The 143,310-nt window shown below is 52.9% G+C and overlaps 1 protein-coding gene across 1 annotated transcript in view; it reads left to right on the top strand.

The window, feature by feature from the left end:
* Positions 1 to 141,120: 141,120 nt before the first annotated feature.
* LOC142071813 (class I histocompatibility antigen, F10 alpha chain-like) overlaps positions 141,121 to 143,310 on the top strand; it is a 12,459-nt gene continuing 10,269 nt past the window's right edge. The window contains exons 1-2 of the mRNA XM_075127364.1: positions 141,121 to 141,126; positions 142,541 to 142,685. Coding sequence (XP_074983465.1) covers positions 141,121 to 141,126; positions 142,541 to 142,685 — 151 coding nt within the window. The remainder of the gene's footprint in view (positions 141,127 to 142,540; positions 142,686 to 143,310) is intronic.

Here is a 143,310-nt window from a genome sequence, read left to right as displayed (position 1 = left end):
AGGCTTTCTTCAAAACAAGGTGCCTAAAGTTAGGCTTCTAAATTCATACTGAGGTCTACAACATTGGCCTGATTTTCAAGAGATACCGAGCCCCAAAAGTTCCCAGCATAGCCAATAGGTACATCTGGGTGCTCAGGATTTTTGAAAATGAGGCCCTGACTAAGCAAAACTCTTAAGCGGGTGCTTAACTTAGGTCTATTTCTTGGCTTAGAGTTAACTTATTACTCTGTATGCTATCAAAACTCATCAATTGACAGTAAAGAGGGAAAGGAAGATTATTTTCTGTGGGGATCTACTTGAAAGGAACAAATTTGCTTCATTATGATTTCCCCCCAGGCACACTGAGTAGTTCAGCAAACAAACCTGGTCATGTGGAGGAAGGAAGAGGATTTCCAGGATTCCCAAGTCTACTTCTCACAGTGTTTGGGCTCCTGCAGAATCTTTACTGGATAGTGAATCAAAGAGGCCAGCACCAATTTCTACTATCAATGGTAACCAGCCGAATCCTTTTATTTAATTTCAGGTGTTTATAATGAGGTTGTTTCCCTCCTGGCACATAGGGATGACCAAGATAAGGGAAAAATTGCCCTCAGGATTGCCTTTATAGCCGAGACCAAGCTGGCTATCGTTCTGACAGTTCTGCTCGAGAAACTGCAAAAGGATGAGGTAGGGCAGTTTCATGAAATTACATCCGCTTTCCAGGTGTCCACACCAAATTCTGCCTGACTTCATGGGGGTACAGGGGACTGCACGGGGGTAATTCAGTGTAGAACTTGGCCTGGCGCACCATCAGTAGAATCAGTATTTGCCCTTCTGTCCTCAGGCGTAAACTCATCATGCAAAATGCTGTTCTTACAGATCAGGACGATATAATGCTCTATAAAGAGAGCACTGTCCTTTTACACACAGTGGAGTACATGGGCTGTAGACAGTAAAAGTACACGATCGGACAAGCAGTAATCTCTTCTAATAATACTTTGCCCTTCTTTAGCATCTTTGTCCAAAAATCTCAAAGCACTTCCCTAATACTAATGAATTAAGACTCACAGCACCCTTGTGAGAATGGGAAGCATTATCCCCATTTACGGATGACTTGTGTCACAGGGAATTAAGTAACTTGCTCAACACCACTTAGCAAGTTAGTCAAAGAATGTGAATAAAACCCAAGTGAACTGACTCCCTGCTCTAAATCCTAGCCAACACTCCTTTATCATGATGACATATTATTGAGATTATAGCATTGAAGGTACCCTTATCTATATAGTTTCTACTGGGGGAATTCTGCAACAAAAAAATAAAAATGATGCGTACAATATTTTAGAAGTGCTGCAAAATTCTGCATATTTTGCTTGTCAAAATAATATAATATAATTACACCCGTTAAAATTATTCTTGGTTATTTATTTCAAAATACCTGTCAGCAAGTATGTCTGTATGAATACAGACAACAAAAAGGATTCAGGAAATGTTTTTTGACAAACCAATTCCTTACTATGCATGTTAATAGAGAACTCTGAGTAATAATTCATTTAAACTCAATACAGAACCATATTTCTTGCACCCCTTAGGCGCAGTGCAAAGGCTTGGTAGAGTCAAGGGTAATGGAGGAGCTGAGGGAGAGGGAAGTAAATTGCTGGGAAGGAGCCTGAGTGTGAACTTGGAGCGTTGCTGGGTATGGGTGGGAAAAGTATGGAACAGTTTTTTTGGGAGGGGCAGGGAGGAATTGTTAGGCAGCTCCCCCCATGCAGACCCTGTCTGACCCCTAACCTCTCCCATTCAGTAAGGCACATCTGCCCCTGTCTCCATGTGTTCCTGCACACCCATGGGTCCTTGCACACCCTGTCCACTTGTGTCCCTCCACCCCCACTCAAAACCCACTCCCCCCATCCCCATGTGTGTTAGGGGGCTTATTCCTTCACCCACTTACTTCCCTGGTCCTTCTCACATGAACAGAGAGCAACAATACCCAAAGTCCAAAGGTGCAAACAATTCGATGTTTATTGGGTGAACTTCCAGCAAGCATGATTCCAGTTTCCTTCCTTAGTATCCTCCTTCCCAGCTCTGACACCACAGAGCCTTACAGCTGTGTCCCTGTTCCCATTCCTGCCCTTAGCCAAACATGATTCCAATTTCCCCACCCCCATTCCCTGTTCCCATTTCCCCCACCCACACACCCACCCCCTCACTTCCTGATTGACTGCAGACTATATTGTAAAACTTGAGTTCTGCTTAGCTATACCTTAAGCAATCGTTTTCCTGAAATTTAACTAACCAATCCTAACATATTGTAACATGATTATTTAACCAATTATATCCCACCACCTCAATTAGTTTACACCCAGCAAAATTAATTATACAGCAGAGAGAAACAATCACAGAACCAGGCAGAGATTATACAGACAAACAATGGGGAAATGGGGACTACAGTGATAGAGCAAACACAAAAATGAGGATTTCACATCCCAGCTAGTGATAAGTGAGTACTTGCCAGACAGGATGCTATCAAACTAAGTTTCCTTTTACAGCTTCTAGGCCCTTCCCTTTCTCTGGAGGCGATAGGCATTATCAGGACAGGATTGTGTTCCTAACAGCCCAATAGCACCTTCTTTCAATGTGACTAGTTGGGAATGTGAGGAGGTGACCTGTCACTTCCCAGCTTATGGCTGCCTCTGCTGCTTAGCCAAAGGCCTTAGCCTAAGAACAGGGCCTCAGACTGTCCCAGTAAGAGAAAGACCTTACACTGGCAGACAGTGACTTTGATTCTTTCTTTTATACCTCTATAACTAGCCAAGTGATAAGAATACACCTAAATGCTTAGATTATAGGCCTTTACAGACAGGCCTGAACATCTATATCCTAACAATGTGTCCCTGTACCCCCTCCCCCTGTCCCCATGTGTCTCTGTACCCCCAGCCAACCACCCCCTGTCCTTATGTAGCTCTGCACCTCCTCCCCCATCACTATGGGGCCCTGAACCTCCCTCCTCCTCTAACTCTGTGCCTCCACTCCCATTCAGCCCCTGCCCCAGTCTGTCCTCCCCCACTAGCCCTTATGAGCCCCTGACTGACCCCACCCCAGCATCCAACACTGTCTGTCTCCCCAAAGCCCCTGTCTGCTGACCTGGCCTGCTGTGAAGAAGACAGGCTCTCTCTCTTCCTTCGCTGATAGGGAGTTGCTGCTTTGTTCTATTGCCACAGCACCCTTTGGTGGGCAAGAGATGGAACGGCAGCTGCATTTCAGCAGAAGCTTTTTACTGTGCAAAAAAATAAAAATATGCAGGGCTCATTAATTATGCACATGTGCAGTAGTGCAGAATTCCCCCAGGAGGAATATTCAGACCCCTTTTTTCCATTGATTAACACTTGCATCCGACAAAGTCCATTTCTCTATTAAGGGCCAACACAGAAGGCATTTTAGTTTCCATTAAAGTACTAGGAGGCCAACTGAACTGCTTGTCTTGGCCTCCGACTCCTTTAATTATTTGAATTACTTGATTAATTATTAAAAGAAAAGGAGGACTTGTGGCACCTTAGAGACTAACCAATTTATTTGAGCATAAGCTTTCGTGAGCTACAGCTCACTTCATTGGATGCATTCAGTGGAAAATACAGTGAGGAGATTTATATACACACAGAACATGAAAAAATGGGAGTTATCATACTCACTGTAAGGAGAGTGATTAATTATGTTAATTCATTTGATTAATTACTTGAATTACTTGAATTATGTAGTGCTTATGTATTGATAAGTTATCAGTGACAATTTTCAATTAAAAAAATCCTCCTTACATTTAAAAATGAATGGAAGGGGCTTCTCCCCAGCGGAGCTGTCTGTTATGATTGCAGTTTGCAGAAGCATGCCTTTTAAAGCAGAACCACTGGAACGTTTAGCCAATCAAGAGATCTGATGCAGACCCCGTCTGACCCCTAACCTCTCCCATTCAGAGATCTGATTGGCTTTGAACATTCCAAAGTGGGTTATGACCTTGGCATGCAGGTCACACAGATGTCTAGACTCACAGGAGACCGAGATGGAAAAGACCTATTGGATCATCCACTCCATTTCCCTGCTAATGCAGGAGCATTCCCAGCAGCCATTTTCCACTGTTTTGGCCAAACTAATTTGAAAAGCCCCTAAGGACTGAACTTCCGCCTCTTTCCTAGGAAGACTATGTCATAACCTAACAGCCCTGTCTCACAGTTGGGGCATTTTTCCTGTTAGCAAAGTCTAAATTGAATGTCCTTTTTTAGCTTACTCCCGTTACTCCTACTTTTACCGAAATGTATTATCCTAAAAAATTCCTCTCCCTCCTTGGTGTTCACACCCTCCAGGTAGTTGTATGGTATTATCCTCTCTCCCTCCGAGTCATCCCTTGGCCGCATCGGACACAGACAGCTCTTTCCGTCTGTCTGCAGAAGTAGGGGTCTGCTCGGGCCCAACCTGAACTGGCCCCCGGCCCATTCACCTCACCCTGAGAGGCTGAATCATTTTCCATCCTGGTCCCAACCCTTCCCCCCAAACCGGATCCTGCCTCTGCATCCTGCTCATGGGGCTGGTGCAGCGGCCACTGTGAGCAGCAATGGCTCCATCCTCTGACACGGCCCCTGCTGCGCTGGGTCTGTGCTGCAGAGAGAGAGGGCGATGCTGTGACTCCTCGGCATCCTCGCTCCACAGCGCGGGCAGTGCAGGAAGGAGGTGGGGCTGGCAGGAACACGCAGTCACGGTTGTGCCGATCCCAGGGGCTAAAGGAGGAGAGCCGACCTGACCCCACCCCAAGAGGGTCCAGTTGTTTTCTCACCCAACGTGGCCTGTGGTCCGGTCCCCTAGGATTTGGGTCAGGTTGCAGGGCTCTATCCAGAAAAGTCACTTCTGCCAGCCCCCTGCATTCTTTTTTGCTCTCCCAGGAATGACTTCCCATTTGTTGATCTCTCTGGGAATGTGGTGCTAGAAAAGGCACTCCTCCAGATGCAGTCACAGCTCAGCTGAACAGACAGGAACTGTTGTCTTCCTGCTTTGTGCCATGAGCCCTGTGTGTAAAAGACCCAACCCACCTGGCTCTTTGTGGTAGCCATCACACCTTGCATATACCTGTTGACTTTGTTTTCCACTGTCACCCCCAGGGCACTTGTTGCTTCCCACTTTTCTCCCTCCCACTATGTCAGTTACTTCTATGTCCTCTCCAGAGGTGCTAGTTTGCAGTTTTCTGAAATGAATCTTGTTCTCGCCTCAGGCTTTTCATTTCTCTGTGTCCTGCTTTATTTTTTCTCGGTCCCAACTGATCCTACAACTCCTCCATAGTTAGTCTCATCTGTGAAGTTCTACACTGATGGGCCGCATAAAAGACACCTTCGAGCGTGCTACTGTCCGTGTGGACCTCACGGCTGAGCTCATTGCCCCTGGGAGCTGCTGAGGACTTACTGCAGGAGTTGGGTATTTTCTATTCCACATTTGCAAATTCTGCCTGGAGCGGCTAGAGCAAGGGCAAGGTGCTCATTTTTATTGTTTGTGCTGAATAAATGAAACTAGAGAAGGGGGCAGTGAAGGGCGCTTCCTCTGGCTCTTGTCTCTCCAGGAAGATTAAATGATTTCACTTGCTCGGCTGCTTCTGAAGCTCTGCTGAATGCAGTGTGTGTGGAGGGCAGGGCACGTTTTACACCAATTAAGCCGCCAATTAGGGCAGGGGCTTATTAGCCAAATTACTGTCTGGTCGTCAAGAAAAACTTTTCCCAATTCTTCTCCTTTATGTTTTGTCCCCAGCAAAGCAGAGTAGACATTTACTGTGCCCTGGAGAAAGTCTTACAGCAGGACACCCAGGGCCTGGAGAGAAGGCTTCTGGAGAAAATAATAACACTAGCCTCCAACCACATGAGAGAGACTCAGGTAAGTTAGTTCTCCCGAGATACCAGTCAAAGGATCCAAAGCTTTAACTCATTCAAACTCTCTTTTTGGGGGATAAACTATATACTAAAATGAAAATGTATTCTTCTGTTAGAGGTCCACACCTTCCTCCAGACCAAAGCCCAGGTCCTAGACAGCACTTGTGCACATGCATAAGATGGGACAACTCACATGCTGACAGTTACACATGTGCTTAAGTGCTTTGCAGGATCAGGACCTGAGACACATGATCTCAGACCCAGAGACAGGCCTATGGTGTCTTAAGGAGCAAGTCTTTCCCGAAGTCTACTCGGGATTTCATTATTGATACTGATTTTATGTGGAAGGCACTCTGATACTGTAGTGATAAGTGGCAGTATAAAGCCACAAGACAGACAGAATCTGAGCTATCTCGAAAAGAAGCAGCATTGGATTTAGAATATAGTTTGCCAGCAGGAAAACCCATGGAAAAATCCCTCTCTTGTTCCAAAGGAAGTCAGCCTCCTTTTTGGGGACAGTTTATTCCAGGAAAGCTCTCGGAATATCTTGAAGCTGCCCAGTCTGTGTCTCACTTACCGCCTCAGGGAAGGGCAGGGAAAATATCATGTGACTGTGGTGACCAGTCACCCACCACAAGTAGCTAACAGTGAATAGGCTAAGGAAGCAGCTTGCAAGCAACTCAAAGGCCGAAAACTGTTTCGCCAAGTGACTCGAGGAATATTTATGACGAATGACTCTACCCTCAGAAAGTTGGGTTGGTTCATTCACAACTTGTGCACAGAAATAAGGACTTGACTCATGTAAAGAACTCTGGCTAGTGCAACCGGCTTCAGTCACCTCAGTCTCTCTCTTTTGGTTTTTGTTTTTAGGAAGCAACAAATGAACTAAAAGTGGCAGCTAGCAACACCTTAGTAACTCTGGCACGCTGCTATTTCAATGATGTCATGTGCGAGCTGCCTTATTGTCTGGAGCTGCCTGAAGAGTTTATTTTCGTTACGTTGGGCAACCTGTCATCCGCCTATGGTATGGTCACTTCCCTCTTTTCTTTCAAGGTTATTGTTTTTCATTTAAGGACAGGGGATTGTCTCTCTACCTAAAAATGTTACCGCTAAACAGAGCTCTGTTTGAGTGTGTATGTGTTTGTGTGTGTGTGTGTGTAGAAACACAAGATTAACTGCCGTTGCTAGTTCTGGCCTCCAGACCATGAGCCATCCAGCCGGAGGTGCAAGCTCTAACTTATGCCCCTGAGTGAAGTACCTTAAGGATGGGAATGAGTGGAAGATCAGGTCTAGTGGAGCTCTTGTCCACCCCACTTCCCATCCCGCCCCAGTGCTCTCTCCCCTTACTCTGGGAGTGAGTTGGGCATGGGGCCCAGCTGTACACTTGTGGAGGATTCCCCTCTTCAGGGTGAACCCCCCACTGGCTTTCAATGGCTGCTTTAAAGCCATTCTGCTCTGCTTACGCAGCACCAATGGCCTCGGAACCCATAGCATCCTGCCCCACGGTGTTTCTAAGTGTGTTGTCAGAAGGCAGAGAGCAGCTGATTGTCTGTCTTCCTTCTCTTCTGGCCTTTCTCTGAAGCTCTTGAGTGTATCCCTTTTGTGGGAATGATCCTGAACGTCATGATCTCCATGCTGGAATTAGTCAAGGACAGCAGGATGAGACAAGCATTTTGTGGTGGTAAGTGCCAGCACTTCCTGTAGGTGCCCCAACTGGATATTTAGGGGGTCTTGGTACAGATTTAAGTGACTGACCAAGTTTGCAAACAGGCCCTGAACTGTGCTCCCTTCCCTGGATTGCACCAGGTGCTACGTTCCTTGGCTCCCGTGGCACTCAGTGAAGTTGAGAGTGCTCCTTACTTTGCAGGAGGTGCTGAGCATTTGTAAGTTCAGGCCCTTTATGACTCACGCATATCCTTTAAAATAAACACACACAAAGGCTGAAGCTGCCCCTCTGCCAGGAGGCTCCTGGGGGAGGAGGTGAAGGGAGCAGATTTCATTACTGTACATTTAAAAATCCCCTGTTTCCCACTCCTCCACCCATTCTCTCTCCTTAGTTTCTTCTTCATCATCATCTCCTTTCACCCTCTTTCTCTGTCTTCTCTTCTTCTCCACTTCTCTCTTCCTTTGCTTTTCAGGTGATGCTCAGTAAGGGGTTAATCCTGTGTCCTTGAGGGAAATGGGAATTTTGCCATCCACTTCATGGAGAACAGGGTTGGACCCTAATTCGTCTAAGCAAGGACACTAGATACACCTACTTTTAGGGCAAAGTGCTCCCCACTACCTTCAAATCCCAGGAAAGCCAATGGCAGTTAGGGGCACTAAACATCTTTCAGACAAACTGTAACTCAAGATGAAATCATACAGTGTTCGGGTTGAATAAATAATAACTGCAGAGGACGCGAGTCTTCAAATGATGGTAACTGAAAAAAGATGGAGAGATGTACAAAGAAAAAAGCCTGTTAAGAAACAAGAAATGGAATGGGGGAAAGAGAAATAGCTCCAAATTGATATGGGATTTCAGCATCTAGTCCTGCACTGAGCAGTAGCTGCCATGGAATTGGAGTAAACGATAGGCCTGGGTGTCTTCTCTGAGAAAGCAACTTCTCATTACTACTATGTCCTTTCCACATTGCCTGTCTTCTCTCCTTCCTTGCAGTTCTGGAAAAATGCTCAAGGGCAGTAAATGGATATTTTACTAACTGGGGAAAGTGCCCATTCCCCAGAATGGGTGAATCACAATTCTGCAATGCAATTCTTCCCTTATATTGTCATGTGACCAACAACTGGCTGATCTGTGAGGAGCTGGAGGTGAGAATTGCTGGCTTTCTAAACATTTAGCGGAAATTGTGATGTTACATTCTGTGCGTCTGGCACTCTTTGTGATGATGGCATTTAATGGTAGGTCCTTTTGGATGGAACACATTGTCATGTAAAACATCGAAAACCCATACGTTTATAATGTCACCACATCATGGAAATTCGGTCTGTACCCAGTGTACATGGATTCTAGTTTTGTGCACCTAATGTGCAGATGAACCCGGGAGAGTGGGCTAAATTAATTCCTGGTATAAGTCCATTCAGCCCCAGTGGAGTTACAACAGGGATGAGTTGGCCTCGAATGCATACTAATCTGGGGAAATATTTTACCTGGTCTACTTGTGAGGTGCATTAGAATATAATCCTGACACCAACCCTACGAGTCCCGGTTCTTTACCAGGAAATATTGGGATAGGACCGTTCCGACAGTGGAACAAGGGAAATTGCACTCATTAGAAGTAGAAAAGGTGTGCCTATTGGAAGTTATTGAATGAATTCGTAGAAACATAAATTCTGTGTCTCATCTATGCAGCTCAAGCAGGCCATCATCAAAGCCCTTGGTCCCATGATGAGCCTCCTGCTACACAGAAAGGAGCCGCAAAATCCGATATTTAAAGAGATCTCATGGCTCCTTGAGCAATATAAGGAGGAAATGGATGTTTTGCACGTCACCAAGCTGAGGTGTCGCTCATGAAGGTAACTGTCTCTGTGTGTGCATGTGTGAACTGCAGGAGGAATTTGCTGCCAGTGGGGTTTCCTGGTCTAGATAGTGACTTGTTAGATAATAAATATGCACACAAGTTCTCGGTTTATACACATGGTGACCCAGGCAATAAGATTTGTAGAGAACTGCCTCTGATGAAAAGCATCCTCTGTTTCCTGGGGAGGAGGAGAAGGAGATAAAAAATAAAACACCTTCACAACAAGATACTCCCTCCTTGTGATTTCCCAAAACATCCTGTCAACTCTGTGTCTCTCTTTTAGATCATAAGCTCCTTGGGGTACCATAGGCCCCAATCACAACGGGGTGGAGAAGCAGAAAAGTTTATTTGCAGCTGTAAAAAAGTCCAGGGAGAATAGAATCTCAAATCCTGCACCCAGAGCAGGAAGTTACACAGGCTTTTATACATCCTTTCTCCAGCATACTTATCCAATAGCAAGCTGCCCTAAGTATCCATCTAGCCAGCCAATCCTGTTACCAGCTAGTTCCCTTGTTCTCTGTATCATTTGTTAAACTATACATAAAGCTGCTTTATTCAGCATTGTTCTTCCATATCTGCCCTGTTTGGCCTTGTTTAGTTTCAGGCAGTCTGACTCTGCAACATATTGTTGCAGATCCTCAGCATAACTGCTGCGAGTGCCTCCAGGCTGGGGGGGCCAAGGACACTTGGGCCTAGTACGCAGAGCTGCTGCGAGTGCCTCCAGGCGGGAGGGGGGCCAAGGACACCTGGGCCTCGTGCGAGGGGGCTTCATCGACACTCGTGGTCTTCCATCCCCTTGAGTTACCTAGTGGCCAAGCCCCAGGGTCCTCAACACTAGTGAAACAAAACTGCAGGAACTGAGGGGTGGGGTGTGTCTTTAGTGGCTTGGCAGCCCTGAGCCAATCCCCTGAGCCCCGAGGGCCGGCAGCGCTGGCAGGGCAAGGGCAGGGCTATCCTGCCCTCAAGCCTCTATCTTCATCCAGTGCCCTGCCGGGGCAGCCCCAGAGAGGGGAGCTCAGTCTCAGGGGCACATTCACCCCTTTGCTGTGGGACCCTGTTGGTGCCGCTCATCGTGCTGGCTTCTGGGACACAAGTGCCCATCCTGCAGGGCTGAGCCCCCCCGACAGCTGATTTCACACAAAGACCCTAGCACCCCTCATCAAAAGCAGCTCTTCAGAGATCCCGCTCCCAGTCCAAACCCTGCCAGGGCTGAACCAGCAGAGCGGGTACCTCCGGGGGCAGGTCTCATCCCCAACCCAGGGTGAAGTGCCGGGGGCAATGGCAGATTAGCCACTGAGCCTGTGCCCAGGGGTTGCCAGGCAGGCAGGGCGAGGAAAGCCCCCACATTCTGATCCCACTCCCTGGCGGAAGCCGTGTGGGGAGGGCTGGAGAAGCCCCTAGTGCCCCCTGAGCCCGCCCCGTGCTGCAGCCCCGAGACTGGAAAACCTCTTGCTGCCTGACCCGGCCTGAGCTTCTCCAATATGGGGCAAGCGGGGGTGGGGGGAGGCCGTCTGGAACAGGGGCAGGGCCCTGGGGAAGGGGCAGAAAGGGGTGGGGCCATGGGCAGGGCCACAGGCAGAACGGGGGCAGGACCACAGTTAGAAGGGGTGGGGAAGGGCCCCACACTTGTTCTGGCCCAGGGCCCCAGGAAACCTTAATCGATCTCTGGCTGTGGGGTGGCCCATACAGGGCACTCAGTGCCCCCCTTCCCCGTTAAGGCAGGGTCCAGAGCAGACCCCAACCCTTTCAGCTCCCCTTAAAATCATAATGAGCTGCCTCTTTTGAGGCCGCAGGTTTGATCGTTGAGGCCATTGGGCCTGTTGTGGGGACCAGGCCCTGGAGGCTAACACTGACATTTAAAGCACTCACATCCTCATCCCCTACAGGGTTTGGCCGACCCCCACCGTGCCTCAGTGTTCTGTTAAATGGGCGCAGAGAAGGCAGAGGCCACCTCCCCGCTCCATCAGAGAGCGGCTGCTCTGCACAGGCCTTGGCACCAGCCACTGGTCTCTGCTACTCCTGCAGCACATGGCTGGGGGAGGCACCCAAAGCCCTAGAGGGGGCCCCACAAAATCACCTCCTTCTCCCAAAATTCTCTCACCAGGGCAGCAGGGTGCATTTACCAAAGTCACTGTGATGCCCTTGGGGCCAGCACCTCAGACCAGGGGAGCCCAGGGCATGGCCAGCCCCACTCTGCAGACTGGGGGCAGCTGGCCCCAAGCTCTCCTGGCTGGCTCCTGGTCCCAGCTAGACTCAGGAGCTGTCACTGGAGTTTCCAGAGCTTGGGTATCTCCAAGGCCAGGCTGACGGTGCCCCTGGGGGGCTGAGGAACCAGCAGCAGCTAGCCCAGCCAGGAGCAGTTGTGGGGAGGGCAGGGTGGCAGGGGGCAGAGATGCTGGCTTGGCCCAGCAATGGGATAAGGACATAGACCATCTGGCCGCGGAGGCCCCATAACTGACTCCTCTGGGACAAGGTCCAGCCCGTGCAGAGCCTGGGGCTGGGGCATGTGTGGGGAGGGGGGAAAGGGGGAGAGACAGGGCCTCTCGGCAAGGCAAGATTTGCCCTGCAGTTCTGGGGTTTGTCACCATACAGGGACATCCCTCGGTGGGTCCCTTGGCGACAGCCCCTGGTGGCTGCTCTTTGCCAGGCTCTCCTAGTGCTGCAGTCATTGCTCTATTGCCCTCGTCTCCCATTGGGTCTGGCTGGGGTTTCCTGCCGGTCCTGGGGGAGCAGAGAGGAGAGGAGGGACGGGCCAGGCCTCTCCTCCCCAAGGGTAGTGTGGGCAGAACAGCTGGTAGTGGCCCCTACACCATGGCATGGCTAGCTGTGCCTCAAGCAACCAAGACCCTTAGGCCTGTCAACACCACAGTTCGGCTGGCATACATTGCCTTGCATTCACCTCGCTGTGCCCAGCTCTGCACTCAAATTTCTCTTTGGCCAATGTAATTGCTCCCTTACGGTGATGCAGTAAAACCACCTCTCCAGATGGCATTGGCCTACATCTACCCGAACCATCCTCCAGCAGCTGTCCCGCAATACCCCATTCCCTGCAACAGTGACCACAGTGGCCATGTTGTAAACTCCACGCAGCATCCCTCGCCCCATGAAGTGATTCCTGCACTGCAGGGAGCCTGGTCTGCTCCCCGGGGTTCCCTAAACCCACAGCTCATGGTAACTTTACTCTCTGTGAGGCCGTTGTGACGTTGCACTCATATGCTTTATGAAAATATGCTTATGAACAGGAATATAACATGCCTGGAATATGCTTTATGCTAAATGCCCCATGTAACATATCATTAGAAAGCTTGTAATCTACTAAGTGTGTACTACTAGGGGCAGATCGGGGGCATCCCAGGTGCTGGGGGAGGAGGCCCGGGACCCCACTGGTGCTGGGGGAGGGGGCTGCAGTGCGCAGCCTGGGAGTGGGACCCCTGCTGGTCCTGGGGGGTGGGCACAGTTCCCATTGGCCAGGAACCTCAGCCAATGGGAGCTGCGGGGGGCAGGGCCTGCAGGCACAGGCAGAGTGGTGTGGACACACCCCCCCCAACCCCTCTGCCACCTAGGAGCTGCAGGGCTATGCCGGTGGGAGCTGGGGAGCCCCCCATCCCAAGGTAAGCCGCCCCGCATCCCTCAACCCCCTCCTGCATGAAAACCTCCTAAGCTTACTTTTACCAGCTTCGGTTAAAACTTCCCCAAGGTACAAACTATTTTACCCTTTTGCGCCTGAACTTCCACTGCCACCAACAAACTTTATCTGGGTTCCTGAGAAAACGTAGTTTGGACACGTCTTTCCCCCCCAAATCCTCCCAACGCTTGCACCCCACTTCCTGGGGAAGGTTTGGTAAAAATCCTCACCAATTTGCATAGGTGACCACAGACCCAAACCCTTGGATCTGAGAACAATGAAAAAGCATTCTGTTTTCTTACAAGAAGACTTTTAATAGAAGTAAAAAGGAATCACCTCTGTAAAATCAGGATAGTAGATATCTTACAGGGTAATTAGATTCAAACATAGAGAATCCCTCTAGGCAAAACCTTAAGTTACAAAAAAGACACACAGACAGGAATAGTCATTCTATTCAGCACAGCTATTTTCTCAGCCATTTAAAGAAATCATAATTTAACACCTACCTAGCTAGATTACTTACTAAGTTCTAAGACTCCATTCCTGTTCTGTCTCCGGCAAAAGCATCACACAGACAGACACAGACCCTTTGTTTTTCTCCCTCCTCCCAGCTTTTGAAAGTATCTTGTCTCCTCATTGGTCATTTTGGTCAGGTGCCAGTGAGGTTACCTTTAGCTTCTTAACCCTTTACAGGTGAGAGGATTTTTCCTCTGGCCAGGAGGGATTTTAAAGGGGTTTACCCTTCCCTTTATATTTATGACAACTCGCGACTGCGCCATACAGGAGGCCTGTGATGTGTAGGGGGCCAGATGAGATGATCTAAGAGTCTCTTCTGGCCTTCAAGTCTCCAAATCTCTGCAAAACCGAGTGCGGCACATTGAGCATCCTCTGATGGTTCCACGTGTGGCCTGCGTGAACCCTTGCACGACCACTGAGTGTGTGGGGGTGACCCAGGGGGAGCAGCTCAGACACGCACAGGAGCCGGCTCGGGGCAGGACATGAGCCCTGCAGGGCAGGGGTGGGGGTGGCAGTGACATCACAAGGGCCTTTTGCAGCACTCAGCTGATTGGTGAAAGGCGGTTGGGAGGCGGTGACCTCACAGAGAGTCCACGACAACGGCCAGGGAGGACAGGCTGCAGGGCAGGGGGATCTCAGAGCCCCCCGGGGCTTTGCTGCAGGGAGTCTCCTTCTTGAGGTGTCTCCTTGAGGACTGAGAGAGAATTCAGGGTCTCGTATATGAGCGCGAGGTGGAGCCTCTCTGGAGTTTTCTCCTTTCCCACTGCTCATTGAGCGAGAAGACAGACGTCCCTGTGGAGAAGTAAGAGCCCCAGAGAAGTTTAGTACCGAGGCAGCCTGATCCGCCCGGTGCTGGCCAAATTCTCGGCACGGAAAACAGGAGGTTAAGGTGGGACAATTTTCCCCCAGCTTGGCCTTTGTCCCTTCGAGTCCTTGGGGTTTGACTTTTTTGGTTTCCCTTTTCCTGCTTCCCTCCCTCCACTGGCAAGGAGGGGGTACTCTGTAGCCCTCATGGTGGGAGGCCTCCCAAAGAGATGGGACAGGAAGCGTGCTCTGAGAGTGATCCTCACCGGTGACCTGAGCCATCCCTGGGCCATCTGGGGAACCCTCAACCCACCGTCAGAGTCTCCACGCTGATTGGCTGAGCAGGGGGTCTCGTGGCAGGGAGGAGATTCAGGACTTTGTTGTTCTCCTTTAAGGCCCAGCAAATAAGCCAGAACCAATCATCTGCTTGGTGAATTGTTCTCCTTCTCGCTGCTGATTGTCTCTGAGCCGTTCCTGGTTCTCGCTGTTGTTCTCCTGCTTCTAAAACACTTGCTGAAGAATCAATGTGAATGGTTGTTGGTCTGTAGCTCATTGCAGATCCCTTTATTCTGATCATTCAGTATGTGAAACTCCAGACTGATGGTTCGTTTGAAAGTCAGGACACCCGGGTCCTGTTCCCAACTCTATCCCGACAGGTTGTGTGATGGAAGACAAGGCCCTTTGCCTTTCTCAGCCTTTGTTTCTCCTTCTCTCAGTTGGGGAGAACAATCCTCTCACACCTGCCTCCCGGAGGGGGGAGACTGGGGAGCTGTGGGGACCTGTTTGAGAGCGTCACTCGGAGCAGTGTATCGTAGGAGGTGTCCTGTCGGGTTGAGTCATTCCAGAGGATGATGTCGTGCAGCAGAACCCCGTTTTCTCAACCTGGCGTGACACAGCTTTGCATGGGAACCGAACCAAGGGCGCACACAGGTCCAGAAGCCGGCGATTTCTCCTTTGGCCGCTAGATGGCGCTGCAGGCTCCCACTTCCCCCTTCTCCTGGTCAGCGCAATGGGGGTTAGTCTCCCCAAAAAGAACGCCCATCTCGCTTTGAACGTCCCTTGATGTGCACCCTGTGGACTGTCGGGATACGTGTCCAAAAGTTGCAGGGCTTGTTTCATGGTCTCCACAACGACAATCTTTCTTCCTTTTTAGACGTGACGACCTTTTTGCTCAAGATCCTTGATTATTCAGGGACTTAAACCGGAAGACCCAAAGTATATGGGACATAAGACTTGTCTGGAAGGGCGCACAGGGCTAAATTGTTTTTGGCCATAGCAGGTTCCTTGTCGCAAGAATGACGTCCATCCCCCTTCCAAAGAAGCCCCAAATGAGCTGTTACCAGAATTGCCCTTCATCTTGGGGTACGCCCATTTGTTAGGGTTACTCTTCTGGTGGGGGGAGATTTTGCAATTCTGTCAATGTGCTGCTTGTGTCACTTGTGTTTTCCTATGGATCGCTACTCCTTCCTTCTGCAAGTTCCCTCCCAATGGAGCTACCCTGCAGGACCTCGGTTCCCCAGGGCTGGGGTCTTCCAGCCCCCAAATGTGATGAACATGAACAGACACACAGGCACACACACATGAACATAGCATGTCAGAGAGGACTGGGTCATCAGCACTCACAAGCTGACCCCTTATGTGTCCCGGGACTCAGTGGGCTGGACTGAACAGCAATTTAAAGCCGGTCCCCTCCTATGTCCTTGGACTCAGCTGGCTGGGCTGAGCGACACCTTAATCTGCCACCACCCTATGCCCCAGGTTCAGCACATCCCTATCTCCACCTTCACCCCACAACCATTCTGCTAGTAACCCACTTGATGAGCAAACCCCCGAGGACTTTTGGGGCTGCAGGGATCTTTAGCTTGGGTACAAGGAGCGTTGCTGCAGAGTGAATGGAGAAGCCAAAAACACCCGTGGAGGTGGGGTGGGGGGCTAGCAAACTATAACTGATCACAGGAGGCAGGGTCAGGAAGCTATTCCTAGAGAGAGACAGAGGCACAGAAAGAGACAGATGGATCTCAGCACTCCTTGAAGCTGGAATCGATCAGGGTTCCCAGGTGGCCTTGGTAGCGGAGGAACTGGAGCACTGCAGCCAGGCAGAGCCCCCAGCACAGTCAGTCAGGAAAAGCGAATGAGGAGGACTTGTGGCACCTTAGAGACGAACATATTTATCTCAGCATAAGCTTTCATGGGCTAAAGCCCACTTCATCAGATGCATGCAGGGGAAATACAGCAGGAAGATATAGATATAGCGATACAGAGAAGACGAGAAAGTGGGGGTTGCCATAACAACTCTTAACGGGACCAATCGATGAAGGTGTGTGACGTGGTGTGTGTGTGTGTCTGTGTGACATGTGTGTCGTTGTGTGTGTTTGTGTCTGTCTGTGTGACGTGTTGTGTGTCGTGTTGTGTGTCACGTTTTGTTTCATGTTATGTGTGTGTGTGAGACCTGTTTGTGTGTGTGTGTTTGTGCGACATGCGATGTGTTGTCTGTGCGATGTGCACCGTGCAACATAGTGTGTGTGTGACGTGCAATGTTTATGTGTGTGACGTGCAACACGCGACGTGTTGTGTGTTCGATGTGCGGTGAGCAACGCGTGACGTGCCATGTGCTGAGTGTGCGTGCTACGTGCGATGTGTTGTGTCTGACATTTGAAGTGTTGTGTGTGTTACGTGCGACGCGCGACGTGTTGTGTACGCAGGTGTGACATGCGACATGCGACATGCGACGTGTGATGTGCGAAGTGTTTATGCGATGTGCGGCGTCCAATGTGTTGTGTGTGTCCATGCGACGTGCAACATGCAATGTGTTGTATGTGTGACGTGTTGTGTGTCATGTGTGTGTAACGTGTTGTGTTTCGTGGTGTGTGTGTCTGTGTCTGTGTGAGACAGGTTCTGTGTCATGTTCTGTGTGTGTGAGAGATGTGTTTGTGTGTGTGACGTCTTGTGTGTCGTGTTTTGTGTGTGTTTGTGTGTGTGACGTGTTTCTGTGTGTGTTTTTCATGCGACTTTTGTGCATGTATGGGTGCAATGTGTTGTGTGTATCCGTGCAACATGCAACCTGCAACGTGTTGTGCAGGACATGCAATTTGTTTCTGTGTGTGTCGTGTTGTGTGTGTGTTGTATTGTGTTATGTGTGTGTGTGAGATGGGTTGTGTGTCATGTGTGTGTGAGACGTTTTTGTGTGTGTGTATGTCGTGCTGTGTGTGTGTGTGAGACGTGTTGTGTGTCTTGTTTTGTCATCTAGAGTTGTGTGATTTCTGTGTGTGGTGTTGTGTTTGTAGTGCTCTATGATGTGGCGTGTGTGTGTGACATGTTTTGTGTAGTGTTCTGAGTGTGTGTCATGTGTGTGTTTGTGTCTGTCTGTGTGACTGTTGTGTGTGTTTGTGTGTGTGTGACATATTGTGTGTCGTGTTGTGTGTGTCGTGTTATGTGTGTGTGCGACGGGTTCTGTGTCTTGTTGTGTGTGTGCATGAGATCTTTTTGTGTGTGTGATGTGTTGTGTGTGTGTGACGTGTTGTGTGTCGCGTTGTGTGTGTTTGTGTGACCTTTTTGTGTGTGTGTGTCGTGCGACGTGCAACGTGCGCCATGCGTGCGTGCGTGCGACGTGTTGTGTGTATCCGTGCAACCTGCCACCTGCGACGTGTTGTGTGGGACGTGCGACGTGTTTCTGTGTGCGTCGTTGGGATAAGAAAGGGCTTACATGCTATTTTGTATAAACGTTGGTTTAAGAAGTTTGCTCTTGTGACTTCGCGGGAGTTACTAACGCCGCGAACGTGAGTAAAGTGGTTGACGCCTTCGGCCGAGGTCGAGCTGACCTGCGAGGAAGGCTGGAGAAGCAGCTGCCAAACCAGGCGGGGCCGCCCGTTATCCCTGGAGCTAAGGGAGAAAGGCGAAAAGAAGAACTCATCGTCCTCAGGGGGCGTCTGGCACCCGCAACGGCCTGTCCACTCAGCCGCAGAACTGCCCTGTCGGGAAGAGCAGAGACCCCGACTCAGATGAGGGGTCGGACTTTGGAGGCGGGCGAGGGCGGTGTTCCCAACCGTCGAGGGTACACACGCGTGCCGTGTCTGGGGGGCGGGGTCCCTCTCCGGAGGCACCCAGCTCGGGCTGTATTTCGGTGGCCTAATACAGGACGCTGGTGGAAACTGGACTCAGAGTTGAGAAGTTCGTGGGATCCTAGAGTCGAATCTGACACCGAAATTGGTGAGAGACCGGCTAACTCATTTTTCCTTTGACAGTCGTGTTGTGTGTCTTTGTGTGTGTGAGCCGTTTTGTGTCTTGTCTTGTGTGCATCATGATATGTGTGTGTGTGACGGGTTGTGTGTGTGTGTGTGACATCTTGTGTGTCGTGTTGTGTGTGTGTTGTGTGTCGTCTAGAGGGTTGTGTGGATTGTGTGTGTGGTGGTGTGTTTGTGGTGACATGTGAAGTGGTGTGTGGGGGGTGTGTGTGTGAGACGTATGTTCTGCAGTGTTGTGTGTGTGTGTGTGACGTGTTGTGTGTCGTGTTTCTTTGTGTCTGTCTGTGTGTCATGTGTGACGTGTTGAGTGTGCGTGTGGTGTGTTTTTGGTGTCATGTGATGCGTTGTGTGTGACGTAGTGTGTGTGTGTGAGATGTGTGTGCCATGTTGTGTGTGTTTGTGTCTGTCTGTGTGACATGTGTGTTTTATTGTGTGTGTGTCACGTTGTGTGTAGTGTTTTGTGTCTGTGCAACGTGCAGTATGTTGTGTGTGTGTCTTTGTGGTGTGGTGTGTGTGTGATGTGTTGTGTTGTGTGTGTGTATTCTGGGCCATTTTGTGTGTCATATTCAGTGTGTGTGTGGTGTTGTGTGTGTGTGCTGTCATGTTATGTGTTTTGTGTGACATGGTGTGTGCAGTATGTGTGTGTTGTGTTGTGTGTCATCTTGTGTATGTTTGTGTTTGTGACGTGTGTGTGTGACACATTGTGTGACGTGTTGTATGTGTTGGGTGTCGTCTAGAGTATTGTGTTGAGTGTGTGTGATGTTTTGTGTGTCGTGTTGTGTGTGTATGTCTGTATGGGTGTCTGTCATGTGTTGTTTGAAAGGTTGTGTGCCTGTGTTGTGCTGTGTGCCGTTTTGTGTATTGTGCTGTGTGTGACATGTTGTGTGTCGTGTTGTGTGTGACCCATGTTGTGTGTAGTGTTTTCTGTCTGTGTCATGTGGTGTGTGTCGTATTGTGCGTGTGTGAGACGTGTTTGTGAGTGTGACGTGCGACGTGCTGTGCGTGCGTGCGACGCGCAACGTGTTGTATGTCTGAAGTGCGATGTGCTGTGTGTATGATGTTCAATGCGACGTGCTGTGACTGCGGCGTCCGAAGTGTTGTGTGTGTGCGTGTGAAATGCGATGTTTTGTGTGTGTGATGTGCACGCACGTCGTGTTGAGTATGTGACATGTGATGGGTTGTGTCTGTGTGTGCGACACACACCACGTCACACACAACACGTCTCATGACACCACAACCACACAACACACACTCAACATGACACACAAAACGGCACACAACTCAACACACACGCACAACACGACACACAACACATCACAGACACACAACACAACACTCACCACACAGACACACACACACAACACGTCACACAACACTCTAGATGACACATAACACACAACACGACACACACACACCACACCACACACACACACACCACGAAACACAACACATCACACACACACTGAACACAACACTCTGGCCGACACACAGCAGAACCCAAACCCCATTCAGAAGATGCAGGGAATCTTACAGTAAATTCTTCCCACATGGTCCCCTTTGTAAAGCCAGTCTGTCAGAGCTTGCCTTAGCACAAGAAAATAACGCCAGGCAGTGGTAAGCACACAAACAAGACTTTATTTACGAGAGGGAAAAGGACTAGGCTAGGCTAGAGAAGGGGGGGATTAACAAAACTTGAACTCTGGAAGTGCTCCAGTCTCCCAAACAATTACACCCAGGAGGTCAGGTTGATGTTCTCTCTCCCTTCTCTTGCAGGGACAGCGATGGACGGCTGCTGCTCTCTTGACATTGGACATCAGGGAGGGACTCCATGATGGACACAGGAACGGGTGAGTAGACCTAACTAAAAACCCTCCCTATCCCTCTTTGCGTCGTCTCTGCCTGGATGTTAGACCCTATCTACGCGGATTCAATCCGTGCGTGGGAGTGTGCTCCCCAACCCAAACTAATAGAGGAAATGGCAAAAGGTCACCAGCTTCTTTTCCCAAGTCCAAGATGGCCACCTGACAGATAACCCAAAAGTACATGCCTTTCTTCCCTTCTTTTAGGAAAATTTGGCAGGGGCAAGCAGCATTTTACACACCCAGAGACTGGATTTGACCAATCAGGGAACGTTGCGGGGCAGGGTGAAACACGCAGAAGGGGATTGTATATCCCCTCTGAGAACTCCTCCCTGTGTCCTCTACCAATTGAAGTGGGCGTCAGCCCCGTAGGACCGCCCTGAGAGGGGATTTGACCAAAGAAGGGAAGTGCTGCAGTGGAGTGACCTGCCCGCAACAGGAATCCCGTGGTCCCTCTAAAACGTCCCCACACCACCCTCAAGCAGTTGGTGAGGGTTTCACTCCCACCTTAGGCCATCTCAGAAGGGAAATGTGTACCAATCCAGAACAGGTATAGCCCGAAGGTCTAGGCCACGGTTTCTTCAAAAGACATCCTTGGAACGAGACGGGCTCTTCCCCGCAGTGTTGTGTTGCGACTTCCCGGACGATGCTGCCAGCCACGCAAACATGGAGCTCCAGAGATCGGCGGCTTCTGGCCTAGACCTTCGGGCACTGCCTAGTCTGATCGTTACGTTTCCCTTCTGGGATGGCCTAAAGCGTGTGTGCAAAACCCTGACTGATTAGCAGAGAACGGTGCGGGGATTTCATGGAGAGGTGATGGACCCCTCTTGCGGGCAGGTCACCCCACCATGGCACTTACCCTGTTTGGTGAAATCCCCTCTCTGGTGGGTCCTAAGGGGCTGAGGCCCACCCCAAGTGGGAGGAGCTCTTGGAGGGTCACGTGACCCACTTCCGGATGGGTCACTCTGCCCCAGAACATTCCCCAATTGCTCAAATCCATTCCTGAGGCAGGTGGATGGAGATAAAACACCCCCAGATTGGTAAAGGAGTGGGAGGATCTCTTAGAGGGGTCACATGCCACTCCTTGTTTCGATTCCTGTTTGCATCTTGACCCCAAAAGTCTTCTGTCATAGGGTCGGTCTCATGGTGACAGATGAGCGATGTCTGAGGAGTGAAGGGGCGAGGTCCCATGGCTGACATCAAATAACTTCCCTAAGCCTCAGGGTAGTTTGGCCAAATGCCCAGTGTCAAAATGACTGCCCTCCCACGCAGTGTGTGTGTCCCAACACCCAGAGTCCGTGCGGCCTTCCTCTCCGTCGGGGCTGTGTGGCCCAGCGACCAGAGTCTGTGCGGCCGCCCTCTCCGTCGGGGCTGTGTGGCCCAGCGACCAGAGTCCGTGCAGCCGCCCGCTCCGTCGGGGCTGTGTGACCCAGCGACCAGAGTCCGTGCGGCTGCCCTCTCCGTCGGGCTGTGTGGCCCAGCGACCAGAGTCCGTGCGGCCGCCCGCTCCGTCGGGGCTGTGTGGCCCAGCGACCAGAGTCCGTGCGGCCATCCTCTCCGTCGGGGCTGTGTGGCCCAGCGACCAGAGTCCGTGCGGCCGTCCTCTCCGTCGGGGCTGTGTGGCCCAGCGACCAGAGTCCGTGCGGCCGTCCTCTCCGTCGGGGCTGTGTGGCCCAGCGACCAGAGTCCGTGCGGCCGCCCTCTCCGTCGGGGCTGTGTGGCCCAGCGACCAGAGTCCGTGCGGCCCTCCTCTCCGTCGGGGCTGTGTGGCCCAGCGACCAGAGTCCGTGCGGCCCTCCACTCCGTCGGGGTTGTGTGGCCCAGCGACCAGAGTCCATGCGGCCCTCCTCTCCGTCGGGGCTGTGTGGCCCAGCGACCAAAGTCCGTGCGGCCGCCCGCTCCGTCGGGGCTGTGTGGCCCAGCGACCAGAGTCCGTGCGGCCGCCCGCTCCGTCGGGGCTGTGTGGCCCAGCGACCAGAGTCCGTGCGGCCGCCCGCTCCGTCGGGGCTGTGTGGCCCAGCGACCAGAGTCCGTGCGGCCGCCCTCTCCGTAGGGGCTGTGTGGCCCAGCGACCAGAGTCCGTGCGGCCCTCCTCTCCGTCGGGGCTGTGTGCCTCAACGCTTAGAGTCCATATGTCTATCCTGTCTCTTACGCCCGTGTGGCCCGATAGCAACGGACAATATGGCTACTCTCTCCCTCAATGCTGTGTGGCCCAACGGCCGGAGTCAGTGTAGCTGCCCTTCACTGCAGGGCTGTTTGGCTGAGAGTTCAGAGGCAAGATGGTTGCCCCTCCTCTTGGGGCTGTGCAGTCTAGTGGGTCAATGGGGACGTGGGCAGCCACCAAAGGATGGATGGCAGCCAGGGCAGGTGGACCCAGGCCCTCGTTACTCCACCGGCTCCTCACCCAGGGCCTCGTCCGTGGCCAATGTGTTTGCCATTGAGTCAGTGGGGATCCAGCACTGCGGATGACAATGGCTAGTTCACCCAGGTTACTTCCTTGGAGATGTCTCTAGGCCATGGGCTGGGGGTCTCTGGGTTCCCGGCGTGGGAAACTCCCAGAGTCTCCGATCTCCCTTGCATATCTGCAGGCCCCCGGGGACGTGGCTGGGTCTCGGCACCTCAGAGCTCTGCAGTCAGGGGCTTGAGCTGCTTCTGGACTGGAGCCTACAGTGTGCATCCTCCATTTTCAGCGGTCTGCCTAGCGTGAGCTGAGCTGCTCCCTTACACACTGGTGCTCCAGTTGGAGTATGTCCGGCAGGGCTGGGGAGGGGCTTGGCTTTCTCCACCTAGACTATGGGGTTCTGTGTGGCTGGTTCAGCCCGGCACATGCTGCTCGGCCTCTTCTGTCTCCTCCTTCCCATGCAAAGCTGCTTTGCCATCTCACAAGAGATGGGATCAGTGGTGGGCTCAATTGGCTCCTGTTGGCCTCTCGATGTCTGGAAGAGGGAGAAAGGGCAGGAACCCAAATGAGAAGAACAAAACCTTCAAGCAGGGTAGTTTTCCACAGCACAACCCCACCCCACTTTGCTGATGCTCATTGGCAACTTCCCTGAGAGCTGGCATTTCTTAAAGAGAGCACCCAACCCCCCGCAACCTCTGCTACCCTTTGGGCTGGCAATGGTAAAAGGGAGTCTGGGAGAATTTTTCCTCTCTCCACCTGGCTCTGATGAGTGAGGGAACCACATGCGAGAAGCTGTGTGAATGTAGGGCTCTGTGCAGTGGGATGAGATGTCCTCCATGGTGCCCAAAGGTGGGGTTGTCCTGCCTTTGCAGTGACTTCCTTCTAGTGAGAGAGATTTCAGAGATCAGCTCCGGGATTCTGCCCTGTACCAGTGTGTGGGAATGGGGCATAGAATCATAGAATCATAGAATATCAGGGTTGGAAGGGACCTCAGGAGATCATCTTGTCCAACCCCCTGCTCAAAGCAGGACCAATCCGCAATCTTTGCCCCAGATCCCTAAATGGCCCCCTCAAGGATTGAACTCACAACCCTGGGTTTAGCAGGCCAATGCTCAAACCACTGAGCTATCCCTCCCCCCCAGCTATCCCTCCCAAGTGGGGCAATGGTGCTCTCAGGAAAGGAGTAGGGCTAAGGGGGGCCCAGGCTGCAGTCACTAAACCCCTGCGTGCTTCGTTGCGGCCGGGCCGGCTCTGCCTGGCTGGGGTGGGGGTGAGGAGGCTCCTCACGCTGCCGTTCCTCATCCCCGCCAGCCACGTCACCACGACGAGCACCACACCGGGAACCTCTGTCCCGGGGGCTGATCCTGCCTGTCGGCTCTGCCCCCCCGCAGCTCCCATTGGCCGGGGATCGTTAATCCGGCCCTTGCCCTATTCCCCAGCCTGTTCCAATCCTGCTCTTGACTCCTGACTCTGGCTCCAACCCTTGGCTCCCCTCGGCTCGGCCTCCACCACTCTGAGCACGAGGCCCCAGCGCCCCTGCTCCAACAACTGGGCCCAACCAGCCGTGCTTTGGCCTCTGACACCAGCGCTATGGAGGAGTCGTTCACCTCACTGCTTTCCATGTGTATGGCCCTGCCTTGGTCAGTGCTGGTTTTCATCTGCCATGGTGCTGCCCAGTGACATGGCTTTCTTAGATCCCTTTGAGCTTCTTCCAAGTCTTCTCTAGGCCCGACTAATCGACATAATTTTGGGTCATATCCACCTCGTTGTTCAGTCCCGGTTCCAAACATAAGGACATAAGAAAGGCCACAACAAAGGTCCATCTAGCCCAGTATCCTGTCTTCCGACAGTGGCCAATGCCAGGTGCCCCAGAGGGAATGAAGGGACAGGCAATCATCTAGTGATCAGTCCCCTGTCCCCCATTCCCAGCTTCTGGCAAACAGAGGCCAGGGACACCAAAAAGTTGAGAAGCGTCTGTTGTATTTACCATAGCAGGACAAAGAGCTTGTCTGTGTCGGTCCCGGTTCCCCAGTCAAATGCAGAACCCGACACGAGATTTCCAAGCTTCTGCAACCATTTATAATATCTGTTGAGGATGTACCACGTGGTCCTGTCTGATTTCAAAGGCACTTCGTGAAAAGCTGAAACCAAGAGGAAATGGGTTGAAAACCCCGTGATGCTGATGTGACTGGTACCTAGGAAACCTCCACTTCCGATGGCCATTGCCCCCTGCTATTAGCTCCCCAAGAGTCTAAGGGCACAAGAACAACAACTCCGCTCCTCCCAAAATAGCCCTGGACCGAGAGGAGACCCCATTCTTGCCCAACTTCCCCCTCTGCTGGCAGACACTCCTCCACACACCCGTACACACAGACGGTTTGGGGCACTTGTTCTTTGGATGGAACAGGAAAGTGACAGCGGCAGCCACATTAAACCATACAACATTTAGGCCGAGATCCACAAAGGGATTTCGGCTCCTAACGTCTCCTGAAATCCTTTGTGGCCCTGTGCCTTCATTTCTGAAGAGCTCACAGGGAAAAGTGTTACCCATGTGCCCTCATGGGATTTCCTAGGAGCTGATAACCAATCTCGGAGTGAAGGTCCCTGGCCTGCAATCACTCCATTCCAGGGAGGGCAGGTGATGAATCTTTCCCTACAGAGGGGAATCGTCATCATCATCATCATCGTCCTTAATACCAACAGCCCTTTTCAATTCGGTCAGGCCTTCCTTTAGAGACTTTCTGACCTTCATGAAGACAGTCTCCCCACACAGCTCTAAGGCTATGTCTACACTAGGAGCTCGGGATGGAATTCCCCTGCTCCCATGCACAGATTGTGGGACCACGATGAAAGCTCACGTGACCATCCTTCTTCCTTCAACGCTGTCCTTAGACTGAGAGGGACACATTCAAAGCTGTGTTCAGGCCCTGTGCTGCTCCCTGTGCTTCCCACAGAGGCCCAAACACACAAAGGTATTTCCTTACCTTCATACAGGCGGGAGATGCCATCTTCATTCACTGTTTCAGACAACAAATCACAGTAATGGTGGATAGTATTTCCTAGACAAACAATGAATACAATGGCTCTCATGGCTTTTCAGATCCTTTCTTGAAAACTGCTCATGATGCAGCCATTCTCCCAAGACACCTTTGGGAAATTCCAGACATTCCTTACATCTGTTCACAAAGCATATTCGAGAAAGCATCAGATGCCCAGAAGTTACTGAGAGGCTGATTTCCAAAGGAGACTGAATTCACATCCTTCTGGTTTCCCCTAGGCGCAGGCAAAGAATTGTTGTGGGCGGGGGAAGTTGGTGCAGTCGATTCAGCTAAGTTGCTCCCTTCATCTTGGAATACATGTTTATTCACACACACATGCACACACACACACTCACACACACACCCCGTTTTAGGATTCTGGTGCTGTTGGAGGGAACAGAGCAGCCGTCCAGAAAAGGGCTCTGAAGGAAGCATTGAGAAAAGATCAAGTGAATTTGCTCTGCTTACCTATGAATCGGGCTGCTGAATGTCTTATTGTTGTCTGTGAGCTTTCCAGGTACTGTAAGGCCTGGAACAGGAATTTGGGGATGTGGCTCTCGTTGTTCTGCATCTAGGAAGAAAGAAGGAAGAAATGCACAATATACAAATGACATGTTCTTCCCACAGCGAATAGTCCAGGAAAGACAAAGCATATAGCCAGGCCATGGCAACCGCCAATATGAACCCATACACCAGAGCAGCACCCCTCTGAAGTTCCTATTGTGTTCTCCAGAACCTCAGCTTTCATTTGAAAAGACAAAAGTTTGAAGGTCGGAGAATTGTGGAGAAAAATGTCAACAATGTGAATGGATTGTAAGTCCTGCCGAAATGAGCCAGCAGAGAGCCTGGAACAGAGTCCTGCAGCCCGACGGAAGCGGATGGGTACTCAGGGTGTGGGGTTAGAAAGGTCTTCCTCAAGTCCCCATTCACCCCTCTCAAGGCACAAGGAATTCACCTACCAAGCAGATCCAGACACACTTCAAGAGCTGTGAGGAGCCATCCCAGGCCAAGCTGTGGGAGAGTGTCTTCAAATGAGCCCACCTGAGGAACACTGCGCAGCGGAAGAGCGTCAGTTTACATGACTGCAAGAGAAGAGGAGACCAAGAGGGTTCTCCCTGAGAGAGGGATAGTCTGGGGGACATGGAACCTTCCCCGTCCCTTGTTCTCCTGTTTTTCCTGCCAGTGGAGATTCCTGTCATTTGTTCTCCACAGGAGTGTGCTGAGGAGAGGAAAGGGAGAGTTGGCTGGAGAGAGCCAGAGCCGTCCTGTCCTTTGGATGGTTTGGGGTGGTTGCCCAGGGCCCCGTGCTTTGGGGGGCCCTGCACGTCAGGGGGACGCAGGCCCTGGGCCGTGCCGGGGCCAGTAGCAGGACTCCTGGCTCCGCTACGCTATGCCCCACCTCTTTCCCAGAAGAAGGCTTTTCTTCCCAATTGTGCTGTGTGCTGTGATGATGGATGAGGCACTTGGCTCCAGCATGGAGTGAAGCAGGGAGGAGAAGACTCTGCTTGGGCAAGGGGCTCTGGCGATGACTGGAGTGGGGGCCCCAGGAGATACTGGCTCTTTGCTCTTCAGGCAACAATGACCGTGGCACTTACCAGTTTCACACTCTCCTCCTGGTCTTCAAGATGCAGCAGCAGGGGGAGCAAGCAGTGGATGATTTCCTGCTGCACGAAGGGTTTGTCGGGGTCCTGCACCCTGCTCACCACGTTGCCAAGCAGTACAATGGCAGCTGAGCGCACACTGCCCTTCTCCTGGCAATGACACACAGGGAGTGGGGACCCCCGGTTAAAGCCAGGCAGCGTCAGAGCAGAACGCCACTGAGTGGTGATGCCCACGCTGCTCCGGTCCCCCTGTGTGAACTACCTGGGCTGGCGGTAGCAGGGAGGCCACCAGGCCAGCGCCATCGACAACTTGTGCAGGGCCTGAGACCCTGTGCGGGACCGTGCAGCCCAGGGTGTCCCAGAGGCAGTTTCTGTCTGGAGAGCACAGAATCCTAGAACCCGAGAAGATGAGGGGAGAGCGCGGGAAGGCTGCTGGAGACTGTTGTGGGGAAGGGGAGAAGCAGCTGCTGGAGCCTGGCAGGGACTGGCTGCTCCAAAAGACAGCATTTCTTTGGCTCTTGGGTGCCCCTGAGAGCCGGGCCATTCCCGACCCACCTCTTTCCTGCTGAGAATCTCCACCTCTCTGGGGGCCTGTGTTCTCCAGACAGCTGGTCATCTGCCCAGTGCCAGGCCCCCTCTCCCCCAGGCCAGGCTACAGCAGGGGCTGGGAGCATGGCACTGAGGCTGAGCTTTGGAGAGAAGAGCTCTGACAGGGAGGTGGCTCAGCAGGAGATTCCCCACCCATGGCGGGGGCACTCCTTGGAGGCTCCATGGCAGGCCTGAGGGGCGGGAGGAAGGGGATGGGGAGAGAGAGACAAGGGCATCACAGACAGCTGGAGCGGGGGAATGGGCTTCTTCTGCGGGTTCCAAGCCTTACGTCATCAATGAAGGGGCGAAGGCTGACAGCAATGTCCTGGGAGATGGAGCCAAGCCCTTCCCTGTTGAGGAGGTAGATGATGTCTGCAGCTTTATGCATGGCCTCCATGACACGCCTTCCATCCCTGTCACAAAACATGGCCAGGATTGCTGGCAGCTGGGCCCGTAAGAATTGCACCTGCCGGAATGAAGAAGGCAGCTCATTACTATGCCAGGTGACAGCCTGGAGCACATGCTGGACCACTGCCACCGACGAGAAACCACGGAGGGCACAGCCCCCCAACGGGGCAGAAAGTCATTCTCCTGTCACTCTGTGCCAGTTGCTCACTGTCACCTTTGTCTTTGCTCACCCCGCCTCCCCCATTGCATCCCATCTGCAATCAGGGCTCAGCTCACGGGAGCAGGGAGCATGGCATGCCTTGATTTGTTCCGAAAGCACCTCCACCATTTGAGGGCTGTGTTTTAAACAAGAAGGCTTGTGTGTGGCTCTCCCTCTCATTTCTGAGCTATTTGATGGACATTGGCTTCCTGGGTCCCCTGGGCAATCCCCGGCTCTCACCTTTTCTGGCTGGAACACAATACTGCCAAGGCCTCGCAGACTGAGCCTCCGTATGATGGAATTTGCATCTTTGGTCCAGTCCATGAGCTGTGCCTGGAGGGCTGATCTTGTCAGGATGGTGTCAATGGAAGGACTCTGGAGAAACTGGCAAGAGCCAAATGAAGATCAGGTTGAGGAGCAGAGGTCTTATTGTGGGGTCTGTTCCCTGGACAGTCGTCTTTCCCAAAGGGCCACTTCCTCCTATGCAAAGTCTCTGGTGAGTAGGGAGCCAATTGCTGCTGTTTCAGTTGGTTCCTTCCCCAAATTTAGACTAATGCACAAGTCACAAATAAGCCCCCAGGGAAAGGGGAATCTCCAGACCTCATTGAGTGCCATGGAGAGAGCCGTGGGGCAGAAGAAAAGCAGAACCCCAGGAAAAGGTGAGGAGAGAAGCATGGCCTTGGGGCACTGGAGAAACATGGCTTCTTGTCCCATAACCCCATCTGGGCACATCCAGCCAGGAGCAATCTCACCATGTCTCTCCCTCCCTCTCTTTGCCATGCCCTGCATCCATCCATGTGCGGAGAGGAGCTAGCTGGCGGTAGGGCTGCTAAGCTGCTGACAATGTAGCCTAGAGCTTACTGTCCTGAGCTGCTCTCCAGAAAGCCCACTTCTGCCTGTCAACTCATGAATCTCACCTCAGTGCAGAAAGCCAGGGCAATAGTTCTCTGCTCCTCCTCCTTCCCACTCTGGATGATGGTGATTGCCTCTCTGAAAACTGCAGGGAGCTGAGGGTTCTCAAACTCGATCATGGCTCTGGAACATGGAACAGAAAGTCCCTTTTGATTCTCAAGGGGGAGAGAGCGTTCAGCTCCAGTTGCTGGGCTGAGCTGGCAGCCTGGAACTGAGGACTATTTCACACGGAAATCCCATTCCCAAGAGAGACCCAAAGAAGAGGAAACGTTGAGCTCCTACCTTGCAATCAGGCCAACCCCCTGCGAGTAGTGATATCGGGAGGCTATCATGTCCCAACCCCGATGAAACTGGATGCTGGCAAATTCCTTCCAGTAGCCGGGCATGGAGAAAAGCGTCTTCACAGCCTCCACTGAGGTGCTAAAGACAAAAACAAACAAACAAACAGAGTGTCAAGCAATGAGATCAGCCCCAAGCATGGCAAATCTGCACAAGTCCTGAGACACCCAGCATGCTCAGCAGTAGCTAGCCTCCCCAAGGATCGATCCAGTGTGATACCCTGTCTACACTGCAGTTTCACTGACTTTGGAACCAGTTAGGGACACTGTAGCTTCTTCAAATGGTTGGTGTCATCACTCCCAATGGTTGAATACTTGATTCTTTACTGTGACAGGTAACAGGACTCAAGCGGGCATGTGGGTCCAGATCCTTTGTTGGTGGAATCGAGCAAAGCTCCATCAGTTTACGCCACCTGAGGTGTCTTCTGGCGCTCTCTCTTTCCCGTGCAGATGGAAGCCCCTAACTGTGCCCACAGAACCAGATGAACTGGTCCCTCTTCCTCCTGTCTGCCTGTGAGGCTGACGTCCTGCGGGGCCTGTCCCCATGTGCTGCCGGTGTGGCTCTGTCCGCGTTCGGGGAGAGAGGCCCACGGATTTGCTCAGCAGGCACTGATGAAAGCACTGACCCTTTGGCGGGTGGCAGACGTGGATGGATGCACAAACATGGCTGCTGCCTGAGTGTGTAGGGAAAGCAGCTGGGCTGTGGACGGCGTCAGATGAGCGAGTGTGACGCACAAGAATGCACGGCTCTCAACCCTTTTCCCTCAAGAGAGACCTGCTCCCAACTGAGCCTGGGCTAACCACAGCACCCGAACCACTGATGGCCGTGAACAGCCCCCATGTGTTTAGCCCAACAAATCTGTTCTTCCTTTTCCTTTCAGGCATTACCTTAGGAGACTGAGGCAGCTGCATCCCTCCTCGGGGCTGGATGTCTGCCTGGCCATGTAGGTCCCTGGCAAGTGCTGATCCATCACGTACTGCACTTGCCTGACGCAGAGAATGAGCAGCTGGGGATACATTTGCAGGATGGCTTCTCGGTATCCCCGTAGGAAAAGGAGCTCATAAATGGTCTTCATTGCCTGGAGGGGGGAAAGAATTTCACTCAGCTCTCCCAATCTGCCACCTGTCCATTGCCATTCGCTATTGTCCCTTTGTCATGTCTCCTTTCCTCTCCAGCGTATTACAAAACAGTATTGGCTTCTGAGAGGGGTGGGGACATTTGGAGGCTCCTGAACCTTCCCCCATTCCTGGAACGGAAGCAGGATGGAAAGATGAGAAGAGTCTGGATGACGTTATTCCCCATTATTTCTCTTTCTGGTGCAGAGCCTGTGCTTTGGCTTTCCAGCCATGACTGGAAGGGCTGAAACCATCCTGAGGAGATCCGTTCTCCTAGGCCCAGTGTTTCTGGCCCAGTCAAAAGTACTGGACTTCTCAGGATGCCATGTTGGGAAGATTTCTAGCCACAGTTTACAGAGCCAGATACTTGGAGACTTCCAAGAGACACCTGAACTGCACCTGTTCACTAAAGGGCCATCTGGAGCAGAAGACAACTGAGCCAGGGTACCAGCAGATAAACCACTTCAGATGTGTAACTTTGACCTGGGGGAAACTTTACTACCCCTCTTTGGTTTGATTGGAAGTGGCGAGGACACACTAAGGCCTGGTCTACACTCCAGAGTGAGGTCAACACAAGGCCGCTCACTCTGCATCCCCCTAAGGATGGAATTTCCTTCCCATCGTCAGAACTGCCCCTCGGTGCCAAATTTCGTCACTCCACCTCCACACGTGGCAGAGAGTCCAGGTCGATGCAGTCAGGTCGATGCAGCGTCCGTGCAGACACCACGTCGCTTTCCTCAACTGCCTTTCAGGAGCCTTCCCACAATGCCCCACCCTGACCCTACAATCAAGACAAGCCCTTCTGGTGAGGACGGGCACTGCCGACACGAGCAGCAAAGTGCGGACACACACCAGGGATGGAATCACTGTGGCGGCTGTCTGCCCATTTAAGTTAGGTCGGCTTCAATGTGTGGTGGAGCCATGGCCTGAAGGTAAGAAGAGGTGAAACTCGCACACACACACAGATGCACCATCTTCCCTGTGGTGGCGGGTTCGCAAGGTGACATCTCAAATCTCACTTACAGCCAGAGACACATGGCTGCTCGTCTCCTCCCGGCGTCTCTGCTGGAGCTTGTCCAGCAGCTGCTGCAGCACCTCCCTGGTGAGCTGTGGGTCTTCACCCAAGGCCTTCCACAACTCAATGGCACATCTGCAAATTCAGAAACACACGTCAGAGCTTTCCTGCTTGGCCATCTCTTGCCTTCCCCAGGGAGAGGCTTGGAATACCAGAGAAGACAGCCACTGGTGCAGGGAGGCTAAGGCAGGGCAAGTCCCTTCAGAGAAAGTTGCATTTATTCCTTTCCCCTAATGGGTTCTTGTTTCTAAAGCTAACCCACTCTTTCCAAGACAGTGACCATGTACTGACCACAGAATGACCACCAAACTGTGACCCGCAGACTGCAAAATTCTGCTCTGTTACACTTGGGTCAGTCCCGAGAAACTTGCCTGACATCATTGGAGTTCCTCTGGCTGTTTGGGGGTCTAACGGAGACCCAGCATTTGGCCAAGTGTCTCTTAGCAGCTCAATTCTACTGCAGTGTGGTGGACAGGGTCAGAGAGTGAGTCAGCACATGCCTTGATCTGAGAAGATTCAAGAGCTTGGAAGAGGAGATTGTAAAGCCCAATGTGACAGAGATGGAAGGAAAGTAGGACTGAAATCCCCCTCCTCCATTCTTGCGGATCTAAGTCCTGCTTGTCCCCGCAGGCATCTGCAGAGGAAGACTGCAGATGGATCCAAAAGACTTCCAGTCATTTGACTTCCAAGTTTGGTGAGGAAGGTCGGACGTGGTGGTGAAGCCCTAGGACATTGAGACCTAGGTTGGACAACTCAAGGGCAAATGGCCTGGAAGCAAGGTCTTCCGGAAGCTTGACTGAACTTCTGTGCCAATGCTGCCGAGTTTCTGTAACTTCTGAGCACAGCCCCTGGAAAGCACTGTGGCTGTTCCAAGAAATTCAGACCTGATTCTGAAATTCAGAAAGGTTTACAAATCAAACACTCAAAGAAATCTGAAAACCAACACTGTATTCCTCTGATAACTGAATTGGGTAAGAAGTTCCATTTCTTTCCTGCCGCTCTTCAATTTGCTCTGCAGTGTGACACAAATTTCTCTCAGGTCTGTGCAGAACTGCATTGCAGAAGATGCCAAGGAAAGCTGGACTTTTGACCTCTGGCTAGGGTTCAGTTGGGTTTCATGGCCCCGAAGCACATGGGGGTTGTGTTACAAACCCCTCAGCTGGCTGACCCTTCCAAGTGATCAGCAATAACCAGCAGGACTGAAAGTTAACAATCTATTGAGGTGGAAAGAGGCACTCCCCCTTCTCAGAGCTATTAATGCTGGCTGTCTGCTTGCTGCACTGCATTTAGGATCTGGTCATTAGGGGATGATTTTTTTGTTGATTTTCTTTTCTTTTCTTTTGGATCAATAAGGGCTGGAAATGTCTGTCTTAAGAGATTGACCTCTGCCCCACCGCTCCATAAGGATGAGTGCATTTTGTCACCAATTCCTCAGCCATGGAATAACTGGGGGGTCTGACGACAGGTAAGAATCCTGCACTGGTCTCCAGGGGATAGACAGATGGGCCTCATGGGCCTTTTCCATCTCTGCCTTCTCTCCTGCAGTAAGGAGCAGCCAGACCTCATGAGCCAGGGATGTTGAGTGAGCCCCCAAATCATTGATTGGCCCTGTACTGGATCTGAGAGGAAGTGGGGTGACCCATAGAAATCAGGACAATGTTGGAATTCTCCAGAAAAGTGGCATGTCTCCATCCCGGGGAGTGTAGGAGGAGGGGTTGGCTCCTCAGTGGCTGGGCCTGGCCATCTCCTCTTAGGAAGCGTGGACAGCTCTCTGCACAGCAGGAAACTCCCTCCAACTGTGTGAGCCCCACGGACCCCTCCCGGCCTGTGGCCTCTCAGTAGGAGCAGGAAGAGAACTACTGGACTGAGGAGATAACAAAGCAGCTCCCTACCTGTGCGATGAGAGCGTGTGAGCCACACAGGTTAGAACCACGTCCTGGGGGTGGGAGCGAGCCAGCAAGGCCATGGCCCTGAGCACTGCTCTTCTGGCTCTGGGATCACAGCTGTTGTCGAGCCAGATTAAGATCCCTCCCACGATGTCTCCAACCTGGAAGAATGCCAGAAAGTTGAGGGATGGATTTATCAATGAGTGGCCTCCTCCCAGGGAAACCCTCCTGGCAGCCCTGCAAGCCTCCTCTGACCTCGATTGCCTATCTTGGCTGCTCCCTAAGAGGCTTTGACAAGTCCAGGAACCCCAGTCTTCCTGAGGTCTGGGTTAGCACCTTCAAGCTCAAAAACACGCACAAAACCTTAGAGTGGGCACAGCCCTAACTCCCCTGATGTCCCAGGGCCTTCCCTGCCGTAGCAAATGGCTCTCAGTCCTGCTCTCAAGGGCTTCCCTCCAGGAGCCTTTCCTCCATCTCTGCAACTTCCTTTTAGCTCTTTCTTGCACAATCCGTTCCTCCAGACCAGTGGTTCTCAACCTAGTTTCCATTGTGGGACACATCCAATCCGACCTGTTTGTCCCTGAGGATGTCCCAAAGGGGCGCAGCTCTGTGCTGACCGGGCCACAGGTTGAGAAGCACTGCTCCAGACCCAGCTGGTTCTACCGATGTATCCCAGAGCGCATGGCACAGATGGGAGGCAGGGCTAGTTGGGTGGGGCTAGCCAGCTCCCGGCCCCAGTCTCTTAAGTCCCCAGTCTCTAACCTCGGATTCATGCTATGGCACTTAGAAGAGCAGTGCAGACAAGGTGACTTGGGCTGGAGCCCAGGCTCTGAAGCCACCCTCCTCCCCAGGCTTCAGAGATCAAGTTCCAGCCCCAGCCCAGAAGAGTCTGCATTGCTGTTTTGGCCCCTCAGTGCCAGCCCTGGGAGCCCAAGTCCATAGGGCCAGGCTTTCAGGCTCCTGCTGCAGAGTTTGCAACACAGGGAGCAGACCCTAAAGGGACAAGCCACCCCCTAGGACTCTTCCGTGAGGAATTGGTCATTGCTCTTTCCTCTCTCGAACAAGGAGCAGAAGCTACAAGGTGGGTGGCTGGATTCTGTTGACCTGTTCTGCTAGCAGGAGTTAGAGCCCTGCACAAATCAATCTGCTGATTGAGGGGCCATTTGTTAACTTCCCGCTGGGAGCTGTTGGAAAGAAGGAACTCGGGCAGAGACAGGGATGACCTGCAGGAAACCCTAGGAACAGGCAGGTTGGGGAGGAAGTTCAGGCTGAGGATTCTGTTCATTGATTAGTCTCAGCGTTTCCAGGAAAGCCAAATCCCAGGAAGGGAATAAGTCTGCACTTCCGCGCCACGTGCAGGCGGTCTTTGGAGAAGGGCTTGAATGTCGCCTATCCCCGTGGCCAAGCGATGAATGGCAAGGGGCTGAGCCAACCTTCCAATCCCATGCCAGTGTCCCAGGAATGGTTTCCGAGGAGAGGAACTTCTCCCATCCCCCTCTCTGCGCAGCATCCCCCTGCCCCCTTGCGGGAGTCTCTTACTCTCTCCATCTTGTCTCCGTGGAGAGATACGATGGCCCTCAGCTCTTCCTCTGCGGCTCTAAATCTCTGCAGGGTGGGTGTTGTCAGACCCTTCACGGCTGCCATCAGCAGGGCATGGAGCGGGGCTGAGGAAGGGTGCTCCCTGGGGGTCTGCAAAGAACAGGGTCAAAGCCTGTTGGGATTGAGTATTTCCCTCAGGCAGCTGCCCTGGAACAGTCTGTCCCCGGGGGAGGCTGGCAGTGCCGAGGGAGCATGGAGACTCCGGCTGAGCCCTTTTCTTCAAAAGCCTCCCCAGGTGCTAAGGTTTCCTCAGCCTTTTGCCCCTCTCTGGCCCCCTCTCCTGAGAAGAGACGGGAGCCTCTCGGGCAGTGCTGGGACCCCAAGGGCCACCCCGTTTCCTCCCTCGCTAGCCCCTCCTCGCAGGAAACCCCGCTTTTGCTGAGAAAGCCTCAATGTCCTGCAAAGCCCATTCGAGTTGCTCCTTGAGTGTCGCCGAGGGGTCACTGGAGAACCTGCCCCATGTCCCATCCCACCCCGAGCGCCTGAGGAGATTGGCTCAGCAACTCTGGCAGCCCACAGTGTCTGCGAGGAAGGGACTGAGAATAGGGCCCAAACGGAAACACCCTCTTCCTTCTCACCTAGCAGCCTGTGGGGCTGCCAGAAAACAGGCAGGAATCGCCGTCAGGACACAAAGTAACTGAGACTGAAGAAGCAAGTTTGCCTGGCTGAAGAGAAGCCCAAAGCGTGGGCCTCCGGGGCCAGAGCCCTGGGGGTGAGAACTCACTGGGCACAATGTTACTCCAGGGGGCCTGGTTCCAGGGTCACCTCAACCCAGGGCCTGGGGTGCTGGAGGCCTTTGCCCTGGGGTCTCAGGGCACCCCCTGGGGATTACTGCAGCTGGCCTGCATGGCGCTGGATTAGCACCGTCTGTCCTGGTTGCCAACAGCTGAGGGGTAGCTCAGTGGTTTGAGCATTTGCTAAACCCGGGGTTGTGAGTTCAATCCTTGAAGGGGCCATTTCGAGATCTAGGGTAAAAATTGGGGTTTGGTCCTGCTTTGAGCAAGGGAGTGGACTGGATGAACTCTTGAGGTCCCTTCCAACCCTGATATCCTAGGATGCAGTAGAGCACGGCGGAGTGGCACACTCGCCTCCATACTCCAGACCCCCGGCGGGTCAGAAGCTCCCAGAATTGCAGCCTTTTGTATGCGCTGCAGGGTGCTCTGTCCCGAAGAGGAAGAGTTACAAAGGTGTCTAGAGGCTTTTGTAACTCGGACAGAGCCCAGATGTTGGCAGGTGGGAGGAAACCTGGGACCTCTGGAGCTTAGTGCAGGAGCCTCGACCACAGGAGCGAAAAGCCAAGAGGCTGTTAGCTAAGGCTCTAGAGCAGACTCCTTTTCTCTGTGTCTCAAAGTGGTCCTGGTGCCACGAGATGGGCCAGAACCCCACAGCCAGGAGATATGTGGGTTCCCCCGACCAGGGCAGGGATGGGCCTGGTCTGATTTTCAGCCGTGCCTGTGTGCCATGGAAAGTGCATCAGAATCGGGCATCTGAGTCAGGCACTTCTGCCAATCCCACAAAGCACCTCTGGACTTCTTTAGGTGCCTAAACCCCTTTGTCAAAGCGGGCCTCGTTCAAGCGACCCAGATAAAGACTGGCTGGAGTTGATCACCCTTGACGAGTGTTTCTTTTCAGACCCTGGGAGATATTCCTACACACAGCAAGGGATGCTTTCCATGAGCACGGCCACACAGCATCATTACCATCGTCATATGGGAGCTGCTTGTTAATGAGGGGCTGGGAGTGCACTCTTCTTCCTGCTCTTCTGGGCTTCCTTTTTCCCACTTCCCCTTCGTGTCAGACGGCTCCTTCTTCGTCCCTGCAGCAGAAAGAAACATTCTTAACATTTTGCTTTTCCATGTCTTCCCCCCGGTTTACAGAGGATGGAAGTTGGGCCCAGAGCCCTGAAGCGAATTGCCCAGGGTCAGACTGAAGGTTGTTGGCAGAGCTCAGCAGAGAACTCTGCTCTCCTGACTCCTAGCTGGAGGCTTTAATCACACGAGGCTTCCTCTTCCCTCGGGGCCAGTTTCTTTTCAATGGTGTCCTCTACTCTTCCCCTCCCCTTGCACCCCTTTCCTGTCAGTGATGGGCACCTGGCCTCCTTTTGCATTGAACCCCCCCAAGAAGGAATGACTCAGCTCTGGTACGGTTCCCAGCTGTGACCTGCTGAGACCTCTGGAGCATTTTCCTGAGGAAAGGGACCCAATCCAGGAGAAAAGAAAGGATTTCCTCCAACATCCAGCCTCTCTCTTCTCCTTCCAGCCTGGAACAATGTTAGTAGTCCCCACCCCACCGTGCCAGATCCCCAGAGGAGGGTGACCTGACATTGTCAGCTCTCCCCTCCTCAGCCATGGACCTCTGCCACCCTCTATATGGATTCCAGAGCCGGAGGTACCCATCACTGTCCCATGAGATGGCCCTGATGTCGAGGCTTGTCAAGTGACTGGTGTGAGTGTTCCTCACATGCTCCTCGCGAACCATGTGGATTGAACCATCTCACCTGTAAGATCCGCTTTGACTTTGTGTGTTGTCTCCTGCAGCTTCACCTCCTCTGCCTCCACCTGGGTCTCCGCTGCTTTCTTCTTCAGGGAAAAGTGCGTCCACCTTCTTGGAGAGGAAGCTGTTCTCTCCTCACTGCTCTCTGCCATCGAGTTGTGGGATTGGCAACAGACACAGAGTCTTTTCATGATGGTCCATGAGCATTTTCTTCCTTGAGGCTTCTCTGGCAAGGCCTGTTCTTGGGGGCTGAGGCCAGAGCATGCCTCAATGGCTGCAGGTTGGACGAGCACTTTGTGCACGTGGATCTCTCTGTGCTCCCGAGAGGCAAGTCTTTGGAAAAAGGAACGAAGCCTGGAATAGAAAGAAGGAGGAAATGGGTTTTTCTGTCCTTCTCGAAAGGAAGGGAATTAGTTTGCCCAGGATTCCCAGATCCACGAGAGTGGTCTTTTGAAGCCATCTGCTCCTCTAATAGCCAGGACTGGTTGCTGCAACCAAGAAGGTAAGCAACACAAGACCGCCCAGACTGGGTCACACCAAAGGTCCATTGAGCCCAGTACGCTGTCTTCTGACAGTAGCCAGTGCTGAGTGCCCCAGAAGGAATGAATAGGGAATCATCAAGCGATCCATTCCTGTTGCTCATTCCTGGCACCTGGCAAACAGAGGCTAGGGATAGAAAGAGCAAAAGGTCAGTTTCTATGTTCTTTGCCTGGGCCTAGTTGCAAAAATGCTTCCTTCTTAACCCCACTCCTTTGTGCACAGAATGTTGGGACTCTGGGAACAGATCGGGCCAAGCTGCAAACCAAGAAAGCTCTGTTCCCAGAGAAGCCAGGAAAAGGAAGAAAAGATTGTCATCTCGAGGGTTTGAGGGTCTGGAAGGATGAATTAGCAGCTGCAAATATGTTGACTTCTTCTCAACTATTTGAAAATCTGGAATGTATTAGCATGGGGGAAAGAATCAGTCAACTTGAAATGAAGAATGACCCATATTATTTCCAACATCCAGTCAGAAGTTAGGCCTCCAAAACAAGGACAAAGAAATCACAGCGAGACCCATGACAAATGTAGGCGACAGTTGATTGAAACCCCTTTCCTGGAAAGGAATTGCGGGGCGGGGGGGATCGACACAGCTCTTTTCTCTAGCCCAAGGGGGTAGAGTAGAATTTGTAGAGAGTTTTGAGATCTATCGCCATGAGATTCTTTCTGAGAGAACTACCAAGATGACAGCCAGGGGATGGGAGTGGAGCTGTATCGCTTTCAGTATCTTAAGATTAATTTCTTCTGCATTATTTGAGCTCATTTATGTGCATGTCAATCCTGTAAATTCTGAGATCGATATTCTCTCAATACACATTTCTTTGGCAGTCATGACAGGAGACAAAGGGTTTCTATTCCCAACTTGAAGGCAAGGAGTGCATTAGGGGCAACTCCAAGGGAAATGCTATTGATGGAGATCTCAATCTAAATTCTACACGAGTTTTGTTATCTTCCCTTTTGGTTCTATCCCTGGAAATTCCCCCCGACTAGTCTGCTGAAAGATAAAATCATCTAAATCTGCCTCCAAAGAACCTGACCGGCTGAAGCAGGAGGAGACCTGAGAGATGGCCACTTTCAAATCAAAAGGGAACGCTGAGACCTGCCTGTTGCCACACCCGCCCCCACCCGTCCCGAGGAGAAGGAGGCGCCGACCTGTCGTGTGCGATCTAATGAGCAGGGAAAGAATCTGGGAATTACCTTCTGTAAAAACTCATCCTTTTGTTCCTCAAACACCTGTGGAAATAGCTGATTCAAGAAGTTGCTGACAGAGGGATGGTCCGCGTCTCTCAGCAGCTCCTTGGGTCACCAGCCGTTGTCAACCAAGCCAGTTGGCAGACTGAGGGCAGGGCAAGAATGCTGACGCCCAACACTCTTTGCTGTTGGCCTCCGTGACATCACAATCAGCTTGTGCATAAACACACACAGACCCCACCCAGAGAGACACACCCCCACTGAGCAACTCCCCACCCTCCTTCCCAGCACTTCCTGCCCACCCCAGAACAGCTGTTTCATGGAATTGAGGATGCTCCGGGAGGGTCGGTTCGGGGCGGTGCATGGGATTCACATACTTGGGGCAGTGCATGGGATTCTTCTCTCCTCAGTGCAGGGCTCAGCACTTGTCCTTGCTGAACCTCATCAGATTTCTTTTGGCCCAATCCTCTAATTGGTCTGGGTCACTCTGAACCCTATCCCGACCCTCCAGCGTATCTCCCTCTCCCCCCAGCTTAGTGTCATCTGCGAACTTGCTGAGGGTGCAATCCATCTCATCCTCCAGATCATGCACGAAGATGGTGAAGAAAACCGGTCCCCAGAGTGACCCGTGGGGAAGCGGGGGAGGGGGTGGAGGAGAGGAGGCAGACGGTGAGTGGCAGGGACCCCACAGAGGGGGGTGCAGTGGAGGAGAGGGGGAAATCATCCAGGCAGCGGTGGGCAGTGTGGGCTGGGAGAAGGGGCGAGGCAGATACAGGAAGAGATGGAGCACAGGCGGGGCACTGGGGCCAAGGCACCCGGGGCCTGGTCATCGTTGGCACCTGGAGAGGAGAGGAGAGAGAGAGACAGAGACAGAGACAGAGTGTGTGTGATGGCCAACATACTAGAGGAGAGACAGAGAAAAACATGGTAGGATAGCAAGGAACTCACCTCCTGGAGTCATCTGTGATGAAGCGGGACTTCATGTTTCCTCTGAATTGTGTGGGGGTGCCTCAGTTTCCCCTATGCAGTTCTTAAGGATCTAGGGGGTGGGGTAAGGGTGTATGATCGTTGCAGAGCTCTGGAGGGCAGGTGTGTGCAGGGGTCTGGACACAGAGAATGGCCGACACCCTCTTTCCTGGCACCTGATGGCCTGGGCCCTTCCCCCCTGTGAGGTGAGAGCTAAAGGGTTGGAGAACAAAGGAATGGGGTGCCCTCCTGGCCGGGGACAGGGACAAAGCCCAGACGAGGAGGGGCTGGGGGGAGTTTCAGTTGGGGGCTGGCTGGAGACGTGGAGTGAAGGGCAGACGGGGTTGTCTGGCTCACTGCCCCCCCCAAAATGGACCCGGCTGAGGGGTCCTGTTCTCTGCACCTACAAGCTCTGTGTTAGACCATGTCCCTGTCGTCTAATAAACCTCTGTTTTCCTGGCTGGCTGAGAGTCCCGTCTGACTGCGGAGTTGGGGGGCAGGACCCTCTGCCCCCCCCAGGACCCCGCCTGGGCGGACTGGCTGTGGGAAGCGCAGGGAGGGGCAGAGGAGGCTGAAGGCTCCGAGGTCAGAGCCAGGAAGGTGGAGCCGGGGGAGCTGTGTGTCCTGCAGACAGGCTGCTCCCCGAGAGGAGACTTCCCCAGAGTCCTGCCTGGCTTCCTGGGGAGCAGTCCCAGAGCATCGCCCGGGGACCCCGGGACATCCTCCTCCTCGATGAAACCTTCTGCTGTGTGACGTGTTGTGTGTGTCGTGTTGTATGTGTCGTGTGACGTGTTGTGTGTGTGACTTGTGTGTCTTTTTGTGTGTGTGAGACGTGTTTATGTGTGCGTGTTGTGGTCCATGTTGAGTGTGTGTGTGCCATGTTGTATGCCGTGTTGTGTGCATGTGACGGTGTGTGTCGTTTGTGTGCCGTTTTGTGGGCATGTGGTGCGTCTCGGTGTCGTGTTGTGTGAGATTTTTGTGTCTCGTGTCGTGTGCCGTTTTGTGTGTCTTGTGTCGTGTTGTCTGTGTGTGTGTCGTGTTGTGTGTGGGTGTGTGATATTTTGTGTGCGATGTTTTGTGCATCGTGTTGTGTGTGTGTCACATGTGCCATTTTGTGTGTCATGTGAGGTGTTGTGTGTTGTATTGTGTGTGGGTGTCGGGGTCGTGTGTGATTTCTGTGTCACGTTGTCTGCCGTTTTGTGCCTCGCCTCGTGTGTGTGTGTGTGTGTGTATGTGTCGGTGTCGTGTATTGTGTGTGATTTTTGTGTGTCGTGTTGTGTGCTGTTTTGTGTGTCATTTTATTTGTGTGTCATGTTGTTTGTGTGTGTCGGTGTCCTGTGTTGTGTGTGTGTGAGAGACGTGTTTCTGTATGTGTGACGTGTTCTCTCTGTGAGTGTCGGTGTCGTGTTGTGTGTGTGTGTGTGAGTGTCGTCTGTCGTTTTTTGTGTGTGTGATGTTTTGTGTGTGATGTGTGTGTTGTCTTGGGTGGCCACACAGGGTAATGCACAAAGCATTCCCCTCATGGAGGAAGAGTGACACAATGTGGCCACTCAGGAGTAACACACAAACAATCCCCCCCCCCCCCCGGAGCAACAGTGATGTGTGTGGCCAACTCAGGTCATGCACAAACCATTTCCCTCATGGACCAACAGTGACCCCGGGTGGCACCTCAGGGTACTGCACAAACCATTTCCATCATGGAGAAACAGTGACACCAGGTGGCCAAATCAGATAATGCACAAACCATTTCCCGCACAGAGCAACAGTGACACCGGGTGGCTAATCCAGGTACTGCACAAAGCATTTTCCTCACGGAGCAACAGTGACACTCGGTGGTCACTCAGGGTAATGCACAAATAATTTCACTAACGGAGCAACAGTGACACCAGGTGGCCAGTCAGTGAAATGCACAAATCATTTCCCTCCTGGCCCAACAGTGACAGTGGGTGGCCAATTCAGGTCATGCTCAAATCATTTCCCTCATGGAGCAGAGTGACACCGGGCGGCCCCTTGGAGTAACACACAAATCATTTCCTCACGGAGCACCCCTTGCACAAACTGAGTTTAATAATAATAAACAAAAAATAGTTTCACTAGAAAAGGTAGATTTTCAGTGATTATAAGGGATAGCAAACAGAAGAAGGCAGATTGCTAAGCAAATACAAATACACACACATACTAAGCCTAAGATCTTAAAGAGACTGGATTCAAGAAGTCATTTCCCATCCTAAATGTCTTTTGGCAACTTGAAGAGTTTCTGTAGCTTAGACTTCCCGTTGTTTCTCTTTACAGACTAGACTCCTGTCTTAGTCTGGACTTCCCCCTTCTCATTCCCTTTGTCTCTTCAGGTACTTTCAGCAGCCTTTCTACTGCCCTGCATGATTTTCGTCCGCTCCGACTTCTCCATGGCTCCCGAGACCTCACCTGTGGGAATGCACACCTACCTGTGTCCTACAAAGGGAGACGGCACCAGGAGAGCAGAGGAGAGAGCGAGTTGGCGAACACACGAGAAGACGGCGAGTGCGGACGAGGAACTGGAAGCGCCGACCTGGCAGCCGGGTCTGCAGCGGGCAGAGAGCGGAGGCCTGGTTCCGCCTCCTTGGAAAGAGGCCCAAGCGGCTCAGGCCCCTCCGGCCGCGTTCCCCTCCGGCGAGAGCTCCGGCACCATTCCTCGCCAGAGCCGCTGCGACAGCCGAGCCGGAGCCCTCGCTCCACAGCGCTCGACGGGGGCTGGGAATCTCGCCCTCGGCCCTGCCGCCCTCTTCCCTCCCACCCACACCGGCCCCACGCGCCGCCCAGAGACCGAGTTCCCCCGACCGTCCCCGCTCCGCTCTCGCCCCCGCGGGGGGTCGTCTCCGGGGTGTGATTTTGGTGTCGTGTCCTCTGCCGTCTTGTGTGTCGTGTGACGTGTTGGTGTCATGTCGTGGGCGTGTGAGACGTCGTGTGTGTCAGTGTGTTTGCCGTCTCGCTGTGTGTGAGTCGTCGTGAGTCGGCGGGTGGGTGTGGGTGGGTGTGTGTGTGGGCGTGGGTGAGAGTTGTGTGTGGTGTGTGTCTTTCGGCGTGGGCGTGTGTTGTGTTGTGTGTGGTGTGTGGGCGTGGTCGTGTGTTGTGTTGTGTGTTGTGTTGTGTTTTGTGTGGGGGGGCGTGTCGTGTGGTGTGTTGTGTGTTGTGCATGTGTCGTGTGTGTGGGCGTGTGTTCTGCGTGCATTGTGTGGGCGTGTGTGGGTGTGTGTTGTGTGGGCGTGTCATGTGTGGGCCTATGTGAGAGAAGTTGTGTGTGTGTGTGAGACGTCATGTGTGTGTGTGTGTGAGACGTTGTGTGTCTTGTGTGTGTGTGTCAGTCGTTGTCTGTGTCCTGTGTTTGTCGGTTTCATGTGTGTCAGTATCGTGTGTCGGTGTGTGTGTGTGTGTCGGCATGTGTGCGACATTATGTGTCGTGTGTTTGTGTGTGGATGTGTGTGAGAGCCGTCGTGTGCCTTGCATGTGTGTCGGCGTGTGTGAGAGACGTGTCTCTGTGTGTGAGACGTTGTGTGTCGTGTGTGTGTGAGACGTGGTTGTGTGTGTGTTGTCTTGAGTGTTTTGTTCAGTGTGTGATGTGTTATGTGTGATTTGTGTGTGTGTGACGGGTTGTGTGTCATATTGTGCGCGCGTGCGACGTCTCCCATGATCACGCAGTTTCCATGAGTATTTACTTCATTAAAACACTAAAGAGGGCTCGATCCATATCCACATGAGATCCCGGCGGTCTCTAGCAGACTCCAAGCACTATCCCAGGGGAGGCTCGAGTCGTTTTCTTCCCCAATGTCATTTTTGCCCAGACGGACTCTGTCTTCTCCATTCCATCGCTGATTTCTTTACATTTGACCTCCTCATTGATAGACAATCCTACTCCACCACCTTGACCTTTATTTCGGTCTTTCCTAAAGAGCACATACCCTTCAACACCCGTAGTCCAGTCATGACGACTATTCCACCCTGTTTCTGTTATCCCGAGAATATCTGGTTTCACTTCCTGCACCAGTACCTCTAGTTCCTCCATTTTGTTACCAAGGCTCCTCGCATTGGTGTACAAACATCTTCATTTTTGCTGTTTGGCCTCCCTCACCTTCTTTACCCAATGAGGCACGGTCATTCTACAGCCAGCAGAAGCTACTAGACTGGTGTCCACGCAGACCTTCCTCCTTATAGCCATTCCCCTACCCACGGCTGTATCCTTTCTTACTTTCTTTTCTTCCCTCTCAAGGCTAAAATCCGGCATGGAGATTACCTGGACATTCCCCAACCAATCATCTCCCCCAGATTCCTAGATTAAAGCTCTCTTAATCAGTTGTGCCAGCCTCCATCCTAGAAGTCTGTTTCCTTCCCTACTCAGATGAAGTCCATCCCGAGAGAACTGTCCTCTGTCCAGGAATGCCTCCCAGTGGCCATTCATCCCAAAGCCCTCCTTCTAGCACCACTGCCTGAGCCATCTGTTGATAGTCATAATCTTGTCACGCCTTTGTTGACCTTCTCCAGGAATAGGCAAAATCCCACCACAGATCACCTGAGCCTCGATTTCCTTAAGCGTCTTCCCCAGCCTAGCACAGTCTCCCTTAATCCTTTCCAGCGAGAATCTAGCTGTATCATTTGTTCCCACATGAAGGATAATTAGGGGATTCTTTCCCGTTCCCTTTAGGATCCTTTTCAACCTCAGATCTACATCCCGTATCTTAGCACCTGGAAGACAGCACACCCTTCTATTCTCTGGATCAGCTCTGGTTACAGGCCTGTCTTGTCTTCTCAGTAAAGAGTCCCCAATCACGTAGCCCTGCCTTTCCCTGGTGACGATGCTGTTCTCCAGTCTATCCCCTGTTCCCTCTGGCTGCAAGTTCTTTCCATTCCTATTCTCCCTTGTAATCCTCTTCAACCCATCCTGTATCCTCCTGGGGCTCATGTTTGGTGTAGTCTCCATTGACTCTTCCCCTTTTCCTATAGGACTAGCCACTCTTCTCTTCCTCCTTGCCCCTCCACCTTCAGTGACTACCTGTTGAGCCCCTTCTTCATTTTCCAACTCTCAAAAACTATTCCTGAGCTCTATTTCTCCTTCACTAGCCCGTCTTTTCCTCTGCCTGGTTCTTGTAGTCAAATGCTTCCACTGACCACTTCCCTCACCCAGCAGTCTCCCCTCAGAATTTCTCAGTCCTGCTTCCATCTGCAAGTCTGAGCTTTTCCCTTCAGATACCTCATGTCTTTGCTCCATCATCTGCTCAAACCCCTTTCTAAACTCAACCAGACTTTCCACCTGCATCTCCAAACCTCAGATCTTCTCCTCCATCAGCTCGAGCAGACGGCATTTCATGCAGACAAAACTCTTACCAGGTCCCCCCTCCAGGATCATGGACATACGGCAGCTTCCACAGCCAGTCATCTCCATTGTGTCTTCCACGACATGAGTCACTCCCACCGCTGCCTCTGTGTCTGTCATCGCCTTCCCACCTAAATCCTGTTCACCTGGGAAACACCCAAACCCCACCCCCCACAGCAACAACAAACCCCAAACAAGCACCACAAGACAAACTCCCCCTCAGACTCCCCTGTTTACAGCCCTGTTTGCTGGCTCCTGTGCCACGGCCTGACTGGCTGGCTCCCTTCATAGGACCCCGAGTCAGAGAAGCCCCGGCCCCGAAACAGGGCTTAGCTTCTCCCCCAGCACAAAGCCCCCACAAGCCTCGACACGTACACATAATCCCAACACACAACCGAATACCAACACCTTCTCCCCCACACCATTCACAGCTGTTGGTGGGTCTTGGGGAAACCCTGGTGGACCAGCGGGGGCGGGTGTCTGACGGGGTGGGTGCGGGTGCGGGGGGCAGGGAGGGGGCCCAGCTGGGAGGTGGAGGGGTCTGTGTGGTGCGAGCTGTGGGAGGGTAGGGGATGGACTGGTGCTGTGGGAGGAGGAGAGGGGGGTTGTGGACAGGGGGCGATTGGGTTGTCGGGATGGGGACTGGGTCTGGCAGGGATGTGGGGGAGGGAGAGGCTATAGGGGACCTGGATCGGGGACTTGGGTCAATGGCATGGCTGCGGCTGTTGGGTTGGGTTGGGTTGGGAGGGGCAGCACCATGGCCGCCCCCAGGGGGACACAGCATGGCTGTGGGGGGCTGTAGGGAGGGGAGGGGTCTGTGGGGTGGGGTGTCTCAGCTGGGTGGGGTGGCTGCGACATGTGGGGAGCGGGGGGGGCAGAAGGGGGGCCGGGGGCTCTGAGCCGTTCTGGAGAGCCCCCGGCCATGCCCCGGCCGTCCCCCGCCCCCCACAGCCTCCGCTCCCGGCGCCGCCGGCCCATGCTCCGGGCAGCGGGGCAACGAGCCTGGCCGACCCCGGGGCTCTGTGCGGTGCGGCCCGGCGGCTGGTCCTGGGGCTCCAGGCAGCGCGGTCAGGGGGCAGGGAGCAGGGGAGGGGTGGGGTAGAGGGCAGGGGAGTTCGGGGGGTCAGGGGCTGGGGGGCGGATGGGGTCAGGGCAGTGAGAGGGCGGGGAACAGGGGGTTGAATGGCAGCAGGAGGTCCCGGGGCGGTCAGGGAGAAGGGGTGGTTGGATGGGGCAGAAGGTCCGGGTGGCAGACAGGAAGGAGGGGGGGGTTGGATGGGGCAGTGTGGGGCTGTTAGGGGCAGGGGGATCTGGAGCCCCTCAGGGAACAGAGGGGTTGGATGGGGCCGGAGGCCCGGGGCGGCCGTCCAGGGGCGAGAAGCGGGGGTCAGATGGGGGCGGGGGCCGGGCCATGTCTTGCTGTTGGAGGAGGCCCAGCCTCCCCTAACTGTCCCTCCGTACAATTTCTGAAACCCGATTTGGCATCAGGCCAAAGTTTGCCTGCCCCTGGGTTAGGGCCTGATTTATGCAAAGACCCATTGGGAGTGTGTGAACATTGCCCCATTTCTGAAACTGGAAACAACCCCCTGCACAGGGCTGGGAAAACAGAGCAGAGCTCTGGAGCCTGAACCCCCTCGTCAGAGACTGCGATGAAATCCTCTCAGGCATTGGCATCCAGACAGCAGGATTATCTGGCTGTGTCGACTCTCTCCTCAGGCCCTGCGCAACCAGCACCCCGAGCCAATGCCTGAGATGACGGGGCGTCCAGGATTTCCCGGTTTATGGATCTTGGGTAGCAGATAGAAGACCCCTGGTCGGGGTTCCAGGGTTGGGTCTGTGCAGATTTGTTCTTGTGCTTTTTCAGGGAGTTTCTTGAGCAGATGGTGCAGTTTCTCTTGGTCACCCTGAGTGGGATCAGAGGGGAATGGGCTGGAGAATGTGGAGTTGGAGAGCTGCCGAGCAGCCTCTTGTTCATATTCCGACCTATTCATGATGACGACAGCACCTCCTTTGTCAGCCTTTTCCATTCGGATGTCAGAGTTGTTCCTGAGGCCGTGGACGGTGTTGTGTTCTGCACGGCTGAGGTTATGGGCCAAGTGATGCTGCTTTTCCACCACTTCAGTCCGTGCTTGTCGGGTGAAGCACTTGAGTCCAGTCTGGTGTTTCGACCTTCAGGAGGATTCCACGCAGAATCCTTCTTTTTGTCGTGTTGGTAGGAAGGTCTCTGTGGATTAGTGTGTTGTTCAGAGGTGTGTTGGAAAAATTCCTTCAGTTGGAGACGTGGAAAGTAGGATTCCAGGTCACCGCAGAACTGTATCATGTTGGTGGGGGTGGAGGGGCAGAAGGAGAGGCCACACAAGATACCCACTTCCTGGACACTACAGTGTTAATAAGCGATGGTCACATAAATACCACCCTATCCTGGACCGCTATACTTACCTACATGCCTCCAGCTTTCATCCAGACCACATCACACGATCCGTTCTCTACAGCCAAGCTCTAAGATACAACCGCATTTGCTCCAATCCCTCAGACAAAGAAAAACACCTTGGGGTCAATTGGGGTCAATTGTGGCCTTGGGGTCAATTCCCTGCCCCCCACAGCATCAATTTTCTCCAGACTCCCAAGGGAAGTGGGGCTTAGTCCATCCCTTGATGAGATGCCTTTCTCGAGTCTGCTTTGGTCCAAAACTCGCAACTGCGCCATGCAGGAGGCCTGTGATGTGTAGGGGGCCAGATGAGATGATCTAAGAGTCTCTTCTGGCCTTCAAGTCTCCAAATCTCTGCAAAACCGAGTGCGGCACATTGAGCATCCCCTGATGGTTCCACGTGTGGCCTGCGTGAACCCTTGCACGACCACTGAGTGTGTGGGGGTGACCCAGGGGGAGCAGCTCAGACACGCACAGGAGCCGGCTTGGGGCAGGACATGAGCCCTGCAGGGCAGGGGTGGGGGTGGCAGTGACATCACAAGGGCCTTTTGCAGCACTCAGCTGATTGGTGAAAGGAGGTTGGGAGGCGGTGACCTCACAGAGAGTCCACGACAACGGCCAGGGAGGACAGGCTGCAGGGCAGGGGGATCTCAGAGACCCCCGGGGCTTTGCTGCAGGGAGTCTCCTTCTTGAGGTGTCTCCTTGAGGACTGAGAGAGAATTCAGGGTCTCGTATGTGAGCGCGAGGTGGAGCCTCTCTGGAGTTTTCTCCTTTCCCACTGCTCATTGAGCGAGAAGACAGACGTCCCTGTGGAGAAGGGAAGAGCCCCGGAGAGGTTTGGTACCGAGGCAGCCTGATCCGCCCGGTGCTGGCCAAATTCTCGGCATGGAAAACAGGAGGTTAAGGTGGGACAATTTTCCCCCAGCTTGGCCTTTGTCCCTTCGAGTCCTTGGGGTTGTTGGTCTGTAGCTCATTGCAGGTCCCTTTATTCTGATCATTCAGTATGTGAAACTCCAGACTGATGGTTCGTTTGAAAGTCAGGACACCCGGGTCCTGTTCCCAACTCTATCCCGACAGGTTGTGTGATGGAAGACGAGGCCCTTCACCTTTCTCAGCCTTTGTTTCTCCCTCTGTCAGTTGGGGAGAACAATCCTCTCACACCTGCCTCCTGGTGTGGGGAGGCTGGGGAGCTGTGGGGACCTGTTTGAGAGCGTCACTCGGAGCAGTGTATCGTAGGAGGTGTCCTGTCGGGTTGAGTCATTCCAGAGGATGATGTCGGGCAGCAGAACCCCGTTTTCCCAACCTGGCGTGACACAGCTTTGCATGTGAACCGAACCAAGGGTGCACACAGGTCCAGAAGCCGGCGATTTCTCCTTTGGCCGCTAGATGGCGCTACAGGCTCCCACTTCCCCCTTCTCCTGGTCAGCGCAATGGGGGTTAGTCTCCCCAAAAAGAACGCCCGTCTCGCTTTGAACGTCCCTTGACGTGCACCCTGTGGGCTGTCGGGATACGTGTCCAAAAGTTGCAGGGCTTGTTTCATGGTCTCCACAACGACAACCTTTCTTCCTTTTTAGACGTGACGACCTTTTTGGTCAAGATCCTTGATTATTCGGGGACTTATCCCGGAAGACCCAAAGTATTTGGGACATAAGACTTGTCTGGAAGGGCGCACAGGGCGAAAGTGTTTTTTCCCATAGCAGGTGCCTTGTCGCAAGGATGACGTCCATCCCCCTTCCAAACATGTTTTGTGTAATGTTGTGTGTGTGATGTGTTGTGTGTCATGTTATGTGTGTTTGTGTCTGTCTGTGTGACGTGTTGTGTGTCGTGTTGTGTGTGTTTGTGTGTGCGTGTGAGACGTGTTGTGTGTCGTGTTGTGCAACGTGTTGAGTGTGTGTGTGTGTGTGTGTGGTGAGGTGTTTGTGGTGTCATGTGATGTGTTGTGTGTCTTGTTGTGTGTCGCATTGTGTGTTTTTGTGTGTGTGATGTGTTTCTGTGTGTGTGTCGTGCGATGTGTTGTGTGTATCCGTGCAACATGCGACGTGTTGTGTGGGACATTAAATGTGTTTCGGTGTGTGTCGTGGTGTGTGTCGTGTTCTGTTTGTCATGTTATGTTTGTGTGTGAGACGGGTTGTGTGTCGTGTTTTGTGTGTGTGTGAGACGTTTTGTGTGTGTGTGGTTTTGTGTGTGTGTGACGTGTGTCATTTTGTGTGTCATCTAGAGTTGTGTAGATTGTGTGTGTGGTATTGTGTTTGTAGTGTCATATGATATGGTGTGTGTGTGTGAGATGTGTTTTGTGTAGTGTTCTGTGTGCGTGACAAGTTATGTGTCGTGTGTGTTTGTGTCTGTCTGTGTGACGTGTTGTGTGTCGTGTTGTGTGTGTGACGTGTTGTGTGTGTCTATGTGTGTGTAAGTGTGAGACGGGTTGTGTGTCTTGTGTGTGTGTGCATGAGACATTGTGTGTGTGATGTGTTGTGTGTGTGTTTGTATGTGTGACAGGTTTTTGTGTGTGTCGTGCGGCGTGCAATGTGCGACATGCTTACATGAGTGTATGTGACAATGTGCAACATGTTTTGTGGGACGTGTGATGTGTTTCTGTGTGTGTCGTGTTGTGTGTGTTTCTGTGTGAGTCGTTTTCTCTGTCATGTTGTGTGTGTCGTGATATGTGTGTGTGTGACGGGTTGTGTGTGTGTGTGTGATGTCTTGTGTGTGGTGTTGTGTGTCGACTAGAGTGTTGTGTGGATTGTGTGTGTGGTATTGTGTTTGTGGTGACATGTCATTTGGTGTGTGTGTGAGACGTGTGTTGTGTGTGTGACATTGTGTGTCGTGTTTGTGTCTGTCTGTGTGACATGTTGGGTCATGTGTGCCATGTTGAGTGTGTGGGTGGTGTTGTGTTTTTGGTGTCATATGATGTGTTGTGCGTGATGTGGTGTGTGTCATGTGTGTGTTTGTGTCTGTCTGTGTGACATATTCTGTGTTGTGTGTGTGACATGTGTGTAGTGTTCTGTGTCTGTGTGACATGGCGTGTGTCGTGTTGTGTGGTGTGAGATGTGTTTTTGAGTGTGACGTGCGACGTGCTGTGCGTGCGTGCAACGGGCAGCGTGTTGTGTGTGTCCGTGCTATGTGCAATGTGCATCATGCGACATGCGACGTGTTGTGTATGTGCCTGTGACATGCGATGGTTTGTGTGTGATGTGCAACACGTGACATCTTGTGTGTGTTACGTGCGACGTGTTGTGTGTCCATGCTACACGCGACGTGTTGTGCATGACATACGACGTGCTGTGTGTGCGCGTGTGACACGCGTGGGACATGTGTGAAGTGCGACTTGCTGGGAGTGACGTGACGTGCGACGTGTTGTGTGTGCCACGTTCGACGTTTTGTGTGTATGTGTGCAACGTGCAACGTGTTGTGTGTGTCTGATGTGCGACGTGTTGTGTGTCTATGTCCAATGTGTGACAAGCGATGTGTGACGTGTTGTGTGTGCGGCGTGTGGCATGAGGCGTACGATGTGTTGTTTCTGTACGTGCGACACACACCATGTCACACACAAAATGTCTCATGACACACAACACGACACACAACCCATCACCACACACAACACACCACTCACCACACAGACACACACACAACACGTCACACAACACTCTAGATGACACACACATCACGTCACAAAACACCACACACACACCACACCACACACAACACGAAACACAACACATCACACACACACGGAACACAACACTCTGGACGACACACAGCACACACACAACACGTCGCACACACACAAACGCGTCTCACACACACGTGTTGTGTGTCATGCTGTGTGTTTGTGTGATGTTGTGTGTGTGAGATGTGCGATGCGCAATGTACTGTGCGTGCGACGTGCTGTGCGTGGGAGGTGAGATGTGTTGTCTCTGTGCGTGCGACACACACCACACCAACGGCACACAACACAAAACAAACACACAACATTGCACACAACACATCACACACACAACACACCACACAGACACACGCACACAACACAACACACAACACGTCCCACACACACTGAATACAACACTCTAGACGACAGACAACACATGCACAACACATCACACGCACACAAACACGTCTCACACACACAAGTGTTGTGTGTCGTGCTGTGTGTGTGGGACGTGTTGTGTGTGTGAGATATGCGAAACGCGACGTGCTGTGTGTTTTATTTGCGATATGCGATGTGCCGTGTGGGCATGCGACATGTGACATGTAACGAACGACGTTGTGTGTGATGCACAGCACTTTGTGTGTGTGATGTGCGATGTGTTGTGTGTGTGAGACGTGTGACGTGAGCTGTGTGGTGTGCGTGACTGTGACGTGCGACATGCGACATGCTGTGTGTGCATGCGAATTGTGATGTGCGGTGTACGACATGCGTTGTGCGGCGTGTTGTGTGCGACATGTGACCTTTGTATGTGAGGTGCGACGTGTGACATGTTCTGTGTGTGTGTCTGTGTGGTGTGTTGTGTGATCTGTTGTCTGTCGTCTTGTGTGTGTTGTGTGCCATTTTGTGTGTCGTCTTAAGTGTGTGTGTGGTCTGTGTCTGTGGTGTCATGTGACGTGTTTTGTGTGATGTGGTGTGTGTGGTGTTTTCTGTCTGTGAGACGGGTTGTGTGTCGTGTTTTGTGTGTGTGTGAGACGTGTTTGTGTGTCTGACGTGCGACGTGCTGTGTGCGCGACGTGCAATATGTTCTGTGGGTGTGACGTGCGAGGAGTCGTGGGTGCGAGATTCGACATTTTGTGTGTGTGAAGTGCGACGTGTTGTGTGCCCGGGCCCGTCCCCTCAGTTGCAGTCTCAAGTCTTCAGTGTCCTTCTTGCTGGCAGTGTCGGTGGGGGGAGGAGAAAGGCCAAGCGTGGGCCCCGGGTTTGGGTTTGGGTTTTGCCCCCTCAGCCCGTGTGCTTGGGAAGCCCCAGTCCAGGCGTGTCTGGGGGGGGCGGAAGCGTGGGGGGGGCATTGCTCAATCTCCCAGCACGGTGCAGCAATTCCCTTGCTGTGGCCTCAGGCAGGGGAATCACTGAGTGGGAGCTTCCTTGCTGGGCAACGGCTGTGGATGGGCTGTTTCACACCCCACCCGGGGGTTGCTGACCTTCCTTGCTGGTATCTCCTAATCTTTCCCCGGATACATGGAAACCATGCCGTGCAAGGTAACAACACAATTCAATACAAGGTGAGGAATATGGGGGTTACAGGGCACCTAGAGGAGGAGGATTTGATGTTTCCATTTTGCATAATGAAAGACAAGGGATAACCATGTATTAAATGGATTGATGTAGGATAGGATTTGACCATATTCTGCCCGCCACCCTTTCTGAGAGCAGGAAGGAACGGCCTCATCGGCCATTGGTAAAGGTGCATCAGCCAGATTCTGATGTCTGTGAAAAGGCCTCACAAATGTCCAGATGGTCAAGAAGACGTGAGAGACTTGGAAACAGCAGGAGACAATCAGAAAACATCCACCGTATCCGACGCTAAACATGTTAGCAGCATTTATGACCTCAACGGCGAGGCAGGCACCCTGAATGCAAGACAAAGAAGATCTAAGGATGGGAAGCCAACAAAACCATCAAACAATAACAGCGGAAAACCCGGAGATTAATCCCACTTGAGGACTAACGGTTACAGAATGACATTGCAAAATCCATAGACGAAAGTTGGAATTTACAAGTCTAAAGCTGGGGTGTTTTGCCATCAGACTCTGGGTTCAGTCCTGCAAAGCCTCAGAGCATGGGATCGCGACCGACGGAGCCCAGCTCCTCGCTTGTGTTCAGTCTAACTGGCCGTTAGATTGACAAGAGCTACAGCAAACGGGTAACTGTAAGACCATCTGCAGGACGTGTGTGTGTGTGTGTGTGTGTGTGTGTGTGTGTGTGTGTGTGTGTGTGTGTGTGTGTGTGTGTGTGTGTGATTAAATGCGTATGCTAAGAGTTGTATTTTCAAGAAATGCGGTGTATTGCCTTTTCCCCTGAAAAGATCCCGTGTGCTTCTTCTAAGCATAAGACGCTCCCCCAAGGTGTAGAGTGTCACAAACACATCTCATGACTCTGCCCACAACAACTGGAACTAAGATAAGAATGTGGAAGAAACAAGAAGAATTGTGTTAATGGTTTATTTACAGTAACTGGAAAGCAGGAAAGTAAAAGGAGCTGAGAAGGACCTTTCATAACCACAGCGTAGGGCAAGGGGACCCAGAGATTTTGAGAACAGTTTTCATAATGGCACTAAAGTCACAGAAGTGGCCAGGAAGTAACCCAGGGAATTAAGGAATTACCATCTCACTTGAAGAAAAGGAGTACTTGTGGCACCTTAGAGACTAGGAAATTTCTTTGAGCATAAGCTTTCGTGAGCTACAGCTCACTTAATTGGATGCATTCAGTGGAAAATACAGTAGGGAGATTTCTATACAGAGAGAACATGAAACAATGGGTGTTACCATACACACGGTAACGAGAGTGATCACTTAAGGTGAGCTATTACCAGCAGGAGAACGGGGGGGGGGGGGGACTTTTGTAGTGATAATCAAGGTGGGCCATTTCCAGCAGCTGACAAGAAAGTCTGAGGAACAGTGGGGGGTGGGGGTGAGGAGAAATAAACATGGGGAAATAATTTTACTTTGTGAAATGACCCTTCCACTCCCAGCCTCTATTCAAGCCTCAGTTAATTGTATCCAGTTTGCAAATTAATTCCAATTCAGCAGTCTCTGGTTGGAGTCTGTTTTTGAAGTTTTTTAGTTGAAGAATTGCAACTTTTAGGTCTGTAATCGAGTGACCAAAGAGATTGAAGTGTTCTCCGACTGGTTTTTGAATGTTATAATTCTTGACGTCTGATTTGTGTCCATTGATTCTTTTACGTAGAGACTGTCCAGTTTGACCAATGTACATGTCAGAGGGGCGTTGCTGGCACATGATGGCATATATCACATCGGTAGATGTGCAGGTGAACGAGCCTCTGATAGTGTGACTAATGTGATTAGGCTCTATGATGGTGTCCCCTGAACAGATATGTGGGCACAGTTGGCAACGGGCTTTGTTGCAAGGATAGGTTCCTGGGTTAGTGGTTCTGTTGTGTGGTGTGTGGTTGCTGGTGAGTATTTGCTTCAGGTTGGGGGGCTGTCTGTAAGCAAGGGCTGGCCTGTCTCGCAAGATCTGTGAGAGTGATGGGCCGTCGTTCAGGATAGGTTGTAGATCCTTGATGATGAGCTGGAGAGGTTTTAGTTGGGGGCTGAAGGTGATGGCTAGTGGCATTCTGTTATTTTCTTTGTTGGGCCTGTCCTGGAGTAGGTGACTTCTGGGTACTCTTCTGGCTGTGTCAATCTGTTTCTTCACTTCCGCAGGTGGGTATTGTAGTTGTAAGAATGCTTGATAGAGATCCTGTAGGCGTTTGTCTGTATCTGAGGGGTTGGAGCAAATGCGGTTGTATTGCAGAGCTCGGCTGTAGACGATGGATCGTGTGGTGAGCCTCCAGCTTTCATCCAGACCACACCACACAATCCCTTGTCTACAGCCGAGCTCTATGGTACAACCTCATTTGCTCCAACCCCTCGCACAGAGACAAACACCTACAGGATCTCTATCAAGTGATCTTAAAACTACCTGCTGAAGGGAAGAATACCCAGAGGTCACCTACTCCAGGACAGGCCCAACAAAGAAAGGAACAGAACGCCCCCAGCCGTCACCTTCAGCCCCCAACTGAAACCTCTCCAGCGCAGCATCAAGGATCTGCAACCTATTCTGAAGGACGACCCATCACTCTCACAGATCTTGGGAGACAGGCCAGTCCTCGCTTACAGACAGCCCCCCCCAACCTGAAGCAAATACTCACCAGCAACCACACAACAAAAACACTAACCCACGAACCGATCCTTCCAACAAACCCATTGCCAACTCTGTCCACATATCTACTCTGGAGATCTGGAGTACTGTGTCCAGTTTGGAGCCCCACACTACAAGAAGAAGGTGGAAAAATTGGAAAGAGTCCAGTGGAGGGCAACAAAAATGAGTAGGGGTCTGGAACACATGAGTTATGAGGAGAGGCTGAGGGAACTGGGATTGTTTAGCCTGCAGAAGAGAAGACTGAGGGGGGATTTGATAGCTGCTTTCAACTACCTGAAAGGGGGTTCCAAAGAGGATGGATCTAGACTGTTCTCAGTGATAGCAGATGACAGGACAAGGAGTAATCATCTCATATTGCAGTGGGGGAGGTTTAGGTTGGATATTAGGAAAAACTTTTTCACTAGGAGGATGGTGAAACACTAGAATGCGTTCCCTAGGGAGGTGGTGGAATCTCCTTCCTTAGAAGTTTTTAAGGTCAGGCTTGACAAAGCCCTGGCTGGGATGATTTAGTTGGGGATTGGTCCTGCTTTAAGCAGGGGAGTTGTTGGGGACACTGGGGCATGGCCACTAGGTAACTCGAGGGGATGGAAGACCACGAGTGTCGATGAAGCCCCCTCGCACTAGGCCCAGGTGTCCTTGGCCCCCCCTCCTGCCTGGAGGCACTCGCAGCAGCTCTGCGTACTAGGCCCAAGTGTCCTTGCCCCCCCCGCCTGGAGGCACTCGCAGCAGTTATGTTGAGGATCTGCAACAATATGTTGCAGAGTCAGACCGCCTGAAACTAAACAAAGCCAAACAGGGCAGATATGGAAGAACAATGCTGAATAAAGCAGCTTTATGTATAGTTTAACAAATGATACAGAGAACAAGGGAACTAGCTGGGAACTGGATTGGCTGGCTATATGGATACTTAGGGCAGCTTGCTATTGGATAGGTATGCTGGGAAAAAGGATGTATAAAAGCCTGTGTAACTTCCTGCTCTGTGTGCAGGATCTGAGATCTTATTCTCCCTGGACCTTTTTGCAGCTGCAAATAAACTTTTCTCCTTCTCCACCCCGTTGTGATTATTGGGTGAAGCACACCGCGTAACGAACCAACCCCAGCTGTTGTTTAACCTCTCGGCACTGGGTGCTGGCAACAGCTTTTGGCATCCCTGGGTGGGCGATGAGGCTGCTATTTAGCCTTGCCCGGACCCCTCCTGGAGGTCGAGGATTGCGGCGAGAACCGACGCCCAGCGTGCACTGGTGAGTTCATCGGGGGCCTCGGAGGAGACACGATTTGATCGACCCCAGAGGGCACGACGGTGCAACGCACTCATATAGTGGAGAAGTAGTTGTGGATGATGGTGAGGAACCGGTCCCTTGGACATGGGGGAGGAGCAGCTGCGGACGACGGTGAGGAACCGGTCCCTTGGATAAGGTAGGAACCTTTTGAAATCCGGATTCTATGCTCTGTTGGATCCTGGGGATGCCCAGAGTTACCCTGTAGGTATGGGACAGGGACAGAGCTCGGGGGTTAGGGCACGGTGTACGCTCCTAGAATGCATTCTAGCAATCTGGAAGGTATTTGGTGCGGATCCGATGACTAAGAGCCAATTAAAACGATTCTGTACAGTTGACTGGCCTCAATATCAACTAGAGGACCAGGAGTGGTGGCCAACAGGAGGGTCAATTAATTACAACATGATCCTCCAATTAGTTTTGTTTTGTCAGTGAATGGGTAAATGGAATGAACATTTGTATGCACAAACGTTTATGGCTTGAAGAAACAGAACAGAGCTGTAATTCTGCAGAGCTGTAATTTGACTCCGACTGGTTCGGTAGTAGCTAATGTTTGTCCCCAGACCCCCACCCCCACTGTAATGGCAGAGCCGGTGTCCCCTTCGGCCCCCAACCCCCACCTTATAAGGGTAGGATGCCTCGGGTTACAGAGATTGCCCCCTCAGTGGGACTCTATCCTTTGCTTACCAAGACTGTTGTGGCTTGCCCAGGGGCAGACGGACGTCAGGCTTCCACTATGCAAGTTTACACCCATGTGCCATTCAATCCAATAGACCTAGCAGCTTTTAAAACACAGGCTGGGGAATTCTCCATGAACCCAAGCTGGTTTATTTCAGTCTTTGAGGGGTGCCTCGGTAGTCACAAGCCGGATTGAGATGACTGTAATATCCTCCTGAGAACCCTGTTGTCTGAGGTGAAGAGGAATCAGGTTACAGCTAAGGCAAGGGGAGCGACAGCTTTCAAGCGAAAAAAAAAAAAAAAGAAAGGAAGCTAGCTGTCAAGTTCCTACCCCAAGTAATCGTAAGCGGCTCAGGGCATTTCTGGGTATGGCAGGCTTTTGCAGGATATGGATCCCAGAGTTTGGACTGTGGGCTAAACCCCTGTACGACAGTGTAAAAGGAGCAGATCATGACCCCTTCTATTGGACCCCAGAGGCTGACAGGGCAGTTAAAATCCTGAAAAGAAAATTGATGGAAGCTCTGGTACTGGGCCTGCCGGATCTCTCGAAGCCGTTTCAGTTGTATGTACATGAACGAAAGGGGGTGGCCCTAGGAGTGCTCACACAGCTGTTAGGAGCATGGAGACGTCCCGTGGCTTATTTTTCTAAGCAACTGGATCAGGTTGCAAAGGGTTGGCCGGCATGTTTATGGGCGGTCGCAGCTACTTGCCCTCGTGCTTGAGGAAGCGGAGAAGCTAACATTGGGAGGGGTTATGCAAATCTATACTCCCCATATGGTCCGAGCCTTATTGGCTGCAAAGGCAGGGCTTTGGCTCACCCAGGCTCCATTGCTCGGTACCAGGCTAAGCTGTTAGAGAACTCTGAAGTCACCTTACAGCCTTGCCCCTCCCTTAACCCAGCCACCCTCTTGCCAGAAACAGAGGAACAGGAACATGACTGTTTAGAGATCATAGACGCCCAGTACTCCAGCCGTCCGGATTTAAAGGATGCACATGTCCCAAATGCAGATTATGAGTGGTACACTGATGGTAGCAGTACTGTAATAGATGGGCAAAGGAGGGCGGGTTATGCTGTTGTGACCCTCCATGACACTGTGGAAGCTGAAGGTTTGCCTGCTGGGACCTCTGCCCAGCTTGCCGAACTAATAGCCCTGACCCGTGCACTTGAACTGTCAAAAGGAAAGCGGGTCAACATTTTTACTGATTCAAAGTATGCTTTTGGTGTGCTGCATGCTCATGCTGGCCTATGGAAGCAAAGGGGAATGCTGACAGCCTAAGGCTCCCCAGTCAAGTATGGGCCCCAAATCCTCCGGCTCCTAGAAGCCGTACAACTTCCCTCAGAAGTGGCGGTGGTACACTGTAAAGCCCATCAAAGGGAGGATCAAGATGTGGCCAGAGGTAACGCCCGGGCAGATAGAGAGGCTAAGCATGCTGCCACCCTGCCATCCCCTCAGGCTGAGAACGCCCATATGCATGCCCTTATCCCATCAGGAGGGGAGCTTCCAACCCCTCAGTACTCTGGGGAGGAGAGACAGCTAACTGACAAACTCGGTCTCCGGGAAAAGGAGGGATGGCTCCATTCCCCAGAAGGGAAGGTCCTCTTACCAAAGGGCCTGATCCGGCCGGTGCTGCAGAAACTACATCAAACCACTCATGCTGGCAGGGAAGCACTTATCCAGCTAATGGGAAAATACTTTATCACTTCCGGACTCCAACCCCTGGCTGCCCAGGTACAAGCGGACTGCTTAGTCTGCCAAAAGACTAACCCCCGAACGGGACATCCTGTGCCACCAGCTGCCCTGGAACCCACTCCGGGCCCCGGACAAGTGTGGCAAATAGACTTTACTGAGTTTCCCCGGACCCCAGGGTTCAAATATCTCCTTGTCATAGTGGATCGGTTCAGCGGATGGCCAGAAGCCTTCCCATGCCGTAATTGCACTGCCAGAACAGTGGCCCTCAAGTTTGTTAAGGAGATCATTCCTCGCTTTGCACTCCCCCAGTGGATGGAATCTGACAACGGGACACGTTTCACGTCAAAAATCATTCAAAGCATCTCACATGCTTTACAGATCCCCTGGAAACTCCATACGCCCTGGAGACCGCAAGCCAGTGGGGTAGTGGAGCTTATCAATCAGACCCTTAAACGGCATCTCTCAAAAGTGTGCCAAGAAGCCTCACTGCGATGGCCTGATGCTTTGCCCCTCGTCCTACTTCGTATGCGTGTTCTCCCAAAGGGTAGATTAGGGCTTAGTCCCTTTGAAATTATGTTTGGAAGGGCATGGCCTATGAATGGCACCCCGGTTCTGTCAGGGGAATGGGAGCTGGGTAATGGTTTTTTGTCTCAGTATATGTGTTCCCTGTCTGCTGTTCTCTTGTCTCTTCACAGGTATACCAAGGATTCCCAGCCTCTCCCCTTGGACTCTCCCGTCCACTCCTTACAGCCGGTGACTCCGTGCTTGTTCGTACCTGGAAAGACGAGCCTCTCCAGGAAAAGTGGAAAGGACTCTATACCGTCCTGCTGGTCTCCCATACAGCGGCAAAGACCGAAGGACACAAGAACTGGATCCATCACTCTCGCCTGAAGGCAGTACCCGCCCCCTCGTCAGCGGAACAGTGGACCGTCCAACCTGCTGACTCCTCATCTAGTGACGATCTCGGGCTAAAGCTACTGTTTAAGAGACACAAATAGCGGGCACCTTAATGCTAAATGGGCCCACCCAGGTACTGGAGACCCTGGGTTGGGAAGACTCTGGTGATAATTAATTGGGTAACATTGTTATTCTCTCTATTGGTATTTCCAAACTGTGCATATCGGGAGCATAACTCCTTTGTTTTGCTTGCGCACCATGTTGCTAATTAAACAAACCAGACTGATTGCTGGGTATGTGCTCCGACTCCACTGTCCCCCAAAACGGGAATGCCCCTTGACATGCTGCCCCTGACCCTAGCAGAATAAGCCACCCCCAAAGAGCAGGAAAGAATGGACTTGCCGATCTGGAACAAGACCCCTTTACAGCCACCTCTCAGGACCAGGAGTATTCGGTTGCAGTACTCACTGAGGGAGTGTTATGTTTTACCCAAAGCCAATCTGATCACTATGGGCGTCCTGTGGGAAAAAGCTCCTGTGTTATTTACACAGTGGGCTGATGGGTATTGGATAAAGACCAACAGGGGAGGCCAGCAGTGTGGGTGCAATGGTTCCTCTCCTTTTGGGGAAACTCTTACAAATAATCTTACCACAAAAAAAGGGTTTGGAAATATAACTTGCCGTCCAGTTAATATCTCCAACGTAGCAAGCCAGTGGTGGGTTTGTAGTGGTCCCTATGGCGAGTGTAATTTGAACGGCACAGTTAGAAATGCCCCCACTTGTACCCAATCAGGAGGATGGGATGCCCCCCTAGGGGCATATGAACTGGAAAAGCAGCCTTAAATAGCCCAGGAATCCCCTTAAGAAACAGTCCTTATTGGGCCCTACAGGGTCACTATTTTGTATGTGGCCGAAAGGCTTACAAGGTGCTGCCAGCCAACTGGACAGGTAGCTGTTATGTAGCTCGTGGAGTTCCTCATCTTTCCATAACTGCCACACTGCCCAAAGGAAAGATTAGAAATGCCCGAGACACCTCTGTTGCGTCACGAGAAAAGACCCTGCGGCGACTGACTACGGCATTGGAGGGCAAGATGAAGAATCCCCTCACAACCGAGAAGCTTGTAGGGTGCTCTGTACTGGGAACAGCACCACTGTTTACCGGGCCAGCCATGGCAGGCATAGGCCGCTATACTGTAAGCCTGCAAATGGTACTTGAGAAGGTGGCCTTAGAGTTAGAGGACTCGGTTAGTGATTTAGGGTCAGCAGTAAAAACATTAAATAAAGAGGTTCAGCAGCTCAGGACGTTTTCCCTCCCAAACAGGCTGGCTTTGGACTATCTCTTGGCATCCCAAGGAGGGGTTTGTGCCCTCGTCGGGCCCCGCTGTTGTGTATATGTCAATGATAGCAGTTATGAGATCTATGAAAAGGTGGTACAGGCTGAGGCCCATGCCCGAGCCGGAGCACAGGTTGCCTACACTGCCCCAGAGAGCGATTGGTTGCAAACCTTGTTTTCAGGCTGGGGTTTGTCGTCTTGGCTTGGTGGTTTATTTAGCCTGTTATTGAAACTTTTCTTTCCTGTACTGCTTGTATTACTGGTATTATGCTGTGCAGTCTCATGTGTTAGGGCCCTTTTGCAAAAGTTAATAAGTCATTCTCTTCAGGGCTATCACAGAGTGCTTATGCAAAGTCCTATTGTAAAGAAATAAGTAGCCCAAGTGAGAAAACTCAGAGCCAAGGCTGTTGAGTGTTCTCAAAGGAGGGAGTTGTTGGGTACACTGGGGCATGGCCACGAGGTAACTCGAGGGGATGGAAGACCACGAGAGTCAATGAAGCCCCCTCGCACTAGGCCCAGGTGTCCTTGGGACCTTTTTGCAGCTGCAAATAAACTTCTGTTCTCCACCCCATTGTGATTATTGGGTGACGCACACCGGGTAGCGAACCAACCCCAGCTGTTGTTTAGCCTCTTGGCACTGGGTGCCGGCAACACTGTCCAACATTAAAGAGGTGAAACAAGGCTGGCAGTTTGGGCTGCTGGACAGAACAAGCCTTCAGGCTGAAAAGCCAACAACCTTTCTCTCCATTTCAGCAAAAAACAACATTCAACAAACCCCCACAAAAACAGGCACCTGAAAAGTCCTGCCCCCAACTTCACCTTTCCAAGGTCTTCTCCGCACTCTCTCCCGCCCCGAGTGAGAATCCGACCCCTTGACCAACACACCACAGTGAGACCCGAATGCAGCTCTCCCTCTGCAGGCAGGATGGTGGAGAAAAACACAGGTGAAAAAACCCTCCCGGCTCAGCTGCGCAGGGAGCCTTGGCAAGGACGTGGTGGAAAGGTGACGCCGGGATCTCTCGCACGGGAAAGGAGACTTGGGCCCGAGTCCAACCAACCCTTTGGGAACTCGAAGGAAGCCGCATCCCACAGGCGTTTCCACAGACCAGCCACCAGCCACACACCCAGGCCGGAGGGGCCGGGACACGGGAAGGGGCAGCAGCCAACGCCCCCGGGGGGAGGGCTGGGGCGGGAGCTGCAGCCAGGCCCCTGGACCCGCAGGGAGACGCAGACCCTGACGGCAACCAGCCACGTTTGCCCACGTGTGTGTGTGAGACACGTTTGTGTGTGTGTGATGTCTTGTGTGTGTGCTGTGTGTCGGCCAGAGTGTTGTGTTCAGTGTGTGTGTGCTGTGTTGTGTTTCGTGTTGTGTGTGGGGTGTGTGTGTAGTGTTGTGTGACATGTTGTGTGTTGTGTTGTGTGTGTTGAGTTGTGTGCCGTTTTGTGTGTCATGTTTAGTGTGTGTTGAGTTGTGTGCCATTTTGTGTGTCATGTTGAGTGTGTGTTGTGTGGTTGTGGTGTCATGAGACGTGTTGTGTGTGATGTGGTGTGTGTCGCACGCACAGACACAACACATTGTATGCCGCATGCACAACATGTCACGTGTAGCACGTCACACACACACGTCGCACGTCACACGCACAGCATGCTGCATGTAGCACGCACACACACAAAACATTGCACGTCGCACACACACACACACAACGCGTCGCCTGTTGCATGATGCACATTGCACACAGCACGGTCACACACAACACCTTGCGCGTCGCACGCACAGCACCTCGCACCTCACACTCACAAACGCATCTCACACACGCACAACACGACACACACCACATCACCCAGACAGAAAAAACTACACACGTCACACATACAGAAAGACACGCAACACGACACACAGCACGTCACACACACACAACACGTCACACAACGTGTCTCACACACACAACACGTCACACACACACCAACACACACAAGACGACACACAACATGACACACGCTTCACACAAAACACGTAACATGACACCACACACACAACACCATACACACACTGAACATGACACAAAACGGCCCACAATACAACACAAACACACACACCATACCACAAAGACACACACACAGTACGTCACACACACACACACACAACACTACACAACACACGTCTCACACACCCACACACCACGTCACATGTCACCACAAACACACAACCACACACAATCCATACAACACTCTAGACCACACATGACACACACACGACACACAACCCGTCACACACACACATATAACACATGACACACACACAATACAACACACACAGAAACAAATCGTATGTCCCACACAACACGTCGCACGTTGCACGGATACACAGAACACATTGCATGCACACATGTATGCAAGTCGCACGACACACACACAGAAACACGTCACACACAAACACACACGTGGCACACAACATGACACACAACACATCACAAACACAAACACTTCTCTCACACACACACAAGATGACACAGAACCCGTCTCACACAGACACACACAACACAACATGTAACACACAACATGACACACAACACGTCACACATGCAACACATCGCACGTCGCACATCGTAGGGACGCACGCCACATGTTGCACGTCACACCTGCACACACAACACATCACGCATCGCACGTCACACACACAACATGTTGAATGTCGGACACACAACGCATCACACGTCGCACGCACACTCAGCATGGCACACGTCGCACATTGCACGCCACACTTCGAACACACAACACGTCGCGTGTCGCACGTTACACACAAAAACGTTGCATGTCACACACAGATGTTGCACGTCGCACATCGCACACACAACACGTCGCACATCGCACAAACACACAATGCGTCACAAACACAACACATCACACACACACAAACAGGTCTCTCACACGCACAACATGAAACACAACACATCACACACACACAACACAACACACAACACGTCACACAGACACAAACACACACAACATGACATACAACATGTCAGACACACACCCCCACGCGCCACATGACACCACAAACACACCACACACACACACCACGTCACACACATACAAACACACAACACGACACACAACACATCACACAGATAGGCACAAACACATACAATATGACACACAACACGACACACCCAAGACTACACAAAACACATCACACACACACACACACACACCATGTCACATGACACCACAAACACAACATCACACACACACTCAACACGGCAAACAAGAAGACGCACATGTGAAGTGTGGGGTGCGATGTCTTCTGTTTGCGTGTGCGACATGCAACATGCAACGTGCAATGTGAGGCGTGTTGTGTGTGCGTGACGTGCAATGTTTTGTGTGTGTGATGTGCGACGCAGGACGTGTTGTGTATGTGACGTACGATATGCTCCGGGTGGGGTCTGTGTGTGTTTCTGCACAAGCTGATTGCGATGTCCCGGAGGCCAACAGCAAAGAGGGTTCGGCGTCCGCTTTCTTGCCCTGCCGTCAGTCTGCCACCGGGCTGGGGGGACAGCGGCTGGGGACCCCAGGAGCTGCTGAGAGACGCGGAGGATCCCTCGGAAGGGAGAAGACGACGGGAGAATCAGACTCTTCCAGCAACGAGCCACATTTGCCCAGTGCTGACGCTGTCAGGCCTCCGCATTTTGGGCCAGAAACCAACAGCCAAATCGAGCTGGAAAATTGAAGCACTTGCAAATGGCCCTTCTAGCGTCTCACCAGACCGTCGGCGACCCTCTGGGGGTGAGCTGTGGGCTCCCGAGAGGTAGAATCCAGGGCCTGCCTCTTCGCTTCCCACGGCCAGGTATTTTCAGCCCAAACAATTAGGGGAAGAACAGGGAGATGAAAAGCCAAAGAAAGTTTCAAGAGTTCTCCTTCCTGGCTGAGCTGGGGGCGCTGTCCAGGTCACGGATGGTCATTCTGGGGAGGGATGTGGGTCTGGTCCACTTTGCAGGCGGTTGATCTGGGGAAGGATGTGGGTCTCAGATATCTGGAGGATTGGCCCAGAGCCCAGTCTTGTGGGGGCACAGCTGGTGGTCCTCATCCTCGTCTGTCTGCCTCTCTTCTGCCAGAGAAGGCAAGCCAGGCGAGTACGAATAATGATGCTGTCAATAAAATGGAATCCAGTTGTGGATGTTTTTTCTTTGAAAAAATATTTTCACACTTTTCAATTGGCCCCTGGTAGTTCCTAGGAGAAATGTGAAGGATGAGATATTGGAACAGTTCCCTCTTCGTGGGAGCAACAGCTGGCTGGGGTTTTGGCTGCTCAGGCTTTTGTTCCCTGGTTTTACCCACTGTGGTTTCTTTTGCATGGATTTCATGTACCTGTGTGTAAGTTTTTGCCCAAAGGCACACAGCTGTACAGGTTTTATCTACAATCTTTACAAGTTGAAGCTGCAGATGGAGGGAGCTCCCAGCAATGGCAGCCTGAAGGGGGTGGGCGGCTAGAAGCTGGGGGACTGGATCGGGACCCCCCAACACTTACTGCTCTCTCTGCCCTGCAGTTTTAGTCCCCCCAGATTAGCCTGATTATCACAACAAAATTCTGTTTCTCCTGCTGCTAACAGCCCACCTTCATCGATTGGTCTCGTTAAGGGTTGTTATGGCAACCCCCATTTTCTCATCTTCTCTGTATCACTATATCTATATCTTCCTGCTGTATTTTCCCCTGCATGCATCTGATGAAGTGGGCTTTAGCCCATGAAAGCTTATGCTGAGATAAATATGTTCGTCTCTAAGGTGCCACAAGTCCTCCTCATTCGCTTTTCCTGACTGTGCTGGGGGCTCTTCCTGGCTCCAGCGCTCCGGTCCCTCCGCTACCAAGGCCACCTGGGAACCCTGATCGATTCCAGCTTCAAGGAGTGCTGAGATCCATCTGTCTCTTTCTGTGCCTCTGTCTCTCTCTAGGAATAGCTTCCTGACCCTGCCTCCTGTGATCAGTTATAGTTTGCTAGCCCCCCACCCCACCTCCATGGGTGTTTTTGGCTTCTCCATTCACTCTGCAGCAACGCTCCTTGTACCCAAGCTAAAGATCCCTGCAGCCCCAAAAATCCTTGGGGGTTTGCTCAGCAAGTGGGTTACTAGCAGAATGGTTGTGGGGTGAAGATGGGGATAGGGAGGTGCTGAACCTGGGGGCAGAGGAGGGTGGCAGATTAAGGTGTTGCTCAGCCCAGCCCGCTGAGTCCAAGGACATATGAGGGGACCAGCATTAAATTGCTGTTCAATCCAGCCCACTGAGTCCCGGGACACATCAGAGGTCAGCTTGCGAGTGCTGATGACCCAGTCCTCTCTTACATGCTAACTTCATGTGTGTGTGCCTGTGTGTCTGTTCATGTTCATCACATTTGGGGGCTGGAAGACCCCAGCCCTGGGGAACCGAGGTCCTGCAGGGGAGCTCCATTGGGAGGGAACTTGCAGAAGGAAGGAGTAGCGATCCATAGGAAAACACAAGTGACAAAAGCAGCACATTGACAGAACTGCAGAATCTCCCCCCACCAGAAGAGTAACCCTAACAAATGGGCGTACCCCAAGGTGAAGGGCAATTCTGGTAACAGCTCATTTGGGGCTTCTTTGGAAGGGGGATGGACGTCATTCTTGCGACAAGGCACCTGCTATGGCCAAAAACACTTTCGCCCTGTGCTGCCTACCAGACAAGTCTTATACGAGACCCTGAATTCTCTCTCAGTCCTCAAGGAGACACCTCAAGAAGGAGACTCCCTGCAGCAAAGCCCCGGGGGTCTCTGAGATCCCCCTGCCCTGCAGCCTGTCCTCCCTGGCCGTTGTCGTGGACTCTCTGTGAGGTCACCGCCTCCCAACCTCCTTTCACCAATCAGCTGAGTGCTACAAAAGGCCCTTGTGATGTCACTGCCACCCCCACCCCTGCCCTGCAGGGCTCATGTCCTGCTCCGAGCCGGCTCCTGTGCGTGTTTGAGCTGCTCCCCCTGGGTCACCCCCACACACTCAGTGGTCGTGCAAGGGTTCACGCAGGCCACACGTGGAACCATCAGAGGATGCTCAATGTGCCGCACTCGGTTTTGCAGAGATTTGGAGACTTGAAGGCCAGAAGAGACTCTTAGATCATCTCATCTGGCCCCCTACACATCACAGGCCTCCTGTATGGCGCAGTCGCGAGTTGTCATAAATATAAAGGGAAGGGTAAACCCCTTTAAAATCCCTCCTGGCCAGAGGAAAAATCCTCTCACCTGTAAAGGGTTAAGAAGCTAAAGGTAACCTCGCTGGCACCTGACCAAAATGACCAATGAGGAGACAAGATACTTTCAAAAGCTGGGAGGAGGGAGAAAAACAAAGGGTCTGTGTCTGTCTGTGTGATGCTTTTGCCGGAGACAGAACAGGAATGGAGTCTTAGAACTTAGTAAGTTATCTAGCTAGGTAGGTGTGAGATTATGATTTCTTTAAATGGCTGAGAAAATAGCTGTGCTGAATAGAATGACTATTCCTGTCTGTGTGTCTTTTTTGTAACTTAAGGTTTTGCCTAGAGGGATTCTCTATGTTTGAATCTAATTACCCTGTAAGATATCTACCATCCTGATTTTACAGAGGTGATTCCTTTTTATTTCTATTAAAAGTCTTCTTGTAAGAAAACTGAATGCTTTTTCATTGTTCTCAGATCCAAGGATTTGGGTCTGTGGTCACCTATGCAAATTGGTGAGGATTTTTACCAAACCTTCCCCAGGAAGTGGGGTGCAAGCTTTGGGAGGATCTGGGGGGGAAAGACGTGTCCAAACTACGTTTTCTCAGGAACCCAGATAAAGTTTGGTGGTGGCAGTGGAAGTTCAGAGGCAAAAGGGTAAAATAGTTTGTACCTTGGGGAAGTTTTAACCTAAGCTGGTAAAAGTAAGCTTAGGAGGTTTGCATGCAGGTCCCCACATCTGTACCCTAGAATTCAGAGTGGGGAAGGAACCTTGACAGGAGTGTGGGAGGGGGCTGGGGCAGTGTGTTGAGGTATGCGGGGCGGCTTACCTCGGGATGGGGGGCTCCCCAGCTCCCACCGGCATAGCTCTGCAGCTCCTAGGTGGCAGAGGGGTTGGAGGGGGGGTCTCCACACCACTCTGCCTGTGCCTGCAGGCCCTGCCCCCCGCAGCTCCCATTGGCTGAGTTTCCTGGCCAATGGGAACTGTGCCCACCCCCCCAGGACCAGCAGGGGTCCCACTCCCAGGCTGTGCACTGCAGCTCCCTCCCCCAGCACCAGTGGTGTCCCGGGCCTCCTCCCCCAGCACCTGGGATGCCCCCGATCTGCCCCTAATAGTACACACTTCGTAGATTTTAAGCTTTCTAATGATATATTACATGGGGCATTTAGCATAAAGCATATTCCAGGCATGTTCATAGAATCATAGAATATCAGGGTTGGAAGGGACCTCTGGAGGCCATCTAGTCCAACCCCCTGCTCAAAGCAGGACCAATCCCCAATTAAATCATCCCAGCGAGGGCTTTGTCAAGCCTGACCTTAAAAACTTCTAAGGAAGGAGATTCTACCACCTCCCTAGGTAACGCATTCCAGTGTTTCACCACCCTCCTAGTGAAAAAGCTTTTCCTAATATCCAACCTAAACCTCCCCCACTGCAACTTGAGACCATTACTCCTTGTCCTGTCCTCTTCTACCACTGAGAATAGTCTAGAACCATCCTCTCTGGAACCACCTCTCAGGTAGTTGAAAACAGCTATCAAATCCCCCCTCATTCTTCTCTTCCGCAGGCTAAACAATCCCAGTTCCCTCAGCCTCTCCTCATAAGTCATGTGTTCCAGACCCCTAATCATTTTTGTTGCCCTTCGCTGGACTCTCTCCAATTTATCCACATCCTTCTTGTAGTGTGGGGCCCAAAACTGGACACAGTACTCCAGATGAGGCCTCACCAATGTCGAATAGAGGGGAACGATCACGTCCCTCGATCTGCTCGCTATGCCCCTACTTATACACCCCAAAATGCCATTGGCCTTCTTGGCAACAAGGGCACACTGCTGACTCATATCCAGCTTCTCGTCCACTGTCACCCCTAGGTCCTTTTCCACAGAACTGCTGCCTAGGCATTCGGTCCCTAGTCTGTAGCTGTGCATTGGGTTCTTCCGTCCTATGTGCAGGACCCTGCACTTATCCTTATTGAACCTCATCAGATTTCTTTTGGCCCAATCCTCCAATTTGTCTAGGTCCCTCTGTATCCTATCCCTGCCCTCCAGCGTATCTACCACTCCTCCCAGTTTAGTATCATCCGCAAATTTGCTGAGAGTGTATGACGAAGTGGGAATGCTCTTAATGTTTCCTCTGAATAGTGTGGGGTTGCCTCAGTTTCCCCTAGGCAGTTCTTAAGTATCTAGGTGGTGGGGTAATGGTGTATGATCATTGCAGAGCTCTGGAGGGCAGGTGTGTGCAGGGGTCTGGACACAGAGAATGGCCGACACCCTGTTTCCTGACAACTGATGGCCTGGGCCCTTCCCCCCTGCAAGGTGAGAGCTAAAGGGTTGGAGAACAAAGGAATCAGGTGACCTCCTGGCCCAGGAAAGGAACAAAGCCCAGAGGAGGAGGGGCTGGAGGGAGTTTCAGTTGTGGGCTGGCTGGAGACATGGAGTGAAGGGCAGACGTGGTTGTCTGGCTCACTGCCCCCCAAAATGGACCCAGCTGAGGGGTCCTGTTCTCTGCACCTGCAAGCTCTGTTTTAGACCATGTTCCTGTCATCTAATAAATCTCTGTTTTACTGGCTGGCTGAGAGTCACGTCTGACTGCGAAGTTGGGGGGCAGGACCCTCTGGCTTCCCCAGGAGCCCGCCTGGGCGGACTAGCTGAGGGAAGCGCAAGGAGGGGCAGAGCATGCTGAATGCTCCGAGGTCCGACCCAGGAAGGTGGAAGCTGTGTGAGCTGTGTGTCCTGAAGACAGGCTGCTCACAGAAAGGAGACTTCCCCAGAGTCCTGACTGGCTTCATGGGGAGCAGTTCCAGAGCATCGCCCGGGGACTCCGTGACAATTGGTGGTAGCGGTGGGATGTACTGCACCCCGTGGACGGCGCTTCCTGCAGTAAGTGACTGGGGAGCAGTAAAACGAAGGGGGATTGACGGGGACCAGGCGTGTTGAAGATTCAGAGAGAGACGGTTTCAGGGGGCGGTTAACTCCTGGAAGTGTGTGACCAGAGAGAAGGACTTTTGCAGTAACAGGGTCCCCCGGGGGATTGCAGCGAGTGGTCCCAGGGGCGGAGGAGTCTGCAGCTCGACCCTGGCAAAGAAGTGGTGACCTCGAGAAGGGCTGGCACACTAGGGGTTCTCCCTGGAAACTGTGGGGAGCTGAGAGCACACAGGCCTGTGAGTCCACAACAACTTGGGAAGAGTGGAGTGATGGCCTGTCACCATCTCCTTAAGAAGGACATTGTAACCCTGTGCAGAAAGAGAGGGTTGAGCATTGGAAAGTTCACCAAGGCACAGTTCGTCTTGCAGCTGGAGGAGGATGACCGCTCTCAGGGACAGATTCCTGACCCCAAATGGGGCTATAGCAGGATCTGGGAGCAGCTGGAGTGGTAGCCAGGCATCGCCAAGACTCCTGTCCCCGACCAGACGAGGGTCTTCACAATCGGGTTCCCCATCAGGGGATCGGAGATGGATGGGTTGGAGCTGAGTCCGAGAGAGCAAGAGGACTGTGAGAGACAGCGAGAGCCCGAGAAAGAGCTGCAGAAGCAGCAGCAGCATGAACTGGCGGTGGGGGAGCGGAGAGGCCTAGGGGCCCCCCCAGGGGTGAGTGGGGATAGACCCTGGGGGGCCAGTTCCGCAGGGAACCTCGAGACTAAATTGCTGCCCTGGTTAAGGAGGGGGGGGGTGTGGATGCCACCTCACTGCCTTTGAGCAGGCTGGCGATTTGAACCAGGGGGACCCTGCAGAAAAGCCCCGGTGTCTAGCTCCCTTGCTGGGTCCCAAGGCCGTAGACTCCATCAGCCAGGTGGGTGGGGAGGTGGACAGGCTCCCACTCCTGGTCCCAACCTATATGTCTGTGTGGAGTTTCCTTGGGCCAGGCCCCTCGGACCTCCAGTGGGAGCGGGAGGTGATGGTCAATGGGGAGACATTCCTGGGGTGGCGAGATCCTGGGACAGAGAGAACTGGTGTCAGGCCCTGGGTGGTGCAGCCTCAGAGGCTGAGGGGCTGTGTGAGCTGGGTGAGGGTCCCAGGGACGAAGCCCCTCGCCCTGCCTATGGCCCAGATCCCTGTGCAGACCCAGGAGGGGTCGGGCTGGCTGGTCGTTGGGGTTCTCCGGGATATCGGCTGCGAGACCCTGTTGTGGGGTGACTGTGTCTCTTTGGGTCAGGATCCAGGCCCTGCTCCTGTAATGGCCAAGGGTTTGAATTTGAATCCAGGGAAGCAATTGGTGGAGAGGGAAACGGTCAGTGAAAATGCAGATGACCTGGCTGGCAGGGGGGAGGAGCGGCTAGGCTCAGGCTACCTGCCTGCCTGTAACCAGACCCCTGGGGCTCCCCGCCCCCTTGCACACTGGAGAGGGGGCTCAGGCTGGCTCTGATGCTGTGAGGAAAGCAGGGAGCTCGCTGCCTACCCCCACTGGGACAGCAAGGGCAGCGCTGAGCACAGTGGGAGCTGAGACCCCAGCTGAGGGGGGGAGACACAGGCAGGGCAGGGGATCTGTGGGGAGTGGCAAGGTGCTTGGTAAGGAAAGTCTGGATGAGCCTAGGCAACCTTGTGAGCTGATGGCTGTGTCTAGTCAGCAGGGTGGGAAGGCGAGGAGAGTGGAAGATGAGTGTCCCTGGACCTTACTTGTCAGCTGGGTGGAGAATTGGGACAGTGAAGGAAATGGGTCTCTGTCTGTCAGGGGTATTGACTTGCCTATGGAGGGAGCTACCCTGATCTCCAAGCAGTTGTCTGTGACCAGCCTTGTGTGCTGGGACAAGGGGAATGAGATCCCAAGCTGTCTGTCTGGGAAAGGAGAAAGTGTGTCCGGCTCTTCTTTGTCTGTGGAGCAGACAGAAGGGGCCTTTCAGCCTGTGATGGTTGAGGGTCATGCAGTTGTCTCAGAGCTGGTTCTGGGTTCAGCTAAAGCCCAGGAAGGGAAGGGTCCTAAGTTTGTGTCTGCTCGGGAGAATGGCCCTGTAACTAGGTCGCATCCAGTTAGGGTCTATGTAAAATCCCAGAGACCAGACAATTCTGGTGCTTGTATTTTGCCTGTTGCTAGTGTGTTGTTGGGAAAGGGTGGAGCAACTCTGTCCAGTCAGGGTGAGATCCTAGCCAGGGCACAAGGAGAGCATGAAGGTGTGTGATTGTGTCACCTACTGAGGGTGTGGAAACCTGTAGCAAGAAGGAAAAGATTCCTGAACTTGTGTGTGGCAAAGGGAAGGAGAATGCTTCTGACCTTTTATCTAGGAAGTCTGTCAGTTTGCCTGAAAGGGGATTGTGTAGGAATCCGCCTGATGGGCCAGAGGTAATTCTGGATGTAAGGGAGACCCAGAAAGAGTCTGTTGTTGCTCAGGAAAGTGTTCCTCTAGAGGAAGCCCTAGGTGAAGAGGGTAAGGGCAGAATTTCTGTGAGGAGTGAATTGTTGCATAGAAAAGCTCTAGGGAAAGGAATCCTCATGGAGTCTTGGCAAGGAGTTTACTGCAACTGCAGGTGTGAAAGTGATTTAATCAAGAAAGTTTCAGTTCCTAACAGCCAGAAATTTTCTGTTGTGAATGAAGCCACTGACTTTCCTGTTGAAAGATCCAGCGTGGATAGCTTTGAGAAGGTCTCAGATGGAGTGAAAGCTGTTAAGAAAGTTAAACAGTCCTATAACCAAGTGTCTGTGTTTGGCCAGCTTGTTGGGGAGAAGACCCAATCCCAGTTTGACCCCCTGGGGTTTTGGGGTGGCCAAAGGGCACGGGCTGCATAAACCTTCCCACATGCGGCCTGCGAGTGCTGTCGACCACCCCCGACCTAAGGGAGGGTGTGAAACTGGAAGGGCCTGGTGTAACTCCTACCAAGGAATGGGAGAGATGCTGGGGCATCCATGGGAACGTTGGTGGCTTCGAACTTCCCCAGGTCACCGGCTAAAGTGACCCCACTCAGTTCGATCTCGAAGTGGGGAGAGATGTGACGAAGTGGGACTGTTCTTAATGTCTCCTCTGAATAGTGTGGGGGTGCCTCAGTTTCCCCTATGCAGTTCTTAAGGATCTAGGGGGTGGGGTAAGGGTGTATGATCGTTGCAGAGCTCTGGAGGGCAGGTGTGTGCAGGGGTCTGGACACAGAGAATGGCCGACACCCTCTTTCCTGGCACCTGATACCCTGGGCCCTTCCACCCTGTGAGGTGAGAGCTAAAGGGTTGGAGAACAAAGGAATCGGGTGCCCTCCTGGCCGGGGAGAGGGACAAAGCCCAGAGGAGGAGGGGCTGGGGGGAGTTTCAGTTGGGGGCTGGCTGGAGACATGGAGTGAAGGGCAGAAGTGGTTGTCTGACTCACTGCCCCCCCCCAAAATGGACCCGGCTGAGGGGTCCTGTTCTCTGCACCTACAAGCTCTGTGTTAGACCATGTTCCTCTAATCTAATAAATCAGGCCCTAAGCCAGGGGCAGGCAAACTTTTGACCTGATGCCGGATCGGGTTTCAGAAATTGTACGGAGGGACAGTTAGGGGAGGCTGTGCCTCCTCAAACAGCAAGGCATGGCCCGGCCCCCGCCCCCATCCGACCCCCGCTTCTCGCCTCCTGATGGCCGCCCCGGGCCTCCGGCCCCATCCAACCCCTCTGTTCCCTGCGGGGCCCCCCAGGACCCTTGCCCCATCAACCCCCCCTTGCTCTCTGTCCCCTGACTGCCCCCACCCCTAACAGCCCCCCACCGCCCCATCCAACCCCCCCCCGCCTGCCCCCCAGGACCTCTGCCTCATCCAACCACCCCTTCTCCCTGACCGCCCCGGGACCTCCTGCCCACATTCAAGCCCCTGTTCCCCGCCTCTCACCGCCCCGACCCCATCTGCCCCCCAGCCCCTGACCACCCCCGAACTCCCCTGCCCTCTACCCCAGCCCTCCCCTGCCCCCTGCCCGCACTGCCTGGAGCATGGGCCGGCGGCGCCGGGAGCGGAGGCTGTGGGGGGGGACAGCAGGGGCGGGGCCGGGGGCTCTCCAGAGCTCGGGGCTGGGCGGAGCGGCTCAGAGCCCCTGGCCCCCCTTCTGCTCCCCCCCCTGCTCCCCACGTGTCGCTGCCCCCCAAACCCGGGGAGCTGCTGCAGCTTCCCTCTGCCCGGGGCAGGGACTCGCAGCCCCCCACTGGGAGCAGCCTGGGCTCCCCTGCCCCGCACAGGCTGCACCGGGAGCAGCTCCCTGGGGGGCAGGTCTCCCCTTCTCTCCCCGGGGGCACTGCCAGACCCCCCCCATCCCCCGCTGGGGCCCCCCACCTGAGATGCCCCAAGAGCCATGGCCGGCTGCCACCCCACTGCCCCTCCCCACCAGCCCCCAGGCCCCAGTGTGGCCGAGCCCCTCCACAGTCCCCCCAGACTGTCCTCCTCGCCCCAAGCCAGGCTGCAGCTGCCCCACCCCACAGACCCCTCCCCTCTCTACAGCCCCCCACAGCCATGCTGTGTCCCCCTGGGGGCGGCCATGGTGCTGCCCCTCCCAACCCAACCCAACAGCCACAGCCATGTCATTGACCCAAGTCCCTGATCCAAGTCCCCTATAGCCTCTCCCTCCCCCACATCCCTCCCAGACCCAGTCCCCATCCCGACAACCCAATCGCCCCCTGTCCACAACCCCCCTCTCCTCCTCCCACAGCACCAATCCATCCCCTACCCTCCCACAGCTCCCACCACACAGACCCCTCCACCTCCCAGCTGGGCCCCCTCCCTGCCCCCTGCCGCCCCACCCACCCCATCAGACACCCCCCCCGCTGGTGCACCAGGGTTTCCCCAAGACCCACCAACAGCTGTGAATGGTGTGGGGGAGAAGGTGTTGGTATTCGGTTGTGTATTGGGATTATGTGTATGTGTCGAGGCTTGTGGGGGCTTTGTGCTGGGGGAGAAACTGAGCCCTGATTGTTTAGCCTAACTAAAAGAAGGCTGAGGGGAGATAGGATTGCTCTCTATAAATATATCGGAGGGATAAATACCGGAGAGGGAGAAGAATTAAAATTTAAGCTCAGTACCAATGTGGACACAAGAACAAATGGCTATAAACTGGTCACTGGGAAGTTTAGACTTGAAATTAGATGAAGGTTTCTAACCATCAGAAGAGTGAAGTTTTGGAATAGCCTTCCAAGGGAAGCAGTGGGGGCAAAAGACCTATCTGGCTTTAAGATTAAACTCGATAAGTTTATGGAGGAGATGGGATGATGGGATAACATGATTTTGGCACTTAATTGATCTTTAAATATTCATGGTTAATAGGCCCAATGGCCTGTGATGGGATGTTAGATGGGCTGGGATCTGAGTTACTACAGATCCTGGGTATCTGGCTGGTGAATCTTGCCCAAATGCTCAGGGTTTAGCTGTCGCCATAACTGGGGTGGGGAAGGAATTTTCCTGCAGGGCAGATTGGAAGAGGCCCTGGACATTTTTCACCTTCCTCTGTAGCATGGGGCACGGGTCACTTGCTGGAGGATTCTCTGCTCCTTGAGGTCTTCAAACCCTGATTTGAGGACTTCAATGGCTCAGACATAGGTGAGAGGTTTTGCGCAGGAGTGGGTGGGTGAGATTCTGTGGCTTGCGTTGTGCAGGAGGTCAGACTAGATGATCATAATGGTCCCTTCTGATCTTAATATCTATGAATTAAAAACCCCACAGTGTTGGTTGGGGCCTCCTGGAGCCGTGGTCCCTACCTGGAGATGCTGAAATCTCACTCTTGTCTGTCTCCTCCTGCCTCCGGCTCCAAGCCAGGCTCCGGACAGTTACGTGGTGAAGAGATGAACTGATGATAGGGGAAGGAAAAAATCAAAAACCAAAAGCGAAGGCAAAAGCGCAAGCCGTGCAGGCAAGGCAAATCGCAGGCTGTTGCCATAGACTAGTCCTCCCCCTCCTCCAATAACCCACCCAAACCAGGACACCACAGACCCCATGGACCTCAAACCAACCACCTGGAAGCAGCAACGAAAGGGCAGCAAGGACACAGGCTGACAGAGAGTGGAAGGAAAATCAAAAGGGAAAGAGCCCCATCTTTGAAAGCTTTTTTAGTTCTCTGCACATGCTCACAGAAGAGGATGGGGCAACCGACAGCCAATCATGCTCTTGAGCATGGAAAAAAAAGCTACTCCTGGACCAACAACAAAACAAAAGGAGAAGGAACGGGACAGTGAGCGGGACAGAGAGACTTATTAATGTGAGATGGTAATTCAGTCATTCCCTGGGTTACTTCCTGGCCATTTCTGTCACTTTAGTGCCATTAAGAAAACTGTTCTCAAAATCTCTGGGTCTCCTTGCCCTACGCTGTCGTTATGAAAGCTCCTTCTCAGCTCCTTTTACTTTCCTGCTTTCCACTTACTGTAAATAAACCATTGAAACAATTCTTCTTGTTTCTTCCACATTCATGTCCTAGTTCCAGTTGTTGGGGGCAGAGTCATGAGATGTGTTTGTGACACTCTACACCTTGGGGGAGCATCTTATGCTGATAAGAAGCACACAGGATCTTTTCAGGGGAAAAGGCAATATGCCGCCTTTATTGAAAATACAACTGTAAGCATACGCATTTCATCATACACACACACACGTCCTGCAGATGGTCTTACAGTTACCAGTTTGCTGTAGCTCTTGTCAATCTAATGGCCAGTTAGATTGAACACAAGCGAGGAGCTGGGCTTTGTCGGTCGCGATCCCATGCTCCGAGGCTTTGCAGGACGGAACCCAGAGTCTGATGGCAAAACACCCCAGCTTTAGACTTGTAAATTCCCACTTTCGTTTACGGATTTTGCAATGTCATTCTGTAATCGTTAGTTCTTAAATGGGCTTAATCTCCGGGTTTTCTGCTGTTATCATTTGGTGGTTTTGTTGGCTTCCCATCCGTAGCTCTTCTTTGTCTTGCATTCAGGGAGCCTGCCTAGCCTCTGAAGTCATCAATGCTGCTAACATGTTTAGCGTTGGATATGGTGGATGTTTTCTGATTGTCTCCTGCTGTTTCCAAGTCTCTCATGTCTTCTTGACCATCTGGACATTTGTGATGGCTTTCCACCTTTATTTTGAACTATGCACACATTTCTCACTCGCACCAAACAATTTGATGGAGACTTTCAGACAGGATAACATTTTAGAAAGGATGATATGGTTACTAAAGGGATTACAAAAGAACCTTAGGCAACTTAGTTTCCAATGCAGACAACTTAATTTGTAATGCAGATAAGAAACAAGACCTTAGAGCAAATATCATAATGAAACCTTATCCTAAAACAAAAGGTGACCAGGACAGTTCTGGTCTATTCCTGCCTGAAATCAGCTTCAGACATCAGAATCTGGCTGATGCCTCTTTACCAATGGCCCACGAGGCCGTTCCTTCCTGCTCTCAGAAAGGGTGGCGGGCAGAATATGGTCACATCCTACCATACATCAATCCATTTAATACATGATTATCCCTTCTCTTTCATTATGCAAAATGCAAACATCAAATCCTCCTCCTCTAGGTGCCCTGTAACCCCCATATTCCTCATCTCGTCTTGAATTGTGATTTTACACATAAACCAGGCCATGCAAGGGATCAGGGGAAAGGTGAGGAGCTGTCAAAAGTCACTCTTCTCTCTGTCTAGATCTGTGTCTCCTCAATGCTTATGAAATGACAAGAATTGTTCGGTGTTCACTGAAACATGCTGTAAGTTGTGGGATCAGCCAAAAAATAGCTTCCCCAGAGGTACCAGCAAGGAAGGTCAGCAACCCCCAGGTGGGGTGTGAAACAGCCCATCAATAGCCATTGCCCAGCAAGGAAGCTCCCATTCAATGATTCACCTGCTAGAAAATCACAGGAACAACACGGATCCACACAGCGGAGTTAGGTGCCGAAACTCCCCGTACGGCGCATGGGCCACACAGGGACCTTACAATACAACTCCCGAAAGCCAGCTCACAGGGCAGGGAGCCAGCCAAGCCCTTGAATGGGAGAGACTGAGGAGGGGGAGGTGTCCGAGCCCGACCCGTCTCTCGCAGCACTCACCTGGGCTGTGTCCAGCTGCCTAGCGTAGCTCGGGGCGTGAGTACCAACCTCAGGGCAGAGTGTTACACACCAGGGCACACACCCCATGGGGACTGGGAGCTCGATAGTTTGCTTTCACCCACCAAGAGCCAACTCCCCAGGCACGGCAACAGCCTGAAGAGGGAGTCCCAGACACTCCCCTTGGGCCCTCTGCTCTGTCCTGCCACCGAGGCAAGCCTGCCTTTGGGCTCGATCTGTGGCTCAGGGAGGCCTGAGCATGAGCTGGTGCTTCCAGCATAGAATCATAGAATATCAGGGTTGGAAGGGAGCTCAGGAGGTCATCTAGTCCAACCCCCTGCTCAAAGCAGGACCAATCCCCAATTAAATCATCCCAGCCAGGGCTTTGTCAAGCCTGACCTTAAAAACTTCTAAGGAAGGAGATTCTACCACCTCCCTAGGCAACGCATTCCAGAGTTTCACCACCCTCCTAGTGAAGAAGTTTTTCCTAATATCCAACCTAAACCTCCCCCACTGCAACTTGAGACCATTACTCCTTGTCCTGTCCTTTTCTACCACTGAGAATAGTCTAGAACCATCCTCTCTGGAACCACCTCTCAGGTAGTTGAAAACAGCTATCAAATCCCCCCTCATTCTTCTCTTCCGCAGACTAAACAATCCCAGTTCCCTCAGCCTCTCCTCAGAAGTCATGTGTTCCAGACCCTTGATCATTTTTGTTGTCCTTCGCTGGACTCTCTCCAATTTCTCCACATCCTTCTTGTAGTATGGGGCCCAAAACTGGACACAGTACTCCAGATGAGGCCTCACCAATGTCGAATAGAGGGGAACGAACACGTTCCTCGATCTGCTCGCGATGCCCCTACTTATACATCCCAAAATGCCATTGGCCTTCTTGGCAACAAGGGCACACTGCTGACTCATATCCAGCTTCTCGTCCACTGTCACCCCTAGGTCCTTTTCTGCAGAACTGCTGCCTAGCCATTCGGTCCCTAGTCTGTAGCGGTGCATTGGGTTCTTCCGTCCTAAGTGCAGTACCCTGCACTTATCCTTGTTGAACCTCATCAGATTTCTTTTGGCCCAATCCTCCAATTTGTCTAGGTCCCTCTGTATCCGATCCCTGCCCTCCAGCATATCTACCACTCCTATCAGTTTAGTATCATCTGCAAATTTGCTGAGAGTGCAAACCACACCATCCTCCAGATCATTTATGAAGATATTGAACAAAAGTGGCCCCAGGACCGACCCTTGGGGCACTCCACTAGATACCAGCTGACAACTAGACATGGAGCCATTGATCACTACCCGTTGAGCCCGACAATCTAGCCAGCTTTCTATCCACCTTATAGTGCATTCATCCAGCCCATACTTCTTTAACTTGCTGACAAGAATACTGTGGGAGATCATGTCAAAAGCTTTGCTAAAGTCAAGAAACAATATATCCACTGCTTTCCCTTCATCCACAGAACCAGTAATCTCATCATAGAAGGCGATTCGATTAGTCAGGCATGACCTTCCCTTGGTGAATCCATGCTGATTGTTCCTGATCACTTTCCTCTCATGTAAGTGCTTCAGGATTGATTCCTTGAGGACCTGCTCCATGAGGAGGCATCACCCCCCACTGTCTGCAGGGGAGGAAGGATTGAAGCAGGGTCCCCATGTTTCAGGTCAGGGTGTGAAGCACGGTGGTGTGATGGGGCTCTCTCCCGCGCTCCTGTGGAAGTTGGTTCCCTGAGACTAAATAAGGAAAGAGCTCGGGCCGGGGGATTGGATCACCGGGGTTTCCTAATTCTGACCTCTCCAGTGGGTTCCTGCTCCACTGGACAGTGTCATCCAAATAAGATTGTTAGAAATCAATCATGAAAAGATGCGGAACGACAGAAATCCAGGGGGTTTCAGGACAGGGAGACCAATTCAGGCAATCAGAACAGCAGATAGGACACATTTGGAGCTCCTATGAGGCTCCAGGCAGACACGTTATAGAGACGGAAACTGGCCAGGAATTCTTGGAAACTGGGTCAACACTTATCAAAGTATCCATTTGCATTAGGATGAGGGGGTTTGGGGGGAGGGTGTAAACTATTTCCCTGAATCAAGTTTCCGCTCAGTCCACCATGTCAGCGAGAGAAGAGCTGCGGTCCCTGGGCAATGGGCCCCCTGGGGCCTTTAACACCACAGCCCTGGGGAGGGGGTGCTGAGATGGACCATCCAGTGAGGAAGACAAGTCCTTCTACCATCCACCACACCCTCTTTTGGAACGGCTGCTGATGGCTCACCCCATCTGTGGGAACTGTTATCCCCTCTGCCACCCTCTATCTGGGGGTTTTCTCTTCTGTGCCTATCTGGCAGGGCAGCCCCCCTGTCTGAACCCCTGATCCGCTCCCAGTTTTGTCCCTCTGTCCATCCCTCCCCTCCAATTTCCCCCCTTCAGAGGGATTTTCCTTGCCTTTCGTTGCAGGGAGCAGATGCTGGTGATGAGTGAGGGCAGCAACTTGCAGATGTCACTGAGCAGGTGATAAGAACAGAAGAGCAAAGAACGGCCAGACGGGGTCAGACCAAAGGTCCATCTAGCCCAGTGTCCGTCTGCCGACAGTGGCCCAGAGGGAATGAACAGACAGGAATCATGCCGGGATCCATCCCTTGTCGCCCCTTCCCCAGCTTCTGACAAACAGAGGTTAGGGACACCATCCCTGCCCATTCTGGCTAATCGCCATCGATGTACCGAGCCTCCAGGAATCTCTCTAGTTCCCTGTCGAACCTTTTGATCCCAGGACCCTGCTCAGGAATGTAGAAAGTTCTGATAAAGAAGCAGCTTCTGATACCGGGGAGCTCCTCTTCCTCCTCCCCTCCCGTGGGGATGAGCAGCCCCCCCAGCTGTCTCTCTGCCCTGGCCCCCTATACCTCATCACCCCTTCAGCCTCCCTCCAAATGTTCCCTTCCCCATATCACCCCTTCAGCCCCCCTTCAGCCTCCCCCAACTGCCCTGGTCCCCTTCCCCTCATCGCTCCCCTCAACCTTCCCCCCGTCCCAGGCTCCTCCCCAGCTGCCCTTTCAGTCTTCCCCCCCTACAACCAACTGCCCTCCTTCAGTCTTACCCCCAAACCCCTCACCTAGCTGCCCCACCTGACCCCTTTTAGCCTCCCTCCCCCGCAACTGCCCCTTCACCCCCTCACCCACTCCCCTCCCTCTGCCTCTCCCCAAATTCCCAGCTCCACCACGCTGAGGTTCCCTTCCCCACGACCATCCACTTCCTTCCCATGGGGAACAGGAAATGCTTTTGAAAAAACCTTTTGTAAAGTAAAAAGTAAAACAATCGAAGCAAGCCCCTCCCTTGCTTTGTGCTGGGCGCCCAGCTGGGAGTTTGTGTGTGTTCGGCTGAGGAGGGGTTGTTCTGAGCACACTCCCTTCAGGGAAGGGGTGGAGTTGGCCAAAGGGGCACCTTGAATCCTTAGCAGAGAATTCCTTTCTCCACGATGTTAGCTGAGCGTTGCTGTTCAATGTCACCTGACGAATGCAGCATTTGAAACAATCTGAGGGTAAATCCCTTGCCCTCTCATTTGCTGGAGTTCTCACACCCTCTGCTCTTGGGTGTGAGCTCATCACAGGACACGGCGTCTTATTTCCAGAGCATCTTGGAGATCAGACGGAGGAACCTGCATCCCAAATCCCTCATCCTCAACGCCACCCCAGAGCCCGCACCCCCAGCCAGACCCCTCACACTCTTGCACCCCAACCCTCAGCCCTAGCCCTGAGCCCCTCATCCCTGGCCCCACCCAACAGCCCACACCCCAACCCTCTGCCCCACCTGAGCCCCCTCCCACACTCCGAACCCTCAGCCTACCACACACCGTCCATGTGCAGAATGAATTTTGGAATGAGCAGCAATGTACAGGGGAGGGGTCACCCCTCATCTCCTTATTGGTGCACAGAACAACATTCATTCCGCACTGTTACCCCCAAATCTCTGTCAGGAATAATAAGGAGGTGACATATACAACAGGTCCGACTCCTACCAGCATCTATCAACTGGGAGCATTAGAAATCTCTGTGCCTCCCACTCATGTTGCACTGAAATAAAGGATAGAAAGAATATAACCTTAAACAGAAAGAAGATTTACTAAGGGATAGATACAGCTGGGGGAAGATTTACTGTGGGGAACACTACAAATACCTACCCATAGATTCCAGCAAGGGGCATAAAGCCCAGACCCCTAAACTGTCCCCTGGTTAAACTAATAAATGCCCAAAAAATAATGACTCTCTCTCTCCAAGCTGCAGAAGGAGGACACCGACAACGGATGGTCCATCTCAGGATCTCTGGAGCATCGCAGGATCTGGCTCTCTACTGCCGAAGCAGGAGATCAACAGATCTGGGCCGACAGCAAAGCCTCCACTGGGGCCTTTGGTGGATGACGGGAGTGAGGTAAGTATCCGAGTCCTTGACAGATGTTAGTAGCCGGAGTCTCGATCCAATGCCGCGCAAAGAAGCTGGCCCTGGCTGCCTCCATGGTGGACAGCGCCTGGGTCACCCCCGACCCTCCCTCGTACGCTCGCCGTGGCGAACATTCCTGAGGCGCACGCTGACGGGCCCTGCCCCACTGGGCCCAGCCAGTTCTCTGCCCCTCCGGTTCCGTCAGGGACACAGAGTTTTGGCGGGAAAATGCCAGGAAGAAAGGGTACCAAGATGGAATTCAAACCCTTCCAATCATGTGCACCATCTTGAATTTCTAAACTCCATTCTTAATTGCAGCAACATTCATCACAGAATATGACCATGTACCAAAATCACCTTCCATATCCCCTCCTTGACAGGTGTGAACATTTTAACAAACATCTGGCATTATTGTTACATTAATACCATTGAACATTGAACCCATAATGAAGTTATGCAGGTTGACACATTACAAAAGGCATCACCGCTGAATTTTAGCTTTAAATTTCTTTTTGCACACACGTACACAGATATAATTACTAGAGATACGACCATAACCACCTGTCTGATCAGTATTACTCCAATTGGATGGAGCGGAATTTCCCAAGCCTTTTTATCTTTACCTGATCGAGCTGTAAAACGATCTTCCCACCAGCTGGATGATTTGGTTTCATCACCGATTCTTTTTAACACCTTTCTGATTTGACCCACAGAATGATGTACCGTGAGGAAAGTGTGAGCTCCATGCTGTTGAAGCTGTTTTAGGGGGTCAACCATCTCCTTATGGTGCATTAAATGTTTCAGTGCTTGGAGGTCTGCTCCGATATGAATAGGTGGAAGATGGTCATATGTAGTGTAAGATGCTATTATGCTCCTCACTTCCACACCTGACAGATTCATGTCTGTAACGCAGCCCCTCACAGAAAAAACGGCACGTAAACATCTATTATCTCCTGCATCGTGTTCAATATGATAAAAACCATTAATGAACACGTTTACATAAAGTTCTTATACAGAAACAATGACTATCAATAACCACTCTCGCTGAATTTTGAAAATGCATAGGATGGTGAAGCCGGTAGTTACATTTCCCTTTGATAAAGAAAAGAACCAGAAAACAACCCTACAATCATGTAAAGCTAGGCTTCTGTCTTTTTTCTCTGCTTATCTCTCCTTTCCCTATGTTTATGGGTAGAAAGAATTTGAACTATGTGTAACCTGTACTCCCCGTTTGGGGAGAGAATTCCTTATACAGATGGGGCTCCATGTTCATACCTCAGGACTCAGACCAACAGGGGTTGACCGGTTTGAACTGGAAGAGATATCACAAAGTATGGTGAACCAAGCAATAAAAGCTCTACCTTGTTCTTTGTTCTGGGCTTCGCCATATTCCTCTGTGTAGGAATTGGTGAGCCCTTCAGCTGTTGTACTTGCTAGCATTAAAGTGCCTCATTTTATCTAAGAGTCCTGACTCTGTGTTTGTTTGGCTAATACAGAAGTCCAGGGAAGGCCACCCTCCCAACCCTAGATGGAGGGAAACCCCTTTTCCCTAACACCTTCATGGGGATCTAAACAAAGATGGGTCTCCTCCCATACCCCAGTGGTACAGGTAAAACCCACTTTCGCTTCCTCCACACAAGCTTGTAAATGTAAAGAATAATATTGCTCTCCTCTTACATGCACCCATTTGGTATTTTCCGTAGGCAGCATTAGGGAATTGTTTACAAACATTCCCAAAGGAATCAGGGGGGTGAATTATTTCCTCTGTCGCATCCCTTAAAGGAAGTATGGATGCCACAATAGTCTCATTAGCATGCTCATAGGTGAAATTCACCATTTTCCACCATTGCTGTTTTTCTTTCGCGAATTTGGTGGCATGAGACCAGAAAACGTGCTGAATTTCCTGCGGCACGTTCCCATTCTCACCAGCCCTGGTTACGGCCTTTGCAATATCGAGAAGCAGCTGCTGCGCTTGGACACATGCAAGGGCTTCTGTCAGACCAGGCTGCAGTGTCTCCCATGCTCCTGTCACCTGCAGGTGATCCATTTCCTGCACTTCTAACCACGCTGGTCATGTGTTAGCAATACGACAGCCTAGTTCACCCAAATCATTCAATGCTGCAGAGAGGGGATTGGCTAGTGAGGAGATATCATGTCCCACTTCACATAGAATCATAGAATCATAGAATATCAGGGTTGGAAGGGACCCCAGAAGGTCATCTAGTCCAATCCCCTGCTCAAAGCAGGACCAATTCCCAGTTAAATCATCCCAGCCAGGGCTTTGTCAAGCCTGACCTTAAAAACCTCTAAGGAAGGAGATTCTACCACCTCCCTAGGTAACGCATTCCAGTGTTTCACCACCCTCTTAGTGAAAAAGTTTTTCCTAATATCCAATCTAAACCTCCCCCACTGCAACTTGAGACCATTACTCCTCGTTCTGTCATCTGCTACCACTGAGAACAGTCTAGAGCCATCCTCTTTGGAACCCCCTTTCAGGTAGTTGAAAGCAGCTATCAAATCCCCCCTCATTCTTCTCTTCTGCAGGCTAAACAATCCCAGCTCCCTCAGCCTCTCCTCATAACTCATGTGTTCCAGACCCCTAATCATTTTTGTTGCCCTTCGCTGGACTCTCTCCAATTTATCCACATCCTTCTTGAAGTGTGGGGCCCAAAACTGGACACAGTACTCCAGATGAGGCCTCACCAATGTCGAATAGAGGGGAACGATCACGTCCCTCGATCTGCTCGCTATGCCCCTACTTATACATCCCAAAATGCCATTGGCCTTCTTGGCAACAAGGGCACACTGCTGACTCATATCCAGCTTCTCGTCCACTGTCACCCCTAGGTCCTTTTCCGCAGAACTGCTGCCTAGCCATTCGGTCCCTAGTCTGTAGCTGTGCATTGGGTTCTTCCGTCCTAAGTGCAGGACCCTGCACTTATCCTTATTGAACCTCATCAGATTTCTTTTGGCCCAATCCTCCAATTTGTCTAGGTCTTTCTGTATCCTATCCCTCCCCTCCAGCGTATCTACCACTCCTCCCAGTTTAGTATCATCCGCAAATTTGCTGAGAGTGCAATCCACACCATCCTCCAGATCATTTATGAAGATATTGAACAAAACCGGCCCCAGGACCGACCCTTGGGGTACTCCACTTGATACCGGCTGCCAACTAGACATGGAGCCATTTATCACTACCCGTTGAGCCCGACAATCTAGCCAGCTTTCTACCCACCTTGTAGTGCATTCATCCAGCCCATACTTCCTTAACTTGCTGACAAGAATACTGTGGGAGACCGTGTCAAAAGCTTTGCTAAAGTCAAGAAACAATACATCCACTGCTTTCCCTTCATCCACAGAACCAGTAATCTCATCACCTATACATCATGCCAGGAACTGCTGATCCACCGTATTTAGCACTCCTAGTCCAGTCCCCACCCCTCCTAGGACCTTAGCAGCTAGATCTCTCTTAGTTCTGTGGGGAGATGGTGGTTGCAAGTCCTTACCTTGCACCCATGCCATCCACCCCATTAGCAAAGGGGTTAAATACCGGGCACATTCTGCATGCATAGGGATAACAGAAACTTGAACGTTTAAAACCAATTTTTTTCATACAAAGTGAGGGTTTATCATCAAAGTGCAAGATACATCCCTTTTTACTACAAGTAGTCCCACGAAACTAATGTATGGCACAGGGGCTACAAAAATTCTAAATCATAGAATCATAGAATTTCAGGGTTGGAAGGGACCTCAGGAGGTCATCTAGTCCAACCCTCTGCTCAAAGCAGGACCAATCACCAACTAAATCATCCCAGCCAGGGCTTTGTCAAGCCTGACCTTAAAAACTTCTAAGGAAGGGGATTCCACCATCTCCCTAGGTAACGCATTCCAGTGTTTCACCACCCTCCTCGTGAAAAAGTTTTTTTTCCCTAATATCCAACCTAAACCTCCCCCACTGCAACTTGAAACCATTACTCCTTCTTCTGTCATCTGCTACCACTGAGAACAGTCTAGATCCATCCTCTTTGGAACCCCTTTCAGGTAGTTGAAAGCAGCTATCAAATCCCTCCTCATTCTTCTCTTCCGCAGACTAAACAATCCCAGTTCCCTCAGCCTCTCCTCATAAGTCATGTGCTCCAGTCCGCTAATCATTTTTGTTGTCTCCGCTGGACTCTCTCCAATTTTTCCACATCCTTCTTGTAGTGTGGGGCCCAAAACTGGACACAGTACTCCAGATGAGGCCTCACCAACGTCGAATAGCGAGGAATGATCACATCCCTCGATCTGTTGGCAATGCCCCTACTTATACATCCCAAAATGCCATTGGCCTTCTTGGCAACAAGGGCACACTGTTGACTCATATCCAGCTTTTCGTCCACTGTAACCCCTAGGTCCTTTTCTGCAGAAATGCTGCTGAGCCATTCGGTCACTAGTCTGTAGCGGTGCATGGGATTCTACCGTCTTAAGTGCAGGACTCTGCACTTGTCCTTGTTGAGCCTCATCAGATTTCTTTTGGACCAATCCTCCAATTTGTCTAGGGCCCTCTGTATCCTATCCCTACCCTCCAGCGTATCCACCTCTCCTCCCAATTTAGTGTCATCTGCAAACTTGCTGAGGGTGCAATCCACACCATCCTCCAGATCATTAATGAAGATATTGAACAAAACCGGCCCGAGGACCGACCCTTGGGGCACTCCGCTTGATACCGGCTGCCAACTGGACATGGAGCCATTGATCACTACCCGTTGAGCCCGACGATCTAGCCAATTTTCTATGCACCTTATCGTCCATTCATCCAGCCCATACTTCTTTAACTTGCTGGCAAGAATACTGTGGGAGACCATGTCAAAAGCTTTGCTAAAGTCAAGAAACAACGCGTCCACTGCTTTTGCCGCATCCACAGAGCCAGTTATCTTGTCACAGAAGGCAATTAGATTAGTGAGGCATGACTTGCCCTTGGTGAATCCATGCTAACTGTTCCTGATCACTTTCCTCTCCTCTGAGTGCTTCAGAATTGATTCCTTGAGGACCTGCTCCACGATTTTTCCAGGGACTGAGGTGAGGCTGACTGGCCTGTAGTTTCCAGGATCCTCCTCCTTCCCTTTTTTAAAGATGGGCACTACATTAGCCTTTTTCCAGTCATCCGGGACTTCCCCCGATCGCCAGAAGTTTTCAAAGATAATGGCCAATGGCTCTGCAATCACATCTGCCAGCTTCTTTAGCACTCTCGGATGCAGCGCATCCGGCCCCATGGACTTGTGCACGTCCAGCTTTTCTAAATAGTCCCGAACCACTTCTTTCTCCACAGAGGGCTGGTCACCTCCTCCCCATGCTATGCTGCCTAGAGCAGTAGTCTGGGAGCTGACCTTGTTCGTGAAGACAGAGGCAAGAAAAGCATTGAGTACATTAGCTTTTTCCACATTCTCTCTCACTAGGTTGCCTCCCTCATTCAGTAAGGGGCCCACACGCTCCTTGACTTTCTTCTTGTTGCTAACATACCTGAAGAAACCCTTCTTGTTACTCTTCACATCTCTTGCTAGCTGCAACTCCAGGTGTGATTTGGCCTTCCTGATTTCACTCCTGCATCCCCGAGCAATATTTTTATACTCTTCTCTGGTCCTTTGTCCAATCTTCCAGTTCTTGTAAGCTTCTTTTTTGTATATAGATCAGCAAGGATTTCACTGCTAAGCCAAGCTGGTCGCCTGCCATATTTACTATTCTTTCTACACATCGGGATGGTTTGTCCCTGTAACCTCCATAAGGATTCTTTATAATACAGCCAGCTCTCCTGGACTCCTTTCCCCCTCATGTTATTCTCCCAGGGGATCCTGCCCATCAGTTCCCGGAGGGAGTCAAAGTCTGCTTTTCTGAAGTCCAGGGTCCGTATTCTGCTGCTTACCTTTCTTCCCTGTGTCAGAATCCTGAACTTGACCATCTCATGGTCACTGCCTCCCAGGTTCCCATCCACTTTTGCTTCCCCTACTAATTCTTCCCAGTTTGTGAGCAGCAGGTCATGAAGAGCTCTGCCCCTAGTTGGTTCCTCCAGCACTTGCACCAGGAAATTGTCCCCTACACTTTCCAAAAACTTCCTGGATTGTCTGTGCACCGCTGTATTGCTCTCTCAGCAGATACCAGGATGATTAAAGTCGCCCATGAGAACCAGGGCGTGCGATCTAGTAGCTTCTGTGAGCTGCTGGAAGAAAGCCTCGTCCACCTCATCCCCCTGGTCCGGTGGTCTATAGCAGACTCCCACCACTACATCACTCTTGTTGCTCACACTTCTAAACTTAATCCAGAGACACTCAGGTTTTTCTGCACTTTCATACTTGAGCTCTGAGCAGTCACACTGCTCCCTTACATACAGTGCTACTTCCCCACCTTTTCTGCCCTGCCTGTCCTTCCTGAACAGTTTATAACCATCCATGACAGTACTCCAGTCATGTGAGTTATCCCACCAAGTCTCTGTTGTTCCAATCACCTCATAATTCCTTGACTGTGCCAGGACTTCCAGTTCTCCCTGCTTGTTTCCCAGGCTTCTTGCATTTGTGTATAGGCACTTCAGATAACTCGCTGATAGTCCCTCTTTCTCAGTATGAGGCAGGAGCCCTGCCCTCTCACATGCTCCTGCTTCCTCCCGGTATCCCACTTCCCCACTTACCTCAGGGCTTTGATCTCCTTCCCACGGTGAACCTAGTTTAAAGCCCTCCTCACTAGGTTAGCCAGCCTGCTTGCAAAGATGCTCTTCCCTCTCTTCGTTAGGTGGAGCCCGTCTCTGCCTAGCACTCCTCCTTCTTGGAACACCATCCCATGGTCAAAGAATCCAAAGCCTTCTCTCCGACACCACCTGTGTAGCCATTCGTTGACTTCCACGATTCAACGGTCTCTACCCAGGCCTTTTCCTTCCACGGGGAGGATTGACGAGAACACCACTTGCACCTCAAACTCCTTTATACTTCTCTCCCCCTGAGGGGAGAGTCCCCGACCACCACCACCCGCCTCCTTCTCTTGGGAGCGGTGGTCATGGAACCTCCAACCCGAGGACAGTGCATCTCATGCCTTCCAATCGGTGGAGTCTCCTTCTGTTCCCTTCCCTCAGATGTATCATCTAGTCCACTCTCTGCATTAGTACCTGTGGAGAGAACATGAAAATGGTTCCTTACCTGTATCTGCGTTGCTGGTACATGGACACTCCCCTTTCTTCTTCTGGAGGTCACATGCTGCCAAATTTCTTCACCATCCTCCTGTCCCCGCTGCGCAGCCTGCTCTGAATCTTCAGAACATTGTGTCCGTAGAAGCATATCCTGACGTCTGTCCAGGAAATCTTCAGTTTCTCTTATGCAACGCAGGGTCGATACCTGTTGCTCCAGATCTTGAACCTTCTCTTCCAATATGGAGACCAGCTTGCACTTTCTACAGACAAAGTCGTTTCTGTCCTGTGGAAGAAAGACAGACATGGCACATCCAGTGCAGGTCACAACAGCTGAACACCCCCCATCCATATTACCTTCCTTCTACGACCTTCCTCAGGAGTTGTAGTAACTACTCAGAGAAGCCGGCAAGATGTAAGCCTCAGTGGGCTTTCCCCAGGCAAACTCCCAGGCAAACTCCCTCTGTTAGCCTCTCTGTTGTTCACTGCTCAGCTGGTTCGCAGCTGACTGGCTTTTTAGAACAGTCAGGCCCACTCAAGGCTCACCTGGAACAAAGCACTCCCAATTCACACTTTTCAAACAACCAATCAAGCACACGGTCAAACTGTCCCCACAACAGACACTCAGATACTCACCAACACAGCCTCCTTAATGCAGCCCTTAGCGTACCTCCTCTCAGGCAGATCCCAGGCAAACTCCCTCTGTAAGCCTCTCTGCTGTTCACTAAGCCAAAAGGACCTTTCAATTCCCAGTATCATTTACAGAAACATTTAGTTTTAACAAAGTGTGACATACTGCTCCAAAATTTCTAGGGTGTTCTTCCATTTCACAAAATGTTGATTTTACAACCTCCTTAGGAGCCTTATTGCAAAGAGCAGTACATTTTTGACATTTTAGTTCAATATGATCCATTTGATGACTAGGGAGGAAGACCTTTACCTTTATTGAGGATACATTAGTGGGGGCAATACCCATTGTGATGGATATATTAAATGGACCTGATATATTAAATCACACCCAAACCTCCTTAAAGCTTGTTCTAAAAGGACTCTAGCGGTGGTATTTGCAGTGCAGTTCTCTGTGGGATAGGCCTCTATCCATTTGGTGAATGGCTCTATAAGCACTAAGCAGTATAGATTTCTTCGGCCTGTCCTTGGCAATGGACCTACAAAATCTGTTTGCACGCTTGTCCAAGAGCCATTGATAGGCTGGTGAAGTAATGGTCCCTTTTAGATCCTTGAATGTGGGTTACACGTGGCACTTGGAAGACAGTTGTATGTCCAGGATTCTACTTCCCTTGACCATTGAAGGCCACCATCCTAAGGTGAGTAGGAGCTTTAAGGTTTTCTCCATTCCATAATGACCTTGCTCGTGGGCTAATTTAATTAACTCTTGGCAGAGATAGGATGGAATTACTAACACAGGGATGCCTTCGATGCCTTCTGGTTGGTTTTCTTTTCTTGCCAGAATTAATCCTGTCTTATCTGTGGAGATGGTAAATCCTTTGCACCGCTGCTTACTCAACAGCTCCATCACACTGGTATCCTTCTGCTGAAGCTGTCTTAAATCCTGATGTTGCAGGGTTTCAGTGGGATGGACAGTGTTTACAACATCTGTTGGTACATTCCATTCAGCTTCTACACCCAATAAAGCAGCCTGTTTCACCAATTTATCCATAGCTCTATTCAGGATGGAGATCTCTGACCAATTTTTCCTGTGAGCCTTGACCTTGAATAGAAAAGTTTTTCCTTGCCTTCCTTCTGCCAGCTTCCAAGCATACAGTAAATATGAAGCATGAGCTATTGGCCGTTGATCTGCCGAACACATGTTTCTCTCCCGCCAAACTGCCATCCAATCGATGAATGCCCTCAGGACCCAGTTGCAGCCTGTACACACTGTGATGTCCTTCTGTGGATCTGCTGATCTTAAAGCAGCTATCACTGCTGCGATTTCAGCCGCTTGCACTGAGTGATGGCGGATGGTGCCTTGCACTATCTTCCCTGAACAAGCCTGCATAGCTGCAAAACCAGCAAGAGGGGATGTACTATGATGGGAACTGGATCCATCTACCACCCAAATTTCCTGAGAGTTTTCTTTAGCATCCTCATATTTAGCTTCAAGGAGAAATGGAGTCTTAAATGCTGGTGCATGCATATCAGGTAATGAACATTCATGAGCTTCTTCTGCAGACATTAAAGCATCAGGTACAGCAGCCAAGTGCTGAAACTTTTGCACTTCTATCTCCCTATTTAAAAGGGTTAAAGTCCACGCTGCCAGTCTTGGATTGCTGACCTTCCCTGAATTTGCCTTTCCTGACAAGATGTACTGTACAGCAGTGTGTGCTGTTTTGAGCATTATAGGAGGCATATCTATATAAATCAATGCTTGCTTCTGCAATTTTTTCTCGGGAACCATCTTGCTTGCCAAATACCGTCCCTACAATAGCTGTGATTTCCGTTGTGCTTCATCTCCCTGGAAAGCCCCTTCTTTCCAAGGCTTTTGAGATTTCCCAAAAACAGACACTGCATATTCCAAACGATTTTTATTAGACTGCCAGGACCATCCTTCTAGGTTGAAAACTTCTCCATCTGACCACGGATAAAACAGACAGCAATTATGTCAAAGCCGAATAGCCCACTGTCCTAGACTTGTGGGGATGATTTGCCTGTGGTCAGTAATTCACAAGAACCCACAGTTGCCTCCTTTTGGAACCCAACAGTGCTCGGTAATGACAATGGACAGTTGTCCTAGAGGCCGACAGTTAGGGCCTTACTTTCCACCTCTGCCTTAGATTAAGGGACTGGCCAGGTCCACTTAACCCAGGACTTGCTGCAGGCTGCTTGGATCTGCTTCCCAAGCTACTGACATCAGCAGAATCCTACACTGCAGGGAGCCTCGGCCTGTCGGCCTCTAGCTCACTCCACATAAACGACAACCAAGTGGGGATACAGCACCTGTCTGAACAGGCAGTGACCCGGGGAACCCGTCCCACCCACCGGTCGATGCCCTCACCGGCACTGTTCCAGACCCTTCCCTCCCCGAGTCTACGGACTGTTAGCTGGAATCTATGTAACCGAAGGACCCCAATCAGAGAGCTAAATCTCTGAGGTGTCCTGCCGCGGTCGCCAATAGATGTAACCCCAAAATCTCTGTCAGGAATAATAAGGAGGTGACATTTTCAATAGGTCCGACTCCTACCAGCATCTATCAACTGGGAACATTAGAAATCTCTGTGCCTCCCACCCATGGTGCACTGAAATAAAGGATAGAAAGAATATAACCTTAAACAGAAAGATGATTTATTAAGGGATAGATACAGCTGGGGGAAGATTCACTATGGGGAATACTACAAACACCTACCCATAGATTCCAGCAAGGGGCATAAAGTCCAGACCCCTAAACTGTCCCCTGGTTAAACTAATAAATGCCTGAAAAATAATGACTCTCTCTCTCCAAGCTGCAGAAGGAGGACACTGACAACGGATGGTCCGTCTCAGGATCTCTGGAGCATCGCAGGATCTGGCTTTCTACTGCCGAAGCAGGAGATCAACAGATCTGGGCCGACAGCAAAGCCTCCACTGGGGCCTTTGGTGGATGACGGGAGTCAGGTAAGTATCCGGGTCCTTGACAGATGTTAGTAGCCGGAGTCTTGATCCGATGCCGCGCAAAGAACCTGGCCCTGGCTGCCTCCATGGTGGACAGCGCCTGGGTCACCCCCGACCCTCCCTCGTACGCTCGCCGTGGCGCACATTCCCGAGGCGCACGCTGACGGGCCCTGCCCCACCGGGCCCAGCCAGTTCTCTGCCCCTCCGGTTCCGTCACGGACACAGAGTTTTGGCGGGAAAATGCCAGGAAGAAAGGGTACCAAGATGGAGATCAAACCCTTCCAATCGTGTGCGCCATCTTGAATTTCTAAACTCCATTTTTAATTTCAACAACATTCAAAACAGAATATTACCATGTACCAAAATCGCCTTACAGCACACGGACATAACAAATTAGAGGAAACACTGCTCCTGACTTTCAACCTGTCTGTCACATCTTGAATTTCATACATTGACCGATGAGAATAAAGGGTTCTCAGGTGACCTACAGACCAACAGCTGTTCATAGGAATTATTCAGCAAGTATCTTCGATGACCTGGAACATTGGAGGAAATCATCAACTGCTAAGAGACAATTAATGGAGAGAAGCAGCAAGAGGAATCCCATACTTTGGATTGGTTGTGTCTTATTTCCCTGATTTGAAAGAGACCAAAAGGACCTGAGTCTCCTCGCTGTCGATAGCCCCCTGCTCGGCCAGTCAGCATTGAGATGCTGAGGGGTGGGAGGCTGAGAGGTCTCACCAGATGTCTCAAAGGATGGCCCTGGTCACCATCAGAGGGGATCACTCTCAGATCCACACCCACCACTTTGGGAGGACCTCCCGCATTGTGAGCAACCCCCCCTTCCTCTCCCGCACTCCACACACACCCCTCCTTGGTAGAGGGAGGGAAGCAGGGAAAAGGGAAAAAAGAAGCAAGAGAAGAGGAGAAAGGAGGGAGGAAAGAGGAAAAGGCAAAACAAAAAGGATAAATCCCAAGCTCCCCAGTGATTCCAAGGGTCACAGTCCGAGGTAGGAAATCAAATTCTGCCCCCTTAAGCCAGTGTTTTCTGTGCCGAGAATTCTGCCTGCAGCAGGTGCATCAGACCCAACAGGTTCCAAACCTCTCGGAGCCTCTGCCCTTGTCCAAGGGACGTTCGTTTTCTGGCACAACCAGGGGTAGGAAAGGAGAAAACTCCACAGAGGCTCCACCTCACGCTCACAGACGGGAATCCTAATTCTCTCCCCGTCCTCGAGGGGAGACCTGGAGAAGGAGACGTGCGGCTGCAAAGCCGGGGGGGGGGGGTCTCAGAGACTGCCCTGGCCCTGCACCTCGGCCCTGCCCGGCTGATGTCGGGGTCTCTCTGCAAGGTCACCCCCCCACCACCACCTTTGCCCAATGGGCTGAGTTCCTGCAAAAGGCCTGGGTGATGTCACTGCCCCACCCACCCCTCCCCTCCAAGCTGATGACTTGCCCCTGCCCAGCCTCTTTGGAGGTTGGAGTTGTTGCCCCTGGATCTAGGGTTGCCAACTTTCACACCCAACAAAACTGAACACCCTTGTGCCCCCCTTCGCCGAGGTCCCGGCCCACTCACACCATCTCCCTCCCCTCCGTCGCTCCCTCTCCCCCACGCTCCCTCACTCGCTCATCGTCACCGCGCTGAGGAGGGCTGGGGAGGGCCCCTTTTCAACTGGGTGTTGTCGGGACGCACCTGGGAAGGAGGGCTGCCTGCCAAGCACCTTTAGGAGGAGGCGTCCCTCCCTGTCAGAAAATCATCTCCCTCCCTCAGCTCAGGGATGGCCTGAATTGCCCCTTCTCCTGGCCAAGCCAGAGGATTGGAAGCAGCAACATCAGACCCCTGTGTGGCTCGCAGGAATGAACACAAACACGCCCTTGTAGCTGGACAGATGGCGAGTTTTACCCCTGGGATACGACAAGGCTAAAGAGAAAGGTGGTGGCCCCACATCTAAGGAATGAAACACAACACAGTCATCATCGTTACGCCCGTCCTAGCCCCTTTATACTTCTACTGTCTCGCTCCCGCCACCCTCGCCCTCTGTGGGTTCAGGGAGAGCCACACTCAGTGCTTCCGACACACACAGACTCACACACACATCTTGCAAGGAAAACCTCACCACGGAGCCACATGCACCTGTTGCTTCCCTGCCCCCCTGCTCTCCAGAATCCAATCCCAAGGAAAGCTTGTCGGGCCCAGAGCTGGCAGGGCGCCCGCTGCTGGAGTATTGAAGCTACCGTGACGGCACTCAGAGGAAAGATGCGGAGAGATGCAAGTTAAGAATTGGCCGGTCAGGTTTCCAGTCCCCTCACAGGTCATTCCCTCTCTCGAGCACAGGGGCACATCTCAATTCTCAGCTGGCTCAGTCGAGCTGCATCGTTCTTGTTTCCACTCAGTCAGGTTTGTGGCCTGTTTCGCACCCTGTCTTTGAGAAGACAGTCAGAAACTACTCTCTGAAATAGCCAATGCAGGAGGACGTGTTATCACTCCTGCCCCAACACAGACAGACAAAGAGAGAAATGTTCTCGCTTTGAGGGTGGGACTCCCTGCCCTGGGCCAAAGACGAGCACCTCTCTTTGACCTTGGTCGCTCCTTCAGCTTTTCTTTCAGCAGGGAGCCCGAGAGCTCAGGTGCTGGAGCGCTGCGTTGGTCAGTGAAGCTCGGTGAGCTCCAACGTCACTCGGCTCTTCTACCAGCAAGTCAAAACACAGGCAGGATTTCCTCATTTGACAATACTGGGGCTGTCTGAGGGTCTGTCCACGCTGCACACTGAGCCTGTCTCTATGTGGCCTGGGCTTGCTGACTTGTGTTGCCAAGCCGGTGTTTGAGCATCCAGACTGCAGGGGAAACTCAGGCCTCACACTGTGTCTATCTGTCAAGGTTCCTTCCCCACTCTGAACGCTAGGGTACAGATGTGGGGACCTGCATGAAAACCTCCTCAGCTTACTTTTACCCGCTTAGGTTAAAACTTCCCCAAGGTACAAACTATTTTACCTTTTGCCCTTGGACTTTCGCTGCTACCACCAAAAGTCTAACCGGGTTTTTTATTAGGAAAGAGCCGTTTGGAAACGTCTTTCCCCAAAAAATTCTCACCAAAACATTGCTCCCCCCTTCCTGGGGAAGGTTTGGTAAAAATCCTCACCAATTTGCATAGGTGACCACAGACCCACACCCTTGGATCTTAAGAACAATAAAAAACATTCAGTTTCTTAAAAGAAGAATTTTAATAGAAGAAAAAGTAAAAAGAATCACCTCTGTCAACTCAGGATGGTTGATACCTTACAGGGTACCTTACAGGGTAATTAGATTCAAAACACCGAGAATCCCTTTAGGCAAAGCCTTAAGTTACAAAAAGAGACACAGACAGGAATATCCATTCCATTCAGCGCAGCTTATTTTCTCATCCATTTATAGGAATCAGAATCTAACGCATATCTAGCTAGATTACTTACTAAGTTCTACGACGCCATTCCTGTTCTGTCCCCGGCAAAAGCATCACACAGACAGACCCAGACCCTTTGTTTCTCCCTCCCCCCAGCTTTTGAAAGTATCTTGTCTCCTCATTGGTCATTTTGGTCAGGTGCTAGCGAGGTTCTCCTAGCTTCTTAACCCTTTACAGGTGAGAGGATTTTTTCCTCTGGCCAGGAGGGATTTAAAGGTGGTTAGCCTTCCCTTTCTATTTATGACTCTATCCTACCGCAGGAAGTCGTCCTAAGTTACGCTGCTCCCGCTGCGTGAATAACAGAGCTGGATTTGATGTAGCTTTGGTCGACTTCCTGCTGTGTCTACACTGGGCTGGGTCGACGGGAGACGCTCTTCGGTCGACTTCCCTTCCTCCTGCCGTTCCTGGCGCAGTCCCAACGGCGACCAGAGAGCGCTCTGCTGTCAATTTAGTGGGTCTTCACTCGACCCCCACGACATCAACCCCCAGTGGATCCACCGCAGCAAACAGAGCCTCCCAACCGTGCTGCCCCATCCACGCTGCACGACTTAGACCCGAGTGGGAAATTCAGCTCCTGTGGGGTGTGTCACCCTCATCCGCTGAAGATGCTCCCCGAGTCTCCAGGGATTCCTGCCCTAACTGCTCTCCAGCCGGTTTGTGTCCATACGCTCCCCGCGGGGAGGCTGTGAGTGGCCTGGTTACAAGCGCTGGTTGCTCAGGCCTGGCAGGGAAGGGAAGCTCCGGGCAGCATTGACAGTCTGGAGATCCCTCCGGGGAAGCACAGGCGGTGGGTGGAACAGGCGGGGAGGCGAAGCTGCGGGGTCCTGCGGACGCCCTGAAACCAGCTCACAGACCCCCGGGGGTCACGCTGCCCTACACGCTGTTGCAGTAATGTTTGTACAAGGCGTGACGCTGAAAGAGCGGCTTGTGTCAGAGTGAATTCAGGCCAAAGGATGTGTGTGTTAGTAGAGATCAAAGCGACTGTTAAATGTTCAAATGTATTGGGTGTTTAAACCTCCTGAAAACTCGTGGAATGTTGTTTGCACTGTTTTCACTTCTCTGTGTCCTGTTACGCTGTGATAGCAAAGAGTTGCCTTGTGTAGACCCCTGTCACTAAATAACCCCTCAAAGGAGAATGAAGGTGTGTGGGATGCAAGTGAAGAAAAGGTTCATTTCCAAAGAAGGGGTGGTAAGAAGCAGGATCCCTGGGCGGGGGGCAGGAGGGTGTGGTTTGCACTGTTGTTGCCCCGGGTGGGAATGGGGAAGTGGGCTCTGGCTTAAAGCGGTGTCAGGCTTCGGGGGGCTGGGTTCAGAGCTGGAGGTTCGGGTTGGGGTGAGGGTTGGGCTACAGTTTTGGTTCAGGGGTTTCGAGTTGGGGGGCAGGTTATGGGGTCAGGGTTCCAGTTGGGTTCCGGGTAGGGGGTGGGGTTTAGATTTTGGGGGAGGGTTTGGCCAGCAGCAGCATAGAAGTGCGGGTGGCAATGGGTGCAGCCAATAGTGATAAGTCGGGGGTCTTTTAGGTCGTTTTAGTGTCAGTAGCATGCTGGGGAGGGGGGAGGGTCATGTTTACGACAGGGGGCTAAAGTGTTGGGGAAGGGGGCGGCAAGTTGACCCATCCCACTTCGCACTTCCCACACGGACACTCACAATACGTCCAACGCGCGGACGCACACACGTCACACACACACGATGACACAAAACGGCACACAAAAATAACACACGACACAGACACACACAAAACATGACACGGAAAGCATCACACACAAAACATCACACACACGACCCACAACATCTCACACATACACACACTCAACACAAAATGACCCACAACATGTCACACTCAACACAACACGACCCACATGTCACACTCACACACTCAGTACGACCCACAACACGTCTCACACTCAACACGACCTACAGCACGTCTCACATACATTCAACGACACACAGCATGTTGCACACAGTTTGTCGCTTGTCGCACGTATCACATCACACACGTCACACTACGCACATGCACATGCACAACACGTCGTGCGCACGCACACACTACATGTCACAGACATACGACGCACACAACACGACACGTGACACAAAATGGCACACATGACATTGAGACACACACGACACTGAGAAACACACACACGACACTGACATGTTGCACGTTGAACACACAGCACGTCACACGTCATGCACAACACGTCGCACTTTACATGTCACACGCACAACACGTAGCACACAGCACGTCGAGTGTTGCTCGTGCATCGCACGTCGCAGGTTGTAGACCCCACGTTGCATGTTATACACACAACACATCGCACACAGCGTGTCACACGTCGCACACACAACACAGTGCGCGTCGCACACGCACAACACGACACACAACCCGTTACACACACAAAAATCACACACAACACTGACACACAACACATCACACACCAACAAAACACTCAAGAAAACACACACACAACCACGTCTCACACACACACAACACCACATGACACACAACGCCTCACACACAGAAACACGTCTCTCATGGGACACGACGTCTCTCACACACGCCAACAAACATAACACACACCCACACACAGACACGCATGCCAATGCACGATGTCTGTCACATGCCGACACACACACACGACGTCACACACACACGTGCCGACACACATGGACCATACCCACACGCCGACACACGACACTGACACACATGACACCGACGCACACTACACTGACACACACCACACAGGACGACTGACGCACACACACACGACACACGACATCTCACACACACACATGACGTCTCACACACACGCCCACACATGCACAACACACGCCCGCACACACACAACACACACACCGACACCCGCCGACTCACGACGTCTCAAACACGCCGGCACACACACGACACACGACGCACGACACTGACACACATGACACACACGTCTTGCACACACACATCTCACACACACGACACACATCTCACATACATACACGACACCGACACACACGACACACAACGTCTCACACACACACGACGTCTCACACGCCCACAACACAACATATGACATGTCACACGACACACAAGACGGCAGACAACACGACACCGAAATCACACGCGACACCAACACGCGACACACACACAAGACGGCAGAGGACAAGACGGCTGAGCTGCTTGGGCCTCTTTCCAAGGCTTGGTTTTTCTCAGCTCAGGGCCCTGATTTATCTGGTGCTCTGGGTAGTTCCCCTGATCACACTTCCTCAGGCTCTTCCTTGAGAGGAGATTTATCATGGGAATTACGCGGAGAGGAATGATCCTGGGGAAGTCAGTGCCGAGCCTCCCAAATCTGCACCTTTGTCTTTCTTTAATGAACAGATGGAAGATCAAAGCATTGTATTCAATCCTTGAAGTGTCCATCCCATTTCTGTGCACACTGGACTTGAAAAGTTGTCCTTCTTCGTCTGTACACAACACGTGTCCATTTTAAATCCAAAGATGCATAATGAGCCATGGGCTACTTCCCTATGACACAGAGGGTCACAAACATGGTAGTGAAGAGGACAGATTACTAAGTAATCCCAGTGGGTTTCAGCCCCGTAGGATCACCTGGAAGGATTTTTCCTTCCTTTCAAAAGGGCAGAACCCAAACCCCATTCAGAAGATGCAGGGAATCTTACAGTAAATTCTTCCCACATGGTCCCCTTTGTAAAGCCAGTCTGTCAGAGCTTGCCTTAGCACAAGAAAATAACGCCAGGCAGTGGTAAGCACACAAACAAGACTTTATTTACGAGAGGGAAAAGGACTAGGCTAGGCTAGAGAAGGGGGGGATTAACAAAACTTGAACTCTGGAAGTGCTCCAGTCTCCCAAACAATTACACCCAGGAGGTCATGTTGATGTTCTCTCTCCCTTCTCTTGCAGGGACAGCGATGGACGGCTGCTGCTCTCTTGACATTGGACGTCAGGGAGGGACTCCATGATGGACACAGGAACGGGTGAGTAGACCTAACTAAAAACCCTCCCTATCCCTCTTTGCGTCGTCTCTGCCTGGATGTTAGACCCTATCTACGTGGATTCAATCCGTGCGTGGGAGTGTGCTCCCCAACCCAAACTAATAGAGGAAATGGCTAAAGGTCACCAGCTTCTTTTCCCAAGTCCAAGATGGCCACCTGACAGATAACCCAAAAGTACATGCCTTTCTTCCCTTCTTTTAGGAAAATTTGGCAGGGGCAACCAGCATTTTACACACCCGGAGACTGGATTTGACCAATCAGGGTTCGTTGCGGGGCAGGGTGAAACACGCAGAAGGGGGTTGTATATCCCCTCTGAGAACTCCTCCCTGTGTCCTCTACCAAGTGAAGTGGGTGTCAGCCCCGTAGGACCACCCCGAGCGGGGATTTGACCAAAGAAGGGAAGTGCTGCAGTGGAGTGACCTGCCCGCAACAGGATCCCGTGGTCCCTCTAAAACATCCCCACACCACTCTCTAGCAGTTGGCGAGGGTTTCACTCCCACCTTAGGCCATCTCAGAAGGGAAATGTGTACCAATCCAGAACAGGTATAGCCCGAAGGTCTAGGCCACAGTTTCTTCAAAAGACATCCTTGGAACGAGACGGGCTCTTCCCCGCAGTGTTGTGTTGCGACTTCCCGGACGATGCTGCCAGCCTCGCAAACATGGAGCTCCAGAGATCGGCGCCTTGTGGCCTAGACCTTCGGGCACTGCCTAGTCTGATCATTACGTTTCCCTTCTGGGATGGCCTAAAGCATGTGTGCGAAACCCTGACTGATTAGCAGAGGACGGTGCGGGGATTTCATGGAGGGGTGATGGACCCCTCTTGTGGGCAGGTCACCCCACCATGGCACTTACCCTGTTTGGTGAAATCCCCTCTCTGGTGGGTCCAAAGGGGCTGAGGCCCACCCCAAGTGGGAGGAGCTCTTGGAGGGTCACGTGACCCACTTCCGGATGGGTCACTCTGCCCCAGAACATTCCCCAATTGCTCAAATCCATTCCTGAGGCAGGTGCATGGAGATATAACACCCCCAGATTGGTAAAGGAGTGGGAGGATCTCTTAGAGGGGTCACATGCCACTCCTTGCTTCTACTCCTGTTTGCATCTTGACCCCAAAAGTCTTCTGTCATGGGGTCGGTCTCATGGTGACAGATGAGCGATCTCTGAGGAGTGAAGGGGCGAGGTCCCATGGCTGACATCAAATAACTTCCCTAAGCCTCAGGGTAGTTTGGCCAAATGCCCAGTGTCAAAATGGCTGCCCTCCCACGCAGTGTGTGTGTCCCAACACCCAGAGTCCGTGCGGCCGCCCTCTCCGTCGGGGCTGCGTGGCCCAGCGACCAGAGTCCGTGCGGCCGCCCTCTCCGTCGGGGCTGCGTGGCCCAGCGACCAGAGTCCGTGCGGCCGCCCTCTCCGTCGGGGCTGCGTGGCCCAGCGACCAGAGTCCGTGCGGCCGCCCGCTCCGTCGGGGCTGTGTGGCCCAGCGACCAGAGTCCGTGCGGCCGCCCGCTCCGTCGGGGCTGTGTGGCCCAGCGACCAGAGTCCGTGCGGCCGCCCTCTCCGTCGGGGCTGTGTGGCCCAGCGACCAGAGTCCGTGCGGCCGCCCTCTCCGTCGGGGCTGTGTGGCCCAGCGACCAGAGTCCGTGCGGCCGCCCTCTCCGTCGGGGCTGTGTGGCCAGGCGACCATAGTCCGTGCGGCCGCCCTCTCCGTCGGGGCTGTGTGGCCCAGCGACCAGAGTCCGTGCGGCCGCCCGCTCCGTCGGGGCTGTGTGGCCCAGCGACCAGAGTCCGTGCGGCCGCCCTCTCCGTCGGGGCTGTGTGGCCCAGCGACCAAAGTCCGTGCGGCCGCCCGCTCCGTCGGGGCTGTGTGGCCCAGCGACCAGAGTCCGTGCGGCCGCCCTCTCCGTCGGGGCTGTGTGGCCCAGCGACCAGAGTCCGTGCGGCCGCCCGCTCCGTCGGGGCTGTGTGGCCCAGCGACCAGAGTCCGTGCGGCCGCCCGCTCCGTCGGGGCTGTGTGGCCCAGGGACCAGAGTCCGTGCGGCCGCCCGCTCCGTCGGGGCTGTGTGGCCCAGCGACCAGAGTCCGTGCGGCCGCCCGCTCCGTCGGGGCTGTGTGGCCCAGCGACCAGAGTCCGTGCGGCCGCCCTCTCCGTCGGGGCTGTGTGGCCCAGCGACCATAGTCCGTGCGGCCGCCCTCTCCGTCGGGGCTGTGTGGCCCAGCGACCAAAGTCCGTGCGGCCGCCCGCTCCGTCGGGGCTGTGTGGCCCAGCGACCAGAGTCCGTGCGGCCGCCCTCTCCGTCGGGGCTGTGTGGCCCAGCGACCAGAGTCCGTGCGGCCGCCCTCTCCGTCGGGGCTGTGTGGCCCAGCGACCAGAGTCCGTGCGGCCGCCCGCTCCGTCGGGGCTGTGTGGCCCAGCGACCAGAGTCCGTGCGGCCGCCCTCTCCGTCGGGGCTGTGTGGCCCAGCGACCATAGTCCGTGCGGCCGCCCGCTCCGTCGGGGCTGTGTGGCCCAGCGACCAAAGTCCGTGCGGCCTCCCGCTCCGTCGGTGCTGTGTGGCCCAGCGACCACAGTCTGTGCGACCGCCCTCTCCGTCGGGGCTGTGTGGCCCTGCGACCAGAGTCCGTGCGGCCGCCCTCTCCGTCGGGGCTGCGTGGCCCAGCGACCAGAGTCCGTGCGGCCGCCCGCTCCGTCGGGGCTGTGTGGCCCAGCGACCAGAGTCCGTGCGGCCGCCCGCTCCGTCGGGGCTGTGTGGCCCAGCGACCAGAGTCCGTGCGGCCGCCCTCTCCGTCGGGGCTGTGTGGCCCAGCGACCAGAGTCCGTGCGGCCGCCCTCTCCGTCGGGGCTGTGTGGCCCAGCGACCAGAGTCCGTGCGGCCGCCCTCTCCGTCGGGGCTGTGTGGCCAGGCGACCATGGTCCGTGCGGCCGCCCTCTCCGTCGGGGCTGTGTGGCCCAGCGACCAGAGTCCGTGCGGCCGCCCGCTCCGTCGGGGCTGTGTGGCCCAGCGACCAGAGTCCGTGCGGCCGCCCTCTCCGTCGGGGCTGTGTGGCCCAGCGACCAAAGTCCGTGCGGCCGCCCGCTCCGTCGGGGCTGTGTGGCCCAGCGACCAGAGTCCGTGCGGCCGCCCTCTCCGTCGGGGCTGTGTGGCCCAGCGACCAGAGTCCGTGCGGCCGCCCGCTCCGTCGGGGCTGTGTGGCCCAGCGACCAGAGTCCGTGCGGCCGCCCGCTCCGTCGGGGCTGTGTGGCCCAGCGACCAGAGTCCGTGCGGCCGCCCGCTCCGTCGGGGCTGTGTGGCCCAGCGACCAGAGTCCGTGCGGCCGCCCGCTCCGTCGGGGCTGTGTGGCCCAGCGACCATAGTCCGTGCGGCCGCCCTCTCCGTCGGGGCTGTGTGGCCCAGCGACCAAAGTCCGTGCGGCCGCCCGCTCCGTCGGGGCTGTGTGGCCCAGCGACCAGAGTCCGTGCGGCCGCCCTCTCCGTCGGGGCTGTGTGGCCCAGCGACCAGAGTCCGTGCGGCCGCCCTCTCCGTCGGGGCTGTGTGGCCCAGCGACCAGAGTCCGTGCGGCCGCCCGCTCCGTCGGGGCTGTGTGGCCCAGCGACCAGAGTCCGTGCGGCCGCCCTCTCCGTCGGGGCTGTGTGGCCCAGCGACCATAGTCCGTGCGGCCGCCCGCTCCGTCGGGGCTGTGTGGCCCAGCGACCAAAGTCCGTGCGGCCGCCCTCTCCGTCGGGGCTGTGTGGCCCAGCGACCATAGTCCGTGCGGCCGCCCTCTCCGTCGGGGCTGTGTGGCCCAGCGACCAAAGTCCGTGCGGCCGCCCGCTCCGTCGGGGCTGTGTGGCCCAGCGACCAGAGTCCGTGCGGCCGCCCTCTCCGTCGGGGCTGTGTGGCCCAGCGACCAGAGTCCGTGCGGCCGCCCTCTCCGTCGGGGCTGTGTGGCCCAGCGACCAGAGTCCATGCGGCCGCCCTCTCCGTCGGGGCTGTGTGGCCCAGCGACCAGAGTCCGTGCGGCCGCCCGCTCCGTCGGGGCTGTGTGGCCCAGCGACCAGAGTCCGTGCGGCCGCCCTCTCCGTCGGGGCTGTGTGGCCCAGCGACCATAGTCCGTGCGGCCGCCCGCTCCGTCGGGGCTGTGTGGCCCAGCGACCACAGTCTGTGCGACCGCCCTCTCCGTCGGGGCTGTGTGGTCCTGCGACCAGAGTCCGTGCGGCCGCCCTCTCCGTCGGGGCTGTCTGGCCCAGCGACCAGAGTCCGTGCGGCCGCCCTCTCCGTCGGGGCTGTGTGGCCCAGCGACCAGAGTCCGTGCGGCCGCCCTCTCCGTCGGGGCTGTGTGGCCCAGCGACCAGAGTCCGTGCGGCCGCCCGCTCCGTCGGGGCTGTGTGGCCCAGCGACCAAAGTCCGTGCGGCCGCCCTCTCCGTCGGGGCTGTGTGGCCCAGCGACCAGAGTCCGTGCGGCCGCCCTCTCCGTCGGGGCTGTGTGGCCCAGCGACCAGAGTCCGTGCGGCCGCCCTCTCCGTCGGGGCTGTGTGGCCCAGCGACCAGAGTCCGTGCGGCCGCCCTCTCCGTCGGGGCTGTGTGGCCCAGCGACCAAAGTCCGTGCGGCCGCCCTCTCCGTCGGGGCTGTGTGGCCCAGCGACCAGAGTCCGTGCGGCCGCCCTCTCCGTCGGGGCTGTGTGGCCCAGCGACCAAAGTCCGTGCGGCCTCCCGCTCCGTCGGGGCTGTGTGGCCCAGCGACCATAGTCCGTGCGGCCGCCCTCTCCGTCGGGGCTGTGTGGCCCAGCGACCAGAGTCCGTGCGGCCGCCCTCTCCGTCGGGGCTGCGTGGCCCAGCGACCAGAGTCTGTGCGGCCGCCCGCTCCGTCGAGGCTGTGTGGCCCAGCGACCAGAGTCCGTGCGGCCGCCCGCTCCGTCGGGGCTGTGTGGCCCAGCGACCAGAGTCCGTGCAGCTGCCCTCTCCGTCGGGGCTGTGTGGCTCAACGCTTAGAGTCCATATGTCTATCCTGTCTCTTACGCCCGTGTGGCCCGATAGCAACGGACAATATGGCTACTCTCTCCCTCAATGCTGTGTGGCCCAACGGCCGGAGTCAGTGTAGCTGCCCTTCACTGCAGGGCTGTTTGGCTGAGAGTTCAGAGGCAAGATGGTTGCCCCTCCTCTTGGGGCTGTGCAGTCTAGTGGGTCAATGGGGACGTGGGCAGCCACCAAAGGATGGATGGCAGCCAGGGCAGGTGGACCCAGGCCCTCGTTACTCCACCGGCTCCTCGCCCAGGGCCTCGTCCGTGGCCAATGTGTTTGCCATTGAGTCAGTGGGGATCCAGCACTGCGGATGACAATGGCTAGTTCACCCAGGTTACTTCCTTGGAGATGTCTCTAGGCCATGGGCTGGGGGTCTCTGGGTTCCCGGCGTGGGAAACTCCCATGTCTCCGATCTCCCTTGCATATCTGCAGGCCCCCGGGGACGTGGCTGGGTCTCGGCACCTCAGAGCTCTGCAGTCAGGGGCTTGAGCTGCTTCTGGACTGGAGCCTACAGTGTGCATCCTCCATTTTCAGCGGTCTGCCTAGCGTGAGCTGAGCTGCTCCCTTACACACTGGTGCTCCAGTTGGAGCATGTCCGGCAGGGCTGGGGGGGGCTTGGCTTTCTCCACCTAGACTATGGGGTTCTGTGTGGCTGGTTCAGCCCGGCACATGCTGCTCGGCCTCTTGTGTCTCCTCCTTCCCATGCAAAGCTGCTTTGCCATCTCACAAGAGATGGGATCAGTGGTGGGCTCAATTGGCTCCTGTTGGCCTCTCGATGTCTGGAAGAGGGAGAAAGGGCAGGAACCCAAATGAGAAGAACAAAACCTTCAAGCAGGGTAGTTTTCCACAGCACAACCCCACCCCACTTAGCTGATGCTCATTGGCAACTTCCCTGAGAGCTGGCATTTCTTAAAGAGAGCACCCAACCCCCCGCAACCTCTGCTACCCTGTGGGCTGGCAATGGTAAAAGGGAGTCTGGGAGAATTTCTCCTCTCTCCACCTGGCTCTGATGAGTGAGGGAACCACATGCGAGAAGCTGTGTGAATGTAGGGCTCTGTGCAGTGGGATGAGATGTCCTCCATGGTGCCCAAAGGTGGGGTTGTCCTGCCTTTGCAGTGACTTCCTTCTCGTGAGAGAGATTTCAGAGATCAGCTCCGGGGTTCTGCCCTGTACCAGTGTGTGGGAATGGGGCAGAAGTGGGGCAATGGTGCACTCAGGAAAGGAGTAGGGCTAAGGGGGGCCCAGGCTGCAGTCACTCAACCCCTGCGTGCTGCGTTGCGGCCAGGCCGGCTCTGCCTCGCTGGGGTGGGGGTGAGGAGGCTCCTCACGCTGCCGTTCCTCATCCCCGCCAGCCATGTCACCACGACGAGCACCACACCGGGAACCTCTGTCCCGGGGGCTGATCCTGCCTGTAGGCTCTGCCCCCCCGCAGCTCCCATTGCCCGGGGATCGTTAATCCGGCCCTTGCCCTATTCCCCAGCCTGTTCCAATCCTGCTCTTGACTCCTGACTCCGGCTCCAACCCTTGGCTCCCCTCGGCTCGGCCTCCACCACTCTGAGCACGAGGCCCCAGAGCCACTGCTCCAACCACTGGGCCCAACCAGCCGTGCTTTGGCTTCTGACACCAGCGATATGGAGGAGTCGTTCACCTCACTGCTTTCCATGTGTATGGCCCTGCCTTGGTCAGCGCTGGTTTTCATCTGCCATGGGGCTGCCCAGTGACATGGCTTTCTTAGATCCCTTTGAGCTTCTTCCAAGTCTTCTCTAGGCCCGACTAATCGACATAATTTTGGGTCATCTGCTGTTATCCACCTCGTTGTTCAGTCCCGGTTCCAAACATAAGGACATAAGAAAGGCCACAACAAAGGTCCATCTAGCCCAGTACCCTGTCTTCCGACAGTGGCCAATGCCAGGTGCCCCAGAGGGAATGAAGGGACAGGCAATCATCTAGTGATCAGTCCCCTGTCCCCCATTCCCAGCTTCTGGCAAACAGAGGCCAGGGACACCAAAAAGTTGAGAAGCGTCTGTTGTATTTACCATAGCAGGACAAAGAGCTCGTCTGTGTCGGTCCCGGTTCCCTAGTCAAATGCAGAACCCGACACGAGATTTCCAAGCTTCTGCAACCATTTATAATATCTGTTGAGGATGTACCACGTGGTCCTGTCTGATTTCAAAGGCACTTCGTGAAAAGCTGAAACCAAGAGGAAATGGGTTGAAAACCCCGTGATGCTGATGTGACTGGTACCTAGGAAACCTCCACTTCCTATGGCCATTGCCCCCTGCTGTTAGCTCCCCAAGAGTCTAAGGGCACAAGAACAACAACTCCGCTCCTCCCAAAATAGCCCTGGACAGAGAGGAGACCCCATTCTTGCCTAACTTCCCCCTCTGCTGGCAGACACTCCTCCACACACCCGTACACACAGACGGTTGGGGGCACTTGTTCTTTGGATGGAACAGGAAAGTGACAGCGGCAGCCACATTAAACCATACACCATTTAGGCCGAGATCCACAAAGGGATTTCGGCTCCTAACGTCTCCTGAAATCCTTTGTGGCCCTGTGCCTTCATTCTTGAAGAGCTCACAGGGAAAAGTGTCACCCATGTGCCCTCATGGGATTTCCTAGGAGCTGATAACCAATCTCGGAGTGAAGGTCCCTGGCCTGCAATCACTCCATTCCAGGGAGGGCAGGTGATGAATCTTTCCCTACAGAGGGGAATCGTCATCATCGTCATCATCATCCTTAATACCAACAGCCCTTTTCAATTCGGTCAGGCCTTCCTTTAGAGACTTTCTGACCTTCATGAAGACAGTCTCCCCACACAGCTCTAAGGCTATGTCTACACTAGGAGCTCGGGATGGAATTCCCCTGCTCCCATGCACAGATTGTGGGACCACGATGAAAGCTCACGTGACCATCCTTCTTCCTTCAACGCTGTCCTTAGACTGAGAGGGACACATTCAAAGCTGTGTTCAGGCCCGGTGCTGCACCCCTGTGCTTCCCACAGAGGCCCAAACACACAGAGGTATTTCCTTACCTTCATACAGGCGGGAGATGCCATCTTCATTCATTGTTTCAGACAACAAATCACAGTAATGGTGGATAGTATTTCCTAGACAAACAATGAATACAATGGCTCTCATGGCTTTTCAGATCCTTTCCTGAAAACTGCTCATGATGCAGCCATTCTCCCAAGACACCTTTGGGAAATTCCGGACATTCCTTACATCTGTTCACAAAGCATATTCCAGAAAGCAACAGATGCCCAGAAGTTACTGAGAGGCTGATTTCCAAAGGAGACTGAATTCACATCCTGCTGGTTTCCCCTAGGCGCAGCCAAAGAATTGTTGTGGGCGGGGGAAGTTGGTGCAGTCGATTCAGCTAAGTTGCTCCCTTCATCGTGGAATACATGTTAATTCACACACACATGCACACACAGACACTCACACACACACCCCGTTTCAGGATTCTGGTGCTGTTGGAGGGAACAGAGCAGCCGTCCAGAAAAGGGCTCTGAAGGAAGCATTGAGAAAAGATCAAGTGAATTTGCTCTGCTTACCAATGAATCGGGCTGCTGAATGTCTTATTGTTGTCTGTGAGCTTTCCAGGTACTGTAAGGCCTGGAACAGGAATTTGGGGATGTGGCTCTCGTTGTTCTGCATCTAGGAAGAAAGAAGGAAGAAATGCACAATATACAAATGACATGTTCTTCCCACAGCGAATAGTCCAGGAAAGACAAAGCATATAGCCAGGCCATGGCAACCGCCAATATGAACCCATACACCAGAGCAGCACCCCTCTGAAGTCCCTATTGTGTTCTCCAGAACCTCAGCTTTCATTTGAAAAGACAAAAGTTTGAAGGTCGGAGAATTGTGGAGAAAAATGTCAACAATGTGAATGGATTGTAAGTCCTGCCGAAATGAGCCAGCAGAGAGCCTGGAACACAGTCCTGCAGCCCGAAGGAAGCGGATGGGTACTCAGGGTGTGGGGTTAGAAAGGTCTTCCTCAAGTCCCCATTCACCCCTCTCAAGGCACAAGGAATTCACCTACCAAGCAGATCCAGACACACTTCAAGAGCTGTGAGGAGCCATCCCAGGCCAAGCTGTGGGAGAGTGTCTTCAAATGAGCCCACCTGAGGAACACTGCGCAGCGGAAGAGCGTCAGTTTACATGACTGCAAGAGAAGAGGAGACCAAGAGGGTTCTCCCTGAGAGAGGGATAGTCTGGGGGACATGGAACCTTCCCCGTCCCTTGTTCTCCTGCTTTTCCTGCCAGTGGAGATTCCTGTCATTTGTTCTCCACAGGAGTGTGCTGAGGAGAGGAAAGGGAGAGTTGGCTGGAGAGAGCCAGAGCCGTCCTGTCCTTTGGATGGTTTGGGGTGGTTGCCCAGGGCCCCGTGCTTTGGGGGGCCCTGCACTTCAGGGGGACGCAGGCCGTGCCGGGGCCAGCAGCAGTACTCCCGGATCCACTACGCTATTCCCCACATCTTTCCCAGAAGAAGGCTTTTCTTCCCAATTGTGCTGTGTGCTGTGAGGATGGATGAGGCACTTGGCTCCAGCATGGAGTGAAGCAGGGAGGAGAAGACTCTGCTTGGGCAAGGGGCTCTGGCGATGACTGGAGTGGGGGCCCCAGGAGATACTGGCTCTTTGCTCTTCAGGCAATAATGACCGTGGCACTTACCAGTTTCACACTCTCCTCCTGGTCTTCAAGATGCAGCAGCAGGGGGAGCAAGCAGTGGATGATTTCCTGCTGCACGAAGGGTTTGTCGGGGTCCTGCACCCTGCTCACCACGTTGCCAAGCAGTACAATGGCAGCTGAGCGCACACTGCCCTTCTCCTGGCAATGACACACAGGGGGTGGGGACCCCCGGTTAAAGCCAGGCAGCATCAGAGCAGAACGCCACTGAGTGGTGATGCGCACGCTGCTCCGGTCCCCCTGTGTGAACAACCTGGGCTGGCGGGAGCAGGGAGGCCACCAGGCCAGCGCCATGGACATCTTGTGCAGGGCCTGAGACCCTGTGCGGGACAGTGCAGCCCAGGTGGTGTCCCAGAGGCAGTTTCTGTCTGGAGAGCACAGAATCCTAGAACCCGAGAAGATGAGGGGAGAGGGCAGGCAGGCTGCTGGAGACTGGTGTGGGGAAGGGGAGAAGCAGCTGCTGGAGCCTGGCAGGGACTGGCTGCTCCAAAAGACAGCATTTCTTTGGCTCTTGGGTGCCCCTGAGAGCCGGGCCATTCCCGACCCTCCTCTTTCCTGCTGAGAATCTCCACCTCTTTGGGGGCCTGTGTTCTCCAGGCAGCTGGTCATCTGCCCAGTGCCAGGCCCCCTCTCCCCCAGGCCAGGCTGCAGCAGGGGCTGGGAGCATGGCACTGAGGCTGAGCTTTGGAGAGAAGAGCTCTGACAGGGAGGTGGCTCAGCAGGAGATTCCCCACCCATGGCGGGGGCACTCCTTGGCGGCTCCATGGCAGGCCTGAGGGGCGGGAGGAAGGGGATGGGGAGAGAGAGACAAGGGCATCACAGACAGCTGGAGCGGGGGAATGGGCTTCTTCTGCGGGTTCCAAGCCTTACGTCATCAATGAAGGGGCGAAGGCTGACAGCAATGTCCTGGGAGATGGAGCCAAGCCCCTCCCTGTTGAGGAGGTGGATGATGTCTGCAGCTTTATGCATGGCCTCCATGACACGCCTTCCATCCCTGTCACAAAACATGGCCAGGATTGCTGGCAGCTGGGCCCGTAAGAATTGCACCTGCCGGAATGAAGAAGGCAGCTCATTACTATCCCAGGTGACAACCTGGAGCACATGATGGACCACTGCCACCGATGATAAACCACGGAGGGCACAGCCCCCCAACGGGGCAGAAAGTCATTCTCCTGTCACTCTGTGCCAGTTGCTCACTGTCACCTTTGTCTTTGCTCACCCCGCCTCCCCCATTGCATCCCATCTGCAATCAGGGCTCAGCTCACGGGAGCAGGGAGCATGGCATGCCTTGATTTGTTCCGAAAGCACCTCCACCATTTGAGGGCTGTGTTTTAAACAAGAAGGCTTGTGTGTGGCTCTCCCTCTCATTTCTGAGCTATTTGATGGACATTGGCTTCCTGGGTCCCCTGGGCAATCCCCGGCTCTCACCTTTTCTGGCTGGAACACAATACTGCCAAGGCCTCGCAGACTGAGCCTCCGTATGATGGAATTTGCATCTTTGGTCCAGTCCATGAGCTGTGCCTGGAGGGCTGATCTTGTCAGGATGGTGTCAATGGAAGGACTCTGGAGAAACTGGCAAGAGCCAAATGAAGATCAGGTTGAGGAGCAGAGGTCTTATTGTGGGGTCTGTTCCCTGGACAGTCGTCTTTCCCAAAGGGCCACTTCCCCCTATGCAAAGTCTCTGGTGAGTAGGGAGCCAATTGCTGCTGTTTCAGTTGGTTCCTTCCCCAAATTTAGACTAATGCACAAGTCACAAATAAGCCCCCAGGGAAAGGGGAATCTCCAGACCTCATTGAGTGCCATGGAGAGAGCCGTGGGGCAGAAGAAAAGCAGAACCCCAGGAAAAGGTGAGGAGAGAAGCATGGCCTTGGGGCACTGGAGAAACATGGCTTCTTGTCCCATAACCCCATCTGGGCACATCCAGCCAGGAGCAATCTCACCCTGTCTCTCCCTTCCTCTCTTTGCCATGCCCCGCATCCATCCATGTGCGGAGAGGAGCTAGCTGGCGGTAGGGCTGCTAAGCTGCTGACAATGTAGCCTAGAGCTTCCTGTCCTGAGCTGCTCTCCAGAAAGCCCACTTCTGCCTGTCAACTCATGAATCTCACCTCAGTGCAGAAAGCCAGGGCGATAGTTCTCTGCTCCTCCTCCTTCCCACTCTGGACGATGGTGATTGCCTCTCTGAAAACTGCAGGGAGCTGAGGGTTCTCAAACTCGATCATGGCTCTGGAACATGGAACAGAAAGTCCCTTTTGATTCTCAAGGGGGAGAGAGCGTTCAGCTCCAGTTGCTGGGCTGAGCTGGCAGCCTGGAACTGAGGACTATTTCACACGGAAATCCCATTCCCAAGAGAGACCCAAAGAAGAGGAAACGTTGAGCTCCTACCTTGCAATCAGGCCAACCCCCTGCGAGTAGTGATATCGGGAGGCTATCATGTCCCAACCCCGATGAAACTGGATGCTGGCAAATTCCTTCCAGTAGCCGGGCATGGAGAAAAGTGTCTTCACAGCCTCCACTGAGGTGCTAAAGACAAAAACAAACAAACAAACAGAGTGTCAAGGAATGAGATCAGCCCCAAGCATGGCAAATCTGCACAAGTCCTGAGACACCCAGCATGCTCAGCAGTAGCTAGCGTCCCCAAGGATCGATCCAGTGTGATACCCTGTCTACACTGCAGTTTCACTGACTTTGGAACCAGTTAGGGACACTGTAGCTTCTTCAAATGGTTGGTGTCATCACTCCCAATGGTTGAATACTTGATTCTTTACTGTGACAGGTAACAGGACTCAAGCGGGCATGTGGGTCCAGATCCTTTGTTGGTGGAATCGAGCAAAGCTCCATCAGTTTACGCCACCTGAGGTGTCTTCTGGCGCTCTCTCTTTCCCGTGCAGATGGAAGCCCCTAACTGTGCCCACAGAACCAGATGAACTGGTCCCTCTTCCTCCTGTCTGCCTGTGAGGCTGACGTCCTGCGGGGCCTGTCCCCATGTGGTGCCGGTGTGGCTCTGTCCGCGTTCGGGGAGAGAGGCCCACGGATTTGCTCAGCAGGCACTGATGAAAGCACTGACCCTTTGGCGGGTGGCAGACGTGGATGGATGCACAAACATGGCTGCTGCCTGAGTGTGTAGGGAAAGCAGCTGGGCTGTGGACGGCGTCAGATGAGCGAGTGTGACTCACAAGAATGCACGGCTCTCAACCCTTTTCCCTCAAGAGAGACCTGCTCCCAACTGAGCCTGGGCTAACGACAGCACCCGAACAACTGATGGCCGTGAACAGCCCCCATGTGTTTAGCCCAACAAATCTGTTCTTCCTTTTCCTTTCAGTCATTACCTTAGGAGACTGAGGCAGCTGCATCCCTCCTCGGGGCTGGATGTCTGCCTGGCCATGTAGGTCCCTGGCAAGTGCTGATCCATCACGTACTGCACTTGCCTGACGCAGAGAATGAGCAGCTGGGGATACATTTGCAGGATGGCTTCTCGGTATCCCCGTAGGAAAAGGAGCTCATAAATGGTCTTCATTGCCTGGAGGGGGGAAAGAATTTCACTCAGCTCTCCCAATCTGCCACCTGTCCCCATTGCCATTCGCTATTGTCCCTTTGTCATGTCTCCTTTCCTCTCCAGCGTATTACAAAAGAGTATTGGCTTCTGAGAGGGGTGGGGACATTTGGAGGCTCCTGAACCTTCCCCCATTCCTGGAACGGAAGCAGGATGGCAAGATGAGAAGAGTCTGGATGACGTTATTCCCCATTATTTCTCTTTCTGGTGCAGAGCCTGTGCTTTGGCTTTCCAGCCATGACTGGAAGGGCTGAAACCATCCTGAGGAGATCTGTTCTCCTTGGCCCAGTGTTTCTGGCCCAGTCAAAAGTACTGGACTTCTCAGGATGCCATGTTGGGAAGATTTCTTGCCACAGTTTACAGAGCCAGATACTTGGAGACTTCCAAGAGACACCTGAACTGAACCTGTTCACTAAAGGGCCATCTGGAGCAGAAGACAACTGAGCCAGGGTACCAGCAGATAAACCACTTCAGATGTGTAACTTTGCCCTGGGGGAAACTTTACTGACCCCTCTTTGGTTTGATTGGAAGTGGCGAGGACACACTTAGGCCTGGTCTACACTCCAGAGTTAGGTCCACGCAAGGCCGCTCACTCTGCATCCCTCTAAGGATGGAATTTCCTTCCCATCGTCAGAACTGCCCCTCAGTGCCAAATTCGTCACTCCACCTCCACACGTGGCAGAGAGTCCAGGTCGATGCAGTCAGGTCGATGCTGCATCCGTACAGACACCGCGTCGCTTTCCTCAACTGGCTTTCAGGAGCCTTCCCACAATGCCCCACCCTGACCGTACAATCAAGACAAGCCCTTCTGGTGAGGACGGGCACTGCCGACACGAGCAGCAAAGTGCGGACACACACCAGGGATGGAATCGCTGTGGCGGCTGTCTGCCCATTTAAGTTAGGTCGGCTTCAATGTGTGGTGGAGCCATGGCCTGAAGGTAAGAAGAGGTGAAACTCGCACACACACACAGATGCACCATCTTCCCTGTGGTGGCGGGTTCGCAAGGTGACATCTCAAATCTCACTTACAGCCAGAGACACATGGCTGCTCGTCTCCTCCCGGCGTCTCTGCTGGAGCTTGTCCAGCAGCTGCTGCAGCACCTCCCTGGTGAGCTGTGGTTCTTCACCCAAGGCCTTCCACAACTCAATGGCACATCTGCAAATTCAGAAACACACGTCAGAGCTTTCCTGCTTGGCCATCTCTTGCCTTCCCCAGGGAGAGGCTTGGAATACCAGAGAAGACAGCCACTGGTGCAGGGAGGCTAAGGCAGGGCAAGTCCCTTCAGAGAAAGTTGTATTTATTCCTTTCCCCTAATGGGTTCTTGTTTCTAAAGCTAACCAAGACAGTGACCATGTACTGACCACAGAATGACCACCAAACTGTGACCCGCAGACTGCAAAATTCTGCTCTGTTACACTTGGGTCAGTCCCGAGAAACTTGCCTGACATCATTGGAGTTACTCTGGCTCTTTGGGGGGTCTAACGGAGACCCAGCGTTTGGCCAAGTGTCTCTTAGCAGCTCAATTCTACTGCAGTGTGGTGGACAGGGTCAGAGAGTGAGTCAGCACATGCCCTGATCTGAGAAGATTCAAGAGCTTGGAAGAGGAGATTGTAAAGCCCAATGTGACAGAGATGGAAGGAAAGTAGGACTGAAATCCCCCTCCTCCATTCTTGCGGATCTAAGTCCTGCTTGTCCCCACAGGCATCTGCAGAGGAAGACTGCAGATGGATCCAAAAGACTTCCAGTCATTTGACTTCCAAGTTTGGTGAGGAAGGTCGGACGTGGTGGTGAAGCCCTAGGACATTGAGACCTAGGTTGGACAACTCAAGGGCAAGTGGCCTGGAAGCAAGGTCTTCCGGAAGCTTGACTGAACTTCTGTGCCAATGCTGCCGAGTTTCTGTAACTTCTGAGCACAGCCCCTGGAAAGCACTGTGGCTGTTCCAAGAAATTCAGACCTGATTCTGAAATTCAGAAAGGTTTACAAATCAAACACTCAAAGAAATCTGAAAACCAACACTGTATTCCTCTGATAACTGAATTGGGTAAGAAGTTCCATTTCTTTCCTGCCGCTCTTCAATTTGCTCTGCAGTGTGACACAAATTTCTCTCAGGTCTGTGCAGAACTGCATTGCAGAAGATGCCAAGGAAAGCTGGACTTTTGACCTCTGGCTAGGGTTCAGTTGGGTTTCATGGCCCCGAGGCACATGGGGGTTGTATTACAAACCCCTCAGCTGGCTGACCCTTCCAAGTGATCAGCAATAACCAGCAGGACTGAAAGTTAACAATCTATTGAGGTGGAAAGAGGCACTCTCCCTTCTCAGAGCTATTAATGCTGGCTGTCTGCTCGCTGCACTGCATTTAGGATCTGGTCATTAGGGGATGGTTTTTTTGTTGATTTTCTTTTCTTTTCTTTTGGATCAATAAGGGCTGGAAATGTCTGTCTTAAGAGATTGACCTCTGCCCCACCGCTCCATAAGGATGAGTGCATTTTGTCACCAATTCCTCAGCCATGGAATAACTGGGGGGTCTGACGACAGGTAAGAATCCAGCACTGGTCTCCAGGGGATAGACAGATGGGCCTCATGGGCCTTTTCCATCTCTGCCTTCTCTCCTGCAGTAAGGAGCAGCCAGACCTCATGAGCCAGGGATGCTGAGTGAGCCCCCAAATCATTGATTGGCTCTGTACTGGATCTGAGAGGAAGTGGGGTGACCCATAGAAATCAGGACAATGTTGGAATTCTCCAGAAAAGTGGCATGTCTCCATCCCGGAGAGTGTAGGAGGAGGGGTTGGCTCCTCAGTGGCTGGGCCTGGCCATCTCCTCTTCGTAAGCGTGGACAGCTCTCTGCACAGCAGGAAACTCCCTCCAACTGTGTGAGCCCCACGGACCCCTCCCGGCCTGTGGCCTGTCAGTTGGAGCAGGAAGAGAACTACTGGACTGAGGAGATAACAAAGCAGCTCCCTACCTGTGCGATGAGAGGGTGTGAGCCACACAGGTTAGAACCACGTCCTGGGGGTGGGAGCGAGCCAGCAAGGCCATGGCCCTGAGCACTGCTCTTCTGGCTCTGGGATCACAGCTGTTGTCAAGCCAGATTAAGATCCCTCCCACGACGTCTCCAACCTGGAAGAATGCCAGAAAGTTGAGGGATGGATTTATCAATGAGTGGCCTCCTCCCAGGGAAGCCCTCCTGGCAGCCCTGCAAGCCTCCTCTGACCTCGGTTGCCTATCTTGGCTGCTCCCTAAGAGCCTTTGACAAGTCCAGGAACCCCAGTCTTCCTGAGGTCTGGGTTAGCACCTTCAAGCTCAAAAACACGCACAAAACCTTAGAGTGGGCACAGTCCTAACTCCCCTGATGTCCCAGGGCCTTCCCTGCCGTAGCAAACGGCTCTCAGCCCCGCTCTCAAGGGCTTCCCTCCAGGAGCCTTTCCTCCATCTCTGCAACTTCCTTTTAGCTCTTTCTTGCACAATCCGCTCCTCCAGACCAGTGGTTCTCAACCTAGGTTCCATTGTGGGACACATCCAATCCGACCTGTTTGTCCCTGAGGATGTCCCAAAGGGGCGCAGCTCTGTGCTGACCGGGCCACAGGTTGAGAAGCACTGCTCCAGACCCAGCTGGTTCGACCGATGTATCCCAGAGCCCATGGCAGAGATGGGAGGCAGGGCTAGTTGGGTGGGGCTAGCCAGCTCCCGGCCCCAGTCTCTTAAGTCCCCAGTCTCTAACCTCGGATTTATGCTATGGCACTTAGAAGAGCAGTGCAGACAAGGTGACTTGGGCTGGAGCCCAGGCTCTGAAGCCACCGTCCTCCCCAGGCTTCAGAGATCAAGTTCCAGCCCCAGCCCAGAAGAGTCTGCATTGCTGTTTTGGCCCCTCAGTGCCAGCCCTGGGAGCCCAAGTCCATAGGGCCAGGCTTTCAGGCTCCTGCTGCAGAGTTTGCAACACAGGGAGACAGACCCTAAAGGGACAAGCCACCCCCTCGGACTCTTCCATGAGGAATTGGTCATTGCTCTTTCCTCTCTCGAACAAGGAGCAGAAGCTCCAAGGTGGGTGGCTGGATTCTGTTGACCTGTTCTGCTAGCAGGAGTTAGAGCCCTGCACAAATCAATCTGCTGATTGAGGGGCCATTTGTTAACTTCCCGCTGGGACCTGTTGGAAAGAAGGAACTCGGGCAGAGACAGGGATGACCTGCAGGAAACCCTAGGAAAAGGAGGTTGGGGAGGAAGTTCAGGCTGAGGATTCTGTTCATGGATTAGTCTCAGAGTTTCCAGGAAAGCCAAAGCCCAGGAAGGGAATAAGTCTGCACTTCCGCGCCACGTGCAGGCGGTCTTTGGAGAAGGGCTTGAATGTCGCCTATCCCCGTGGCCAAGCGAGGAATGGCAAGGGGCTGAGCCAACCTTCCAATCCCATGCCAGTGTCCCAGGAATGGTTTCCGAGGAGAGGAACTTCTCCCATCCCCCTCTCTGCGCAGCATCCCCCTGCCCCATTGCGGGAGTCTCTTACTCTCTCCATCTTGTCTCCGTGGAGAGATACGATGGCCCTCAGCTCTTCCTCTGCGGCTCTAAATCTCTGCAGGGTGGGTGTTGTCAGACCCTTCACGGCTGCCATCAGCAGGGCATGGAGCGGGGCTGAGGAAGGGTGCTCCCTGGGGGTCTGCAAAGAACAGGGTCAAAGCCTGTTGGGATTGAGTATTTCCCTCGGGCAGCTGCCCTGGAACAGTCTGTCCCCGGGGGAGGCTGGCAGTGCCGAGGGAGCGTGGAGACTCCGGCTGAGCCCTTTTCTTCAAAAGCCTCCCCAGGTGCTAAGGTTTCCTCAGCCTTTTGTCCCCTCTCTGGCCCCCTCCCCTGAGAAGAGACGGGAGCCTGTCGGGCAGTGCTGGGACCCCAAGGGCCACCCCGTTTCCTCCCTCGCTAGCCCCTCCTCGCAGGAAACCCCGCTTTTGCTGAGAAAGCCTCAATGTCCTGCAAAGCCTATTCGAGTTGCTCCTTGAGTGTCGCCAAGGGGTCACTGGAGAACCTGCCCCATGTCCCATCCCACCCCGAGCGCCTGAGGAGATTGGCTCAGCAACTCTGGCAGCCCACAGTGTCTGCGAGGAAGGGACTGAGAATAGGGCCCAAACGGAAACACCCTCTTCCTTCCCCACCTAGCAGCCGGTGGGGCTGCCAGAAAACAGGCAGGAATCGCCGTCAGGACAAAAGTAACTGAGACTGAAGAAGCAAGTTTGCCTGGCTGAAGAGAAGCCCAAAGCGTGGGCCTCGGGGGCCAGAGCCCTGGAGGTGAGAACTCACTGGGCACAATGTTACTCCAGGGGTCCTGGTTCCAGGGTCACCTCAACCCAGGGCCTGGGGTGCTGGAGGCCTTTGCCCTGGGGTCTCAGGGCACCCCCTGGGGATTACTGCAGCTGGCCTGCATGGCGCTGGATTAGCACCGTCTGTCCTGGTTGCCAACAGCTGAGGGGTAGCTCAGTGGTTTGAGCATTTCACTAAACCCGGGGTAGTGAGTTCAATCCTTGAGGGGACCATTTTGAGATCTAGGGTAAAAATTGGGGTTTGGTCCTGCTTTGAGCAAGGGAGTGGACTGGATGACCTCTTGAGGTCCCTTCCAACCCTGATATCCTAGGATGCAGTAGAGCACAGCGGAGTGGCACACTCGCCTCCATACTCCAGACCCCCGGCGGGTCAGAAGCTCCCAGAATTGCAGCCTTTTGTATGCGCTGCAGGTTGCTCTGTCCCGAAGAGGAAGAGTTACAAAGGTGTCTAGAGGCTTTTGTAACTCGGACAGAGCCCAGATGTTGGCAGGTGGGAGGAAGGTGGGAGGAAACCTGGGACCTCTGGAGCTTAGTGCAGGAGCCTCGACCACAGGAGCGAAAAGCCAAGAGGCTGTTAGCTAAGGCTCTAGAGCAGACTCCTTTTCTCTGTGTCTCAAAGTGGTCCTGGTGCCACGAGATGGGCCAGAACCCCACAGCCAGGACATATGTGGGTTCCCCCGACCAGGGCAGGGATGGGCCTGGTCTGGTTTTCAGCCGTGCCTGTATGCCATGGAAAGTGCATCAGAATCGGGCATCTGAGTCAGGCACTTCTGCCAGTCCCACAAAGCACCTCTGGACTTCTTTAGGTGCCTAAACCCCTTTGTCAAAGCGGGCCTCGTTCAAGCGACCCAGATAAAGACTGGCTGGAGTTGATCACCCTTGACGAGTGTTTCTTTTCAGCCCCTGGGAGATATTCCTACACACAGCAAGAAATGCTTTCCATGAGCACGACCACACAGCACCATTACCATCGTCATATGGGAGCTGCTTGTTAATGAGGGGCTGGGAGTGCGCTCTTCTTCCTGTTCTTCTGGGCTTCCTTTTTCCCACTTCCCCTTCGTGTCAGACGGCTCCTTCTTCGTCCCTGCAGCAGAAAGAAACATTCTTAACATTTTGCTTTTCCATGTCTTCCCCCTGGTTTACAGAGGATGGAAGTTGGGCCCAGAGCCCTGAAGCGAATTGCCCAGGGTCAGACTGAAGGTTGTTGGCAGAGCTCAGCAGAGAACTCTGCTCTCCTGACTCCTAGCTGGAGGCTTTAACCACACGAGGCTTCCTCTTCCCTCGGGGCCAGTTTCTTTTCAATGGTGTCCTCTACTCTTCCCCTCCCCTTGCACCCCTTTCCTGTCAGTGATGGGGACCTGGCCTCCTTTTGCATTGAACCCCCCAAGAAGGAATGACTCAGCTCTGGTACGGTTCCCAGCTGTGACCTGCTGAGACCTCTGGAGCATTTTCTTGAGGAAAGGGACCCAATCCAGGAGAAAAGAAAGGATTTCCTCCAACGTTCAGCCTCTCTCTTCTCCTTCCAGCCTGGAACAATGTTAGTAGTCCCCACCCCACCATGCCAGATCCCCAGAGGGGGGTGACCTGACATTGTCAGCTCTCCCCACCTCAGCCATGGACCTCTGCCACCCTCTATATGGATTCCAGAGCCGGAGGTACCCATCACTGTCCCATGAGATGGCCCTGATGTCGAGGCTTGTCGAGTGACTGGTGTGAGTGTTCCTCACATGCTCCTCGTGAACCATGTGGATTGAACCATCTCACCTGTAAGATCCACTTCGACTTTGTCTGTCGTCTCCTGCAGCTTCACCTCCTCTCCCTCCACCTGGGTCTCCGCTGCTTTCTTCTTCAGGGACAAGTGTGTCCACCTTCTTGGAGAGGAAGCTGTTCTCTCCTCACTGCTCTCTGCCATCGAGTTGTGGGATTGGCAACAGACACAGAGTCTTTTCATGATGGTCCATGAGCATTTTCTTCCCTGGGGGTTCTCTGGCAAGGCCTGTTCTTGGGGGCTGAGGCCAGAGCATGCCTCAATGGCTGCAGGTTGGACGAGCACTTTGTGCACATGGATCTCTCTGTGCTCCCGAGAGGCGAGTCTTTGGAAAAAGGAACGAAGCCTGGAATAGAAAGAAGGAGGAAATGGGTTTTTCTGTCCTTCTCGAAAGGAAGGGAATTAGTTTGCCCAGGATTCCCAGATCCACGAGAGTGGTCTTTTGAAGCCATCTGCTCCTCTAATAGCCAGGACTGGTTGCTGCAACCAAGAAGATATGCAACCCAAGACCGCCCAGACTGGGTCAAACCAAAGGTCCATTTAGCCCAGTACGCTGTCTTCTGACAGTAGCCAGTGCTGAGTGCCCCAGAAGGAATGAACAGGGAATCATCAAGCGATCCATTCCTGTTGCTCATTCCTGGCACCTGGCAAACAGAGGCTAGGGATAGAAAGAGCAAAAGGTCAGTTTCTATGTTCTTTGCCTGGGCCTAGTTGCAAAAATGCTTCCTTCTTAACCCCACTCCTTTGTGCACAGAATGTTGGGACTCTGGGAACAGATCGGGCCAAGCTGCAAACCAAGAAAGCTCTGTTCCCAGAGAAGCCAGGAAAAGGAAGAAAAGATTGTCATCTCGAGGGTTTGAGGGTCTGGAAGGATGAATTAGCAGCTGCAAATATGTTGACTTCTTCTCAACTATTTGAAAATCTGGAATGTATTAGCATGGGGGAAAGAATCAGTCAACTTGAAATGAAGAATGACCCATATTATTTCCAACATCCAGTCAGAAGTTAGGCCTCCAAAACAAGGACAAAGAAATCACAGCGAGACCCATGACAAATGTAGGCGACAGTTGATTGAAACCCCTTTCCTGGAAAGGAATTGCAGGGCGGGGGGGATCGACACATCTCTTTTCTCTAGCCCAAGGGGGTAGAGTAGAATTTGTAGAGAGTTTTGAGATCTATCGCCATGAGATTTCTTTCTGAGAGAACTACCAAGATGACAGCCAGGGGATGGGAGTGGAGCTGTATCACTTTCAATATCTTAAGATTCATTTCTTCTGCATTATTTGAGCTCATTTATGGGCATTTCAATCCTGTAAATTCTGAGATCGATATTCTCTCAATACACATTTCTTTGGCAGTCATGACAGGAGACAAAGGGTTTCTATTCCCAACTTGAAGGCAAGGAGTGCATTGGGGCAACTCCAAGGGAAAGACTATTGATGGAGATCTCAATCTAAATTCTACACGAGTTTTGTTATCTTCCCTTTTGGTTCGATCCCTGGAAATTCCCCCCGACTAGTCTGCTGAAAGATAAAATCATCTAAATCTGCCTCCAAAGAACCTGACAGGCTGAAGCAGGAGGAGACCTGAGAGATGGCCACTTTCAAATCAAAAGGGAACGCTGAGACCTGCCTGTTGCCACACCCGCCCCACCCGTCCCGAGGAGAAGGAGGCGCCGACCTGTCGTGTGCGATCTAATGAGCAGGGAAAGAATCTGGGAATTACCTTCTGTAAAAACTCATCCTTTTGTTCCTCAAACACCTGTGGAAATAGCTGATTCAAGAAGTTGCTGACAGAGGGATGGTCCGCGTCTCTCAGCAGCTCCTTGGGTCACCAGCCGTTGTCAACCAAGCCAGTTGGCAGACTGACGGCAGGGCAAGAATGCTGACGCCGAACACTCTTTGCTGTTGGCCTCCGTGACATCACAATCAGCTTGTGCATAAACACACACAGACCCCACCCAGAGAGACACACCCCCACTGAGCAACTCCCCACCCTCCTTCCCAGCACTTCCTGCCCACCCCAGAACAGCTGTTTCATGGAATTGAGGATGCTCCGGGAGGGTCGGTTCGGGGCGGGGACATGGCATACTTGGGGCAGTGCATGGGATTCTTCTCTCCTAAGTGCAGGGCTCAGCACTTGTCCTTGCTGAACCTCATCAGATTTCTTTTGGCCCAATCCTCTAATTGGTCTGGGTCACTCTGAACCCTATCCCGACCCTCCAGCGTATCTCCCTCTCCGCCCAGCTTAGTGTCATCTGCGAACTTGCTGAGGGTGCAATCCATCCCATCCTCCAGATCATGCACGAAGATGGTGAAGAAAACCGGCCCCCAGAGTGACCCGTGGGGAAGCGGGGGAGGGGGTGGAGGAGAGGAGGCAGACGGTGAGTGGCAGGGACCCCACAGAGGGGGGTGCAATGGAGGAGAGGGGGAAATCATCCAGGCAGCGGTGGGCAGTGTGGGCTGGGAGAAGGGGCGAGGCAGATACAGGAAGAGATGGAGCACAGGCGGGGCACTGGGGCCAAGGCACCCAGGGCCTGGTCATCGTTGGCACCTGGAGAGGAGAGGAGAGGAGAGAGAGACAGAGACAGAGACAGAGTGTGTGTGATGGCCAACATACTAGAGGAGAGACAGAGAAAAACATGGTAGGATAGCAAGCAACTCACCTCCTGGAGTCATCTGTGATGAAGCGGGACTTCATGTTTCCTCTGAATTGTGTGGGGGTGCCTCAGTTTCCCCTATGCAGTTCTTAAGGATCTAGGGGGTGGGGTAAGGGTGTATGATCATTGCAGAGCTCTGGAGGGCAGGTGTGTGCAGGGGTCTGGACACAGAGAATGGCCGACACCCTCTTTCCTGGCACCTGATGCCCTGGGCCCTTCCACCCTGTGAGGTGAGAGCTGAAGGGAACAAAGGAATCGGGTCCCCTCCTGGCCGAGGACAGGGACAAAGCCCAGAGGAGGAGGGGCTGGGGGGAGTTTCAGTTGGGGGCTGGCTGGAGACATGGAGTGAAGGGCAGACGGGGTTGTCTGGCTCACTGCCCCCCAAAATGGACCCGGCTGAGGGGTCCGGTTCTCTGCACCTACAAGCTCTGTGTTAGACCATGTCCCTGTCGTCTAATAAACCTCTGTTTTCCTGGCTGGCTGAGAGTCCCGTCTGACTGCGGAGTTGGGGGGCAGGACCCTCTGCCCCCCCAGGACCCCACCTGGGCGGACTGGCTGTGGGAAGCGCAGGGAGGGGCAGAGGAGGCTGAAGGCTGAAGGAGGCTGAAGACGTGTTGTGCGTGTCATGTTGCATGTGTCGTGTGACGTGTTGTGTGTGTGACTTGTGTGTCGTTTTGTGTGTGTGTGACGTGTTTATGTGTGCGTGTTGTGGTCCATGTTGAGTGTGTGTGTGCCATGTTGTATGCCGTGTTGTGTGCATGTGACGGTGTGTGCCGTGTTGTGTGCCATTTTGTGTGCATGTTGTGTGTGTCGGTGTCATGTGTTGTGTGAGATTTTTGTGTCTCGTGTCGTGTGCCGTTTTGTGTGTCTTGTGTCGTGTTGTCTGTGTGTGTCATGTTGTGTGTGAGTGTGTGATATTTTGTGTGCGATGTTTTGTGCATCATGTTGTGTGTGTGTGTCACGTGTGCTGTTTTGTGTGTCATGTGAGGTGTTGTGCCTCGTGTCGTGTGTGTGTGTGTTTATGTGTCGGTGTTGTGTATTGTGTGTGATTTTTGTGTGTCGTGTTGTGTGCTGTTTTGTGTGTCATTTTGTGTGTCATGCTGTTTGTGTGTGTCGGTGTCCTGTGTTGTGTGTGTGTGAGAGACGTGTTTGTGTATGTGTGACGCGTTCTCTCTGTGTGTGTCGGTGTCGTGTTGTGTGTGTGTGTGTCGGTGTCGTGTTTTGTGTGTGTGATGTTTTGTGTGTGATGTGTGTGTTGTCTTGGGTGTCCACACAGGGTAAGACACAAAGCATTCCCCTCATGGAGGAAGAGTGACACAACGTGGCCACTCAGGAGTAACACACAAAGAATCCCCCCCCCCCGGAGCAACAGTGATGTGTGTGGCCAATTCAGGTCATGCCCAAACCATTTCCCTCCTGGAGCAACAGTGACCCCGGGTGGCCCCTCAGGGTACTGCACAAACCATTTCCATCGTGGAGAAACAGTGACACCAGGTGGCCAATCCAGATAATGCACAAAGCATTTCCCTCACGGAGCAACAGTGACACTCGGTGGCCACTCACGGTAGTGCACAAATAATTTCCTTAACGGAGCAACAGTGACACCGGGTGGCCAGTCAGTGTAGTGCACAAATCATTTCCCTCCTGGACCAACAGTGACACCGGGTGGCCACTTGGAGTAATGCAGAAAGCATTTCCTCACGGAGCAATGGTGACACTGCGTGGCCAATTCAGGTAGTGCTCAAATCATTTCCCTCCTGGCCCAACAGTGACAGTGGGTGGCCAATTCAGGTCATGTTCAAATCATTTCCCTCATGGAGCAAGAGTGACACCGGCGCCCCTTGGAGTAACACACAAATCATTTCCTCACGGAGCACCCGTTGCACAAACTGAGTTTAATAATAATAATAATAAACAAAAAATAGTTTCACTAGAAAAGGCAGATTTTCAGTGATTATAAGGGATAGCAAACAGAAGAAGGCAGATTACGAAGCAAATACAAATACACACACATACTAAGCCTAAGATCTTAAAGAGACTGGATTCAAGAAGTAATTTCCCATCCTAAATGTCTTTTGGCAACTTGAAGAGTTTCTGTAGCTTAGACTTCCCGTTGTTTCTCTTTACAGACTAGACTCCTGTCTTAGTCTGGACTTCCCCCTTCTCATTCCCTTTGTCTCTTCAGGTACTTTCAGCAGCCTTTCTACTGCCCTGCATGATTTTCCTCCGCTCCGACTTCTCCATGGCTCCCGAGACCTCACCTGTGGGAATGCACACCTACCCGTGTCCTACAAAGGGAGACGGCACCAGGAGAGCAGAGGAGAGAGCGAGTTGGCGAACACACGAGAAGCCGGCGAGTGCGGACGAGGAACTGGAAGCGCCGACCTGGCAGCCGGGTCTGCAGCGGGCAGAGAGCGGAGGCCTGGTTCCGCCTCCTTGGAAAGAGGCCCAAGCGGCTCAGGCCCCTCCGGCCGCGTTCCCCTCCGGCGAGAGCTCCGGCACCATTCCTCGCCAGAGCCGCTGCGAGAGCCGAGCCGGAGCCCTCGCTCCCCAGCGCTCGACGGGGGCTGGGAATCTCGCCCTCGGCCCTGCCGCCCTCTTCCCTCCCGCCCACACCGGCCCCACGCGCCGCCCAGAGACCGAGTTCCCCCGACCGTCCCCGCTCCGCTCTCGCCCCCGCGGGGGGTCGTCTCCGGGGTGGGATTTCGGTGTCGTGTCCTCTGCCGTCTTGTGTGTGTGTCGGGTCTCGGTGTCTTGTGTGATTTCGGTGTCGTGTCCTCTGCCGTTTTGTGAGTTGTATGTCGTGTTGTGGGCGTGTGAGATGTCGTGAGTCGGCGGGTGTGTGTGTGGGCGTGGATGTGTGTTGTGTGTGGTGTGTAGTGTGTGTCTTTGGACGTGGGCTTGTGTTGTGTTGTGTGTGGTGTGGTTTGTGTGTGTGTGTGGGCCTGCGTTCTGCATGTGGTGTGTGGGCGTATGTGAGAGAAGTGTGTGTGTGTGTGTGAGACGTCGTGTGTCTTGTGTGTGTCAGTGTCATGTGTAAGACATCGTGTGTGTGAGTTGGTGTTGTGTGTATCAGTGTCGTGTGTGTCGTGTGTGTGTCGGTTTCATGTGTGTCAGTGTCGTGTGTCAGCATGTGTGTAGTTTGTGTCTGTCGGTGTGTGTGTGTGAGACGTCGTGTGTCGGCGTGTGTGAGAGACGTGTCTCTGTGTGTGAGACGTTGTGTGTCATGTGGTAAGTGTCACGTGTGTGTGTGAGATGTGGTTGTGTGTGTGTTGTCTTGAGTGTTTTGTTCAGTGTGTGATGTGTTTTGTGTCAGTGTTGTGTGTGATTTTTGTGTGTGTGACGGGTTGTGTGTCGTGTTCTGCGCGCGTGCGATGTGCAGTGTACGCCTGACGTGCGGTTTACGTGCGACGTGTGATGTGCAACGTGCCTGCGACGCGCAATGTGTTGTGTGTGCGACGTGTGACACGCTGTCTACAACGTGCGACAGACTGTGTGCGATGTGTTGTGTGTATAACATGAAACGTGGGGTCTACAACCTGCGACGTGCGATGCACGAGGAACGCTCGACGTGCTGTGTGCTACGTGTTGTGCGTGTGACATGTAAAGTGCAACGTGTTGTGCGTGACGTGCGACGTGCTGTGTGTGCGACGTGTGACGTGTCAGTGTTGTGCGTGTGACATGTAGTGTGTGCGTGCGCACAACGTGATGTGCGTATGCATGTGCGCAGTGTGACATGTGCATGATGTGATATGTGCGACATGCAACAAACTGTGTGTGCGATGTGTGTGTGCGGCATACATGCAACGTGCTGTGTGTCGTTGAGTGTGTGTGAGTCGTGTTGTGGGTTGTGTTGTGGGTTGTGTTGAGTGTGAGACATGTTGTGCGTCGTGTTGAGTGTGTGAGTGTGACATGTGGGTCGTGTTGTGTTGAGTGTGTGTGTGTGTGACATGTTGTGGTCGTGTGTGTGATGTTTTGTGTATGATGCTTTCCGTGTCATGTTGTGTGTGTGTCAGTGTCATTTTTGTGTGTCGTGTTGTGTGCCGTTTTGTGTCATCGTGTGTGTGTGACGTGTGTGCGTCCGCGCGTTGGACGTATTGTGCGTGTCCGTGTGGGAAGTGCGAAGTGGGATGGGTCAACTTGCCGCCCCCTCCCCCAACACTTTAGCCCCCTGTCGTAAACATGACCCTACCCCCTCCCCAGGGTGCTACTGACACTAAAACGACCTAAAAGACCCCCGACTTATCACTATTGGCTGGCACCCCATTGCCACCCGCACTTCTATGCTGCTGCTGGCCAAACCCTCCCCCAAAATCTAAACCCCACCCCCTACCCGGAACCCAACTGGAACCCTGACCCCATAACCTGCCCCCCAACTCAAAACCCCTGAACCAAAACTGTAGCCCAACCCTCACCCCAACCCGAACTTCCAGCTCTGAACCCAGCCCCCCGAAGCCTGACACCGCTTTAAGCCAGAGCCCAGTTCCCCATTCCCACCCTGGGCAACAACAGTGCAAACCACCCTCCTGCCTCCTCCCAGGAATCCTGCTTCTTACCACCCCTTCTTTGGAAATGAACCTTTTCTTCACTTGCATCCCACACACCTTCATTCTCCTTTGAGGGCTTATTTAGTGACAGGGGTCTACACAAGGCAACTCTTTGCTATCACAGCGTAACAGGACACAGAGAAGTGAAAACAGTGCAAACAACATTCCACGAGTTTTCAGGAGGTTTAAACACCCAATACATTTGAACATTTAACAGTCGCTTTGATCTCTACTAACACACACATCCGTTGGCCTGAATACACTCTGACACAAGCTGCTCTTTCAGCGTCACACCTTGTACAAACATTACTGCAACAGCGTGTAGGGCAGCGTGACCCCCGGGGGTCTGTGAGCTGGTTTCAGGGCATCCGCAGGACCCCGCAGCTTCGCCTCCCTGCCTGTTCCACCCACCACCTGTGCTTCCCCGGAGGGATCTCCAGACTGTCAATGCTGCCCGGAGCTTCCCTTCCCTGCCAGGCCTGAGCAACCAGCGCTTGTAACCAGGCCACTCACAGCCTCCCCGCGGGGAGCGTATGGACACAAACCGGCTGGAGAGCAGTTAGGGCAGGAATCCCTGGAGACTCGGGGAGCATCTTCAGCGGATGAGGGTGACACACCCCACAGGAGCTGAATTTCCCACTCGGGTCTGAGTCGTGCCGTGTAGATGGGGCAGCACGGTTGGGAGGCTCTGTTTGCTGCGGTGGATCCACTGGGGGTTGATGTCGTGGGGGTCGAGTGAAGACCCACTAAATTGACAGCAGAGCGCTCTTCGGTCGCCGTTGGGACTGCGCCGGGAACGGCAGGAGGAAGGGAAGTCGACCGAAGAGCATCTCCCGTCGACCCAGCCCAGTGTAGACACAGCAGGAAGTCGACCGAAGCGACGTCAAATCCAGCTCTGTTATTCAGGCAGCAGGTGCAGCGTAACTTAGGACGACTTCCTGCGGTAGGATAGAGTCATAAATAGAAAGGGAAGGCTAACCACCTTTAAATCCCTCCTGGCCAGAGGAAAAATCCTCTCACCTGTAAAGGGTTAAGAAGCTCGGATAACCTCGCTGGCACCTGACCAAAATGACCAATGAGGAGACAAGATACTTTCAAAAGCTGGGGGGAGGGAGAAACAAAGGGTCTGGGTCTGTCTGTGTGATGCTTTTGCCGGGGACAGAACAGGAATGGCGTCTTAGAACTTAGTAAGTAATCAAGCTAGATATGCGTTAGATTCTGATTCCTTTAAAAGGGGGAGAAAATAAGCTGCGCTGAATGGAATGGATATTCCTGTCTGTGTGTCTTTTTGTAACTTAAGGTTTTGCCTCGAGGGATTCTCGATGTTTTGAATCTAATTACCCTGTAAGGTATCTACCATCCTGATTTTACAGAGGTGATTCTTTTTACTTTTTCTTCTATTAAAATTCTTCTTTTCAGAAACTGAATGCTTTTTTATTGTTCTTAAGATCCAAGGGTGTGGGTCTGTGGTCACCTATGCAAATTGGTGAGGATTTTTACCAAACCTTCCCCAGGAAGGGGGGTGCAATGTTTTGGTGAGAATTTTGGGGGGAAAGACATTTCCAAACGGCTCTTTCCTAATAAAAAACCCGGTTAGACTTTTGGTGGTAGCAGCGAAAGTCCAAGGGCAAAAGGTAAAATAGTTTGTACCTTGGGGAAGTTTTAACCTAAGCTGGTAAAAGTAAGCTGAGGAGGTTTTCATGCAGGTCCCCACATCTGTACCCTGGCGTTCAGAGTGGGGAAGGAACCTTGACAGATAGACACAGTGTGAGGCCTGAGTTTCCCCTGCAGTCTGGATGCTCAAACACCGGCTTGGCAACACAAGTCAGCAAGCCCAGGCCACATAGAGACAGGCTCAGTGTGCAGCGTGGACAGACCCTCAGACAGCCCCAGTATTGTCAAATGAGGAAATCCTTCCTGTGTTTTGACTTGCTGGTAGAAGAGCCGAGTGACATTGGAGCTCACCGAGCTTCACTGACCAACGCAGCGCTCCAGCACCTGAGCTCTCGGGCTCCCTGCTGAAAGAAAAGCTGAAGGAGCGACCAAGGTCAAAGAGAGGTGCTCGTCTTTGGCCCAGGGCAGGGAGTCCCACCCTCAAAGCGAGAACATTTCTCTCTTTGTCTGTCTGTGTTGGGGCAGGAGTGATAACACGTCCTCCTGCATTGGCTGTTTCGGAGAGTAGTTTCTGACTGTCTTCTCAAAGACAGGGTGCGAAACAGGCCTCAAACCTGACTGAGTGGAAACAAGAACGATGCAGCCCGACTGAGCCAGCTGAGAATTGAGATGTGCCCCTGTGCTCGAGTGAGGAAATTACCTGTGAGGGGACTGGAAACCTGACTGGCCAATTCTTAACTTGCACTCTCTCCACATCTTTCCTCTGAGTGCCGTCACGGTAGCTTCAATACTCCAGCACCGGACGCCCGCCAGCTCTGGGCCCGACAAGCTTTCCTTGGGATTGGATTCTGGAGAGCAGGGGGGCAGGGAAGCAACAGGTGCATGTGGCTCCGTGGTGAGGTTTTCCTTGCAAGATGTGTGTGTGAGTCTGTGTGTGTCGGAAGCACTGAGTGTGGCTCTCCCTGAACCCACAAAGGGCGAGGGTGGCGGGAGCGAGACAGTCGAAGTATAAAGGGGCAAGGACGGGCATAACGATGATGACTGTGTTGTGTTTCATTCCTTAGATGTGGGGCCACCACCTTTCTCTTTAGCCTTGTCGTATCCCAGGGGTAAAACTCGCCATTTGTCCAGCTACAAGGGCGTGTTTGTGTTCATTCCAGCGAGCCACACAGGGGTCTGATGTTGCTGCTTCCAATCCCCTGGCTCTGCCGGGAGAAGGGGCAATTCAGGCCATAACTGAGCTGAGGGAGGGAGATGAAATAAGATGGGTCCCAAAGATTAATCCCTGAGGAACTCCACTGGTAACCTCCCTCCTGCCTGACAGTTCACCTTTCAGCAGGACCTGCTATAATCTCCCTGTTAACCATTTCCCTATCCATCTTTCAATTTTCATATTGATCCCCATCTTTGCCAGTTTAACTAATAATTCCCCATGTGGCACCATATCAAACGTCTTCCTGAAATCTTGGTCAATTAGATCCACTGCGTTTCCTTTGTCTAAAAAATCTGTTACTTTCTCAAAGAAGGAGATCAGGTTGGTTTGGCATGATCTACCTTTTGTAAAACCATCTTGGATTTTGTCCCATTTACCATTGACCTCAATGTCCTTAACTACTTTCTCCTTCAAAATTTTTTCCAAGACCTTGCATACTACAGATGTCGAACTAACAGGCCTGTAGTTACCCGGATCACTTCCCCCCCCCCCCCCCTTAAAAATAGCAACTATGTTTGCAATTCTCCAATCAAACGGTACAACCCCTGAGTCGACAGATTCATTACAAATTCTTGCTAATGGGCTTGCAATTTCATGTGCCAGTTCCTTTAATATTCTTGGATGAAGATTATCTGGGCCCCGCGATTTAGTCCCATTAAGCTGTTTGAGTTTCGCTTCTACCTCAGATATGGTAATATCTACCTCCATCTCCTCCTTCCCATTTGTCATGCTACCATTATCCCTAAGATCCTCATTAGCCTTATTAAAGACTGAGGCAAAGTATTTGTTTCGATATTGGGCCATGCCCAGATTATCCTTGACCTCCACTCCATCCTCAGTGCTGAGCGGTCCCACTTCTTCTTTCTTGGTTTTCTTCTTATTGACATGGTGATAGAACCTTTTACGATTGGTTTTAATTCTCTTTGCAAGGTCCTTCTCACTTTATCCCTTCATGTTCTGACCTCAAGAAGGTAGCTTTCCTTGCTGATCCCTCCCATTTTCCACTCCCTGTATTCTTTCTCCTTTTTCTTAATCAGCTCTCCGAGATGCTTGCTCATCCAGCTTGGTCTACAACTCCTGCCTATGAATCTTCCCCCCTTTCTTGGGATGCAGGCTGCTGATAGCTTCTGCAGCTTTGATTTAAAGTAATCCCAGGCCTCCTCTGCCTTTAGATCCCTAAAGTTCTTCAGTCCAATCCACTTGCCTAACTCATTTCCTTAATTTTTCAGTCAGCCCTTTTGAAATGAAAAACCCTAGTTGCAGATATATTTTTTGGTGATCCTTCCGTTCAGTTTGAACTGAATTAGCTCATGATTGCTCGAACCAAGATTGTCCCCTACAACCATTTCTTCTAGGAGGTCCTCACTTCTCACCCAAACCAAATCTAGAATGGCACCCCCTCTTGTCAGTTCAGCAACTACTTGTTGAAGGAAGCCATCAGCTATCGCATCTAGGAACATCTGAGCCCGATTATTATTACTAGCACTGTCCTCCAATCTAGATCTGGGAAGTTAACGTCTCCCATGATCACGCAGTTTCCATTCGTATTTACTTCATTAAAAACATTAAAGAGGGCTCGATCCATATCCACATTAGATCCCGGCGTTCTCTAGCAGACTCCAAGTACTATCCCAGGGGAGTCTCGAGTAGTTCTCTTCCCCAGCGTCATTTTTGCCCAGACGGACTCTGTCTTATCCATTCCATCGCTGATTTCTTTACATTCGACCTCCTCTTTGATAGACAATGCTACTCCACCACCTTTACCTTTATTTCAGTCTTTCCTAAACAGCACATACCCTTCAATACCCGTAGTCCAGTCATGACGACTATTCCACCCTGTTTCTGTTATCCTGAGAATATCTGGTTTCACTTCCTGCACCAGTACCTCTAGTTCCTCCATTTTGTTACCAAGGCTCCTCGCATTAGTGTACAAACATCTTCATTTTTGTTGGTTTGGCCTCCCTCACCTTCTTTACCCAATGAGGCATGGTCATTCTACAGCCAGTAGAACCTATTAGACTGGTATCCACACTGCCCTTCCTCCATATAGCCATTCTCCTACCCATGGCTGTATCCTTTCTTACTTTGTTTTCTTCCCTCTCAAGGCTAAAATCCGGCGTGGAGATTACCTGGACATCCCCTAACCAACCATCTCTCCCAGATTCCTAGTTTAAAGCTCTCTTAATCAGTTGTGCCAGCCTCCATCCTAGAAGTCTATTTCTTTCCCTACTCAGATGAAGTCCATCCTGAGAGAACTGTCCTCTGTCCATGAATGCCTCCCAGTGGCCATACATCCCAAAGCCCTCCTTCTAGCACCACTGCCTGAGCCATCTGTTGACAGTCATAATCTTGTCACGCCTTTGTTGCCCTTCTCCAGGAACAGGCAAAATCCCACTACAGATCACCTGAGCCTCGATTTCCTTAAGCGTCTTCCCCAGCCTAGCACAGTCTCCCTTAATCCTTTCCAGCGAGAATCTAGCTGTATCATTTGTTCCCACATGAAGGATAATTAGGGGATTCTTTCCCGTTCCCTTTAGGATCCTTTTGAACCTCAGATCTACATCCTGTATCTTAGCACCTGAAAGACAGCACACCCTTCTATTCTCTGGATCAGCTCTGGTTACAGGCCTGTCTTGTCTTCTCAGTAAAGAGTCCCCAATCACGTAGCCCTGCCTTTCCCTGGTGACGATGCTGTTCTCCAGTCTATCCCCTGTTCCCTCTGGCTGCAAGTTCTTTCCATTCCTATTCTCCCTTGTAATCCTCTTCTACCCATCCTGTATCCTCCTGGGGCTCATATTTGGTGTAGTCTCCATTGACTCTTCCCCTTTTCCTATAGGACTAGCCACTCTTCTCTTCCTCCTTGCCCCTCCACCTTCAGTGACTACCTGTTGAGCCCCTTCTTCATTTTCCAACTCTCAAAACCTATTCCTGAGCTCTATTTCTCCTTCACGAGCCCGTCTTTTCCTCTGCCTGGTTCTTGTAGTCAAATGCTTCCACTGACCACTTCCCTCACCCAGCAGTCTCCCCTCAGAATTTCTCAGTCCTGCTTCCATCTGCAAGTCTGAGCTTTTCCCTTCAGATACCTCATGTCTTTGCTCCATCATCTGCTCAAACCCCTTTCTAAACTCAACCAGACTTTCCACCTGCATCTCCAAACCTCAGATCTTCTCCTCCATCAGCTCAAGCAGACGGCATTTCATGCAGACAAAACTCTTACCAGGTCCCCCCTCCAGGATCATGGACATACGGCAGCTTCCACAGCCAGTCATCTCCATTGTGTCTTCCACGACATGAGTCACTCCCACTGTTGCCTCCGTGTCTGTCATCGCCTTCCCACCTAAATCCTGTTCAACCTGTTTGCTGGCTCCTGTGCCACGGCCTGACTGGCTGGCTCCCTTCATAGGACCCCGAGTCAGAGAAGCCCCGGCCCCAAATCAGGGATCAACTTCTCTCCCAGCACAAAGCCCCCACAAGCCTCGACACGTACACATAATCCCAATACACAACCAAATACCAACACCTTCTCCCCCACACCATTCACAGCTGTTGGTGGGTCTTGGGGAAACCCTGGTGGACCAGCGGGGGCGGGTGTCTGACGGGGTGGGTGGGGCGGGGGGCGGGGAGGGGGCCCAGCTGGGAGGTGGAGGGGTCTGTGTGGTGGGAGCTGTGGGAGGGTAGGGGATGGATTGGTGCTGTGGGAGGAGGAAAGGGGGGTTGTGGACAGGGGGCGATTGGGTTGTCGGGATGGGGACTGGGTCTGGCAGGGATGTGGGGGAGGGAGAGGCTATAGGGGACCTGGATCGGGGACTTGGGTCAATGCCATGGCTGCGGCTGTTGGGTTGGGTTGGGTTGGGAGGGGCAGCACCATGGCAGCCCCCAGGGGGACACAGCATGGCTGTGGGGGGCTGTAGGGAGGGGAGGGGTCTGTGGGGTGGGGTGTCTCAGCTGGGTGGGGTGGCTGCGACATGTGGGGAGCGGGGGGGGCAGAAGGGGGGCCGGGGGCTCTGAGCCGTTCTGGAGAGCCCCCGGCCGTGCCCCTGCCGTCCCCCGCCCCCCGCAGCCTCCGCTCCCGGCGCCGCCGGCCCATGCTCCGGGCAGCGGGGCAACGAGCCTGGCTGACCCCGGGGCTCTGTGCGGTGCGGCCCGGCGGCTGGTCCTGGGGCTCCAGGCAGCGCGGTCAGGGGGCAGGGAGCAGGGGAGGGGTGGGGTAGAGGGCAGGGGAGTTCGGGGGGTCAGGGGCTGGGGGGCGGATGGGGTCAGGGCAGTGAGAGGGCGGGGAACAGGGGGTTGAATGGCAGCAGGAGGTCCCGGGGCGATCAGGGAGAAGGGGTGGTTGGATGGGGCAGAAGGTCCGGGTGGCAGACAGGAAGGAGGGGGGGGGGGTTGGATGGGGCAGTGTGGGGCTGTTAGGGGCAGGGGGATCTGGAGCCCCTCAGGGAACAGAGGGGTTGGATGGGGCCGGAGGCCTGGGGCGGCCGTCCGGGGGCGAGAAGCGGGGGTCAGATGGGGGCGGGGGCCGGGCCATGCCTTGCTGTTTGAGGAGGCCCAGCCTCCCCTAACTGTCCCTACGTACAATTTCTGAAACCCGATCCGGCATCAGGCCAAAAGTTTGCCTGCCCCTGGCTTAGGGCCTGATTCATGCAAAGACCCATTGGGAGTGTGTGAACATTGCCCCATTTCTGAAACTGGAAACAACCCCCTGCACAGGGCTGGGGAAACAGAGCAGAGCTCTGGAGCCTGAACCCCCTCGTCAGAGACTGCGATGAAATCCTCTCAGGCATTGGCATCCTGACAGCAGGAGTATCTGGCTGTGTCGACTCTCTCCTCCGGCCCTGAGCGACCAGCACCCCAGCCAATGCCTGAGATGACGGGGCGTCCAGGATTTCCCGGTATATGGATCTTGGGTAGCAGATAGAAGACCCCTGGTCGGGGTTCCAGGGGCGGGTCTGTGCAGATTTGTTCTTGTGCTTTTTCAGGGAGTTTCTTGAGCAGATGGTGCAGTTTCTCTTGGTCACCCTGAGTGGGATCAGAGGGGAATGGGCTGGAGAATGTGGAGTTGGAGAGCTGCCGAGCAGCCTCTTGTTCATATTCCAACCTATTCATGATGACGACAGCACCTCCTTTGTCAGCCTTTTTGATTCGGATGTCAGAGTTGTTCCTGAGGCCGTGGACGGTGTTGTGTTCTGCACAGCTGAGGTTATGGGCCAAGTGATGCTGCTTTTCGACCACTTCAGCCCGTGCTTGTCGGCTGAAGCACTCGAGCTGAAGTCCAGTCTGGCTGTTTCGACCTTCAGGCAGAATCGTTCTTTTTGTCGTGTTGGTCGGAAGGTCTCTGTGGATTAGTGTGTTGTTCAGAGGTGTGTTGGAAATATTCCTTCCGTCGGAGACGTGGAAAGTCGGATTCCAAGTCACCGCAGAACTGTATCATGTTGGTAGGGGTGGAGGGGCAGAAGGAGAGGCCACAAAAGACACTCACTTCCTGGACACTAGAGTGCTAATAAGTGATGGTCACATAAACACCACCCTATCCTGGACCGCTATGCTTACCTACATGCCTCCAGCTTTCATACAGACCACATCACACGATCCGTTGTCTACAGCCAAGTTCTAAGATACAACCGCATTTGCTCCAATCCCTCAGACAGAGACAAACACCGACAGGATCTCTATCAAGCATTTGTCAAGGTTCCTCCCCCACTCTGAACTCTAGGGTACAGATGTGGGGACCTGCATGAAAATCTCCTAAGCTTACTTTCACCAACTTAGGTTAAAACTTCCCCAAGGTACAAATTAATTTTATCCTTTGTCCCTGGATCTCCACTGCCACCACCAAACTCTAACTGGGTTTACTGGGAAACGTAGTTTGGACACGTCTTTCCCCCCAAAATCCTGCCAACCCTTGCACCCCACTTCCTGGGAAAGGTTTGGTAAAAATCCTCACCAATTTGCATAGGTGACCACAGACCCAAACCCTTGGATCTGAGAATGATGAAAAAGCATTCAGTTTTCTTACAAGAAGACTTTTAATAGAAGTAAAGAAATCCCCTCTGGAAAATCAGGATGGTAGATACCTTACAGGGTAATTAGATTCAAAACATAGAGAATCCCTCTAGGCAAAACCTGAAGTTACAAAAAGGACACACAGACAAGAATAGTCATTCTATTCAGCACAGTTCCTTTCTCAGCCATTTAAAGTAATCATAATCTAACACATACCTAGCTAGATTACTTACTAAAAGTTCTAAGACTCCATTCCTGTTCTGTCTCCGGCAAAAGCATCACACAGACAGACACAGACCCTTTGTTTTTCTCCCTCCTCCCAGCTTTTGAAAGTATCTTGTCTCCTCATTGGTCATTTTGGTCAGGTGCCAGCGAGGTTACCTTTAGCTTCTTAACCCTTTACAGGTGAGAGGATTTTTCCTCTGGCCAGGAGGGATTTTAAAGGGGTTTACCCTTACCTTTATACTTATGACAGCATTCTTCAAACTACAATCCCCACCTGCTGAAAGGAAGAATACCCAGAAGTCACCTACTCCAGGACAGGCCCAACAAAGAAAGGAACAGAACGCCACCAGCCATCAGCTTCAGCCCCCAACTAAAAGATCTCCAGGGCAGGATCAAGGATCTACAATCTATTCTGAAGGACGATCCCTCAATCTCACAGATCTTGGGAGACAGGCCAGTCCTCGCTTACAGACAGCCCCCAAACCTGAAGCAAATACTCGCCAGCAACCACACAACAAAAACACTAACCCAGGAACCTATCCTTGCAACAAACCCATTGCCAACTCTGTCCACATATCTAGTCTAGGGACACCATCCTCGGACCTAATCACATCAGCCACACCATCAAATGTGCCCAAATACATTTGTTTGTCTCTAAGGTGCCAGAACTGCTCCTCGTTTTGTTTTTGTTTTTTGCTGATACAGACTAACATGGCTCCCACTCTGAACTAAATGATTGCATCTCTCCCCAAAATCAATCTATAAACACAAAGAACACCCTGGAGACCAGGCCTGTAAACGTTAGGAAACATCAGAGTTAATGTGACGTGTACATATTTCGCGCAGTGCTGTTGTGCATGTGTGTTATGATACAGACTCACAAGTGTGGCCTTGAGGTCAATTCCCTGCCCCCCACAGCATCAATTTCCTCCACACTCCCAAGGGAAGTGGTGCTTCCTCCATCCCTTGATGAGATGCCTTTCTCGAGTCTGCTTTGGTCCAAAACTCGCTACTGCGCCATGCAGGAGGCCTGTGATGTGTAGGGGGCCAGATGAGATGATCTAAGAGTCTCTTCTGGACTTCAAGTCTCCAAATCTCTGCAAAACCGAGTGCGGCACATGGAGCATCCTCTGATGGTCCCACGAGTGGCCTGTGTGAACCCTTGCACGACCACTGAGTGTGTGGGGGTGACCCAGGGGGAGCAGCTCAGACACGCACAGGAGCCGGCTCGGGGCAGGACATGAGCCCTGCAGGGCAGGGGTGGGGGTGGCAGTGACATCACAAGGGCCTTTTGCAGCACTCAGCTGATTGGTGAAGGGCGGTTGGGAGGCAGTGACCTCACAGAGAGTCCACGACAACGGCCAGGGAGGACAGGCTGCAGGGCAGGGGGATCTCAGAGACCCCCGGGGCTTTGCTGCAGGGAGTCTCCTTCTTGAGGTGTCTCCTTGAGGACTGAGAGAGAATTCAGGGTCTCGTATGTGAGCGCGAGGTGGAGCCTCTCTGGAGTTTTCTCCTTTCCCACTGCTCATTGAGCGAGAAGACAGACGTCCCTGTGGAGAAGGGAAGAGCCCCAGAGAAGTTTGGTACCTAGGCAGCCTGATCCGCCCAGTGCTGGCCAAATTCTGGGCATGGAAAACAGGAGGTTAAGGTGGGACAATTTTCCCCCAGCGAGGCCTTTGTCCCTTCGAGTCCTTGGGGTTTGTCTTTTTTGGTTTCCCTTTTCCTGCTTCCCTCCGTCCAGTGGCGAGCAGGGGGGTGCTCTGTAGCCCTCATGGTGGGAGGCCTCCCAAAGAGATGGGACAGGAAGCGTGCTCTGAGAGTGATCCTCACCGGTGACCTGAGCCATCCCTGGGCCATCTGGGGAACCCTCAGCCCACCGCCAGAGTCTCCACGCTGATTGCCTCAGCAGGGGGTCTCGTGGCAGGGAGGAGATTCAGGACTTTGTTGTTCTCCTTAAAGGCCCAGCAAATAAGCCAGAACCAATCATCTGCTTGGTGAATTGTTCTCCTTCTCGCTGCTGATTGTCTCTGAGCCGTTCCTGGTTCTCGCTGGTGTTCTCCTACTTCTAAAACACTTGCTGAAGAATCAGTGTGAATGGTTGTTGGTCTGTAGCTCATTGGAGATCCTTTTATTCTGATCCTTCAGTGTGTGAAACTCCAGACTGATGGTTCGTTTGAAAGTCAGGACACCCGGGTCCTGTTCCCAACTCTATCCCAACAGGTTGTGTGATGGAAGACAAGGCCCTTCGCCTTTCTCAGCCTTCGTTTCTCCCTCTGTCAGTTGGGGAGAACAATCCTCTCACACCTGCCTCCCAGTGCAGGGAGGCTGGGTGTAACTCATTCGGCCAAGCATCCGAAGTTGGTGCTTTGCCGTTCCTAGATTGAGCTGGAGGCACGGGGAAGATGGGGCAGGGAAACAGAGGGACCCTGGGGATTCTGTGAGGTCATTAAACCAGAGCAGAAGTTAGTGTGGGGGACAGATCTCCTGTACCCCTTCCCTACAGGGACATGCGGGTAATGTGAATGGAGGAGGTGGGGGACCAAGTCACCCTGAGGATCCTGCAAAATTAATACAACCAGAGCAGGAGAGAGTGGGGTATAGACACCCCGAATGCTCTCTCTTCTCCAGAATGACCCTGATTACCAGAACTGGGGGACTCCTCAGAGAGCAGAAGAGAGCTGGAGGGGATAGACCTCTGCAATATGGACTATATGGTGGATAGAAAATTGGTCCTCGAGCCGGTTTTGTTCAATATCTTCATAAATGATCTGGAGGATGGTGTGGATTGCACCCTCAGCAAGTTTGCAGATGACACTAAACTGGGAGGAGAGGTAGATACGCTGAAGGGTAGGGATACGATACAGAGGGACCTAGACAAATTGGAGGATTGGGCCAAAAGAAGTCTGATGAGGTTCAACAAGGACAAGTGCAGAGTCCTGCACTTAGGACGGAAGAACCCAATGCACAGCTACAGACTAGGGACCGAATGGCTAGGCAGCAGTTCTGCAGAAAAGGACCTAGGGGTTACAGTGGACGAGAAGCTGGATATGAGTCAACAGTGTGCCCTTGTTGCCAAGAAGGCCAATGGCATTTTGGGATGTATATGTAGGGGCATTGCCAGAAGATCGAGGGACGTGATCGTTCCCCTCTATTCGACATTGGTGAGGCCTCATCTGGAGTCCTGTGTCCAATTTTGGGCCCCACACTACAAGAAGGATGTGGACAAATTGGAAAGCATCCAGCGGAGGGCAACAAAAATGATTAGGGGACTGGAACACATGACTTATGAGGAGAGGCTGAGGGAACTGGGATTGTTTAGTCTGTGGAAGAGAAGAATGAGGGGGAATTTGATAGCTGCTTTCAACTACTTGAAAGGGGGTTCCAGAGAGGATGGTTCTAGACTATTCTCAGTGGTAGCAGATGACAGAACGAGGAGTAATGGTCTCAAATTGCAGTGGAGGAGGTTTAGGTTGGATATTAGGAAAAACTTTTTCACTAGGAGGATGGTGAAACACTGGAATGCGTTCCCTAGGGAGTTGGTGGAATCTCCTTCCCTAGAAGTTTTTAAGGTCAGGCTTGACAAAGCCCTGGCTAGGATGATTTAGTTGGGGATCGGTCCTGCTTTGAGCAGGGGGTTGGACTAGATGACCTCCTGAGGTCCCTTCCAACCCTGATATTCTATGATTCTATTAATATCCAGAGTACTCCCTCTGGGGTTGTGCCACCCTGCACCCCCTACAGGGAACATACAAGAACAAGCAGCAGTGAGGTGATCCTTGAAGGTTGTGAGCTCTCTATAGTGGGGGGTCTTTAGTGTACAAAGACCCAACAGATGGAGTGTGGGCCCCCTGTGGGTTTGGCTTCCCTCCTGAAAGGAGCTGGGAGGGTGTAGGACCCAGCAGCATAAGTGGGAACCCCATTTCTCAGGGGAGGGAGGGCCCAGTAGCAAGGGGAGGACGATGGGATGCTGAAGTACTTGACAACCAGCGGTGGAAACGCTACCTGGAGGAGACATGTATTCCCTGGCTAAGGAGTTCTCTAGAGTACGGGAAGGAGACTCTGCAGAGGAAAGGTAAGTTGGGGGACAAGCCCCACCCAAGAGGTCAATACAAGTTACATCTCCATTCCCCAGCCCCAGTTCCAAAATGGAGCAGGGGAGTAAGGGGCAATTCAGCGAACCTTGCACCAGGGATGGGTGGGGAAAGAACCCCTTCCCCGCCAACGCTGCTGGAAAAAAAGATAAGAAATTGAAAATGTTAAAAGCAGCTCACTGTAGAGAAGCTGATCAAATGAGCCCAAATTTGCAGCACACATTCTAGCTCTTCCCCTGGTGTGACACAGTAGTTATCAAGGCAATCTGCCAATGCGTGTGCATGTTAGAGTAATTTACTTAATTATGGAAGAGCCACCGCTTCTCTGTACACCAGCTTCATTCACCATGTAATTCTTCCTCATTCACTGTCTGCACCATCATATTTTCTTATGTTACCCCCAGCCCCTGTGTTCCACCAATGACGGTAGCTTTGTTCTTGTTGCCTTTGTCCAAACTTCTCCCACAGTCATTTATGTGCTTTCTTCCATGCCATCCCCTACATGTGGAATTGCCCTCCCCATACTAATCTGGAAGAAGGCACCCCTTGACCTTAAAGTTTTCCCCCTCAAGACCTACCTTTGCTGCAACACCCTCTTACTTATTC

The sequence above is a fragment of the Caretta caretta genome, chromosome 4 (assembly GCF_965140235.1).
Source record: "Caretta caretta isolate rCarCar2 chromosome 4, rCarCar1.hap1, whole genome shotgun sequence".
Taxonomy (NCBI): domain Eukaryota; kingdom Metazoa; phylum Chordata; order Testudines; family Cheloniidae; genus Caretta; species Caretta caretta.
The sequence above is the reverse complement of the archived record's forward strand: the minus strand, read 5'-3'. Positions and strand labels throughout refer to the sequence as shown.